Source organism: Trachinotus anak, unplaced genomic scaffold (assembly GCF_046630095.1).
Source record: "Trachinotus anak isolate AG129_WGS33_773 ecotype Australia unplaced genomic scaffold, CSIRO_AGI_Tana_v1 ptg000009l, whole genome shotgun sequence".
Classification (NCBI taxonomy): Eukaryota; Metazoa; Chordata; class Actinopteri; order Carangiformes; family Carangidae; genus Trachinotus; species Trachinotus anak.
In genome coordinates this window covers 8885598-9029776 of record NW_027273860.1, presented here as the reverse complement: position 1 = coordinate 9029776, position 144179 = coordinate 8885598, and the positions used below count along the sequence as shown (strand labels likewise).

At 40.6% G+C, this 144179-nt stretch overlaps 2 protein-coding genes across 4 annotated transcripts; both read left to right on the top strand.

Moving 5' to 3' along the window:
- Window positions 1-26575: 26575 nt before the first annotated feature.
- Window positions 26576-32193, top strand: LOC139625255 (phospholipid scramblase 1). Of its 2 annotated transcripts, none has more exons than XM_071485085.1 (7): window positions 26576-26694; window positions 27304-27414; window positions 28325-28367; window positions 28472-28692; window positions 28847-29008; window positions 29508-29669; window positions 30162-32193. In XM_071485085.1, exons 2-7 carry the CDS (start codon window positions 27346-27348, stop codon window positions 30189-30191), a joined length of 687 nt encoding a protein of 228 aa, XP_071341186.1. In that variant the 5' UTR covers window positions 26576-26694; window positions 27304-27345; the 3' UTR covers window positions 30192-32193. The 2 variants fall into 2 exon arrangements, with proteins under 2 accessions (XP_071341186.1, XP_071341187.1); XM_071485086.1 differs by having other exon boundaries at window positions 26615-26694; window positions 27337-27414.
- Window positions 32194-38493: 6300 nt separating this feature from the next.
- Window positions 38494-67735, top strand: plod2 (procollagen-lysine, 2-oxoglutarate 5-dioxygenase 2). 2 transcript variants are annotated; one of them, XM_071485083.1, is made up of 20 exons: window positions 38494-38985; window positions 49188-49279; window positions 50198-50334; window positions 52401-52564; window positions 54784-54896; window positions 55003-55066; window positions 55368-55465; window positions 56606-56707; window positions 58665-58790; window positions 58884-59005; window positions 59785-59889; window positions 60791-60916; window positions 61722-61863; window positions 62689-62751; window positions 63992-64105; window positions 64414-64479; window positions 64675-64779; window positions 66221-66367; window positions 66550-66675; window positions 66873-67735. In XM_071485083.1, exons 1-20 carry the CDS (start codon window positions 38883-38885, stop codon window positions 67026-67028), a joined length of 2271 nt encoding a protein of 756 aa, XP_071341184.1. In that variant the 5' UTR covers window positions 38494-38882; the 3' UTR covers window positions 67029-67735. The 2 variants fall into 2 exon arrangements, with proteins under 2 accessions (XP_071341184.1, XP_071341185.1); XM_071485084.1 differs by lacking the exon at window positions 62689-62751.
- Window positions 67736-144179: the final 76444 nt, after the last annotated feature.

Genomic DNA, 144179 nt, shown 5'->3' with positions numbered 1-144179 from the left:
CATTAGGATTTTGGTGGCCAGGCCCACTGCAAGAAGAGAAGGGGTTTAAAGAATGACTGGGAAAAGATGGAGTTGGCTCAGGCGGGAATGGATGGGAGACCAGGTCACATATATCAGCCTTTTGACTGCAGCCATAGAGATTAATAATGTGATTGGCCACGCATTAGAGGAGACACTGTTGAGGATAAAAGAGTCTCTACGTCTGCCTTCTTGTGATGGCAAGAAAAGTTTAAAGCATGGGGCGAATAAACAAAACAAACCTTTTATGGTTTTCTGTGAAGCAGTCTGTTAAACATCGGCATCGTCGTGTAAGCAACAGATTTTTGGGTGATAAATAATATACACAAGCGCATGCCGCCACAAATATTTAACTAACTTTATAATTCTGCGAATTAAAAGTTCATCTCAATAGGGTCAAAAAATAGGAAATATTAAAAAAAAAAGAACTTTAACTTCTCTGTCTCCAAAACTAGAGAAGAATTCTGACTGTTGTCTGAATGTAAAAGATAGTGGGGCCCTCTCAGAGCACGGGATGAGGCTTCTGAGGGGCCCGATCCAGAGTGGGGCACTATTCTCTGGTGGCACATTCAAGGTCATTTAAGCAAGTGTCCCCACGTTCTACAAAGTGTCACTCTGCACCAAAGTAAATTGTCAGTTTGTTTATACTTGCCATTTGATTGTGTAAGGCACCCTCCAATGCACACACATACACACCCACGCACACACCAAAAGCTCCCCAGAGGTCAATTAGGACAGACAAGGGGCTTTCAAACAAAGGGTGCTAGTGGCCCTGAGCAGCCGAGGGAACCACATAATTAACAGTTATAAAGTACTTTACTCTGTTAATTTAATTAGTTAATCCTTTTATCAGTGATGCTTTGTTGAAGGGAGTCATTACAGGGTTCCTCTTCCAGTGTCACACATGGACTGGGGCTCCTCTTCCAGTGTTAGGGCTGAATGGCTGGTAATGGAGCTTCAGAAGTGATCTGATCTGCGACTGGCTACAAAGACACTCAGTGTGTTGAGAGAAATACAAACCACATCTGAGGCCTGTGGACTTAGAGCATAATAAAAATCAAGAAAATGCTGTTATATGTTAATTTTCCTCATTAACCTGGATTCTTGGCCTCGGTCAGGTGTTGGGATGTTATGGCAAATCAGTGCTTGAGACATTCGGTTATTTTACCTTTGACTGTACATCCACTCGACAAGAAAGGAGACGTGCACAGATCAAATAAATCTGAGCATATAAAATCATAGGTGTCTCGTCTGTGATTAAATAGGGACGTTTGAAGTCAAACGATCATTTTCATGCGCTGCCAAGTCTCATCTCTTTGTCCCTTTTGGAACACCACACCCTCTGCCCAAAAACCATATCTGTCTTCGCGCCCTGGAAATTATTCAAATGAGCCGAGCTTTCCATCACATTTATTTTACAGCACCACTTGAAGCGTTAACAATAACTTGCACGTAATCCTATGTGATGTAGCTGCACACGGTGTCACCTCTTTTCAGGTGCAGCAGCTTTGAACATCAAATCTTTTTTTTTGGAAAATGTTTTAATAATCAGCTCCGCCGCCCCCTGTCAGGCGGTGAACCTGGTTCAAGGGGAGCCACTAAACAGATGCCCGCCGGCCCTCGGCTCGCTATATTTACACGAGCATTTAACTCGCACCTTAGGATGGAAACACTGCGATTCAACTTCACATCACTCCCTGAAATATGCACAGGAAAAAAAATCATCAACAGGCTCTGCGTGTGCCTGCCGTCACCCCTGTATTCCATATTAAAGTGGTACACAAGGTCCTGCTGATTGCTACAAGCCTTACAGTCACAGCATTACACCATTACAGATGAATGTGCTGGGCTGAAGATAGATTTCATAGTTGCTGTATGTAAATATTCTGGCACACAGTTTGCAACACCTTCACATTTGCCACGGTGCATTTTATTGATAAAACATAGGCAGTGATTGAGTGTTGTAATGTGTTTGTGCAGCAGCAAGGACCAATACACAGCAGCTATTCCTTTTTTTTTTTAAATGCACAATCACAGCAGTTATTTATAGAAACACACAATTCACCTATTTCTATCCAGAGATATCGCATTTGTTCAGTTTGTGCGTAATTGCTGTGGGATGTTTTGAGCGCAGAAGGTCAGTGCCAAGAAAACGAGCGCAGAGTTTGCAATCAAACAAAAACTCCTCATCTGACCAGATGGCTGATTGTTTACTCGTGTAAAAAGAAAGCATATCTCTGATTGCAATCACTCTCAACCATCGCAGCTTCATTAGGCAGAGTTGGGAAAATCATGATGATGTAGACGCGGAAACACCTGTTAGTTACAATGTTAATGTTAATCTGGACCATGTGCATCTTCCCGACACGTCAAGATGAAGCCTGGAGACGTGTCACTCTTAACACCGGAGCATTAGCCCAAGGTTAATTAAATGCACCTGCTGGGGTATCCCCAGCACCCCGAGGCCCAATATCCCAGAGCAAAAAGTGAAAAACACTGCACAAAAATAAATAAGTAAATAAATAAAAAATCTTCTGTTTTCCTTCAGCTATTCTCTCCTTTCACCAGGGTCCGTGTAAATAATGCACAGTGACACAAACAAAATTACTTACTGTCGGTACAAGACAAAGTTCTGAATTTTTAATGAGGCAGTGCACACCTGAATAACATGAACCTAGAAAGCCTGAATGTTTTATGATCAGTTTGACAGGATGGTTCAAGTCGTCACACAAATACAAATAAAGCCTCCACTAAATTATAAAATGACGCGAGATGAGAGCTCGCACTGTGGCTGACAAGGTCTTAACATGGTGGAACATAATTAAGTACATTTACCCAAGCACTGTACCGAGGCACAATTTTGAGGCACACATGTACTTTGTAATTCTGCTCCACTACATTTCAGAGGGAAATATTCACTACATGTATCTGACATATTACCGGTTACTTTGTGATGACTGTGGTACGGATTAAACTACCAAAATAATGTAGTTTAATTTACACAACAAAACCACACTTCCACAGTAATTCCTATACTATCAACAATATAACGATGAAGGGTTGAAGGGCTGTATGTCTTGATGGAAATATCTTTTGATAAGCACATCTTACTGATAATACTTTATGATACTTGTACTGGAGTATATTTATAGTAGTGTATTTATCTGCTTTTACTATAAAAGACGTAAACATTTTATCCATCATTGGATCTTCATGTATATTAAATCTGTTACCTATAAAATATTATTTCTAATTGGTAATCTTACAAACATTCAAACTGCCTAATACAATGCAATCCAGAACTCCTATATAGCCAACATAACTTGAGGCTATAGGCTCAAGTTTACAAACTCCCCCAACCATGAAAAAATGGCTTCCCTATAATTTCTGGCAGTCTTTGATGGGGATTTGTGCCCAAATGAAAATGCATCTGAAATGAGCAGCCCTCTGTGGCCCCCACAGTGTGCAAAGATGGCATACAGCAATAATCTTAAAAAATGTAATTAAACACAGATAAGATTAATACAATCAGGGAGAGATGATTGAAAGATGCTGTTGTTGTGTAGGAGGGTGGTGAGGCCCCCGGGCCCCTGGGCCCCAAAACGAGGCGGCTAGCTGTGGGGAAGGGGGCCCTTCGCACTGGGATTAGCTTGGCCAGGTGGGGGAGCTTCGTGGTTGGAGCATTTAAATTAGCAGTGAGATGACAACCCCCATTAGGAGGGATTAAAGGCATGCTGGCAGGCAGAAATGCACTGGCACTGGCAGGGGCATCCGTCACACAAAACCCAAGGCGATGTGGCACAAGTCAGTCACTCGCCACCGCTGTCGCTCTGCACATCACAATCACATAAGGTGGTGTAATGCAATTTCATGAAATTAATATAAACCTGATTTTAATTTCCCCATACCCATGTTCTTATAAAATGACAGTGTAATGCAAAAGCACTTTTGGGTTATGGAGCAGAAGGTTAACATTCAAATTTGCCTTAAAGATGCTTTATTTGTTCTTTTTTTTCACTGTATCTATTTGTTCACAACAGTGCAGGTGTTCATCACTGAAGTGGCATTAAAAGTTACGTTCTGACTGGATTGCTTTGTTTGTCTTGTGGACATAGTTTGGTCCTTGAAACATTCTTTATTTTATGGTTTTTATTTATCATTTCACAGCTGCCCGTTTTCATGGCCCCCGTTTCAAATGTGGTGGCTACAGCAGCCCAACGATGCAGCCTCTCCTAAAGTTAATTCAGAAGGACAGCGCCCAGGTTCAGGGGTGAGATTGCACAGAAGCCCAATCACCATGGAGGTCCCTGCAGAGAATCTGTCTGTCGGCGGGATTGTGCTAACGTCAAAAAGCTGCAAGAGGAATTACTGGCTTACTGCCACCTGACAACGGCACTTTTTGTTCCTGATGCATTCCCAAGTTCTGAAGGCAGAAGAAAACAAAACAAAAACCAGCAATCCGATTAAAACAATCTCCTTGTGTCCTGATTAACATACATTTACATGAGAATAGCCCTCTGTGATTAAACAGTGGTAGGTGAGTCCAGCGCCCTATGTGGTGTTATGGCCCCTCAGAAGGAAGCCCACAATGCACTGCACTGCGCTGCACGCCACGAGCAGGGGATCTTCCCCGCCTGGCTGTGTCCAGGCTGCTTGGCCTGCGCTGCTCATCGTAAATGTGTCATCTCTCCCACGGCAGCTTACAAACAAGAACTTTTAAAGCCCACCACCTGCTGGAATAAGAACAGGGATCAGTGTGGGATGAGAGGATCGTATCTCTATGCAAACTAACCGATGACAAGTTTGAGATATACACAATAACAGCCGAGCGTAGAAACAAGAACGCCCGAGCAGAGTGGAACCCTCCCTCTAAAACGTGCACTTTAAAAGCTATGATTTATGATTTAGCATTTCACGGTCTCTTGTATGATACACATACAAGCGCCAGTGTTACGTGCTTTCCTTATTAGTCAAGTGAGGGCTGCAAAATAAACAATGACAGGCACTGCAAGGGTGTCAGAAACAGCTTGAGATGGCGGAGGGGGAAAGAAAAGACAGAGATGATAAAAAAAGGAACTCTAGACAGACAACGTCAGATGTCACTGTTTGGTATTTCTACAAAGCTCCAGAGAGAGAGCCTAGCCTGCAGCCATTGCAGTGTCTGAGACAAATGAAGTGAGTGTGTGCAAGCTCCTGTGCCAACCTGGGCCTTCTCTCTTCCCCTACAGTACGCCAAGCTCTCCAGCGGCAACAGGAAATCAAACAATTAGCAGGAGGGAAATAAAAGGTCCTTTTTCGCCCTCTGGCAGTGGTAAACATGGCAACAGTGTTTGGAAAATGCTGCCGTCATCATGCAAAGTTCTGTTTCCTGCTGTATTTTGCAACGCTATCAAATAGCTCTACGACTGAAACAACACAGGATCGAGGAACTGTTTATTATTTCTGCGTATTTGGATCTGAACGGTGAATTCCTAAAACAAAATTTCTAGATTTATTGAGAAATATCACAATTTGCTTGTGTACGATTGTTGGATTAGGTAAAAATATATTTTTTTACATATTGAATATATGCATAATTGCCATGTATGATTATATGCATGTATAACATAAAGCAGAAAATAAAGATGTGACTGCAGCGATCAGAAAGCACTTCGCGCTGTTATTTTTATAATTTTCTTTACATAGTTCAACGCTGACAAACTCTCTATCAAAAAAGTTTCTCTTTTGGAAACTACACACCACAAAGCAGTATAATAATATCTATATGAACCATATCTTCACAGAAGGATTTTAATGAGACATATATTTATTTGCATGAGTCAGTTGAGGTTCAGACATAATAAAAATTCCCAAATAAAATTGTAAAAAGAAAACAAGTTTGTGACTTAAGCTGACTTGTTTATTGTACTTACTTATACTCAGCCAACTGGGTATTGGGGCTACATTTAGAGCTACATGAAGTAGCTTTAAAGCGTAGAGCAAGAACATGAATCTCCCCATATCGCGGCAGAGTTCAACGTGCTCTCTAAGTGGAATTGTTAACTATGGGACCCCTTCACAGCAAGGAGTTTCTGTTTACATAAAAGAGCCGGCCAAGGTCTGGGACATTGCACTCGGGAATGGGGAATCCCAGTTCTCTAAGTGGAATGGAGAAAAAACATGGACGTTAATGTAAAAGCAGAAAACAAGGAACACGTGTTTTCTTCCTGAGATGAAAGTTTCAAGGCTGGTTTGTTTTAAGTGAATTGAGAGCTACTTAAATGTAGGACAGTGTGCTGGAGCTGAGGTTTTTGATTGATTTTCATATGGCTCTGTATTTATTCCATACTTTTGTTTGCTCTTAATGAATCGAATCTACCCTAGTTTTCCTTCTAACAGTGTTTTATCAATTCATTTATTTTGTGAATAATTTAAACAGTATATGTATAAAATATTTTACACATAAAAGAAAAAAACGTAGAGGTGTCTGAAACATTATATATAACCATTAATTAAAACTGCAGAGACGCATGATACTGGTACAACTCCAGGAATATCATAACTAAATATTTTTTTTCAGAAATATAACTGTAAACATTTATGAAATTAATGCATCTCTCTCTGAATTTATATGTTGACTTATAAAAAAAAATAGTCTAAATATCTTTTACACCTCTTTTAATTTGTCTCTTCATTGCACTGTCAACCACCAGTGTGCTGTGACTTGAAAAATACTGTTCATCGTAAACATAACATCTTACATACAAATCACTATCACAAAAGGCAGTAATGCTGAACTTTTAAATAACTTTACACTGAGAGAAATGTATATTTAATTTTTCCTAACACATTTGAAACAGCTATGCGAGACTATCATTTGAAAAATGACTTTCAGTCTGAAAGCACAAGTATTCACCTAACAGGGTGTCTGTACAGTATTAAAAGGGCTTTAATGCTCATTTTAAATTAAAGAAGATTATTGGCCAAATGCATATGAGGGGATTTGAATAATACACGGAACAGTGAAGCTGATGGATATTGGCACCATATCCTTACAGTATTGAACTGGTATTGAAAAAAGGATTAGAGGGTGTATGTCCAGGCAAAGAGGGGAGACGTACGTCCGACTTTTTCTTTTTCTAAAAGGCTTTTAAATGACAGTATTGAAGTATTGAGGCATTGACTGGGCCTGGATGAATGGTGCTGACCTTAGATGTCTTCCTGTAAAAATGACGGGGAGTTATTTTTTCAAAGGACTAAGGAATAACTTTATGATTAGGAGGGATATGCTTTAAAATCTTAGAGTTAGCATATAATCTTGAAATTTAACCATGTTATGAGTCACAGGGTTTCACACTGATGTAAGACATGTATAGTAAAGTGCATAAATCGCAGTTTCATGTGCATAGGTCTCTAATTTGGTGGCTACACTCAATAGTATGCAGAATGATAATGTTGCATTTAAGGCAGATTCTAAAATATGATGACTATTATACAATAACTAAACATTCAATTAAATAATGAAAGTCTTTCATTTCAATGCAGCATTAATTGTGACTGTTTTCTCTCCTCGTTGTGATTATTTCCCCCCTCTCCGTATATTTGTTCCAGTCAGTCTGTCTCCATGTGAAGCCGTGAGGGCACATACTGCACAGAGTCCATAGAGCCACTGGAGTCCAGTGTTGGCCTGACCTGTCCACATTTTCCCCAGCCTGTCTCTGTGCTCCCAACATCCCTCTAAGTAGTGCTTTACACTCGGGCACCCTCTGGGGCTACGGGGGCCACTTTGATAGAGATGGATGTGCTGGTGCTCTACTGCCCTCCAATGGCAGCTGCCACACACACTCAGCGCCGCTCCACTCCACTCTGCCTGCCAGTGCTGGGCAGTTAACGCTCAGCACTGAGAGGATGGACTGGAGACCAGGGGGACTGACCAAAGCGGGGCCAAAGGAGAGAGGCCTCCACACAGGAAAACTAGTTCAAGCAGATGATGCCATGCAGGAGAGGCATGTAGTGGAAGGCTGTGAACAGGTGTAAAAAAGCATGCTTGCATGATGGATGCTAAGACCTGCCACTGCTTCCTCCTGCATTCACAACTGGCGATGGTTATGCTTTAGGAAGCAATGCAGTATGCCTTATTAATTTTTACCCTGTTACTTTCATCTCATTTGTCCTTATAGCCCACTTCGATGCAAGCAAGTACACAAACACACAAATATACTGTATGTATATTCATGCAAATACACACACGCGCACGAAAAGCATGCGCACAGAGCCACATATAGTTCATAGAGATAAATGTAGACAGTGTGCTGAGGCCCAGATGGCTCAGTCACAATGGCGGTGCAGGGCAGTCTTTGATGGGTGTGAGTGATTGATTTCAGGCTTGACTGGCTCTGATAGAGTCACCTCAGGAGGCGCCTGGCAACCACAGGCCCACGCCAGAGCCTTTCGGCAAGAAACAAGATGGAGCTGAAATTCACTGGATGCCCAGCAGCTTCATTCGCGTCCCCAAAGAAGTCCAATACATTCTGGATACTTACAACCACTGGAATTGGATAGATTTTGTCACTGGTTTCAGCTTTCAATGGCAAAGCGGTTTACAGTAGAGTAATTGGTCATTCAATATGTCCCAGCATGTTACTCTCAACAGAAAACATGTCTGTTTTCAAATGTTTTCTTTTTTTTTTTCCATTTGTGAACTTTTCATTTTTATTCTTTTTAAAGCACGAATACGACGGTGAAATCATTGTAACTATCAAATCCACAAATAAAGCACAATTTGAGAGTTATGAAGCCCTCACTAAATAATTTGAGTTTATTTTATATCCATATGGTTTTTCTTTTGTGACTTTATGCTCTGTTGAAACGCTGTAATTTGCCCTCCATGAAGATATTGAGCAATAGCTATAATGGAATACAACTGTCATCTCGGGGTGACATTTTCAGCACTACCACTGTGCTGCGACTGACTCCGCTGAGCTCACTGGGCAGGAGGGCACTGTGTTCATGAGGACATATTTGCCCCGGAGTCATCTCAGTTACCCGCTACACTGTGACATGATTTGACAATCAATTAACCATCCCAGCTCGCTAAACGAGACCTCGCCATTCCACGCCGCTCGCTAGTGAAAGTCAGTCAGGCCATGACGTGAGCATCAGGCTAACCTCCGCTGTCAGACATGTCAGAGTGAGCAGAGTGAAGAAGTTTCAAAAATAATAAATAAATGGTTTCCAAAAGGCATGAGCCGAGCTGAATGCCCCAGGGTTCTGTTTTCACTACATTAATTTCCCTGAAGTTCGAAAACCGACTCTAAAAGCTTTTCTTTGCTAATAAACATCTAAAGAAATGTGATTTTCCTTCTATATGATGCAAAATCATTTAGTGAAATGTTTGTTGCCACGACAGTGGAGGGTCGTGTCAAAGGTTGCTGGTGCATAAGAAAAATGAAAATGACCTGTAAAAGTGAAAAATGAGTTTAAATTTTCAATTATGTTTGTATTTCTAATCATACCACCTAATTGCTTTAACTAAATAAATCACACTCTGATTCACCATGGCAATAGCATTACCATGGTAATAATTACTACTGTGATGACACTGACATCAGGCAGGTAGACTTTGCCTCATTTGAATAATTAACATCTAAAGAGCCACCGCTCTTTCCCCTTTCCCCCCTTTTTTTTTCCTATCATCCTCCATTTCTGCTTCTAATTGTAAGTTTATTAAGGAAGGGATTGATGAGGCCTATGCATAATTTACCAATTAGTTCTTCACATTTATAAAATTGTATCCTCAAATAATGTGTCACATTTATTTAAGATTAAAGTTTAATGTGTCTTGTTGCGTGTGACTGAGAAATTAATTTGTCTAAGAATATCCCCTAGCTATTCTATAAGAAGATAAATCACAGATTGGTTTATATTGAAACCAAAAGAGCAAAATGGTGTGAAGGCTCACCCAGATTCATCTATTTATGAAGAACTGTTTATGAAGAAGGTTTTTCTTAAAACTGAGGTGCAGCAAGGTCTGTGAACAAAAACCAAAATTAAGTTACATTTAGAAGAGTCAAAAAACTATTTTGAATATGACTAACAAACGGCAAATGATGTGTTCGTTTTTGCAATATCACTCTTTATTTACTATGAATAATACTGTTAATGTAAAATAACATTTTGACGACTCGGTTTCAAAAGCAAACACCATTAACAAAACCTTATTTCAGCTGAGGCCAACTGTCCAAAACCCAGAAATGTACAAGAAGGGAAGAGGGGTATCATCGCTGCTCATGCAGCCCCGGCTCCCAAACAGACATATATCTAACTGGAGACAGAGGGGCGGGCAGAGAGGTGAGAGAGAGGGCAGGACAGCTTTGCCCGCCTGGGGAGTTTGGCATGTGCCCTCCCCGGGCCTCCTGTGGACCTGGGGTCAAAGTAAATAAAGGGGCGATGTGGACCGCCTCCAGCAACCCCCTTACCAACCCCTTTTCCACCCTTCATCCCACAGCCCAGTAACAGGAATCGCTCTCTTTATGCAGTGACCACACCCTCCTGCAGCCGTCCATACCTCCACTGCCACATGCCGCCTTTTCTACATTCTCCAGCTCCATGTCCAGACACGAGGCCAAGGCCTCTTCTCCACAGTTTGTAACAGTGTGACACTGAAACACAGCCGGGCAGCAACAGTATACGGCCTCTGGCGGTGGTGCACACAGCGACTCTCCATGTGCGGATAACATTCACTAATGCAAACATGCATGCACATACAAGATGGACTGTGTTACATGTACACATGTATTTGCAAAGTGACCTACCGTAAATTAAGGTTTTCGAGTGGGACTGACTGCTCCCATTTTGCACACATGACTGCATACATGCAGGCACAAACATATGTGCACACACTTACACATACACACACAAAGTCACCGGTAATGAAATCCAGAGCTGCGTTTCATTGGGACATGGGTGGAAAAAGTATAGAAACTGATTCTGAATTGAGGCGAAGGAGGACAAAGAGTTCACATTCCCTCATAGATTTAGAAAGTGGAAAAATGCTTTACACGTAATAAAAAAACAATAGGTAGCCACAGAGCTTGCTGAGCTCGTAGCAGGAAACACAGGATTTGCAGTGTGTGAGCAGGGTCTGAGAGAGCTTAGCAGCTTTATAACGTCACATTAAATGTCTGTTAGTCCACAGTTGTTGCAGAGGTTAACACTCTCACACTTTGTTCCTATAACAAGTTCAATATACGACTAATATAATTCACCAAACTTCCATCCGGGTTACATGTTTTGTCCCCCTCCCTCTGTTACTGCTTCACTCAAATTCATCCCCAAACTTTCAAACATCTTCAATTATTTAACCCTTTCAACAAGACACAGGCCACGTCTGACAAAACAGCAATATGCCTACATCCTTACCAAGTTAATGTCAGGGCAGAGTAGACACATGGAGACTGACTCTCTTCCACCTCCTCCTCCTCCTCCTTCACCTCTTCCATCCCTCCATCTCCCCATCCCTCCTGCTGGAGGAATTCCCAACCCTCTCTGCAGGTAGCCAGCCAGCCAAGACCAGCAGAACATGTGTTTTCCTCCCCCGGTTGGGTCAAAGTGAGGTCGTTCATTCATTCCCAGTGATATAGCGGCCCGGCTCACCCGCTTGCATGCTTATCGTGTGCTGCGCCCTCGCAACAGATGATGAATTCCACTCAGCCGGTAGATAGATAGATAGATAGAGGAAGAGAGAGGGATGAGGAATGAAGGAGTGGGAGAAAGATGGAGAGAGACCCCCCTCCGATGCCTCCAGACGCATCTCGTCCCAGCCAGTTTGCAACTCAATCAGTGACATGTGATTTTAGGAGGGGAACTGTATGTTATGCCACTTTTTTTTTCACGTGTTCGAGGAGAGGATGGTTTTGAACTTTGACCGCAAAGTTATGAATTTTCTTTTAAGGCTCCGAGGAATGTAAGGAAAATATTTTCTGGACAATGTACACAGGATATTCATGTTTCAAAGCAAGTTTTGATTTCACTAACATTGGGAAATCTGGCCTTTAACCACGCTGTTTCCACAAGTTTGTTTAGTTCATTCTTTAGAACATTCATAATATTGATGCAAGGAGAACCCAAATACAATATCCTTCCACCGCTGATGACAGAACGCTTATTAGCTGATTTACTCAGAAGAAAATTATATTTGAAGATCCTTTTTTTCCAACTTTATTTTGCCAGAAAAAACACAGAAAACATGGGAATTAGAGGTTTAAACATTGTAAGTTCTTATTATGGGCCAGTTAGACTGCTGTACACAGCAACAGGGGGGCTCCTTTCTTTGGTCATCCTAATTTTTTATGTCATATTTCAAGGTTTCATTTTATTTTCAATAATGTATACATTGGTGAAGTTCCATTAAAGTATTAAGGTTGAAATCACTGAAAGAAATTGGACCAATTTAACACTGGTATATCATTTTGACATGTTTTGGGAACAACAAAGAAAATACTGCTTCTTTCACAACCCCTATAATTTTTGTACAGTCCCTAAAACAGTACAATTACAGGGGCCTGGCTCACAAAGCAGGATTACAAAGTTATCTGGATAATTAAATCCCAGGGCCCACTTAAACCTAGAACCTGGGTTAGAGAAGTAACTTATTCCCCCTCTTCTGGTCCAAAGAAAAGTCATTTCAAAAACATGCAAGCGCCCGTATCACTTCATTATCTGAGCAAACGACAGCTGCGGACAAGTTGCGGAGGCTGTAAAACACTAAGGGGACATAAAATGAATAAACAACAATAATAACACTTAGGTATCACAGCCTGTACTTAATGTTTATCAGGTGTTGTGGCGGCCATGACAACGTGCTGAGTAAGGTTCGCTACAGGAGGCATCCTCTTGGCCCCATCACCAGCATGTGGGCACCGACGGGAGCTGAAAAGGCGAGACAAGAGATTAAGGAGGCAAGAAGCTTTGTCTGTGCACCCTCCCTGCCTCAAACACAACAACCTCACCATACACCCTCACCCCTCCCACCCCACAACACACACACACACACACACACACACATACATACATTCACTCTGCTCCCATTTTTTCTTATTACTGCGAGCATGAAGGGAAAAAAGGACAAAATAGTACTTACTAATGGACTAAAAATGTCCCCAACTCCCTACCCTTTCACTCCCCAAAAGCCAGAAAGACCACTCACCAAATCTGTTCGCAGTCCTACTATTGAGGACCCCATTTAGTCAATCATACAGTGCCCTATAAGGAATGGATTTTCGGGACATTTTGTGAGACTGGGTGAAATGTGAGTTAATGGGAAGAGAGTCGGTGGTTGAGTGAAGAAGCCAGGCAGAGTAGGTAGTTAAAGAGCAGAACAGTGCCTTAGGGGTACTCAGTGTATCCTGACTCACACTGGGAAAAGTGTATTTATCAACTTAATAGCAGGTGTCTGATTGAACATGACTATGATTACAGTAAGTTGTTCCTTCTTTTGGCTCCTCTCCCCCTCCTCCTCCTCTTCCTTCTCATCATACTCCCCCTCATCGCTCCCTCCTGTTTTCCACCTTGCCATCCTCCACCCTCTTCTCAAAGCTACAGGAAGATGGTATGGTGGGTATTATCATTGTCAACACTAACTGATTTCATTATTTTACAGCAGCATTAATATATCAAAGGTGCAGATCATTTAAAATTCTGATTCATGCAGGTTCTGATCAACAACCGGCATGTGCACCACTGTTCTCAGAACTTCTTTGCACTTTCCTGCAAAGTCCTTTTATTATGTTTTTACTAATAAACTTTTATTGTGTGCTTCATTGTGAGGTTTACTTCAGCTGAGGAGACAGCTGAAGTAAACCGGAGGACAAGCAAGAACGTCAGAAGCAGAAATGGTATTCTGAGAGAGAAACAAGTGAGTAAACAAGAGGAGGAATCTGACTTGTGGAGGATGGGGAGTGGGAGCTATTTAGCTGATAAGGCAGGGAAGGCCCTTCAGGTGTCTCCTGCTCCACTGCTGTGTAAATGAGCTCCAATTAAACAGGCGGCCCCTAGCTCTGGGTCTCCCCGCAGCCCCTCCCCAGCCTCCCACATCCCCTAAGCCTCCCCCAGCCCCTTGCTGCTCGCCGTAAGGCCCAACCCACCCCATGGCTCCTGCAGCTGCTCGCTCACTCCCACTCTCTGTTTTTCACTCACACTGTGTGACCCAAAGGCCTGCTTAACTTAACTTGTGTACGCACAGTTGTCTGTTGATGTGTGTGCTTCTTAATGTATGTCTGTGTGTGTTTGTTAGCCCTGCAGCTTTTCAGCTTACTGGCAACTCTTGGCAAGTGACAGCATGGTGGAAATGCTGCATCCCAGCGTCGGGCTGATTTGTGTATATTGCAGTAATTGCTCCAGAACTAGAAACTTATTCTCACAGTCAAATTCAAACACAAAATGGAAAAATAAGGTTTCTGCTCTGTATTAATCTTAACTTTTCTTTTTCCCTGAGACCTCGTAAACTGTATGTTCCCAACTGTTGGAAGCGTTTCCAAACACTGACCAAACACAACATTAACAGTTTGCAAACATTGTCTGATTCCTCAGAAGGCCTTTGCCACGCAGCAACGGGGGTCTGAGAACAGCAGGTGATTTGGCCAATTAGATGAGGGGGTGATTTAGGTGGCCAGATTGGGAGAGTCACTGTTGGCTGCTGGCCAGGACTCTGGGGTTGCCACCCCTGATCCTCGAGAAGCCATGCCACGAGTTCCTAAATGACCACAGTGAGGGGAGAGGAGGGAGTGAACATCTGAGGACCAGTGCTGCACTCTTTTTGACTAAATATTAGCTTCTTGGACACAGTGAGACCTGAAGGGGCTGCAAGTTATGATTGTTTTCATTACTGATTTTTTTTTTTCAATTAGTCAGTTCACTGTTTAGACCATAAAATGTTCAAAAATAGTATAAAAAAAATGTCCATCCCAATTTCCCCAAGCTCCTAAAATAGATTCAATTTATAGTGACATTAAACACATAAAGGCTTTAAATTCTCACACTTCAGAGGCTGCAACCAGCTAATGTTTAGCAATTTTGTTTGATAAATGACTGACTTAATGAACTGATTACCAAAACTACTGATGATGAATTTCCTGGCCAGTATAAGCTAACTTATCGCCTCATGGATTTTAGCAAATAAACCCTGCAACTTCTGAAATTAACTATGAAGCAGTACATAAAAAAGGAAAGATTATTATTATTTTTTTTTTTTTTTTTTGGTCTCGCAGTAGAGCACATCCCCACAACCTTCCTTATTTCAGCTCTGTCTGAAAGGTGCCATTGTTTACGATGGATGGGTCAGAGCTACAAGTCAGACTCCAGCTTGTGTGTAACAGATCGCTCCCCACCTCCTACTGTACAGGGGAAGCACAATTACCTGTTCTTGTCGAGGCATACAGGCCCTGTCAGCAGCACCTCGTGCATAATACATACCTGACATTCTGCTAACGTTACCTGCCACATGTAACCAGTCACACTGTAAAAGGTGTTTGTCTGCTCCCCCGCCACTCCAAATGCTAGATATTTAAAATTAATGGCTGTGATTAAGATACTTTAAAACCCGCAAATGGTATATTTAAATATTAAGTCACATGTAATTAAGCAGGGAGAAATATTCATCCCCACTGTTAGGGCAATTATAACAATTTCCATCAAGGGATTTCTCAGCTTGACTTTTGTTCTGAGCAATAGTGATTAACATTATGGTTAATTGAAGTCATTTTCCAGGACTTGGGGTATTTCTTATTCCCTGGTCTTGGGAAAAAAAAAAAAAAAAAAGGAAGCTGGACAGAGTGGAGGCAGCAGGCCTGGTGTAGAGTCTTAACGACATGATTTTCTCCTCTCGGGTTCCTTCCTGTGAGCAGATTTAACTGTGTGTAGGGGGGCCGTCCCCAGGTGGCTGAGGAGGTCAGTCTCCCCTGTGGGAGCGGTGAATCAGTGGACAGTCGGAGATGAGGGCTCAGTGGGGAAACACCACTCGTGTTAGCAGCCATTTCCTTACATCACTCAGGATGGGGAAAAAAATGGATAAATAAATTGGATGGTGTGATGTCCACCTTGTTGGGCGATAATATCCTTGTTATAACTCGACATGTGATGTTTCCCTCCTCATCAGACAATCCCATTAAAACTATATCAGTGATTAAGCTATTAACTGAGCAGTCGGTAACAATTAATACTTGATAGTTTAACTATAGTATAATGGCTATCATAGCCTGAAGTCCCCCTCCAGTCACAAATGTGTTTTGCTTATTTCACTTGGACGTTTGACCTTCACTGTGCAGAGTGAAAATGATGTGTTTTCACAGTTTGACACTAGAAGGCTGGTTTCACTTTCAGCTGCTGATGAGGGAAAGTTTCTCACTTTTAACCTGTGTATGTAGGAGCAGGAGTTTGTGACATCACAACCTGTTTCGAAACCAGTCATGGTCCAGTACGCAACTTACACAAGTGTGACATGGAAACTCGAAAAAGAGCACATACACTGAGAGTGAAGTAGGAGTCATCAATGTGTCTTAACTGTGTCTCATAGTTAAACTTTTGACATGAAGATTATTGGCATATATAGATTCTGTATGTTCCAATAAGCACAAAGATTTTTTAAACTTGTTTTTTCTGGAAAAAACTTGATCAGACACAAATAATCACTCCAGACAGATTATTTTTATACGCTCCTGAAACATGTCTTTAACTTCAGCTCATACAGTTGCTGCATCAGGACATTTTGACAAGAAAATGCCACTTTCATATTTCACAAGAAGTTTGCCCAGTGCCTCATGTGGTCTTAATAACTGCCAGTGCTGAGATTCTGTTTTAATGGTGATGTGGTTCAGTAAATCACATAATGTGAGGCAAAAGTAGCTAAAGCTGACACTGTCAGTCAAACTGACAAACTGTTAGATTGAATTTCTCCTCTGTTTCTCCTCCATTGTTTGTCATTTGCTAATACTGACATTCCATCACTCTAAATCTGTTTACATGATCGTTTGATGATGTGCCCCGATATCAGCTAATTGCTCTTGTACAGAGAGCGTGAAGTCCCACCGTGGCCCCTCTGCCAGGATGCTCAAATCAAGACATAATTGTCCCCCAGCATTCACGCCACACAGTACAACTCCATTTCCAAATCCGTCTCACTGTAAGTAATACGCCTGCATACTGCCGTGAGTGACACGGGCCTCTTCTCTGTGGCGCCATGACCCGTTTTAAAGATCAACGCCAGCCCATGAGCATGCACCCAGCAGTTGTCCTCCCTCTGAATGTTATTACAGAGAGAAGCAAGGTCAGATTGCAGAGATGATGATACATGGGAAGCACTTTTGAAATAAGAAAGTCCTCCTTTTTTTTTTTTTTTTTTTGCTACTGCATCGCATATTGACCTTGGCATTTCTGACAATAGCATCCATCACACACATGAAACCTTTCCAACAGGCAACACCGGTCTGCTGAGCAGCCAAGTGAATCAGATTAAGGAATAACACCAGTAGATGGATGCCTGACGTCAAAGCGGCAGAGGGATCAACCTCCCTGTACCTCATGCATTCCACTTCCTCTGCACCGCCCCACTGCACCGCCTGGCTGGGTTATGTTTCTCTAATTTTGACACGAATGATTAACGGCCGCAGGATTTCTTGTGTTTTCGATCGATACTACAGCCTTATGGCGGTGATTAATTCAGCGGCGCATTGAGGGGTTGTCGATTCAATCATCTGCCGAGCAGGGCCCAGCAGTTTAGACAAAGTAAAAGTTCTGTGAAAGTTAAGCCTATTACACATGTAGAATTTAATCTCTCCCTACATGCTCTTCATAAATTCAGTTTGTTGTAACATTATTTTTGTTACAAGTTATTACAATTTACTATGATGTGAAAAACTTGCCTCGTAATAAAGTGAAACTCAGTACCTTTATGGGCTTTCCAGCTAATCACTGCAGGACATCCCTTATAGGACTAATGAAATACCCAGTCACTACACAAACCTTGTTTTCAAATATCTTGTATGGTTTCAATTTTCCTGAACCGTTAATGGTCGCATTATTGTAAAACAAATATAAAACGGATCTCACAGAGAAATTACTCTTTTTTTCGGGGGGGGGTCCCAAAGTTAGAGTCCAGGGTGAAGGTTGCATCGCTCCAGGTTTGAAAGCAGTCAGAATTTGATCTTAGTAGTGTGTTGATTGAGACACAGAAGAGAAATGATGACAGTGGACTGAGAGAATCTCTTAACTTGATCACTTTGTGTTGTTATTTAAATTAATAACACATTTATTTTTCGGAGTCTAAAATGTCCCCAATAAAAACAAACCATTCGAAGGAAACACAAAAGGTTTAAAACTTATATATTTGAATGGATACATTTAAAAATATTTTACTATCAAGATGGATGTTCTCACTCCCTCAGCTGTCTAACAATGCGTCCGTGAAACTATTTTTACTGATTATATAATGAATGAGAAAAACATTCTGTTAATGCTCGAGTTTCAGAGAGAAATGCAGACAACACCGCCAAAGCTTTGTACAGGGTGCCAGCATGGAAAAAGACATTAACACAGTGCACGTGTGGATGTGGATAGGGATGAGTATGAGTGTGTGTGTGTGTGTGTGTGTAGGTGTGTGCCTGTGCGCATATGTATGTGTGTGTTTCAGAGAAGGGCTGCACTGAAGTACTCAGCTGGGAGCATCCAGTCAGTGACCCCTGTCTTTCCAACTGTGTGGAGAGAACTCTTCAGTGTGCGTGCATGAGTGTGTGTGTGTGTGTGTGGGTGAGTGAGAGAGGGAGAGAGAGAGGTGTGTTTGCAGGACAGAAAGAGAGAGACAGAGAGAGAGCAAGATAGGGGTACGGCACAAAGAACAGAGGAGCATTGTGCGGCGCTGAGCCTCCTCAGGTCCACTCCGAGCACGTTGTCCACATGCTGCAGCTCACGTAGCACGGCCTGAGGAGAAGTCCTGAACCGCACCGACCTCTGACCTTTGCACTGACACTGACTCACACAGGGCAAGGTGGCCACCTCACTGTATCTGTCTGGCCAGGCCAGGTTCAACACACTCCCTACACCCAGGGAGAGACAGCACACTCACTATACACTCATTGTTTTACATTGAATATTCAACACTGGCGCACTGTCTGGCACACGTTTATCTCCATAATATCTTCTTTTTTTTTTTTTTTAGCATGGTTATGGAAAATGAAATTATAAAAATTTCAATTTCAAATGGATAATGCTAAATCCTAAAGCCAAGGAATGTTTTTTTTGGTTTTTTAATTCAGAAAATTAATTGTAGTAAAATATGTGACACCTTAAAAATAGATAAACAACATACAAAAAAGGGAATTCTTCCTAAACAATTAATTACTAAACTAAATTATTTTCAAATGACAGTGCATTTGCAAAGGCAAACTGCAGCATCGATGTCAAATGTTAATAATTAGAAACTCTCTAAGCCTCTGTGGTCCTGACACAAAACAAAATTTATTTTATAATAAAATTAATATTTATTTATCTTGACAATAATTTAGACTGAAAAGACTGAATAATGCAAAATACTGCAAAGTTATTAGAAAAGGAAAAAAAGTAATATTATTTTTATTTTGTAAATATCTATTTTGCTCATCATCTAAACATTTTATGTGTCATGTGCCAATGTAACCTAATGAATGTTTTTTTATTGAAAAAACATGGAACTGGTATTAAAAATCAAATCAGGTTTCAGCACTCTAACATACATTTGTCATAAATCTGCAAGGCTTTTGGAGATAAAGCAAAAAAAAAAAATTTAACAAATGTTATTTGCACTACAATTTCTTTCCTCCTTTGCTATTACAACCAAAATTTGTAAATAAAAACATCTCTTATTTTTCCTTTTATCGGTCTCAGCGTGATGGTGTTTTCCACAATCAAGTTTTACGGTGTGCCAGCAGGGCAGCGTGTCCGCAGGGACTCTCTGGAGAAAGAGGTGAGTACCAGGTGCTGCGAACCCTCTCACGCTATTACCACCACACTGTCATGGCTTTCTGTCCCATTTTTACCTTGCAGGCACCCTCCCCCAACGCCCAAGACAACAGGATGGCACCACAACAGCTGCATGTTCTGCAGCTTTGTCTATTTACAGCATATTTCAGAGCCTTCATGGATTTTTTTCTTTCCCCTTTAGTTTTGTGAAATGGAGACCGCCGCGCAGCACAAAACATGGAGGACTCATTTTGTGTTGGCAACTTGCAAGCATGGAGGCACCAAACTAAAATGGAGAGGGTGATTTCATTTTTTTGGAGGGGAGGTGGGGGGGTGGGGGGTGGGGGAGGCGGTAGTGTAGGGTTGCAACATTCTCCTCAAACATGGACTTGGAGCACCCTCTACCCATCACTAGTCAAAATGCAGGCCTGCTCTGCCACAGTCGTCCCATTACTGTGTCTGTAATTGTCTGGGAGCCAGGCCTTGCTCCTGCTCTTCAGAATTTTAACAGAAACCATGAGAGGGGAGGCTTCTTTAAAGGCTTCATCAACTGTGACCAACCACGGTCAGCAGTAACCCATGTTATACAGGCCGCAGTTATGACACCCTCAAAGGGCTACCCCTGAGGAGGCAGACGACAGGGAGGGGGGGTACAAGTGGAACAGGGCCTCAGAAGTTTCCCACCTTCCCTTGAACCGCAGCCGCACATACTCGGCAGGAGGTGGACAGGGGTAGCTTTGAAAAATAACACCTTTGTGATCCCCAGTGTTTGGGGATGGATCGTGGTCTGCAGATGGCTCCAGATACTCTCTCTATAGATGGGTGAGAAAGACAGAGAGAGGAGGAGAAAGTGACCAGACTGAGGTCTTTTTTTAACAGAAAAAAATGTTTTTCAGACGCTGAATTGTAATGTTCAAAAAAGTTTCTCAACATTATCTCATCTAAACATTTCATTATTCTGTTCTACCCATGAAGGTTCAAAGTGTTTGCATCCAGGGACTGAATAAAAGGTGGCAAAGGACTGCATGCTTAGTTATGCTGAGAACATGTGCAAATACAATGGAGAACAAAGATGCTCAACAGTGAGCAGTTTTATGACAGTGCCTCCTCTAACACAGTCACAATGATGAATACAGGCTGCAATTAAGTTATATGAAAAGTTGCCATCATTCTGAAAGTTCACACGTGTCCTGCATGTGGCTAGCTAACGGGCGTGAGTGGAAAACTAAGAAGCAGTCATAGGAATGGGGAGCCAACAGAGTTTTGTACAGGGGGGAATAAATTATTATGGGTCCAGCAATGGTGACAGCGTTTTCCCCTCAGTCTGGGGGAAGAAAACAGTACGCTGAACTTCTAACCCCGGATTCTGAAATCATTTTTAGCTGCAGTTGACAGTCAGTAACCAGCACTTGACAGTGAGCTCACGAAGGCTGGTGACACTTTCCTGCAGCTCAGCAGGGCCCTCGAATGATCCAACCCTCTGAAAAGGTGATCGGCTGTTGTGCTGTTTTTCTTTCCCTCCTCTTGGCTCTCACTATGCAATAGAGCAGGTTTGATGTCGTTCCCACCTCATTTACGTCTTCCCCTCTTTTTCTCTCCTTGTTCGGTTGCTAGCATCATATAAAGATCAAATAATTCAAAGGCAAATGTCACAGTATGAAACATCCTCTTTTCACTGACCATTCCAGGGTCTAATAATAAATATCAGTGTCAGAAATGAGGGACTTCATTCAAGGAAAATACCCAGAATGATTTTGGTAATATTACCTGTTTTCTTTTAAACTTTAAATTTCACATGGACTTCGTCTTGGAGGGTTTTCTAGCCACAACTTTAAAGTGATGATTGTGTTACAGTATTCATATAACAACTCAGCTTACAAAGTCAGCGTGAGTGCCAGTCTGGGAGCTCAGTGCAGAAGACAGTGCCTCCTGAAGGCTTGTTTTGCCTCCAAACAGCTGTGGTGCCTCTTTTGTGTTATTTGGAGGGCCTGTTGCCCCTGCTCTATTCAGGGCTTTCACACCAGTCTCACTCACTTCTCACTCCCTGGGTTCCTCCTCACAGGTCATAAATTAAGCGGAGGGAGGGGAGGCTTGAGATCAGAGAAAAAAGATCAGTCAGGGCCTTATTTCAGTTGTTTTTTTTTTTTAAATCACATATTCTGTGATACAGCAGCACAGAAAGAGTTTCAAAAGTTTAATAAGCAACAGTGAAGAAGCAAACCTGCTGCTCAGAGGGGAATTCAAAATGCACAGACAAGTCTGTCTGTGGATTTGTGAGTGAAGCATTTCAGGTTTATCCACTTGGGGCCACGCTGCTGTTGACACTATATGTTATTTTAATGAGTGTTGCGGCGTAGTGGTTAATGTGGCCACAGCTCATGCCTCAGAGGTGCTGGGAGGCTGTGCGTGCGTGTGTGTGTTCATGAGAGAGTTGGTAGGGAGTGGAGTGGGGGTGGGGGTGGGAGTGGGGGTGGGGGTGGGGGGGTCACAATATGGTTATGGTGACAAACACTGGGATAACTCACGCCGCCTCTCCTGTCAAAACAAAGACTACTTGAAGTGAATGAGGCTGACAGCGATGTACTTTATGGTTACTGGAGAAGCTTTTGGTGCAGCAGACTTTTATTTTCCCGTCATGTGTTGAGTTGGATTTCATTCTCATTTTCACTATTCACATTTTTTTTTTAAATGCATTATGATGGACATATTGTATTCAGTAAGGTCACCATACTCAGCCCAGCAGGGCATACTGTGACAATGACTTAATGACATTAATAGGGGAAATATTGCACAGTTCAGTGGCTTGTATTGCGTGCTATTATCCTTTTGTGATCCAGAAAGCTCAAAATTATGAAATATCATGCGACACATGTGGGATCTATTCAGCAGTATCACAAAACTCCCATTGAAAAACGGTTAAATGGCTTTCCATGAGGCTGTGTACGGAACCATATGGACGCCTCCACATCTCCTCATTTCATACATGTTTCTTTTGACATCAATAATGCCTCGGTATCCAGTGGCGTTTGGAACGCATCCAAAACAATTATAAAGTTGCCGTGGAAACTGAGGTCCTGTGCCAGGGTGAGGCATACTGTCTCCGCTCAGATAACCGCATGGAAAGTCACAGCAAACAAAGCACTTGACAGGGGTGCAGAAATGGGAGAAATAAAAAGAGGGAGGGAGGTGAGGGATGGGCAGAGGTGAGGAGACAGAGACGGAATAACAAAAGCAGTGAATTTGGCAAATTTGGACAGATGATGAAAACATACGCAATAGATTTGCATTTTTTGTACGTGAGGGTGAGAATTACAGACGTATTGTAGTGAAAACCCCTTGTAATGTGGATATTTATAAAACCTGTTCTCCAAACAGTACAAGAAAAAGTCAGACTCAGGTCTCAGAATCAGTGTTATGTTGAGGTTCAGTTAAGGGTTAAGTTTAGGCAGGTAATACTATGTGCATGCGTGTGTGTGTGTTTGTGTGTGTAAATGAATGAGGATTATCACGGCAAACTAACACACAAGCCCTCAGTGACACACTATCGCAGTCGTGTGTGTAGAACACTGGGACTGGAGTAATGTATTGTAACCTTATGCTAACCTAATGAACAAGAGGATGAAAGCGGTGTAATGGAGGCATTTTTACATTCATCTTTAGGCTCCTCATTATGCGGCGACTATGACAACCTCGTTAGGAGTGCACGAAAGATTACCCATGTGGGTAAAGAGCACCACCTTCACAAAAACAAAAAAAAAAAAAAACACACAAACACAGAAAAATTGTAAAACAGGTAGGAATGTAGAGAGCAGAGACTGTGCAATTGGTACACACACACACATACACACACATTCAGACCCCTGATGGGAGTAACTGGGCTCTTGGAGTCAGAAAGACAATCTGACTAGCTTTCAAAGACCCCTGACTGTCCGCTCTGTTTATTCAGATGGGAGCGGAGAACGCCACGATTTCAAAGTCATTGCATTACTTTGTTTTGATCTCACTGATGAAGAACATAAGTTTCAGTGCTCTCGTTGAGCAGTCAGAATAATAAAATGGGCCCTTGATGCTACCAGCAGTTCAGTTTATTTCACATGTGACACAGTGTCTTGAAAGCTTCATGACAGACATGACATGAAATGTAAAAATGTATAAGTATTGTAAAAAAAAATAAATAAATAAGAGCAAATATTGAGGCTATATTTAAAACATCTGTTTATTTGTAAAGCAGGCAACACCCAACTGATTGTACCTGCAGTGTTTTCTCGGTTATTTCAGGTCACTATAAGCAATTGCTGTAACATGAATCAATTAAAACCTGTTTTTAGTTGTCTGTGCCTGAAGTGTCAGCAGATCTGCACGCGAGTCATCATTTGTTCTCATTAGTGTTTCGTGGAGAAATCAGTAGCGCTTGAGGAAATCAGGTAATTTGTATTCGCAAATAAGGATACTCGACCCAACAACGCCATGTCATTTGTAACGGAGTAGCAAGTGTGTTCGTGTACTGTGTGTATATCTGTGTGAGTCTATTTGTGACTATTTTCTGTATTACAATGAAAAGGAAAATCCTGCATTAGTCTCAGTAATGGCCATGAGGCTGAGCATCATTAGCTCAACACTGCTCTCCAGTGGATACAAAGCATAATAACCTGCACATAAAGTTCAAGTGCACATCAGCTGTGTGTAAAGTTGTTTTTTTTTTTTTTTTTGTTGTTGTTGTTTTTCAATTCTGTCTTAAAACTTGAAACTGTATGATATTAACTACTGACTGCTACTAATGTTTAAAAATCACAAACAAAAAAAAACAAAACAAAGAAAACTGTCTGGTAACTGAGCTTTATTGTGCTTCTTACTGTAAGTAAAGAACTTCTTTCATCTGTTTTGCTCTTCAGTCTCTGGTTTATCCCAGTCCCAGCTTTTTTACATGTAGTAGTTGCTTCTTCATTACACATGCATGTGATTTTTTTCCTTTCTCTACAGTGTTATCATCAATAACTTTATCAGATGACAGTTAGCCGGCTAACTAAAAACGAATAATTAGTTAGCTGGCTAACTAACAGGGCGATATATTCTTTATGGAAAAGGTAATCCAGGTGAGCAGTGGCATAAATAGTAGTGACATTGACAAAACAATCAGACTAACTCAAAATAGACTTTTTCATCAATGCTAAGATCGCTAATATGTCTGCAGGAAGTGATGTCATCTGAGAGCCTTCTGACCAGCATCTGCAGCCTTCTGCCTGATAATAAATGAAAAGAAATTAAATTACTATGCATTTCTTAAGTTGACACGTTCTCTACCCCCACCTCCTCATCTTTATCAAACAAGATCACACATGCAAAGCATATTCAGAGAACTTTCACCTTCATGTCTCTGTTGCTTGTGTGCACAGCTGAGCGATGTGGAGTCCAGCTCTGTGGCTACAGTTCTTAAGAATCATTCCACCACTGCATTGTAGGGACAGCAAAACTACAGTGTTCCTCATAACATGCAATTTGCGGATGTAACACAATCACTCCCTCTGACAGGATAGACCCGACTTTAACAGGTGAGCACTGCTTTTTTTTGGAGCGTAGCATTCAATCCTTATGCACTGTATCGACACATTCCTCACATATATACTGTTATTTACAAATGTTTTTTTTATTATGTCCTCATTTATTTATTATGTCCTCATAATCTGCACTGACTCATATTTTGACTATGAGTGGGTTATTGAGATGTTTGTGTAGACATTAAGGCTTTAAACACACCGAAGCCTTCTCTTTCAATGCCATTATCCATGTGCCATTGTATTGCGGTGTCTTTAATGTTAATTGGCTTATGACCTACTTGCTAATTACACTGCAGCTGACGGCGTCATACAGCAGCAGTTTTAGGCCAGGCGATGTTCATCGTCTTACATCATTCTGACTGAAAATACTATATGGCCATCGCACAACACATGTTCATATGCAAACTTACAATACTTTGATGTTAATATGGGAGAAATGAACCCAGCTAACAACAGGATCCATTCCATCATAAAATCTAAATCAATCTCTGTATTTAAAATCTGACAAAACTCAATATGCATCTCAAATGTCACTGGAAGCCAAGTGAACAAGAATAACATAAGATCAAATCTGGTCAGTGTGTAATTTGGTGTAACAATGTCTCTTGATGTTAAAGAAAGACACAAGAGCAGCTTCTCTCATAGCTTAATCCCAGTTTTAAAAACACACAGACTGAATGTTAAAAAAAAAAAAAAAAAAAAAAAATGCATCAGTGCAGTTGAAAGAGTAAGATTGTTGCTAGATCCCATTGTGCTGGTCATGTTGTATGTAAGTCTGCATAAATGGCGACATCTAGAGGATGAGAAATAAAAAACTGTTACTCTATTATTATTATTGTAAACATTCCTGACACACATTGATGAGAAACATCACAAAGAGTCCATGACTGTCGCAAAATGGGCAGAACTAGGTGTACTCCCTGTGTCTGGCAGGCTGTTTCATTACGAAAGACTATTGTTCATCTGGTCTTTTCTATTGTGGGCTATCATTGTGCTAGAGAAGCCTCTCTGTTGTGCTCTGCTCTACACTCGTGCTTCGTCATTGGTGCATGAAGATGGGAAGTACGATGACATCGACCAATGAGAGCAGAGGTTTATTCCATGGGCTCGGTTCCGGAGTGGCCTGTTATTATTTTAAGTAGCAGGTGAAATATCGGTGAGTATTCCTGATTCCGATCATAAGAGCTCTGTGTTTCTCGGCTAATATCACATGTCGCCTTTATAATGTTGTACTGCGGCGTCGGCGGTAGCAAGCTGCCTTGAACAAGTCGCTGTCTCCTGCGGAGGGGAGAAGCAGGCAGATCACCCCTCGCCTTCTTTCACCAGCCGACGAGGCGTCCGCAGGCGGCGGACATCACTCGTTTGACACGCCGACTCACGGAGACGTGCCGGGAAACGAGCTACGTTTGTAGCGACGGGCGGCGAGGCTTGTGCGGGCCTTTCGGCCTGGTGTTTATGTGCGAACGCACAGAGTAAGAGGATTTCTCACGGTGGTGTCTCCCCGTCAGAAGCCCCGTCACTTCCAGATAAACAGATAAATAACTGTGTCGCCCACCATGCCCCCGCCCCCCCGGGATTATGCTCATAATAAAAGCATACGCAGCCTCGCAGAGAGCTCAGCGGCGCTGCACCGCACAGACAGACAGAAAAACATATAAATCCGCTGTCCCTCGAGGGCGGGCTGTCCCCCATTTGTTTATGACTGTCACCTAAATTGACACAAGATGGCGCCATATCTCCGTTTTCAGCTCTCTATCATCAACAGGTCTCTCCCTCCCCCTCCCCCCCCCTCTCCCAGTCTGACAAAATGAATATGTATGCTGTGCCCAGTCCGGGAATACCAGGCTGTCCACCAGGGTTAGAGTACCTGACTCAAGTAAGTATCTAAATAATTCATTTTTTTTTTCTTACAAGTGTTTAATGAAATGTGTCTGGCCTATCACCAGCACCTCACATATTCATTTGTTAGTCAAAGGACAGAAGAAATGACACACGTCACCTTCCCTTCTGCTCTCTAAATATCCCACATCAACTTGTTTGGCTATCACAGACTTTTCTTAACTAATATATTTTAACTAACTAATATATCTCACACCCTACATGTGAAGATAGGGAGCTATTACAAAGCACCGATCCTACAAAAGAAGTAAAAATAAAATTACTGGGACACTTGAATAGATGGGTTTTCCATTTACAAAGAGTCCAGGATGTGTGTGCAATAAGAGAGCAGAAAACGTATTCCCACTGTGTCATGATAGTTTATTTATGGACAGTTTATTTATGTTTAGAAATATGTTGTAGAGCAACGGGATGGAAATCTGAGATTGTATGGGGTAGCCAAGTTGCACTTCCAAAACTTTTTTTTTTTTTAACCATACCAGTCCTTGTTCTGAGTATTATATTCATAATGTCAAATTTCAACTGTATTTCTCATTGCTTGTTTTGAATTGTAGCCTTATATGACCTGCATGTTTTATTTTGCTGTGTAAAGCACTATCATGTGGGTTTAGAAAAGTGATCTATAAATAAAGATTATTATTATTATTATCTTATTTTCTTATTTTTAATTTTCTATTTCCTTCTTCTTTTTATGATTATTATGTAAGCATGTGTGAAAATACAGAATGTGCTTTTACTGTCCAGATGTAAAATGTGTGCATGTTCATGCCAACTTTCCGCCCCCACCCCCACCCCCACCCCAACCCCCTTCTACTGAGCTGCTGCCTTTAAAAGGAAAGAACTGAACAGATTTAAAATCAAATGTTTGTGGTTATCTGGTTTTCTAGGTGGACCAGCTACTTATCAAACAGAAAGTTGAGCTTGTTGAAGGTACAGTATGTAAACATGACAATATTTCTGCCGCTGGGTTCGTTCTGTGCAGTCGGGTGAGTTTTGCAATCACATCTTCATACATATTGTTCATCTCCGTACAGCCCTTGTTGGCTTCGAAAGCAACAACAAGTATGAAGTCCGTAACGTCATGGGTCAGAATGTGTTCTACGCTGTCGAGGAGAATGACTGCCTCAGTCGACAGTGCTGCGGTCCTTTGCGCCCCTTCACCATCCACGTCCTTGACAATTTCGGACAAGAGATCATCACTGTCACCAGGCCACTGAAGTGCATGTCTTGCTTCTTCCCTTGCTGTTTGCAAGAGGTGAGTGTCTATGAAATTACAGTGTTCAAGGTGGCTCTAGTTCACCACATTGTCCACACCTCACATCTTCTAGTTATACATGTGTTTTTCAAACAATTTCTACTGAGGATATGACTACAAATCACACTCTGTTCTCTAACAATCCCCCACTCAGCTGGAGGTGCAGGCTCCCCCCGGTAACACAGTGGGGTACATTGTACAACAGTGGCACCCGTTCTCCCCTAAGTTCATCGTTGCGAACGAACACTCTGAGCCTGTACTGAAGATCCATGGGCCCTTCTGTGGGTGGAGCTGCCTTCCAGATGTTGACTTTGAGGTGGGTTTATCTAAACACAGAAATCCATTAAATTTGTGAAAACATAACACCACACGGTTACATTCTTGCCTTCTGGGCATTTTTCTTGTAAAGGATCCTCCTCGTGCTCTGAAGCAGGAAATATGTTTCCAATCAGATCGCGCTGTAGCATGGATGAAGCCATCGCACAGGGCATGCTCTTGTGTGGTACAGTGTGACCATTGTTCCATGGCTCAGCTGGTTTTATTAGGCTAAGCTGTGAAGGGATCTGGGTCAGTGATACAGACCTTTTACCAGGCCCAGAGGAGGGGTAACTGAAGCATGATATTACCATCACGGTTCCTCCTTAGCTGCTTTGAAGTCATTACAGGGGATACTGAACTCCAGTTACTGTGGCAGTGGGCAAAAACATGCAATTGGATGAGATTGAGAATTCTACCGTGATCTTCCTCCAATAAAACCAAACAATCCTAATGCAACACATGTCATTAATTTGTCTTCTCTGTAATTCTTTCCTCAGATTTTGACAATGGATGAAGTCAGCAAGATTGGGAAAATCAGTAAGCAATGGACGGGACTTCTGCGGGAAGCATTCACGGATTCAGACAACTTTGGTATCCAGTTCCCCATGGATCTGGATGTGAGAATGAAGGCTGTAATGATCGGCGCATGTTTTCTCATTGTAAGTGCAATAAGAAGCATTTGAACATAACTTCATCAGCTTGCAGCATCATTGCCTGTAAAGTTACTTTCGTGTGCGCTCCCTTTTTTTTTTTTTTTTTTTAGGATTCTCCCATAGCAAATTAACTGCTGCCAGAACTGTGGCTATTACAGATGCAGTAACCTCAGGTGACCCGGCTTTTATGGGCAATGTGTTTCTCTTCACCAGTAGTCGGAAATTTCATGTACCTACCACTTAATGCACCACTTAGCCTATATTTTGTGGGAAATGTGACCTGAAACCACCCCGATCACCACAAATGCAAAACAGCTTGACAGAGCTACTTTCTGTAATAGTGCTAAAAATGCTGCAGTTAATTTAGCAGTGACTTCTCAGTAAATAAATTCTACACCTTGGCTGATATATATTTTAACTGCATTTTAGGCATTACATTAATGTCAATTTACCGTTTTTGCTTTTTTATTAGGACTTTTGTCTTTGTTTTCTATGCAGGATTTCATGTTCTTCGAGAGTACGAACTAGGAGCCAAACTGGATTTCCATGAAAGCATTCAACATTCCTGGAAGAACAAGGCCACAAAGCCATGATGATCATTCCCAAAAGCCCTAACACAGAACAACCTTCAAATGGATAGTTTAAAGAAAGTACCAGGAGGTATCTAAATGTTATAATTTTGCATGAACAATGAAATAGAAGGTTTGTTTTAGACTTAGCTGCTCAGGTTGGTTGTTAAAACGAGTTAGTGGGCTGTGAGTGTCTTTTGTTACTAGAAAGAATTAATAGAATGATGACATTCACTTGCAAGTAAATGTAAAGTAAACATCATTACAGGCAAGTGCTACTATTCAGTTTGTGAAAGAAGGATTGGTGTCATTATAGTTTGTATGCAAATGTGCAAACTTTGTGTAGTTTGGTCATATTAGTAGTCAAGATGTTAATTTATTAAATTAAATAGAAACACTATGTTTGTAGCTATATTGTGTGAGACCTTAGGGACTCATGTAATATAGCAGATTTTAGTTCAGATATTTAATGACCTTATTTATTGATTTATTTTTTTCTGTTTAGCAATTTGTTAACATCGAGTAATGTGTGCACACAGCTTCGTGTATGTGTCTGCGTGCTATGAGTGTACTTCTGTGTGTGCACGGAAACATAAACTACCACAGGATACAAAGTAATATTTACAATGCCATAATAATTATGCATTGTCAACTCTGTAGAGGTTTTTTTTATTAGGGAATGGGCAGGTTACAGCTTGATGTGCTGTACCAGTGTTGTCCACAAGAGGGAGCTAGCTTTTTGTTTAAGAGTGACACAACACAGCCTAAATGAACAAACTTGCTTCTGCCATAAGTTTTTATTCACATATTAGTGTCTGATGACATGGTTTATTTTTGGACAAACTCAGGTTAAAATGCATGCTACTGTAATATAGTGTTGGCTGCTTCTGGCTCCAGGAATTACACATCTGCACCTGATACTATGACTATAAGGATGGAATAATATTTAGGAGGTAGTTATATATGTCAAATCATCGAAATATCAATGTCATGTCAGATTTTTCCTTATATTTTCTGCTACCAACATGAATTTTGATCTTTTCCACCGTCGCATTACATGTGTGACAAAAAGTCTGATAAAACCTTCAACCATCAAATGGCCATTGATACTGCTGTGCACCCTGCATCATTGTAAAAATGATTTAATGAGTATGGCAATCTTATTAGGGATGGTAGAAAGTGAAGCACTGCAGCAAAGATATTATTTATGTGCTACATCAACATTAAGGCCATGAACAATTCGTTTGTAGCATGATGATAAATTGTGTTTTTCTCCACATGAGACTGTGGAAAACCGATTAATTCACCCACCTTAAGTCATTTTAACAGGTATCACGTTTTGAAAGCATAAAGGTTTTATTTTTGTATAAAGTAATATAATCTGACAGCTGGAAGAACTATCTTGTGTCGAAAGTGTTGTTTTTCTGCCTTCAGTATCACGATACTTGTTTGTAGAATTACCATAAGTGGATTTGTCTTTAAGAGCAGCATTTTTTTTAAACTCGATTTTTAGATTAACAAAATGATTGACGTACTTGAGATGGATGTTTTTTGCAGTCTGTCCTGTTTTCATAGCTTAAGATGTTTAGAAAATATTCAATTTATGTCAATTGAAATTCCATTTTTTGCCATTAATAAGCCCGATCACTTCGCATGTCTTGTGGGGTAGAATGCATCAATAGTATAAGATGCTGCTACGACATCCTCTGAAGCCTCTTTGATTGTGTTAAAAAGCCAAAAATTAAAGTCAGAATGTGATACAAAGGGAACTTCGCTATTCCTAGTCAGTTATATATATGTGAGAAACAGTCAAAATACTTATTCTTATACTTTTGCACTAATACTGTGAACTAATAAACCATTAAGTCATGCAATGAATGCAATTTAACTCTGTGAGCTAAGCTTAAATTGTGCAGTCAATGGAAACACTTCAATAAAACACAATAGTGTGACGTGTGCAACTGTTTTGATTTTTGTTTCTTAAATCACCAGCTCCATTACTCCAAGATAGTTACTAACTTTAAGTGTTACAATGCTCAGACCTTGTAATGGGTAATGTAAAACCACTGAGCCTTGCTTGTTAATTCGTGAGTTCACTCGCTACTGTAATTCCCACCTTCATCTTTTTTTTAGCAATCTTCTTAAACTGCTAAGGTTAAATCTGAATGTCAGTTTTTTTGCTGCAAAAATCTGCTGCACAGTGCAATTGACTGGACGGATTACGTCAAACGCAGATGTCCTTGAACGATAACATGAAAAGCGAAATGAGAGCGTTTAATTTTCTGCCTTTTCAAATAAGCCATTAACCTGAAGCTGTTAACCTTGAGTCCAACCTAACGGAACTCTCCTTTTAAAGATTTTTTTAATCACACATCAATGAAAAGAGCTACTCTGGGACTAAGTACAGAGAAAGGCTGGACTTGAAGGTCACGCTTTAATCCTTGCTGTTTCTGGTGCAGTTTGGAACAGCTCCTGTTACACCTCTGGAACAATAGAAGCTTTTCATTGTGATATTTGATTGACTGATAGAAGATTTTTTTTTTAAAATCACTGTTATAGAAATATTCTCCATCATTTTTGCTGTGTTGAGTGGTCATTGTGAAAGTCTGAACATTTGATTCCAAATGTCTCTTACATTTAAACTTTCATAAGAATACCTTGTACTATCTCAGACTTCTATGTCTTTGCAAGTCTGATGTTGATGGTGATGGTTTTCACACGTTGCTTGGCATGATTTTCTGGAACATATGACCCGGCACTGCTCTGAGATCTATAGCTAATTATGCTGTGGTTGGAAAACAATGTGAACGGTGGAGGCGTGTGCATGTAGGCCCAGAGAGGACATGGGAGATGATTTTTTTTAAATTCCTTTTTATCGTGATCATGAGAACATTTTCTAGCAGCATGTCTCTAGAAAATACTGTATGTGGGATTTTTGAACATGTTCATGGTCCCCAGTGGATGAACTTGATAAACCAATTTTTCGTCTAGCATCACCATGTGGTTGTTCCATGGCCAAATTTCATTTAAACCTGTTCACAATTTTTGACTTAAATACATGAACAGAACAAATGTACAGACCTAATCTCACTACCTACACAAACTGCATAAACACACATGCTGTTGGACTAGCTTTTAAGCTGCTTTTTGTATTTCCTCTATAACACCACTTCTATGGTTGCCATATGCACACATGATTGTTGGTTGTCACTATAAAAGGTTAAGTCTCACCTGTGAACTCCTTGTGCCTTTCCCTGAAACCTTTGTCCAACTAAATGCCTGTACAGGAACAGCTGTGGTTAGAGGAGATTAATGTGTAACTCACCACTATTTCCCACAAATTCCTTGGCAAATGGACAACTGAGACTTCCTAAGAAATCATGCTCTCTAGGGCTACACTGCACTGGAAGAGAACATACATTTCCTGATATGCAAGACTTGTGCTGTAATATTAGATCCTGCAGAGCATCAGTCCTTCTGTAGAATGAGTGGAACACCCAGGCCACAAACAAGCCATGGCACTGATGTCACTGTAGCAATGATTTGCTAGCAGAGACGTCCCACAGCGGGAAAACACAGATGTTTCCCCCAAGTTACAGTATGTAGGATTCTGTTTTGTGCAACACTCACTTTTAAAACTTCCATTATAATTCGACTCATATTAAAATGTGTCGCCCAACTGTGTTATAATTACAGGTCACATGTCTTCATAAATGTCACAATTTGTTCCTCTTATTATTTGAAGTCTGGAAGTCAGGAGACAAACAACAATACAAAGAATACTTGCCTTTGTGATCAAAGCAAATGTGCCAGCTGAGGGTGAATAATCAGCCATGTGTTGTACTGTGTGACACATTCAGTGTAAACACTCTGAACGCAGTTCTTCCATTGTTTGTTTCATTCAACTGCTGGGTTTATGTACTTCACACACTTTGAGTAATGCTGAAAAGACCTTAAAATGAATTGATTGGGGCTGTTTTCTGTCCTGTTAGGGTTGTGATTACAAATCAGTGAAACTATTGTCCTAAAGGAAACTATGTTTTAACTCTGTTTCTGGCCTACGTTGGAGCTCAGCACACACTGGGAACTGAATGCAGTTTGCTCATTGACTGCAGTTGGCTCCCAGCAGCACACAGTAACTGGAATTTGTGGTATCAGTGCTTTAAACCCACTGTGATAAACAAATGGCTGAGGTAACATCTGTACAAACGCAGCTTAGGAAAACACTGCATACACACAAGTGGGGGAAAGGCAGCAGATGTAATAAAAATGGGGGTTGGTTATTTACTGTTACACTGCCAGAACAAAGAACAAACCAAACACTGGAGACAGTTTAGACCTCACCAACACTGTCTTCTAAAAGTGATGCTAATACACAACATATATACATTAGCTAATATGTTTTGTATTGTAAAGATGTCACCCTTCCTGGACTGTTGTTTGGGCCAATCTGTAGTGTCCATTTTTTTTATCAGTGAGGTGGCATTGAAAGTGGAGGATTTATGGAAGGTTGAATCCTTTTCTCCTCAACCTACTTTGGAGCCTTGTGGTTTTAACATGGCTGCCTAATGATGACATTCAAATGAAAGGCTGGGTAAAGAGCTCATTATGTGTAATTTTCAAGGAACACTGCCCAAAAACCCCCAGTCTGTTCGGTAGAAATGCAAATTTATAGGGCTGAAATTGCACAGGTTTGAAAGTTGCAAACATTTTCAACTGTGCACTGATTCAGAATTTAATATACAGTAATTTACTGCTCAAGTCTTTACAGTAAGATCAGGATGAAACAATAGATGAAAGACCGCCCATGATCAAAGCGAAATGATCCGTCTAACCCCTTTCCACTTTTGCAGCCAGACACTGGGCTGACATAAAAAATGTACTTGCTGTGCTTGTTAAAGTTCTTCGGTGTTAGATTAAATGTGGTGTTGATGAAACCCCTTCACATGCATCCTCCCAGCAACCCCTAGACCACACCATGAGCCAATGGATTCCCTGTGGCCTCGTAGGATGAACCAACGTGGACAGAAGGGGGCCGGGGATGACGTAGCGACGGCTTTTCAGGAAGATGAGCTGAGTGAAAGAAAGGAGTGCTGCCCTTTCCATTGATCTGTACTAGTAATTTAACTTTCTGTGGAGTGATCAAAGCATTCGGGATAAAAATAAAACCCATTCTTTTACAATCATGGTGCAATTGTGGGTTTTCAAGAAAGGTTTAGGGGACCACGTGTCTAGGATATGTGACTCACTACCAATTGCAAAACCATCCAGCTGTACCACCAAAAGAGGGTTAGATCAAAAATAGAGTAGAAAGAAGTCCAAGGTGTGTCCCGACCACTGATAGGTCTGTGATTTCGGCTTAGATAGGGCTTGAAGCAGTACACTAGCATAATGAAAGGGAGAACACATTGTTTTTGAGATTATACAGCCAACATTATTGATGGCAGTCATAAAAATAAGGGGAGGAATGGAGGAACTATTTCAGCCTCACTTTCCAATATGTCCCCTTTTTTCACAGTCCTCTTTTTCCCTCCAGGAATCTTTAGATTTACGTTCAATATTAGGCATCTCCTTTAGAGTTTCCCTGATGAATCATCTGTTTCTTCTTTCAGCATGATTAAATTTAAACAGCGCCAGTGAACCCACTGTCTCTGCAGAAGCGCTGAAAATAGATGATGCTCTACTGTTTAGTCTTTCACTAATACAAGGACAGTGGAGGCTGGAGGCTTGTGTGTTTTATTTGGAACTGAAATAAGCCAGAATTAAAAAGCAGGTTTCAGAACATGCCACCTGTGCAGTAGGAAGGTTGCCAAGAGTCACTGCTCTCTTTTCAGGTTGGTAAACAGCTGTATTTAGCTGTACGTCCATGTGTGCTGCAGTCCAAAGTCTGCTATCATCCATTGACACCCAAGCAGATCTAGAGTGGGGATAATTATGTGCAATTGTGCCTGGTTGCCCTGATGAGCCCCTGGCTTTCTACTCTATCCTCACCCCACTTACCGCAGCAGTCTCTCTGCTTATGTGCACTGTATCTGGCAATTTTTGTGTAATTAAATGTAATTTTCACCCACACCACATGCACTCTAAGTTTAAACTTGCCATCAGTGCCACTGCTACTACCGCATGTACTTAAAAGGCGTCAAATTTCTGCAAATCTTGACTTAGAAGGATGTAGGAGGCTGAACTTGATGGCCTCATGATTCTTACAAACTTCTACAGTATATCACATCTCCCGGCACATGGCTCTGTCGGGATTATAAACCACTCATACTTCAACTTCTGGACATCTTGTCAGAGTGTAATCAAATCCAGAGGATATTTCACTAGCTTTTCTAAATTTCTGGTGGGTGAGTTGAGCCAGTGAACTGAAGCAAGACGCACCATATTTCCTATCACGCCTCGCCAAAATACAGCATGTGGTTCTGTACCACAAACACTTTAATCTTTCAGCTGCAGATAGTTCCCTCCTTAGCCCACAGGGTAAAACTCCCTGTTAGATATTTGTCACTAACCCCTTATATAACACACTCTTTAAAGCTCATTTTGATTGCAAACAGTAGCACTGATACCTTTGTAAATCTGCTTAGCAGTGTAAGTTTTAACTTGACTAGTGTTTGCCTGAGTTTCACAGTAAGGAAGATTTCCTTTCAGGTTGAATGTGTTTCTATTTGAGAGACAGTTAGACAACAAGATTCTAGTGGTGATTTTCTCTTGACAGACTAATTTCCATAAACGTGTCTGGCTCACTTTAGTGTCAGCTGCATGCATTACAGTAAAAATAATGGCTGAAGTCCAAGTCAAGTACTTTGTTGAGTTTTCTGGCATTTCTCTGCATTTCCGAGGTTTATCAGGGCCCCGCTGGATAGAAGCAATTTATCTCATAATAAAAGTTCTGCTTCTACTGCCTCGGCATTGAGAAACCGCGAACGCAGTGAGGTCATTAAGTAAAACAATCTGGGCACTGGCAGTCATCGCAACTGCCATGCAAAGTGTTGAGGAATGGTTTGAGCCACGGGGGAAGTCTGTTACTCCCAATAAGGAATAAGAAACACAAATGCATTAAAGCATTGGTTTCAAGGTCAGCTGAGACACTAGGAGACATAGATACAATCAGACAGTAAATGGAAGCTGGATGTTATGTCTGGTTTCCTCTTCATTTCTCCCTCATGTCTGTGTCTGTGTGTGTGTATGGGTGGGTGGGTGGGGGGTGTTAGCAGAGCAGCTCTAACATCTGCAGCTTGACTTGTGCCATCACTGGCTCGATGAGGTCATATGGTTATCTACTGTGCTGTGTAGAGAAACAGTGGAAAGTAGCGATGACTTCACTAATCAACTGAAAATCTGACGACTTTCTTGAAGTGCAAAATGCCCCCAGACTCTTTTTTTCTGGCTTTTCATACTGTGTAGTTTTGTTAGGTGTAGGAAGACACTCTGAACAGAAATAGATACACAAAACACGAATAGCTGAGGAAAATACTGCACACAAGTGCCTTACAACCTTGAAACCAAGAGGAGAATCAACTTGTACAAAAGACTAAGGTGTAAATTTATAGTAAAGCCAAAGGTCATGATTGGTTACATGCCCAAAATACAACTTAATATCAACCAACTGGATAGAAGCCAAGTGTCCACAAGACAGTCACTAATATAAGCTACATGTAAGGATGAACACAGGTGATGTTACAGCTGCCAGGGAAAAGACGCCTGAACACAGAACATCTGGAATGCAGCTGGAATGATGTGGTCACCTTCTTCACCTAGCACAGGTACAGAGTTTATTCTGGGAACACACAGTTATAACACAGTGAATAGATGATAAAACAAAGAGTATTGATATACTAAAGATACATTCTAATTTTACTTTCACAGAACATTTTTCTGTTCATGATCGCACACGCAGGGTTTTTACTGTGAGTATGATTTACATTTAACTGAAGGACGGGATCTGCTGGTATAGAGCCACATTCATGCTAAGCTGGCCCGTACAGTGTTAAAACAGGGACAAGTGGAGTACTGTAAGTGATCTATACAAAGCGGAAATAATGAAAAACCAAAAAAAAAAAAAGAAATATCAAATATTACAGTTTTAAGGTGTGATTTTGTAGTTTTATTCCATGACTTAAAGGAGCCTGAAAAAGTCTCCTCTGAGCAGGGTGTACTGCAGAGGGGGTTTAGTGCTCAGGGGGAGGGGAACAGGGGAGGGATATTTAACAGTTAGGGGGTGGGGGTGGGGGGGTTCAAATACAGCTCTACTAAGTCACACTTTCGCGCAGGACGTCCCTGTGCCAGGGGTGAATACCGTTATCTTTCCTCCGCCACCGTCTCTCTGTTCATGGGCAGTTGCAATTAAGGAACCACGCCTGTTGCTCTAATTCCCCTGATCCGCGGTACTTATAGGCTGCCGTCCCTCCTCGGAGCAGTACGAGCTTTCTCAAGAACCGCTTGTCCAGAAAAAGTGATATTCACCAGGGGGATTTTTTTTTTTTTTTTTTCTTTTTGTTCCCTGTTTTATTTTTTTTTTTTTATTATCGCGAGAACGCACATTACGACCCTGCGGGGTTGATCCTGACCACTGCTGTGGGTCTGTGAGGAGGCGAGAGTCCAGTCGGTCCCCCAGCGCTCTGTCCGGGAACACGCACTTACAGCAGCTATGGAGTACCTCAAGTTTTGCTTTGTGTTTTCATGCTGGATGAAGTTTGCAAATTGTGTCTACTCTACTGAAACACCTCAAGCTCCTGCGCCTATTCCTAAAGGTAAACAACGGGGGAAACTTTCTCTCCCTCCCTATTGTTGCGAGTGGGTCGCCCCCGAACTGTAACACAACCTAACGTACAGTAACAATGCAGTGAAGCTGCCTCACTCATGCTTTTCCATGTTTGATCTCACATCTTCCAGCTGCATTTTCGACCTCTTGTGCCATTTGCGCAAATTGTGCAAGTTGACCGTCTACTGTGCAGGAGGTGCAGGTTGCGCCACACAGGCTGATCACTGTTGGATTCTTAATTACATGATTACATGATGGTTTCTCACAATCCTGTTTTTATATATATTGTTCGGCTGGGTGCGGCCCCCTGTTTTTTGGTTTTGTTTTTTTTATATAGGCTACAGATGTCATCTTATTAGAAATAATTAACCAATTAGTGGCGGGTCTTTGATGGTTTCTTTTGTTTTATTGCTTAAACTAAACTAGAACAATCACACAGTTATTAGCCGTGATTTGCTACACATCAAAACGGGAGAGAAATCCATTAGCCTTGGATTTTAATTATATGTTTTAGTAACAGAAGCGGCTATAAACCTGTTATAATTGAAGGTTCATGGAGCAGAGCCAAGCACGACCTGCTCTTACAGTTGAGTGCTCAGCTGTGGAGACAACCTATATACTGGTGCATGTACAGGTTTATTGACTTGTTTGAAAATCCTCGCCCCATTAACATGTTGCTGTGGTTAAATTGCTCTAAATTGCCCTAAAATCATTTCAGTTAAACACAGCCCTTGTCACAGTCACAGTGCATCTTGTAAAAACCGCAGACAGCAACATAAATGGACACATGAGTGTATGTCTGGGAATCGGAGTCTTTTCTAATGCTAAATTCTGCTGAGGGAGGTTGTTAACTATCAAGGCACAACAGCTGACTTCAGTCCCCACAGGCTCTTGACTGTCCTCTGGACTGGACTAATCTGGGTGTCTCCCACACAGTAGCCACTATAACTTTTACTATGGTTAAAATGTTTGCTTGTGTAATCCTTCCAACAACTTAGAAGGATCATATCGTCAGGGAACAGGGAGACCACATGCTATGATGTCTAAATCCATGACAGACAGCAACTACAACAGCTGAGCAAGAGGATTTGAACTAGATTAGCCCACCAAATGAAAGCTTCCATATTCAATGAGACCTTGCTGTCTGAACGAATGACCCTAATACCTGATTATATCAAAGCATTTTAATAGGATTGTCTTCAGTTCTTACTGGAATTCAATCAGGTTCCGTGTTTTTAGAGAACATTTTTAGGGTATCACCGGTGGCATCACTGACAATTAAGATTTTTACGTCGTGCCACCTTTCTGTATAATACTTGAATGAAAATGACAAGCAGAAACCTTTTTTTTTTTTTAAAATCCCAGTCAAATACACTCCACGCGGCAATTACTCATTAAATGCCAAAGTTTGATATGTAGCACAGATGGTCTTTTGTTTCTCTCATTCTAAACCAAATATGAGCCATATGTTTTTAACTGGGACATAATGATAAAAAAAAAAAAAAAAAACACAATTATCGGCCGTCGGGGGGCCTGCCTGGGTCATAATGTCAGTAATACTAATGCACAACACCTATTATATGATTTATTAATGGTGTGGAATATTCATTTCATGAGTCACTTTCCCCCCACTGTTGATTTCTTTTCCAGAGAAAGTCAGAGAAATCCCGAGTATTGGTGTGAATAGAGAAACAAATATCAGGATCATGTTGAGGTCTGATTAGCTGGGCTGAGGCCTAAATATGTTTCTTTAGAGCAATGTCAGATGACACGTCATCCACCATGTCACGAGTGCTTTAGACTGACCATCCTCTTAGGTGGGGACAATGGTTGTCATAGTTACGGGGCACTAAAAAGCAGTAGTGGTTCGTAAAAGCGCCAGTAGAGGGGCTAATGAAAAATTTTAGGACATGTTACACAGGTTTTCATGTTGCCTTATTAGTGTCGAATGCCATATGTGTGAGTAGAGACGTAGGGTTGTAGCAGAGATTCAGCAGTGAAGGGGGACAGTAGGAATGCAGAGCTCTGCCCATTTCTCACCTATGCACACCTGGCCAGTCACTGAGAACAGCAGACGTGGCTGTGGGGTTTGTCGGTTTTGGAAAGCTACAAAAACTGGGTGGTGTGGACCCCCACTGTCCAGCCGTCTGAAAGGAGCCTTTCACTGATTTCTGACTGACTGCGTGAACAGCACTTCTGACAGAGTATTGGATTTAGCATGTAGTTCTTGTGGTGTATGTCTCAGCCACTGCATATCTCTGCTCATGACTAGTCAATTTGATCCTATCATTTGAGTTGCTTTCACAGTTATTTCACATTGTTGTAAAACAGACTCTGACTATCAGCCTCTGTCTGTCAGGCAAACTACTGAAAACAATGTCTCTCCAGTGTTTTTAGTGTCCGGACCCAGGTTGTTTGGTCAGCTATGAAGTTTGAACATGTAGATGCCACTCTCTGAAAAGTGTAAAAGCTTATGTGATCTAAAGAAGATTTCAAAGGGGTTGCTGCTGTTGTAGAATGAGTTGTAAAATGTTGACATTATTTACTTGGAGACACCTTTTGTATTCCTTACAGTTACTAGGTTATATTTCTTGAGTGAATGGTTCATGGGAGACTGGTGCAAACACCATTACTCAATATGATCTAGTCTGCGCCACCGTCCCGTGGACTTGGGTGTTTTTAGATTGGACTTTTCCCAGACATCACTGACGTGTCAGCAGGCAGCATTTTATAGAGAAGAAAAGGAAACTCCACCTAAGGTTGTGCATGCCTTATATACTGGATAATAGCGCTCTCTATTGCCTGTAATTCCAGTCTAACTAACAAACCCTGTTGACAGGCCAAGCCTGCAATCATGTCTTAGAACATTGTCACTATATCACCACAAGCTTGATTCTGTGCCACCATTTCAGGCAAATATGCGTTGTGCTGTCTGCATATTTACTTACTTTTTTCTTAGCTGTGCCTGATGTATTTTCTGCCAACTATCGAACCAAAAGAACATCACGATATCCAGCAGAGAGTTCCCATCATGCAAAGTACTTTACTGAAAACAGATGAAACTTAAGCAGTGCTGTCAGGACAGTTCTAATGGTACAAATCCTCCATTATTCTAGCTAGAGAATCGTTTAAATAATGACTGTCTGAAAGTGGGAATCGAGCAGCTGTTGATTTTGATCAAAAGCTATTCTGACTGAATCGTGTAGCGATCCAGCTGACAGCGTGGACTCTTCAGAATCCCTCAACTACAATATGCATTCAAACTGGCCACAAAACGACAAAGACATTTACTTATAAAAGGTATTCCAGTGGCAAAATTTCATAGTACAGTGCATTTTCTCTGTTTTTAGGAGCCGATGATCCCAGTTTATATATAGTAATCACCGGAACCTGTTAAAACAAATCAGCTGGCTTAGAAGAAAATACAGATGCCAAACAATGCACTCACTGCTTATCTTTAAGAAGCTGTTTCAATTCAACCTCCAGGCAGAGAAACAGGAGCCGTTTCAAGGTAACACCATGTGGTCGTACATGAAAATGCTCAGCTCACGTCACCTTTGCAGCAAATACTATCAAAATCTAATAGTTTCAGTACAGTGATTTCAATTTGAAACTCAAAGGTTGAAACTCTAAGTGCATTATGTTGCATTAAACTACGTGTGTAACAGTAACACTAGGCAGTGGAAATCAGTGTCTCAACTGTAATCCTGACGCTGCTCGGACAACAGCACTGCATTACGTAAACCAGATGAAATTAGTTGTTGTTTTTTTAGGGTGAAGTAAATAAGGTAAACAAGATTCCAAAGGATGTGTGACGAGACAAAATTGTTTCCTGGCCCAGTGCTGGTGACATCATCACGCCACATGCTACAGCTGAAGTGCCTGTGGTTTGACATGTGTAATTGAAAACACAGGCTTTTGCTGTGGATGCTCTACTCAGCTCTTGTATTATGGAACTGGTGTATTTTATCAATTATGATGACTTTGAACACATCTCTAGAAAATCAATTCTATTTTAGTTCTAGGCAGCTAAAAAAAAAAAAGTTTGACTAACCAACTGCTGGATTTTCCAGTCTTCTGTGTATCCAGTCCCTCAAATCTGGTTACTGAGGCTAATTACAAGCACATGGAGCACTCACCTAAGTAGCGATAATGGCGTCTGCTACTGTAGGTGAAAAGGAATGTCTGCATGTCTGGAGGCTCCTGGCGTTTAGATATCAAAAGTACTACTTGTGTGTGCTTGTGGTTACATTAAAATTCTAATGCATTCTAAAGCTGGAAAAGCTTTAAAACTGTAGGTTGGGAAGCATGCATCTAAGTTTAGCTTAGAAATACAGGGATGGCAGAGTTACATATGTGAGGACTGAACAGTTATGTATTGGTCTAATGGTCTAACAAGAGATTTGTGTGTGTTTATCCTTCTTATATACATTCAGTCCCATACAAACACAGCGTACAGATGTGTTTTCCCAACACTGACAATCCAACATTCAAACCCAGTTCATGCAGTGATAAGTCAGCTGTGCGGAAGTGACCACGAAGCCACCCAAGCCTCCTCTCTCTCTCTCTCTCTCTCTCTGTCTCTTTTTTCATGTCATTTTTTATGTGCACAATTAAGTGCAACGCTGTGAATGGTTTCCAGGTGAGAAAGCCTGAATGTGTGCGCTGTTATCCCCACATTTAAACAATATCAGCTCCATAAATAGCAGCCGGCTTTTCACCACACCTTCAACTGTGGACATTCAGAACAGGTATCAACGCTTTAGATTTCCCTCATGGTCGGACAAAACATTGTACAAGTTCTTCTCTTGTATAACATGACCCTTAGACCACAGTGTAGCTATAAGCAATATTTCTATCATAACAATATATCAAATGAGAATGTAAAAAACTACATGAAAGCAGTCACTCAGAGATGAATCTACAGAGAATTCATCACATGATAACGCACAGCTTTACAGAACTGAGTGAGTTTCAGCTCGTTCACCCGTCGGGCCCACGCCCCTACTGTTTGGTTCCCTCTCACTCTCTCATTGTGCCATTTTCAGCCACAGAAGCAGCTATTTTTCAGTGAAAGAGCTCTAAAAACCCCACTGCACACTGCACGCTCAGCACCAAACAGCAGACACAGTGAAGAACACGTTCGCTTTATCACCTTGACATGAGAGTATGTCAGTGTTGTTGTTCACAACTTGTTTCTGCTGCCACTGACTGGCCTAAAACAACAAGAACAGAAAAGTTACTGTAGGTGTTGCAAAAGGAAATATTGCATTTCCAAACAACTGTGCAGCGATTTGATAAAGTCCAGAAATGTAGTCATGGACAGAGATAAGCTCCGTTTCTGCTCTGACTTAGCCTGTTCAGTGTCTAAAATATGAATTTTGGGTCTGTCCTTGCTTACCCAGTGACATACTGAAAATGGCTTCTGTCCTTCTCTTTGCTGTGATGAAAATTTAGTTGGGACCTGTGTGACATGGCTGCCTCCATCCCTATTACTAATTTAGACGGCCAAGCTAAGACAACTTGTTTAGACCCTGGAAACGTTGCAAGAAACATGCTTTAGCCGTCCCAGAATTACATACCATCAGAATACTCACCCAGTCTTGTTTTCTCCTCATAACCTTCTTCTTATGCAACCCGGCTTCAACTGCTTCCACAACATTCCCTTTTAGAAAAAGTCGGTGTCAAGATGAAAAGAGTTCATGTTACCTTGTGCAATTCAAAGAGGGCTTTTAGCTGTACAACCTGGCGGTACAAATCACTGTTGAAGTTTTGGCACAGCCCAAAGGCCAGGGCCCGTCCATGAAAAGTAAATGCCTGGAAGCCCATTAAACTCAGCACATTTTAAAAATTTCTTACCACTCGCCACACACTCTGCCATTGACGTCTCCTTTCATTATTTAATGTCCATGAAAGGAAGACGCAGAATATGTAAAAGTTAAATTTACATTTCATATGTCGGGCGCACACTTTTCAGGAGGGTGCTCGTCCTTAAGCGAATCTCCAGGCTCAGGAATGGCATGCTGGAAAAGCAGTATATTCAGCACAATGTCAAATCCTTGCATGAAAGTCTGCATAAGGTCAAATGTGGTTGTAAGCAAGTCTTTTTCCATCTCCCAGCTCATTATCTCTTGCTTGGCTTTAAGATTAAACGCAAGCTCAGTCAAATAAATGCAGGGAAAAGCTATGTTGACCATTAACTTAACTACTTACACTTTCCTTGACATTCTCTAGATCATTTTTGTGAGCCTGTAGGTAAAAACTGTTTATTAGACAGGAGTACTTGGATGACCAAAATAGAACCGGGGTTTGTGTTTACTGGCCAAGACTGTCTCGTCAAAGAGGAAAGATCCTGTTATCCTTATGTTTAAGGCCAGGGCACATTCCCATGATACCGCTTTCCGTTCTGCAAGAAATGCTTACTTAAGCCTAGCCCCCGCCAGTGAGTCAGAGCTTTTGCTCATCGAAGTGTAAAAGTTTACCTAGACGGCTGAGCCCCATGTGGTACAGAGAAAGACTGAGAGCGAGAGACAACTTGGCATCCATGCCTGTTCTTGGAGAAGAGTAACGGCAACACTGTAAGAGCTGCATTCCTGTCCTCCTGTGGGCTGTTCATACAGTACTGACAAGAGAACACGCTGTATTTACTCTATCCACACACTCATCCTCCAAAATCGCAGCCGTCTGAAAACTTATCTTTTTGAGTGTTTCCATCTGTCGCTCAGCTAGGCTTATTTATTAGTGTCATTATGAGGTTTACATAAATGAACATATCAAAGGACTGGACGATTGGCCCAGGATTTCATTTTGTGGTTAGAGAGAAAGGTAGATTTGTAGTTTTGTTGTCTAACAGTTGTTGTTTTCTCTAACCTGGGACTAACTTGAACAATGAAGCAGTGTGTAGCATCCATTAATACCCTGGATAATACCGATGAGCCTAGTTTTTTTTTTCTCAGTAACTTGTCTCGACACAATGAAAAGGGCTTAACAGCTTTGACACTTAATTGTAGGCCAAAGGAAATCAGTTGGGATATATTGGCTCGATCTGATGAGTGACTGAATCATTTGTCATAATCATGGAACCTGGTTTATTTTGATTGGTGTGTGCACTGTTTAAAGCTAACAGCAAACTGTGAACCAGTGCAGCCATCAGCTAATCCAGTTGGTCACGTTTAGCCTGTCATCCATTGTTAGATATGCAATTCAGCAGTCTTTCTTACAGCAGTGTGCCAAACTGATTGTAATAGAATTATCAGTAAGCCGTAAGTGGTGGGTGCCCAATCGAAACTGGACTTAAAGCGGCCTTTTGATAACCCCCAGTGTAATGTGGCATGAAAAATGATAGCGACAGTGATAAATGGCCTTGGCTTGGCACTGAACTGGCAGATCCTAATTCTTCCCAAGGCACTTTGTCTTGTATTTGGTGACAATGCCATGATATCCAGCCAAGGTTTCCAGCCACACAGTTGTCATGAGGCCTCTGTGAGAGGGATTTCTCTTTTCCACCAGGAATTGTGTATGGAACAGCCATCAAAGAGACTTGCCGAAGTGTTTCAATAACACTTTCTATGTAGGAAATAAAAATGTCTCATCTCTATTAAATCTAAGGAGGTCTGGGTCCCCAGGCTGTATTTAACTGGGAGCTTTCTTGTTAGGATACATGTGGCCTGCATGTTAACAACGGCAGGAAAACTCTGTGGCTGTTTAAGGTCAGGGCACAGTCACAGAGGGATGATCGATGTTCAGTGTCAGTCTATTTCTTCCTGACAGTCTCCCTGCCACCACAGACAAGTCAGTTATTTTATGTCAGTGTGTTCTACTGTGCTACCACAGCACAGACAGAACCACAGCTCTTAATAGTTTATTGTTTAGAAAATTTTAATGGGTCAGTCATCCCAAGTAATTACAGCAGGGTTGCCAACCTGCAGCTCACCATTTGCTTCAAATTGCACCAATACAAATAAAGCTACTGGTGATGATTCACATTTTATGGGAACAGAAAGATGAACTAAGTTCATTGCAGATATATTCAAAACATATGTCCTGGCCATAATCACAGCATTATGACATGCAGAATTGTCATGTTGGCTTCCAAATATTACCAAGAATTCCCAGCAGAAAATACTGAAGACGCCAGTTTACTTTCCAGAGGAGATGGTACGAAATTGCACGCTGTTATTCCTGTATTTATTCCCACACAGCAAAAGCAGAGGAAAAAAAAGAAAACTGTCTACTTTAATTAATAATACCACTTTTCCCCAGAAGATTTGGTCCTCAGGCATGCACATGTTGCACTCTGCATACCTAATTACATGACTTGGGGTCCGGCTTTGTCAGTGTGATAATCTGACAGCATGTAAAGCTGTCCTGTGACCATTTAAATCACCTGTTTTACAGAGCTGCATGTAAAATGTGTTTTCCAGATGTAGGTGACACCATCCCCTCCCTGCTCCATCATCCTCTACCTTCAAGCCAAGAACAAGATCAGGGACACATCTGTGGCACAGAATATGCCGCTGCTGTGCTTGATTCGAAACTAAGACTGTTCTGAAACTGCCCAGTTCTTTGCTACGTGCCATCTGATGCTGTGAGGTTAGAGGCAGACAGGGAACTATTTCCAACCTGTGGCAGAACTTATGTGTCACAGGACACTGGAATGGCTATTAGAGCAATGACAGGGCCACAGGCTAGACTGGGATGAGAGAATGGCTAAGACACACTGACAGGAAAAGATGGAAAAGAGCTGCAAGGAGGCTGCTTGTAATGTACTTAAGTGTGGATGAGTGGGTGGGAGGTGAGTGATTTTGGTTAAACTGAAAAAAAAAAAAAAAAGCTTTAGAATAGGACTTGCCCCTCGGGCTTTGTTTAGTTTACCGAAGGTACAAATACAGCATAAATCAGGTAGCTCAATTTACTTGTGTCCAAAGTTTCAACACCGACAGAGAATGTCTATGTTGTATGAACCTTTTTTTATTAAAGTGGTCTTATTCAAATACTATTTCAACATATTTGTTCTGCTCCCAGTAAAATAACTTTCCCTTTTATGGCAGCCATGCAGGCTTTATTTGACCAGTGGGAGTGAGGTGGGTTATACCACATGAAACTGTAACATCAACACACATCCTCTATTTGAAATGAAAGCCGTTACAGCTTGACTCAACAAGACAAATTATCAATACACTCCAGGCTAATTACAGACTGCCCTAAAAATGAAGTAATGAAGACCAGTTCATCTTTTTGTTCCAAAGATGTCATGTCAGCTCTTTAGCTGTGTTTTGGGGCCGAGAGCATTTTGAGTTAAGTCTTCACAAGTCCTTTATACAGCCCTGATATGTAGTGTTTTGTACTTCCAATCCTACTTGCCAGTGTAGGATTGTAAATAATTTACAAGGGTTTAGTGGAACATAGTGCTTTGTATTAAATAGAAGGCAGATTGGCTCTCGAAACATGAAAAGCAGGATTAGTATTGAAGTGTTCCTATAAAACCATATTAAAGTGTCAATAACTTTTTTCTTGGCCTGTCTGAATACTAGCACAGAACAACATTTTGCACATTTTGTAATGATCCATAGGCAGCTAGGAATGTATTAGTATGCCCCCTTCATGGAATCATCCTTCATCCTTCAATCCTTCATTCCTTGGCTCACACTCACTGATTGTAGCCTTTCTGATCAAAACCTCCCCCACTCTTACAAAACACAATAGAACAAGTGAAAACTATCTTAGTGGGTGTAGTCGGCCTCTCTAGCTTCACATGAGGCTATAGTGCTAATTTGTATTTGGTCTAACCCTTCCTGAAACCTCAGACTTCAGCACTCATGACCACTGGAAACGTCCTGGAGGTTTGTGGGAGTTCCTTTAACCCAAGAAGAACTAAATTATTGAGTCCATTTTTAAAAATGTGCTTCTGTTTTTGAATCAAATTAAAACTACAGTAGATGTTCCTAATTTGAAATGGAGGGTTAGACTGCTAAACCAAATCGTTACCAGTATGTTGACATAGGTCTGAGGTTTACAAGGAACTTGGTTCACGTAAGTGGGAATCTAAATCATCTAAAACAACTTGTACATATTATATGTATAAAGCTTTAAATTCACAACCAAGCAGCTCACTGTTTTCCACTGAAGTACTTTCCCAAATCCCTGTAATCAGTTACGGAAATTTATCTTGCTTTTTTTTCTATTTTCCAGAAAAATTGCTTGTCTTAACTGTTGCAACAGAGGAAACAGACGGCTTCCTGCGCTTTATGCAGTCTGCAGACTATTTCAACTACACTGTGAAGGTAAGATGGTCTTCTCATATTCTAAAATTATGTCCACAAATGGGCGGTATGTGCCAGCAAACAATGCTACCCACACACACACACACGCGCCAGACAAATGTTTTCTAAAACACACTTCCAAAGATTGATTAGGCCTGTTAGAGGAAATAATGAAGTGCAGCAAGCTGCAAAAATAAAGGAACACTCCTCAGTGTGGGTCCATAATTCCCCTCTGAGGCTGTAACCAGCAGCAAAAAAACAAGGTTTTTTTGGCTTGGAGCTCTGAGTTCATGCCCTGCTCACATTTCTATACTCCTGTGAGATCCTGCTGCACCTGTATTCCATCTGCTGGAGACATACACTTGTAAGCTGCTTTCTTAGCCTTTACTCATCATGGTGCCTGGTACCTTTAACACTGCATTAGAAAACACAGAATAACAGCAACCTTACAGTGTGATTGCAACGCAGGTCTTACCTCATGTTACTTGGCCCATGAGGATCATCAGTATGAGGCTAAACTTATTCCCATTTATACCAATGGGTACGTGTAGAAGTTTGTTCTGGCAGCATTTCCACACTGGAGTGAATAAAACGGCCAACAGGATAACATAACTGACCCACTTTCCAAAGCAACTTCCTCAGCCCAGTTTCAATCAAGTGTAATTTTCTTGATATTAGTGGACTGACCCACCTTACCCTGCTCAAATTAAGGAAGGTTTTTGGAAAGAGTATCATAAAAAAAAAAAAAAAAGAAGCGAGAGTAAGTACATCTGATCTTGAGAAATGAAAAAGACATGACTGGAAAATAAGTGAAAGAGTGACTTGATATAGCAAGATGGATATTTTCACAGCACTGCACGGCTGTCGTTTGAAGATTTTTGGGTTTCAAGCCAGTTCATGTTGGGCTCTGCAACTTGTCCACCTTGTGTTCCGGCTCAGGTGCTGGGAATGGGAGACGCATGGAAGGGCGGTGACGTGGGTCGTTCCATCGGTGGAGGACAAAAAGTCAGACTACTGAAGGAGGCCATGGAGGCCCTGGCTGACCAGGAGGATCTTCTTGTCCTGATCGTGGATAGGTACGCTGACAACCAAAGATATTTGGCTTTACATGACAGTATGATTTCACCATTTTCAACATAGCTTTAGGGCCAATGCTACCTTTCCTTTTCAGCGTGGCTGTATGAGTAATTCAGATTCAGACACAGATTAGAGGATTGCCAGCAAAAATATATCTCAAAGCCAATATGAATCATTGTTCAGCAGATGGATTATTTAAACATTCACTGACCATCGTCGCTGACAAACATTCCCAAGAGATTCTTTAAAAATACTGTTGAAAAGTGAAGTCTCTCATTCTGAATCCACACGTTTGTAGCCAACAAATATAATAAAGACAAGAAGATCAAATCGTTTTCATTTTTCTTTTCTTATATAGGGATGTTCAGCTTCTACCCAAAGATCATTTTGATTGCGCTTTGATGTGATTTAGCTTTGATTTGAAATATAAAGCATTTCCATCACAAGGACACGACGCAAAAAACACCTCCAATTACTGTGCAGACCTATGAATCTGGAACGAAACTCATTTTCACGATCACAGCCTGTAATAATTGCTTTGAAAGCAATGCTTCCTCAGTGAGAGGTGTCTCTACATGATTATGTGGCGCTAAACCGCCCTCCACTTATTTACGCAAAGACATTATTATAGAGCATCAGCAAATATATGCGGGGAGTAATTCTCACATGCAGGTAGCTGAATTATGAGTTTTCAAAGCCAATGGAAAGTTTCACTGAGTTAATGTGAGTGGTTTAGAATAATAACAGCTTTGCAGGCTGTATTTCCTCAAATAAAGCAGATGATGATGATACTTACTGTAGCATGTCACATGAATAACGCTACCTATAATTACTGTGCAAAGTTGTCACACCCTTGAAACAGGTAAATGTGCACACAGCACAGCACGCGCAGCTTCTGCTGTGCTAAATTCGCAAAATGAAAATAAAATGAGTGATAGCCAACTATTGACTGAATTCACCTTGTAGTTCTGTAAAACGGGTTTTGGGAACCAGGAGTTAGAAACCACTGGGGATCTTAACCAGCGTTTAAGTGCTCAGTTATGCTCCAATACCATAGCAAAATCAAATATCATGACACCATAGTTTGCATCTTTCAGTTCTGCTATAGAAGCAAAGAAATTCAGTATCTCACTACAGTAACTGAGAGGCAGCAAATGTAAAACAGACCAATTCCTTCACAGGCCAGGTTAGATTTTATTTTCATTTTCATATAATTAACTTTTTAACGCTGCCCTGAGTGTACTGTCATGGATTGCTGATATTTTTATACTGGGGCAGTAACTGTGATTGATGAGTTAACAAGGGGCAGAGGGTACTTATATGAACATGTGTCAGCCAGATGTGGACACAGTAGAGCGTACAGGCTTCCTCACCTACGTTAGACTTCCCTTCCTCTCATGACATGCCCGACTGAGGTGGTTTAGGCTGTTCATAGAGGAGTGTCTTTCACTTTTCCTGAAACCTTACTTAAACTGGTGTATATATTATAGGGTTTTTGTTGTTTTTTTTTTAATCAGTCACTATACTGCAGTACCCAGAAACAACTACAGAATCAAGGGCACTCCTGGAAGAGAGTGTTTTATAGTCAGTGACTGTGGTGTCACCAGCATGAATCAGCTCTTTTACCGTTATGACTTCACACCTTAAAGCAATAAAATCACTAGAAACATTAGGATTTTCCACATTCTATAATATCTGCTCTTTGAATAAGAGCATGCTTTTGAACAAGTCACCACATGGCCCATGTTAACGGTTAGGCACTTTCTCCTCCATCCGTCACAGAACTCTACAGGCCATGCATGCATCAACACAGTTTGTGTGTCTTTGTGTGTAAATGTCTAGCAAAGCAGGGCCCCTTTGGACTTACCTTACAATCCAGGAATGTGTCCCTATACAAATGCACACACATTGTTTACATTTAGATTTCTATCTGTCTGAAGTGAGTAGAAGCCTTAGTTGTGTCAAGTTAAAACATACTTGTTTAAGAAAACTGTCAGACTGCCCCTAAAGGATAAAACACTATGATAAGGATCTGTTGCAATTCATCTTCACTCCTCCCTTTTAGCTATGATCTTATCTTTGCCGGGGGACCAGAGGAGATTCTCAGGAAGTTCCAGCAAGCCAATCACAAAGTGCTTTTCGCTGCAGAGGGACTGATATGGCCAGATAAGCGACTAGCTGACAAGTACCCCTCAGTACGCAGCGGCAAGCGCTACCTCAACTCCGGAGGTGGGTTCCAAAAATTTTAAGTATGACTGAAATGCTCAACGACCTCAGTGATCAGGTCACAGAAAGTTAAAGTGTCATCCTTGACATGTTGCTGCATCTGTTTAATCTTGTCCCTAACTCTAACTAATCCCTAACTCTACCATGACCCCCATGTTTAACCATAAACAAAACCATGTCTAGCATTAACCTGAAGATTAAACATAAACCACACACTCATCCATAGAGAATGAAGAGTAAGACAAAAAAAATATAATTTTAAGGTCACTGAACCACTAAATTGTAGCCTTTGTATTTATATTATGTGTTTTACAATTTTATGTTTGGGTAGATTAGTGTTTGGGTAACCTTGTTGTAAACCCAGGACCTCCACGAGTGTGTAGGCGTACATTTTACCATCAGCTGTCAAACTTTGATGACTTGCAGGCCAAGAAGGAATTCAGGGGGCTAAATACCAGTGCACCCTCAGTGTTATTGGTTTAAAGAGTTGTGGAGTGGCTTCAAGGAATGGCAACAGACTGGTGTTAGCTTTTACATATGAAACCACCAGGCTTTCATTCTTATCTCTTGCTGTAAAATGCAAGTATATTTTCCCTGTAAACTGCCTCTCTGAGGTATTTCCTGTCCAAGCATACAGGAGGTGACAAAAGTCCATTCATCTGAATGTTAGCTGCATACTTTTTTCAGTCCCTTTAACTCTTGTTATTTAGTGATCACCCTCCTCCTCCTCCTCTTAAGACGTCTACAAGGATTTTAAATTCTATTCTGTGTTTTAAAGGGAGCCAGTGAAGAGAAGCTGTTATGGGGGAAATATGATCTCTTTTCCTGTCAGTACACATGCAGTCTTTGGGGACATGGTGGGGCTGCTTGATAATAAGAAAATTGCAATAATCCAGCCAAGATGTGACAAACACATGGACTAGTTTTTCTGCATATTTTTTAAACAGGATATTTTTTTTTTTGTTTTTGAAATGTTACGTAGATCATCAGAACATCAAGTACACAAAAGATGCAGAATGAGGAAAAAAAGCACTGAATATGTGCAGACATTTTCACAAAAGAACAATAACACTATGTTCTCAAAGTACAGGGCCAGCTGCATCCTGCCTGTTCTTCAAGACACTGAATTACTGCTTTCCCTGAGTGCATCAGGCTGGTCTGACCTCCCATACTGGAGTCCAGCTGTCTCACAGACTGATCAGACACTGTTTTTAGCATTCATTGTCATTGACATGACATTTGGATTTGTCTTGGCCCCCCGAATGTGCCACAGTTTGTATAAAATTGTAGGTTTTGTCTGCGTTTCTACGGATACCGCTCAAGTGACCATCAGGGAATGTTTTATGGCATCTGGAGACACACTACTGTGCACTCTCTGAGTGTAGAGTGTTTGGGAGATGGAATCAAGATACAGCAGGGTTGTGTTTACGTGTGACTGTGTGCGTTTATTTAAGAAGACCAAGCTAATAATGGCTGCAACTCAGGAGCAGTGAAAGCAGTGAATTTTTCCAGACAGACTGGGACAAAAAGGCAAACACTTCCCAGCGTTTTCCAGGATCTGTTGTTTTTAAAGCCATCATTTTGTGGACTAGCTCCTGACAATATGAATTTCATAAAATACTGTGATTGCCTTTTAACTTTTTCAAATCCCTGCTATTTAGATTATGTCATGTCTATCCATTGAGTTGTTTACAGTGTGTGTGGCTTTTTTTTTTTTTCTTAAATGATGGGATGCAAAATGGCGCATTGACCAGCAACATAGCCAAACCCTGCAATCTGTTAGTGCGGTGAGTGACCTTTGGCAAGAGAAGGAAAACGAAGAGACAGGGTAAAACTAGAGTAGAGGTTGCCATGTGAATGTACATTTAGAGAGGGTGTGAGAACAGCACACACTGTTCCAGATGCTCATATAGTAGTGAGTTGTGAGACAGTTATAACGTATAGATTACAGCTTTCTTACTGCCCATTTTTACACTCCTTTCTATATCAGACTGTGGGAAGAGAAAGTCCCTGCCCATTTCTTGCGTGTTTGGGATTATTGCCAAAAAATCACACTTTGTGTAAGGCGCTCAGGCTTCCTAGAGTGAAGTCTCTAAACCATGAAGCCAGCAGATGCAGTCTAATTGTTACCAACAGTCTGCCAGTTGTATATGACCTTGTAAACGTCTCTCACACTATACTTTACAGCTGGATATGTGTTTCACACTGTTTATGACTTGCAGGTATAATTGGCTACGCCCCGTACATAAACAGAATAGTTTCGCAGTGGAACCTCCATGACAATGATGATGACCAGCTCTTCTACACTAAAATATACGTGGATCCTTTGCAAAGAGTAAGTATCTTGTGTCAACACCAACGCTTAGCCCAAAAATATACCCTTCAAAAACATACTGTATCTTGGATGGCTTACCAACTCTCTCTGTTTCCATGTCTTTCAGCAAACTCTCAATATGACTTTGGACCATAAGTGCCAGATCTTCCAGAACCTGAATGGGGCAGTTGGTGAGAAATCGCAGTGAATAATTCAATTTCTTGCTAATCTGTATATTATGTGTCAGATATTTTACCTGAAACCCCAGTTTTATGAAAAATGAACACTGGGTTATTAAATAACTTCTGCTGCACTAACCTAAACCAGCAGTGTGCTGTTTTGCACCCACCCACACACACACACAAGTTTGCATATCTTTTTGTAGTCTTGGCAACTTAGCCCGCGAATTAGAAAACTTCACAGCTCTTGCCCATGCGGTAAGTCCATTTTCATAACCTGGCCTTAAATGTCTCGTGTTCCTCTGTTTGGCAGATGAAGTGCTTCTCAAGTTTGGAACAGACCGAGTGAGAGTTAGAAACACAGCGTACGACTCTCTGCCAGTGGTTGTCCATGGCAACGGAAACACCAAAGTGAGTAAGAAATGATGCCCTCCGGCACACCAAATATAGTCTACTTATGGCACAGCATAGATACTTTTAAGTTAATCATCCCACTCTAGGACACCAGCTACGAGTTGAATAATTAAACTCTCCTTTCCCATTTGCTAATGAGTTTTTGTTGGCCCATGCCTTTTTAGATTTCTATCCAACTAATATTCATCATTTCAGTGCATAAATTCCCACACATTTGGGAAATATACGTAGCATTCCTGTGATACTTTCCAGACCAGGTCCATAAAAGCCAGCTCATTATTTTGTGCAGAAAAGAGCACTGGCCAAAACTAATTTATAAGGCCAAAGTAGATTTTCCCTTCACCATCTCTGTACATTAGAGTGACAGAGAACAATAAAGCTGGAAATTAGGACGTCCCTTCAAGACCGTCATCATTCTTTGCAGTGCTCTTTTTCCTTCCCCTAAATCTTCACACGTCTCGCTCCACCACCAGCTGCCTGTCTCTGGGCTTCCTTGGTAATGAACCAAACCCACCAAACTGTTGAGTCATTCGTCCCAGAGGCCTCAACATCTGGAGGAGACGCTCTAAATGGTAGATCACAGACTCCATTTCCTAGTAGAGGTGGTTTCTACCACTGGAGCTGCCAGGTTGGATCTCTGACCATTAGTTTATTATTATTTTCCAGTCTACATGCCAAGTTCAATGTCTGCTGACAAACACATGACGACTATGTTAATGTCTGTGATAAGAGATTTGTAAACAGTAGTAAATTGCATGCTCCCAGAAAATGTGAAACCTTCATGCTCAGTAAATACAGAGCAGCTACGATTATAATTACAATATGTTGAAATGTATCAAGAGAACTACAAAAAAAGGAATAATTACACTAGATTGTCAAGTCTCAATTACAGTAGAAGTGACTTTTCTAACCCTGTGGTCTTTAGTCTGACTTGCAAATAATTCTGCCTGTTCATCCCGCATCCCCAAAGTAAATCTACATATCCAAGGTCATATTTGAGGGTAGGAATTTCCAAACACATCAAATGTTTTTAGTGAGCTTTGCTGACACATAGGAAAGCCTTAAGAGTTTTTGCTTATGGTTATATTAGTCTCCTGTAACCAGTAATTCACCTGCTCTGATTTTTTTCCTTAACAGATGTACTTGAACTACTTAGCCAACTATGTCCCCAATGCATGGAACTACGAACATGGATGTAGCCACTGTGATGACGATGTTGTGGACTTGTCACAGTTAAATGTAAGTTTTTCCAGTAAAGTCATTTTACTTCTATTTGCTGTCCTTTGGTCCATTTTTAAATCCCTGCTGTGGAAACTTTGTCTTTAGCCTCCTCCCTGTGGACATAGGAAAGGATGAAACATAGCCTGGACTTCTAGTATAATCCATCCATCTATCAGTGACTGTCTAGACCATAGCTGTGGAGCCCATATAGCCCTATTTCAACAGATATGCAAGACGGTTGGTGCTGCACACACTCCCTTTCCAAGAATAATAGGTTATGTGCCCGTTGGTCCTTTTGGACCCTTTTAAAAGAGCATAAGTTCCAGGGAAACTCCTTGGGGAAGAGGAAGCACTGCAGTGCTGTGGTGCAGGATATGGCTTGTGGGGTTTTCAGAAGGGCACATTTAAGGGGGTGTCACTGTCAACCAGCCTTGCTTTTAGTGGGCTTCTCAGTATGGGCTTTGTCCACAATAGTAAGTTGCAGTGGTTACACTGAAATTTTGTTACAGAGTTCAGCCAAAACGGCGACGTATAGACAGCGGGAATGAAAGGCAGGAGGAAATGTCTCTGGCTGTGTGGTTGTGTCTGTCAAAAATGTTGCCCATTCTCTTTGTGGTCAGAGGACTGAAGCATTCGCAAGATCCAGGACTATATTTTCTGTAATCCCTGTTTTTATCTACTTAGTTTATGCAAATTAGTTTGGTTTAAATCTGTTCAAATGCGCGGAGAAACGTGCCCTTGCATTTACATAACATCAGTGTTTTCGTACTGCATCATCACAAAATATAATACTGAGAAGTGCATCCTCTAAGATTCGCTGTACTCCCACAGCTTCCATAAATAAATGTGCTTCAATAGCTTAACTGGAGCTGATTCAATACAAACCCAGGTACATGAAAGGCAACTCTGTGGAAGCTGTTCTCAGTGATTCTCCATAATGATGACAGAAAAGCACTGCTTCTTAATAATAGGCAAGTTAGTGAGGGCATTTCATTCGGCTGTGTCAGTCTGTGTTTGGGTTGGAGTTTCTGGAAGATCAGGTCACATGGAAACACTGGTCATACTGCCCTTTCTTGTGGAGTAAACCCAGATCACTGGCAGTGCTGGCTCTTTGTGTACTTTGGTTTTAGGATTGAGCTCAGGCCCTGCAAAACACACCAGAACCAATACTGTGCCAGCCAAACCAACTCGCTGCCTACTGTCATTTTGTCTCTTGTGTTTAAAATGAAAGTCTGGGTGTTGCTTCTGTCTGCTTTAACAAATGCTTTAGTTATTTAGTTTAGCCTTTCACTGCCCCTTTCTCCACTCCTTTCTCTTTGCCGCCTGTCCACTGTCTTTCTGTGACAGTTTAAGCTCCAGTTGGCTGGATGCATGAGTTCCCCTTCGTGTGCCTAAAACACAGTCATTGTAGAACTTGCAAATTAGACGGTTCGGCTCGGATCCCTTTTGATCCCCGGCCCAGACCTTTGCCATGAACTGGTCAAGAGGATCAGGAGTCCAGACTGAGCTGTGTGGGCTGGAGCTGAGTGTCATGGGAAAATGTTTCCTCCTCTCTTCTCTGTCTCTTGTTTAATTTCTCTTTATGTCTTATTTGCCCCAACATCTTGTACATGGGCTGTCCTCTGCAGAGTTACACGTGGCAATCGGGGTTAGACGTTACAATTCCCGTAAAGCACTATTTTTAATGTGCTCAGCTAACGGGAATCCAGTCAGCTGTCCTAGTCTGTGCAACCAAGAGATGTACAACGACTTATAAAAGTAAAGAGTTTTTCTTAAATGTAATGTAGAACACTGCAGAGAATAATAACAAGGGTCACATCATTTGATTACAAGCAAGTAAGTGATGTTCAAGCAAAGAGAGAGCTGTCATGGATACCACCTGTGGTAACTTCACTGTTTAGGTTAAACATGTGTTCCATGACTAAGACCTCTTGTTTGAAATAGTACTAATTTGTCTCTTTTCTTATCTAAACAGGAGTATCCAAATGTGTTGGTCGGAGTGTTCATTGAGCAGCCAACTCCATTTCTTCCTGAATTCTTCCACCGGCTGCTGACCCTGGATTATCCAAAGGATAAACTCAAACTATTTGTACACAACAATGTGAGTGTTCACAGCTGCAGCTGCATCTCTACCATACATGACTCTTCTTATGTATGTACTCTTCTAATCCATTAACATTGGCTCCCTCCTCAGGAGGTTTACCACGAGAAGCACATCCAGAAGTTCTGGGAAGAGAACCGGAATGAGTTCAACAGTTTCAAGGTTGTGGGACCAGAAGAAAATCTGAGCCAAGGAGAGGCCAGGAACATGGGCATGTATGTGTGCCTCTTTATCTATCATCTCTCAGGATCAGTGGTTTGAAAAGCAAGATTGATGAAACCAAATTATGGTATTGTTGGCCCAGAGTAATCTTAGCTGTGAGGAAAAGTTGCCAGCGAAATTACTTTTAAAGCTTTAAATAGTGCTTTCATGATTTCTGTTTAAGAACTGCAGTCATCTTATGTTGCAGGACACAGCACAGATATTTAACAGTGGTAATGTATTGTTTCTTAGGTCTTCCTAGTATTTCAAGCTAAATATTTTATGCATGTACTGCAGTTTGGTTTGAATATTGTCAGCTCAATATTTTACTCTCCAGACTTTTGATAGTATCTTGTCCATCGGCCGGACTGTAGAGACATGTGGATGTGATTTACTACATGGCAGTCCCACGGGTGCTGTTTACTCCTACTTGGACCTTCCTGTCCTTGTTCAGTGTTGAGTAACAGTCAGTTGTCCCAGTGATAATTCAATCAGTGAGGCATTATCACAGATATCATATCAAAAGCACAGTATGCCTAAAAGCATTGGTCAGAACATCCCTATAATGAAGAAGTCTAAGGTTTATTAGCAGTCTCTAATCTTCCTAAAATCACATTAGCCACCGGAGGCTTGTGAAAGTCTGACTCTGCAATTGAAAATGACATCTTATACTTAGGAGCTGATAAATTTCAGCTTGCAACTGTGATTACTTCCAAGTATTTCATTGACTGTAATCAGCTCTGGATTGAATAATAACTGCTTTCCCTGCCATGACTGTTTTTGATTTCATTAGGGATCTTTGCCGTAAGGATGCCACGTGTGACTACTACTTCAGCATAGATTCAGACGTCATGCTCACCAACAGACAGACACTGAAGCTCCTCATTGAGCAGAACAGGTAATCACATGGTAACTGGAATAGAAGCATTACAGGAACCCATTCAACAAACCTCCTTGGTAGCTGTCCTGATTGCTGAACCATTCGATTTGTCCCTCCAGTGGCAAAACCACAGGAACATTACAGCCGAGTGAATGAAAGTTTAAAAATAAGCCGCTCTGGCTTCCTGTTTTCGCCTGGCCACATGGAAACAGTGAAAGAGTCTGTTGCACTAACCCCGAAATGCCACTTTGCATTATACAAAAAACAAACATGCAAACCCTTTTTAACCGTCTGCAGCTCGTGATTGTAAAGAAAGCTTCCCATAAACTAGATGTCACTGTGGCTGTGGCCTGGTATCGTGACCTGTTGGAGGCATGCAAAGCAAAAGCCTCTCTAGGATATTTAAAGATGGCATGAGAATTCTCTACTGGCACAGAAGCTGTGAGGGGAATATGCCAATCTATCTTTACCATGACAATTTAGCATTTGTATACTGTAGAGCATCCATCTACATCTATATCAACCGACACTGTGAATTATAGCTCAATTGAAAAAATGTTCATTGTGGTTTGGGTTTGTTGGACTAAAAGAAGACCAGTGGAAAATACTGTGTTATTGTATTTCATGCAAATTCAAAGAAATATACTAAGAAAAAAAAAGGCCTGGAGCAGCAAGGCTTTGTACTATTTCAATCCAGTCCAGCATGATGTATGAGTCTGGTTCGCATTACACATTTCTACGCTGTTTTACTGACTTGGCGGTGATCATATCTTTCCAGTGAGAGGCAGATCTCCCTCATGCAGCATGCTGGTTTTACCACTAAGAGATCCAGTGCATTAGGTGGCTGTGAGATGCCACTGAGTTTTATCTGCTTTGACAGAATTACCATCTCTCCACTCTGTCTCCTGCTTCCCTACAGAAAAATAATTGGTCCCCTTGTCACCCGTCACGGCAAGCTGTGGTCCAACTTCTGGGGAGCCTTGAGCCTGGATGGTTATTACGCCCGCTCTGAGGATTATGTCGACATTGTGCAGAGAAAACGCGTGTAAGTCACAAGTGCAATAAGGGTACACACAGCTCTGGCTTTGCATTTTTATGTTTTAAAACTGTAAATAAGTCTTGTCCTGTTGTGCTGAAACAGTTGAAACCCGTGTTTATTATGAGCTACATCCCAGGATGCACCCATGAGGAGTCATTTAAGCCACAATCAGAGCTGAGCAGTGATACCGCGCTGAGCATTGAAGCCTGAGGCATGAAAGAAGCTGTAGCCAAAGTCACTTCTCCTCTCTCACTGGCTCACTTTTTATGAGTTTAAAAATAAATTGAAATAGCGGCCATATGGCGCAGAGGAGCAAACATTTACCCACCACAGTGGAAACTGGTTCAATCGCCCGTGAATCTGTGGGGGGAACAACAGTGAGGGGTCAGGTCGTTGTGGCTGCACTAGCAGCTCCTATGGTACCGGTTAGTTAGCGAGCCTGTGTGGAGGAGGTTGGGTGTCAATCTCCAGGCTGACAGTGGGAGTTAGCAGTGACAGAAACTGAAGTGTAATTCAACTGTTCATCTCAAATTGGCAGAAAACTCAGTTTCACTTCAGAGGGAAAAGAAAAATCTTTACAAACTGGTTTTTTTTATATTTGAAACCCAATAGACAAAACAGTTTGAATGAATAACACTGACGTGCTGCTTTATTTGACCACATAGCTCCCCGACACTCTCCCTAACAACTCCTACAATATTCCTGCAGTCATAGTTGGCATGAGTGTCACAATAAAAAAATCTCCCCCAGAATGCAAATTACAACAGCTACTGCAAAATGAGCACTTCCTTTCTCTGTGTCTTGTTTCTAGGGGTGTGTGGAACATTCCCTACATGGCGCACGTATACCTTGTCAAGGGCAGTGTCTTGCGGAATGAAATGAATGAGAGGAACTACTTTGTTCTGGAGAAACTGGACCCAGATATGGCTTTGTGTAGAAATGCGAGAGAACTGGTAAGAAGACCCGGCCTCCATCTGTAAGGATTCACGTTGTAAACTAATGTGAATATACTTCTATGTAGTCCATAAAATATGAATGTCAGCTCTTCTTTTAAAACATGTCTGCTTAAGGATGCAGTCACTTTCAGGGACATTTAGAGAGTTAAAGTCTGTACTTACGTAGAGAAAAGATTCAGCACTGCTAGTTTAAAAATGCAATGAAACTTAACCCTGACAAAAGTCAACAGCTCAACGGAAACCACAGATGAAAACTTGGCAAGTATAAGTGGTTTGAAATGTCTTTGTCTGTCATCAAGGCATGACTCTTCTCTGTTTATGGTTGCTCTATGGTGTGTTAAGGTTCCTTTCTCCACTTACGTTCCGTCACCGTTTACTTTCTCCTGCCCTCACTGTCATATGACCACAGACAGTGCAACCAGTTGCGATGCCTGGCTGGCTAGCTGACAGAAGTTGTCTTGTCTGTTATGTGTTTTTTCGTTTTTTTCCGCTTTTAAACTTGTCCAATGTTTATCCAACTAATGCTTAATGCTACCTGTGTTCAGCTTTAAACAACTAACCTGATGCCTGATCCAAACTTGGTGTACACTGTTGGATTGCTTGGCCTTTTCCCCACGTGCATCCCTCCCACGTTAACCCACAAAAACATCAGCTTCAGAGGGAATCTTGCTCCTTTTTCATGCAGGCGAATTTCCCCTCCTCCTGAGTTTCTATGAATGTGACATACATATACATATATATATTTCAACTGTCACGCTTTCTCTTATTCTGAAACACTGATTTATGTTATCCTATTTACATGATGCTTCTCCTTCATTTTAGACCAGTCACAGAGAAAAAGACTCCCCTTCTCCGGAATCATTCCATATGCTCAGGCCCCCAAAGGTTTCCATTTGTTTTAATTATTCTGCTTTGTGAAACATCCATTTCCAATGGGTTAGCACTGAGAGGCCACTCCAAGCTATGGCTCATTACATTGGCACTTATTAATGTGCAAAGGACTTCTATTTGATTTGATTTAATAAACTGTGCATTATGTTCTCCATTGGAAATCATATGAACATTATCAGGTTTTATTTCAGATTGGGCAGTTGCATATTTACAGAAAACGTTTTATATCGAGTTGCTGTCTAAGAAATCCGGATGACTGGCAGCTCTTTGGAAATTGATGTTGACCTTTTGCTTGTGATGAGTTTAGGTCTAAACGCAGACTTGTATAAGCTAGAGAGAGAAAGACCTGTGTTCTGTCCTGTTTTTGTAATGGCTTTCGAGAGGAGATCAAGGAGGAGAAAGAAGACTGGAGAGTCAGTCCACATGCAAGTCCCCTGTCCTGATGCTTTGCCCCAAACAGCCAAACCTCACAGCAAACACATGTAACGAGCTGCTCCCTCTAAACACACTGACTGATCTCAGACTAGGCTCCAAAAATAATCCTCTTCACCCGTGTAAACCATCTGCTTTAAATCACAGCTTTCACAAGCAATTTGAAATCTTATCCTGGGAGTTTTAAAAACCCTGCCTAATTCATCAGCGTTTTTGTCATTTCTAAAGCCTAGTCTGATAGTGAGTCCAGATTCTCCCCTACACAGCGACCCCCTCCCCTCCCCCTCCCCCTCCCCCTCCATGCTTCACCGTAGAGGGAATATCATTCCTGGATTTGCTTTGTCCCAAGCTGCCCAGCACCCTTCTGTTCCTGTTCTCCCACTCCTCTCAACTCACTGTCCCACCCTGTCCTGTTCCCAACCCACCGTCACCCCTGCAGCCCCACCCACTACCCATAAATAATCTGAGATTATTTATACAGCACCTGTGTCTGTTTGGGTCCTGTCTAAGTTGAAGAAGTGATTTCAGTGTGTTAAAACACACTTAAATCAGACTTTATCCAGATTTTTGAGCAAAGGAAGCTTTTTGGTAGGTTTTTTTTTTTTTCTTCTTTTATGCCAGCACCAACCATTGATGACTGTCATAAACACTTACTATCATAATAACCTACAGTGCACCCATGTACTGTAGAGCTGCATGTATTTTGGTTACGTAGACACTGATCTGTCATAAACGCTGCCTGTGAGACATTACTTCCTAACTTCTGTGAAGCTGACTGAACTTTTTTTCCTCTTTGCTGCAGGGAGTCTTCATGTACTTAACAAACCGTCACGACTTTGGGAGGCTCATTTCCACAGCCAATTATAACATTTCTCATTACAACAATGACTTGTGGCAGATATTTGAAAACCCTGTGGTAAGTCATTATGAGCTCTCATTATTCTTCAACTACAAAAAAGAGAGAAGACTTTTTTTCGGAAAAAGCTGAGATAAACAGCAGCCACCTGTAAAAGGTCATTAGACATAATGGAGGGATTACAGATGTGAGATGATTCTGATATAATGACTTCAGTGTGACGAGGCTCCTGTCTGATAAAGCTTTGTGATTTACGGCTGTATTTGGCACGCTGCGACGTGCCCTGTGGGGGCAAGGGAGGGGATTAGCTCTGTGAGGTATGCAGGTCAGCAAAATGGTCTCTAATCTGAAATTCTTTCTCCGCGCAGGACTGGAAGGAGAAGTACATCCACCAAAACTACACTCGAATTTTCACTGAGAACCACATGGAGGAGGTTTGTATTTATGTGTGTGTATTTACGTGTGTTCCAGTTGTAGATACAGACAGAATGTCATAATGTCGCGCAGAAATCCCAACATCTGCTTTTAACATACAGCATCTGGGTAAAACATTACAGTAACTGCGGCTCCAGGTGACGATGTGTGACTCTAGGTCTATTCTCAGTCCTCTCTTTGTGTGTTCATTGCAGCCGTGTCCAGATGTTTTCTGGTTCCCAGTGTTCTCAGAGAAGGCCTGCGATGAAATCGTCGAGGAGATGGAGCACTACGGTTCATGGTCCGGAGGCAGACATGAGGTCAGTGCTGTTAGCTCAGGTTTCCTGAACACAGAGGTGTAGTCAGCACCCTGCAGGCAAACATGCACTTATTTTTTCTGCGGTTATGTTCGCACATCTTTGCAAGGACAGGAACTGTGTGTGTCAGATTAATGCTAAGGCTGCAAATAACTGTCTTAAACAGTGCTGGATTAATCACTTAATTCCTTTGTTTATAAAATGGAAAACAGCATCTTTAGCTGTGTTGCCGCGGCTAAATCCAAAGTCGCTAATATTAGCAGCAACAATGCTAACAACAACGCAAAAACACAGCAATAATGCCGATGCTTAGCAGATGTAACGTTGACCATGTTGGCCATTTAAGTTTACTGTGTCGGCATGCTAACAATTGCTAACTCACCTAGCATGGCAAAAAAAAAAAAAAAAATCTAAAGAAATTCAGTCAAATCTGCAAATCTTCTCTAATTTTTGTCATTTTCAAATTGTTGTCTCTTTTCTAGCATTTGACGCATTACTTTAGCACTAAATAACACCGATCAAAATGTTTGTGGAAACTTAGATTGCCCTTCCATCACACATTACACAATTCCAACAATGTGTGCACACACTCATCACAGTTGGAAGCACCAGTGCTCATTTTCTAACACTGAGAAGGAGACATTTGTTGTAATTTACTTGCTATGCATAAAAACAAAAAAAAAAAAAAAGAAAAAAAAAACACTTCCACAACTTTTAAATTGCCTGAGTTTGATAATTATCATAGGTTGGCTGAGTGTTTTGTTGCATTTGTGTTGTAATTAATCACACACAGACACCATTAAGAAAAAAGTGAAAGTAAAGTGCCTTGTAAACTTTATTGTAGCTGTTACCTTCGAGATAGCTTTCACTCTTCTGTGAGGCAGATGTGGTGTAGCTAATTTTTTTTTTTTTTTTTTTTTTTTTTTTTTACATTTTGATTTCATGTGTTTATTAGGACACACACCATCTCACACACAGACATATGACTGATGTTCAGGGTACTTGTGCACACATGCTTAATATTATTACCATCATCTCCAGGTCCGCCATTTGAATATAATGAAACAAAATGTTATGATGTTGTGTTTTATGTGTATGGTGTTTAATTCATGTCGCCTGCTTTATGTAGTTTGAAATTGATAATTAATGTGCCTAAACTTTGCCTGGGAGAGTAAACGTGTACAGATACTTTGACTAACTCTGTTTGGGAATCACTGAGCTGGATGGGTCATTAAGCCTGACGCAGGCAGACAACAGCACAGCCTGTGGTTTTGAGGACACACACACATGCACACACAGACACGTCGTCATCATCATCATCATCATCATCATCATCATCATCATCATCACTTTGTAAACCGCACTCACACACCGAGGATGGTGGGTCATTTGTTCCGTCGTTAATCACACTGCAGCGTGCTTTGTTTTCTCTCCTTTTTCTCAGGACAAGAGGATCGCTGGAGGCTATGAGACCGTGCCAACAGACGACATCCATATGAAGCAAATCGGGTTTGATAAAGAGTGGCTACACTTCATCCGAGAGTTTATATCACCCGTCACGTTAAAAGTTTTCTCTGGCTACTACACCAAGGTTAGTGTGACGTTATGGAACAAAAGAGGAAAGATATATTTGCCCAAAAGCTGAAGCTGCTTTTACTTGTATTTTACATTTTCCATTCTTTGTTGGAATGTGAGCTTTAACAGTGGCTGGCAGGTTTTGAAAGACACACTGACTGACAGCTAACTTGATGTATTCCTGTGCCTTCATTGCAGGGTTACGCTGTAATGAACTTCGTGGTAAAGTACACGCCTGAGAGGCAAGCATACCTGAGGCCTCACCATGACTCCTCCACCTTCACCATCAACATCGCCCTCAATAACAAAGACACAGACTTTCAGGTAGGGAGGAGGAGGAGCTGTTATGTGATGAGTCAAGCTGATAACAGAGTGAAATGTCATCTAGATATCATTAAATATGATTTAATCTCATCTTCCTCCTTAATGTTCTCATTAACCCTGTGACTTATTCCACAATTAAAAATCCAGTTTGAAAGATTTTAACCATCTCCAACCACTGTGTGTTATCTCCTCTTTAGGGTGGAGGCTGCCGTTTCCATAGGTACAATTGCTCCATAGAGTCACCAAGGAAAGGCTGGAGCTTCATGCACCCAGGACGACTGACTCATCTCCACGAAGGCCTGCCCACCACCAATGGCACCCGCTACATCGCAGTGTCCTTCATTGATCCCTGAACTACCTGATTAGACTGTAAATTAGTCTTTTGACCTTGCTTTGCTTTTTCCTTTTGTTTTGTTTTGTTATTTGACATTTTGAGCCCCAGATTTATTTTTTGTTTGTTTTTTGTTTCTGGTGATGCAATTCTTGTCTTTTTTAAGCAATCGCTTTAAAAGAATAAATAATTGCATAAAAAAAATCTCTGTCAAACAGAGTGTAGTGTGGAAAGGGAAGTGATAAAAGCAACACTTTAGATACACATATTGGATTAAAAATGCTAGCACTGTGCAGGGCTTCCATTCCCATTTAAACCATTCATATTAATATTCAAAACCAAGCTCCGAGCAGGAAGTATTGGTACTGTAGGCTGTCATAATTTTCACAATACTTGATTTACAGTTGACATAGTAACCATCATTAAGACACACTGGTGGCTTTGCTAGCAGTTAGCTGTAACATGATAGTGTGCAGATAGCTGTTGTGTATTTATTTGTGTTTCAGGTAAAATGTCATTTATACTGTAAGAAAAACTCATCATAGCTTCAACAATTACTACTGGTGCTCACCACGTTTCTGCCTTTAAAATTGAAATCATTATTTGGTGGGGTGTAAGTTAAGGTGTGTTTCCACCCTAAAACAGTCGTTTGGGATTTTAATTAAAGTTTGATTTGTGCCCAGTGAAAGAGAAATCTATTTTTGTAATTTTGCACACCAAAAAAAACAAGACAGCAGAATTCAGTATGAATTCTGTTTGAATGAAGTTCAACATTCTGTTTTACTTGAAAGCCTTTTTTTTTTTCTTTTTTTTTTTTGTAAATTGGCAACATTCATTTGCTTTCCTGAAAATTTTTTTCTGCAATATTTTCTCTGAGAGATGTGCGTGAATACATTTTGGGACTCAGCAAATTAAGTTGTTTAACTTATTGTCAAAATTTAATAAAAGTCTTTATAAAAAATCTTTGCCTGATGATTATTATTATTATTATTATTATTATTATTAAAAGATGAGTGATTAAAAGATCAGCGATTAAGCATTTAAAGCAACCACTAGTTATCTCCCTTTTCTGCAACTTCAGATGATTCAAACTCAAGAAATTCCTTTGTGTAGATTCTGGCAGAAGCAAAGCAATATCTGGAAGTGATCAGTCGCCGCTGCAGACAGACTCCCATTGTTTAATCACTGTTATCAGTTCATCTGGTCCATCTGTCAACTGTTCTCCGCTGAACACGGCACATGTAGAAACAATCAGGCCTGGTCTGGACTAGAGTAGTGCTCTGCTGGGGGAGTAGGCACTGGAGTGTTTTGGGCGTGGTGTGATGATGTACATCAGTGCAAATATAGTTGAGTTTACCTTAGGGGCTGTGTGTAAGCATGTACATGTAACCTCATGAAAGTTTTGCAGATGGGGGCTGTAAGACTGATGACAGAGTGGAGGGGGAGGGTATGGAGGGCGGACCCTCCAGAAAACCTGTCAAGTGCTCATTGATTTATAACTGATTACCATTTTAATCTGAACATGATCCACTATTGAGCACTGAGAACAGATACACACTGAACTGTGATTTCATTTTTAGCAGTTACAAGCCTCTTCATGTGTGCTATCTAGACACTAAATACAATATTGATGTTAGATCACCCTCTCACTTATGACACACCATCTAAAGTCTCAAATCTCATTATATTTTAGCACCCAAAGCCTCTGGAGACCTGCAGGGCTGAGTCCCTGACTAGGCACACGTTTCTGCTTCTCCCTGTGACGCCTGGATGAAGGCTGAATGTCTGAGACGCTGCTATGAGGCAGCCAGGAGAGGGGCAGAGGAGGAGGAGATTTAGGTCAGCATGGGGGAAAGGCTCTGCACTGCTGAAAGAGCCCTTTGTGACCATCGTTTCCCCTGGTCTGCCCTGTGTCCAGGCCCGCTGAAAGGTGACATTGATCCCAGCCAGGCACGCAGGAAAAGCTGCATTCCTAGCAGGTTCTCACAGGAATGACTTTATCAAAAGGCAGAAATGGAGGAAAATGTTTGAAGTCTGATTTATTTCTCAAGTGAGATGAAGAAAAAAGCAAAGTGAATATTTGGAATGCAAAGGCAGGTTGTTTCAGAGCCTTTCCCTCAACTCTGGAGTGCGTGTTTTGACAGTCAAAGCTGAACACACCAGGAGGCCACACACTCCCTGTTTAACTCAGTGAATACTCATGCTTAGGGTCAATGGCTCTAACGATGGGAAACGTGATACCATACCAGAGTAGATTCAAGTGTGCCACAAACTGCAGGGTGCCCGGTAACAGACAGTGATTTAGCCATTTCTGCGGCATACACTCTGGTCCTGACTAAACAAGGGATTTAAATGAAGTTTTTGCAATGATCCACGAATGCAGGTGCCTGGGGGCAGTCTATGTGCGGGCACACACTATCCAGTGTGCATGGTCTAATGGAGGAAAACAATAATGCTATGTGGCGGGTATGAGCAGTTTCAAGGCTATATTGTGTGCTACTTATGAGCCATTTTCCTGTTTATTTTTAGTCACATATTTACCACTTGGGGCAATGAATCCAAGTGTTATTACAGTGCATGAGTCCCAGCTTTGTGACCTGGTACGTGCCACAGAAAATTTGGAAAATCTTTTTTTTTTTTTTTTTTTTGCAGACCTCATAACTGTCCCTATTCGTCCCTACTGAAGACATAAGTGCAACAATCTAACTCAGTGATGGGGTTTTAATTGTTTTTGGACAACAACGGATGTTTACGGCTCCATGGGGAGGTTAATGCCATCAATTCATTTTTGGTGTTGGTATGTATCACCAGCTTTACCCTTTCAGTAATTTATGGAATAGTTTTGGAGCAGATGCTGTCAGTTAAATAAATAACTGGCTCATTTCAAATCAAGTTATATATTTTTGCAGTGCAACTTGTTGATCCAAAAGCCACCATAGAAAGAAGGCCAACTATGTGTGTGTGACATATACAATGTCCCGCATGGTTAACTTCACATACATTTCTCAGATTGTGTTTAGAGAAGAGGGTGGAGGGGTGGGAGGTTTCCGGGTTCAGGCACAGTGCAATTGTGAGTCAGAAATTAGTGGAAAAGTACTGGGATAGAACTGAGGGAATGTTCAATACAGCTGTGCACAGATGGATTTGAGAATGTGTGTGTTAGTGGGTTAGTTTGAGCTCATTATTTATACTTGTGTGTGTGCAGCTCAAGGGAAGTTACATTTATTAAATTTCACAATTAATACAAATGGGACTTCAGGGACCAAGGCATTCTAGGAACTGTGTGTGAGTGTGTGTGTGTGTATGTATAGGTGTGAGAAAGACACATTTAATAAAAGAAAGTTTGAAACAAGACCCCCTCTGTGTAATTTGCCACTTGGCAGCATGAGACAGCCCCATTTTCAACACTCTTTGAAAACATGGGAATCCTGAGATATGAGACCCACTGCTGTTTTGATCCTTGTTCATTAAACGTACATGCACCAAGCCAAAGGAAAGTGGGACTGAAATTAAGATGCATAAAATACAAAAGGTGCCTAGGGCAGCTGTTTGCACAGTGTTAGTAAGTTCCACCGTTATTACAGCAGGCTGATAAAGATGAACTGCTAGTTCTTCATGACGAGCCCCACCTTCGTATCTGGGACACGGTTTATCATCTTTACAACATCACAAGGCAAACTAACACCAGGCTTCCATAGTCTTAACTATTTACTTACTTCCAGCTGTTTTTGTTCAAGAAGAAGAATAGGAGGAGCCTTTCTTTTCTTTTATTTCTTTTTATTTCTTCTTTTAATTCTTTTATTTTAACAACTACCAACCAAACACTTTGGCGACAGTAGCAGCTTGAAAACATTATAAAGTTTTTAAGTGAACTTTATTGGGCTCTTAAAAAAAATAGACAGACAGTGAGAATATATGTGTGTAAAGTCCCTGCCCATCTTTATGTTGGGAATCCTTTAACTTCAACTCAATCTTTCTAATACCTATGATTAGAAATCAATCAGACATGTCAGATAAAACCTGATATATTAAATAGGATCCTTATTGTGTAACTTAAATAGTACTAAAATAGTACTTCTTATTTACTGACTTACTCTTACTTTACTTCTTATTTAAAGGCTGCCATCATGCCTATCTCCCAGGTAAGTAATCAGATATCTCCACAGTCCACAATACCAATTACAGCTGATTGTATGCTTTGAGACTATCAGCACACTCCCTTTTACCAACCAGACTGTTTACCATCTCGGAGTAAAACGGGTGCAAGTACCATTTAGCCAAATTACACAGCAACGCTCTGTAAAAACAACCAGCAGCCCCACACTCCCAGACAGATATTGATTTACGGAGAAGACAAAAGCAGAACGGAGGACGGGGGGAAGATGGGGAGTTGTCAAAACCCACAGAAGCTCCGTTTATAGTAAGCAGAGAAAAATATAAGACACACAATGTGCCCTTTATGAGTTATTTTGGGGTCTTCTGAAAGATCCTTCAGTGTGTTTAGTCTGGTTTTGCTCCTCCAATCGGTACTTTGTAAGTTCAACTGCAGATGAAAGAAAGGGAGTGTAGGGTATTCTGGTGTCGGGGCGTGTGTCTATGCGAGTGTACGTGGAGGCTACGTGGCTTAGGTCAATATGCCCATAGAGGAAGGAGCAACAGGAGGCCGCTGCTCAGACCCCCAGAGCCCCCGTGTGGGTACAGACTGTCTGTGCCATTTCTAAACAGGACGTCAAACAGTTTGCCACTGTGAAGTGAGAAGTCTGGCAATAACATCACACACAGGAGAAGTTGTGCTCGCAGCATTAATCATTAATCTTTGATAGGACAAGTGCAAGCCCTGATGCAATGAAGAGCACACACACAGTTACAGAAGTCAACCCCACACCTGCGGGTAAGGCAGAAATTCTGACTTGACTGTTTTCTGACAGGCCGGTGCATCAAATGAAATACAGGGTGATGTTTTTATCGGAGCAATCACACTGATTGGTGTTCTTCCCACAGGGACCCCCCACACACAGATAGTGAGAGATTGTTTAAGCACATTAATAGTATATTTTGAGACAGAGTTTGCACGTCAGAGACAGAGGAATCTGATCTTGAAACGGGGAATATGTTGCGCACCGACAAGCAGAGGGAAGTGATGAAATGTCCTGATAGCCCAGATGTCAGATGATGTTACTGTCTGCAATGTTTGTTGAATCCTGTCAACAAACTTTGTTATGTTTATGGTCAATTTCCCTGCTACTTTCATCAGAGTTTGTGATTCTTGGAGCTGTGCTGAAGATGGCCACCCACACTTACAATATCCATGACACATCACAAGAGTCTGGTGTTTGTGGACAGTGCGCTCTAAAGCTACTAAGGTCTAAATATATCACTGTTTGATAGTTTTAATTGAGTTTTTCAAAATAGTATTTTTTAGCGTAATAAATACTAAAACTTTCTTTTAACTTGTGAAGCTAAGCATTCAAGACTAAAAACATTTTACAGTTTAGGAATATGGTTTTTTATTCACCCATCCTAAAGGCTGCCACGCTCACAAACATCTCCGCTCCCTCATCCAACTATAGCGTCAGCTATAGGCTTTACTGTTGCCTTTCAGGTAAACATTTTTCTCAGGCTGTGTATGATTTTTCCTTTCTTTACTACAGTAAGATAGAAAACCTCAACCTTGACCTTCTCCATCTATAGCGAAAAGAATTTAACTGAGGAAGTTAGTGCAGCCTGTGTGTGTTGTGTATGTCAGCCAATCATTGTTCTACCTTTACTGGCAGACACAAAGGGTTTTCTAAAAAAGATGAGGCCTCAGGGCAGAAAAAATGAAAAAAAAAAAAAAAAAAAGGCTTTGAGGTGGCAACAAAATTGTTTGCTTTCTGCTGCCCGGATAACTACCTGCAGTCAATAACTGTCAGTACAGTTCACCAACAGAGTCGTATCAGCTATAGCAGAGAGGAAGGAATTTGGGGGGAAAATCCAAGAAAACATCACAGTGCTTCCTCAAAATCAAACATGCCCTCAGAATAATGAGGGATTTCAACAACACGGTGACATACAGTACTGTAGCACCGATCTCCCAACCTGTGAATTCTGTGATCAAAGACCGTGAGTCAAATATCTCACTAATCTGAAGGTGCCAGAGGACGAATGCAAGACTCATCCCCAAACATGAAATGTATCAACCACATTCATTTTTTTTCTGGCGTCTACGTCTACATTTAAGCCACTTAAAAACTCAATTGTGGATGAGTGGTCGCAGCAGTGCAGGCTGTTCTCCATTCACTGAGACAGAGAAAAGAAGCAGTGTTCGGGACATGAGAGCATTCCCACCATTAGTCTTGACCTTGTGCCACAGAAAGCTTTCTCCCAGTGCCTGTCTCTCCATTGGTATGATATAATTGTATGTTCCAGTTGTGTGGCTCTCGTTGGATTTGTAGTTAGCACTTCTTCTTCAAGTACTATCAGATAGCGAGGAACGAAGAAACCCTCAGTAGCAGCGTGTTTGTTTTGAGCCATCCACGTGAACCTGCTGCCCTCTGAGGAGCCAGAAGCAGCACGGCAGCAGACTGGCAATCTGGTGACCACAGCACATCAAGACAAAACCAGTGGTGATCCACCCTAATCCTTCTAATTGGCTCTTTGGCTCCCACTTAAAAGACCAACCACAAGTGAGCGATTTTTTTTTTCCCTTGGATACCTCTGCTGCAAGCACAAAGCAACTCTTCCACACTGGATGCTGTGGTCTGTAGCTGTGTTGTGGCATTATGCCTCCATCTGGGCACGCTGCCATAACCCTCTTTTTGTTTTGACTTTCACAAGTTTACATAGAGGGGTAATTTACGATCTGGGTCATGTGTAACTACCCATGCAGCACTTTAATATTAGATTTTATGGGGGGGATTTTCCAAGAAGGGCACACACCATGCATACAAACAGCTTAGGTTTACGGAAGACAGTTCAATAAGTACGTTTTCCCCTTTTGACTAATTTCACTCCAGGATTTAGAAGAAGATGCAGAGAGATATCCGAAAGAGGAGGATGAGTCAATCTTTCAATGCTAATACATCTACACGGTAGGAGAGAATCAGAAGCAACGATCAGGTCCAGTCTATCTTTGCACATTCTGCAGAAAGAACATGAAATCACACTGAACCACAAACGGAATTACATGTTTGCCATGTGTGGGATTTCCATGACCAAGTGCAGCGCAGTTGCAAGGGTGTCTGTTCCCAACAACTGCTTAATCAGAGAGCAAATGTTTTTGAATTACAGTGAATCACTTTTCACAGAAATGACCTCACACTCTCTGCTGGCTATTTGATAGTGCGTGTGGTGGCGGCAGATAAACTGCTTTTATGTCTGTCAGGTGCCACTCTGTGTAGTATTAGGGTTGGTTTGATAAATTACAGAGTAAACCTGAACTTAGCAGAGGGTCCTCTCTGTCAGACGGCCGCATAAATTTAGTCTTTGAAGGCCGGGGTTTGGTAGAGAGACAAGTGCAGTGCGCAATGCCAATGTCAAGTGGTGGTCATTATGGAGCACACATGGGAGCTCCACCCCCCCTTACCCTCACACACACTCTCACTTCTTACCCCGGCACGGCACACACATAAACACAGAGAGGTTAGAAACCGAGGGGAGTTATGAAATCTAAAAAATCACACAGCTCTCTTGAGCAACATAACCTCCCAGGAATGCAAAACCCGAGACTGGTTCGCGAGGTCAAACGTTCTCTCTCAGATCTCTTTCTGCATCTTGCTTTCCCCCCTCACCATCGCTGTCTATACCCAATCCAGTGCTGTAAAAGCATGGGAGACTACTGATTAAAATGATTTAAAAATAGCATGTTTGATATTTTCTACTGTGGCTGGAGAGTAGCCAGTGAGCTCATTTCTGTGGCTGAATTCCACAATATCTATGATTTATTGCAGGAAACATGCATAGTGCAGGCGTACATATGTTTCCACTTCTGCACATACATCTCTTCTTGTGCAGAGCTTTACATACAGGGCTCCTGAGCTCTGATCATGCATACTGTAGCTCCCTCTCAACAAGTTTTCCCTGTTACTGAGGCTCGCAAACAATTGCCTAAATGTTCGCTGCGACTTGGCAGCACTTGGCTACACCTCTTTGTTCTGAGCCTCTTACAGACTGAAAACAGGCACAAGGTCTATGAGGCATAAAAAATTGAGCCCTTGTACAGACTGCAAGGAAATCAGCCTGCCCACTTAAGCTTTAGGAAAATGCACCATTGTACTGAGGCAAGGATAATGACAGTGATGCCACAAAAGACAGCAAAAACAAGAATATTTAATATTATCCTAAATTTCATACATTTGTGTCCACTGTAGTTCTGCACCTCTTATGTATCCCATACACCGCCAAACACACACGGAGTCTCTTGAGATAGCCCTGTAATTCATTGCTTGTCTTTATGCTGGCTTGCTTGTGAATACTCAGGAAACAGCTGGAATATCGTACTTAGGGAACTCATCTCTTTTGATTTGGTCTTTTTTTCAGACAGAGCTGCAGACCCAGCGACCGAGGCCTGAACTGACAGGTGAAAAACTGGATCATCCGTCACTGAAAAACTAACACTAAACTCCTTTTTCATAATTTTAGTCACAGGCTACATGAATAAATTGTACACTTCAAATAATTTGGGGCTGTGTACTGCATTGTACTGTCTTCTAGTTTAATTTCTGTGTATAAATGAGCAAGAAAGCAGGACTTTTTTTTTCAAATAAGCATATCATTTATTTGTCTCATAATTCCTTGACATTTTAACTGTGAACATTTCAACCACGAAGTTGCAAAGAAATAAAGCTGTTTGTGTTCATCTACTGGCAGATTTACAGTTTGGGTGTATGAAATCTCCACTTTAAAAACACATTGAACTGTCCCCTCTGAGAAAATCATTAGATCCCATTTTCAAGTGGATGCATGATAATGTGCAAGAATATGCTACAGACACTCACGTACAGACTCTTTCAAGGCGTTCATTTGACTTTATTCTGTAGGCTGAAATAGCTGGGGTCAGTCAGTGGTTGGCCTATGTATGCCTACGTGCATATTCACACACAATTTCATGTAATTTTCACTTGCACAGGAAGCCGGTTAAATGTACACATATGGCCACCCACCCATGTATACTTATGTACTCAGTACTGGGTGTGTTGATTGCCTTCTGTTCCACCCACCACATGCTGATTCTGCTACTGAAATCTCCCAGTCTAATTTCCTTACTGCTGCATCTATATCGTGTTATCCACTGTGCACAACAACGATGAAAATAACTACAAGAAGTGGATACATTTTAATGAAATTATTATTATTGTTATTATTTTGGTATGTATAATGCTTAACCTCAGCACTGCAAAAAAAAAAAGATGAGAGAAAAAAAAAAAAACACTTTCCGTGGCTGCAGACTGACAATGCAAATATCCAGCGATTTTGCTGGAAAATCAGATGTACATTAGCAATAATGATCTGAAATGACTCTCAAGTGAGCCTTGATGGAGAGAAAAACATTTAGCTTTGCAGGACCCCCTCCTGTTCCAAAATCGAAATCATCAATCCTGTATATTGCTCTAAATTTGTATCACACTCCGCTGCTGCACGTAGGAACGTATCACAACAATTCAAAAATTACAGCTCGCTAACAAGGCCCTAAAAGGTGCCACATAAGAGAGCTGGGAAAAAGAAATCAGTTTGTAGTCTGCATCCTGGACAGGCATGATCAAAACCTTGGCTTGTTTTTCATGCCTGAAAGAAAAAAAAAAAAAAAAAAAGAAACATGGAAATGGGTGTTGAGAGAGAAATGTAATGGTCCAGGTGTTTTTCCTCAGAGTTACTGTGGCACTGCCAAGACAACTGAAACTGCCAGGGTTCCAAATGTGGGACAACATTAAAGCACAGCCTGAAACTAATGAGTCATGGTAGTCTGGGCAAGGGTGACATCATTTCCTTTTCGCCTCGGTGGGTCAGGAATGTGACCCCACCCCCCCCTTCCTCACCCACCCTCCAGCTCCAACTGCTGCTATGTCTGGATTGGACAAAGCTGTGAAATTCATCTGGAGCAGAGAGACAGTGTCGGGGTTCACTGACCAAAACCTCTTAGTGAAAGTAAAATTTGACACAAGCAGCAGCCCTGCAACTCATGGAGACCCAACAGATAATGAGGCACTATGATGATAATACAATTTCACTTAAAGCAGCATAAAGAAAATAACAAGAGCCCTAAAATGACAGCACGATTTTGGTATTTTCCCCGACTGCTATTTACAGAGATCTGCTGTAATCCAGCCTTGTCAAATTGCAGGGTTGTGCCACAAAAAACACGCATTAAGTGAGTTTTTCTTCCATTATGTCCTGGGCATGGATGGAACATAAAGCTAAATGCCAAATTGAATGGTGTTATTACTGCGATCTGATGAAATGCTATGGAATTTAAATGGGACCACCTCGAAGATGCAGAACTGAATATGAATATCAACAGTGAAATACAGTAAGAGGACTGGGGAGATATATATTCACAGAGACGCCAGAAAGATTCCTGAGAATTACGTGTTTTCCTAAGAGTTACTTCCCCCAAGCTGATACTGTGACTTAGTACTGATAAAGATGGATGAATCCTCTGGAGTCAGTGATTTGTGCGGCAGAGCTCTGTGAACAGTCTTACATTATGGCTGGAAACACTCTATCGCCTGTCTGCTGTGCGGGACAGACATCTGGTCAGTGAGGTATGGGAGTGGAATGTAGCTGATCATGCAACACTGTAAGACTAAACCTTCAGTCCCAGGAGGTTTGGTGTTTCTGAAACCGAGGGTAGATACACACAGGATAATTAAAATTTTACTCAAGGTCATGAAAACAGATGCATTTTCTTGCTATCATGAAAATGTTACACTGCCTGAAATTAGAGCAATGGCCTCTTGTTAGGACAAACAGGGGGGGCTGCTCATCATTTATAAAATGATTGCATGGCGCTGACATTGTTTAGAACATATTTTAACTGTTACACGTTTGTGCTCATTTGCACAGCTAAACACACCGACTGCAGCAGCTTTTTGGTATGTTGCTGCGGTCCCTATGCACAGTATACTAAGTACACTAACAAGGTGGTCCATCACCATAGTCAAAAAGATACGTATTCCTGTGCCTCTTTGACTGCCTCTGAATGGACCACACAATCCTAAAGTGTCTGTAGTTTGTTCGTGGGTCCTTTCACATTCAGATCAGCCCCTGATTTCAGAGCAGAATGTAAACACAGCTGTCAACAAGCTAAGGCAGGGAAAGTGAAAAGACAGCTGCAGTGGTATGTGCACTTTAAACACTGTAAAACTGGACACCTGGAGCTGCTATCTTATGTGTGTGTGTGTGTGTGTGTGTCAAATTACACATTAAATAAACACCTTTCATTGAATGATGTGCACAGGAGAACATAGACCCTCATTAAAATGATAATATCAACTAAAAATCATACTTTTAGATGCTAAAAAGAAAGCGTTCAATATTTTGTGATGCAAAGAGTCACATAAAATCGAAATTCTTTTCTCATTTCCATGTCACCATCGTCAATGAAATGTCTAAAACCAAGCTAAAAGAAACAGAGATGGACTGAGATCAAAGTCTGGATGCCCTGCACATGTCATCCAGCCTCCACAAGGTGTCACTGTGAGGATGACGCTGCTGCAAGTTTGAAACCCCACCGTTCTTATGCAAGATGATAACAAACACATTACAGGGAGAGGTTTAAAAATATTGGATCAGAAAACTAATTAACATCTGCTCTTTTTGCATTTGTCAAATGCTCAGCCATCAGAATTATCAAACGTTGACTGAAGTTGTCGTCAACATCATTAACAACAAAGCAGAATTTCTAATGAAAAGGAGATATTTGATCACTGAGATGAGAAGCTCTGCGTTTGCATCTGTTCCACTCTTCTTCCCCCTTGTGGCTGAGGATGGGACACAAAAAGCAGGCCCTAATGAGGGAGACACTAAGATATGCAAGCACATATATTAAATGTGTAATGTCTTGCCTTTAGATACTTTGGCCAACATGCAGTAAAATAAAAAATAGAATGGACAGCCATCAGTTTTCATACATAACCTGATGTTTTATTGATGGTTTAACTCACAAATCAAACAGTCATTTCGAAAAACAACGACATAATAATAGTAATAATGTTTAATACTTTAAAGAATTGCCACTAAAGGAGTTTTCTTTTTAAAAAGGGAGGAAATGAGGATGTTTGTCTTAACACCACAAGGCAGCGCTAGTGAGCTGCAAATGGAATTTCCAAAATCCAACCTGCCTCCAACCGCCCCCGCCCCCCCCCCCCCCCCCCCCCCCTCCACAACTAACTGTTCACAGTGACTGTGAGCTCCTAATTGACGATGTGGGTTTTGAGTTCCTGCACCATTCATTGGGAGCAAACTGGGTCATAATTTACAAACATCATTTAATAATAATGCCAATTCATTAGTGCAAGACCCAAGCAATCTCTTTCATCAGCTGAATAAAAGAATGCCACTGGGGCTTGAAAGCGGGTCGGGGTGTGGGGGTGTGGGTGTGTAAACAGCAGAGCACATTCGCTGGCTGAATGCGACTGCCTGGCGGATTTCTGTGCCGTCAGTGAATTTGTGATCAGAAATGAGCTTCATCTGCAAAGTAAAAGTAAATGTTTTTGTGAGGCACAGCGACAGTTCGTGAGTCACTGATGTCTTTGACAAATGCATTAAAAAATGATGCGCTTTTACTCTCTCTGTTCATAAACAAATTGAATGGCCCACATCTTCTGTAATAAACTTAAACGTGAAGCATATTTGCCCTTAAAGATTCAAACACTGGTTGTCAGTGTTTTTCCCAAGTAGATGGAGGGAATAAGTTGAAAAGTGCTGTCAAAGATAATTATTATTCACTCTGCCCTGCTTCACAGAAGATCAGAGGAGACTGCACAAGCAGGAGAAGAGATGAATGGTCATGGAGGAGGTTGGGTTTATCCTCTCTGTGTTTGTGTCCATGGAGATGTGATGGATGTCTGTAGTAACCGGGACTCTAGGTGTGGTAGAGAGGAGGTAGAGGCATAATATAACATGAGGGATTTTTCTCAAGGTGGGTCTCGTATCACCCCAGGATAAGGACACTTATCTAACAAAATTGCGGTGCTGAGAAACAACATCAGGTGGCAAAGGAACAGAATTGGCTCTCACCCTGCTCTTTGTGTCTGATAAATGACGGCACCACGAGCACTTTGCTCTCACATTATTGAACCAGCTTGCAAATCCCGGGGACCGACTCACATCATAAGCACTGTGTGAACGGTAACAGCCAACATGAGCCACAGGCATGTGTTGAGCAAGAAACGATAATAGAATCATTATTGGGGCTGAAATGATTGATCTATTATATACTTGTGCAGTGTAGTCCCAATTTGATCATAAAATTAATTAAAAATGGCAAACATTTCTGGTTTTATTGTCCTGCTTCTCTCTGTTTAACATCGTTCCTAATTGAATATTTTTGAGTTTGGGCTGTTAGTTGGATGAAACAGGCAACTTTAGTATTTCCAGGGCTACAAGTAGCAATTATTTTCATTATTGATTCGTCTACTGAAGAGTGGCTCCATTGATCGATTAAGTCTTTTGTCTACAAAAATGTCATACAAGGGTTTAGAAAAAAATGCTCAACACAAGTTTACAGAGCCAAAGATGAGGTATTTAAAATGCTTCCTATGTCTGAACAACAACTCTAAGCCCATAGGTATTCATTTTAAGATCACACAGGACAAAGAAAAATAGGAAATCTTTACATTTCAGAGGCTGGAACCAGAAGATGTTTGTCATTTTTTTTCCATGAAAAATTGTTGCAGATTAATTTTTAGATTCACTGACAATCATTTCAGCAGAGATGTGGGAAAGTGTTATGGACATTCTCTGAGCTTTTATAGAGTAAATGATCAACTTAGTTATAGAAATATAATTGACAGATTAACTGCTGATGAAAACAACTGTTAGCTGCAACCCTTATTTATCAGTACTGTTGTTATCATTAATATTTGTATAGCATTTGTGTAATTTTCGAAGCTTATGAGCTGTACGTAGAAATGAGTGCAGTGGCTGCTCCACTGCATTGCAAAGTTTGTATATGGCTGTGCAGCTGACAGTCAGTGAGGGTGAATTGAGTTAAGGCCTTGTCTATTAAGTCATCTGACAACACACTGTTCAATAGCATCTGAAACATTATGCCAGAACCTCAATGATGAAGCACATTGAATTCTTAAAGCATTTTAGAGTGCTCATCCCTGAGTCCCCCTCAAGAACCTTACAACAGGACAATGCACAAGGTGAATTAATTCAGTTGAGAATAAAACCCATTCAAGTCCAAAGACACCTTTCATTGTCTCGCATGGAGTCCCACATGTGGGAAAGATAGATGAATTATTAACAGTCGGTCTTACGCTCAGTCAGCTGCGTCTATACAGCGCCTATTTGATTTCCCACCACCCTGTCAGGAAGATGAGGTCAGTGTCACAGACATGAGAATCCTGAATGTTTTTCTAACCTTATTTGAATTAGGTGGGTTGGGAGGTGCTAAGACAGTCTCCTAATACCTCGTGCACTCTACTGTAATACGTGTTTCCTGTACTTGGTAAGAATTACAGCTTCAGTTACAGCATCTCACTCTCTAACAGGCAGGGTACTTGTGTGGGCGACAAAGGCATCAGTGGTGGCAGAAGGGCAGCAGGTGGTATCTGTGTGATTAATTTAATTTTTTTTTTTGAAATGTGGGAGGTGGATCATAAATTGAGACATCACCTCTTCATCCCCTCCAACCCTGCAGGCAGGAGCTTGTAGTGTCCTGTCTCCCATATTCCCATTACATATTCCCTCTGTGCTTCTCCTCCGGTGCAAAGTGGTTAATAGGACAGAGTGAGAATAAATAAAATAAAATAAAATAAAATAAGGGAAGCAGAGGACCTGAGATACAGGCATCCTGTGTCTGTAGCCCTCCCTCCATAAACGCTGTTGTCAGTGCTGGGTGCAGGAGCAATTAATCTCAGCCACAGGAGGCAAAAAGGAGAGATGCACAAGTACAAAAGCTATCAAGATGACAAGCCTTCGCAGCGCAATTTACTAGGTTTCTACTGCTGTTGAGGATATAAATGCCATGATAAACTTGTTATTGTGTGTTGGGAGCGTATAGCTGATGCAAGGCCTATCTTGACATTGTTGTTGTTAATATTTTCAGTCACATGTGTTTTGTAGCTAATGAAGAGGATATAGCGCAACGGACACAATGGGACACAATTGTACGACTAGTGGGTGTTATTATTCAAAATAAACAAGAGGAGCATATAGGCATAGCTGCCCGAAAAGCCAGCTAAAAAACTGGAAGCATTATGATGTCACAGTGACCTTGACCTTTGACCACCAAAATCCAATCGGTTCATCCTTGAGTCCAAGTGAATGTTTGTGCCACATTTGAAGAAATTCCACGTTGAGATACCGCGTTCACGAGAAAGGGACGGGCACACGAGCAGGCAATCCGTAAACGCAGGCTGTCACCGGCACAGACGCATAAAAAAGCAAATTTAACTCCTGTAAGCAGTCTTTTCAGCAGTAATGACTTACTGAGACATTAATTCTGCAAGGCTAACTGAACTGACAAGACAAACGGAAGGGTGATGAGCCTTCAAGTGCTTGGCCTTCACAGGAAACATGCCATTATACTGACCAGAGGAGAAAAAGCTTTGTAGAGTACCATCTTCATTTTTATAACTACAGCTCTGCATACAATGACATTCACAAAAGCGACACTAATAATGGACAATGAATGCATCCTAAAGTAAAGAATTTCACACAGGCAAGTACTAACTGTACTTTTATGATGAGTTTCTAACAATGGATCAGCTTTTTATGACGCAGTTACTTACATCTCCATTCTGTGAACAAGCAGTGCAGCATTTCCTAGAACATCTTTATTGTAACATGTCTTTAGTACAGCGTGCGCTCATATGAGAATCCAGAGGATGTAATTTATGTCCGTCAACAATTTTACAGCAACCTATGGTCTTCAGATCACAAACAAGAAATAGATGCTTTTCTGAAGAACTTGGACTTACAAACACTAACTATGGTGCAAGCAAACATTTTCAATGCACCCCTTAACTCCAAAGAACTCAATAAAGCCTGAATCAAATGCCAAATAATAAATCACCTTCACCAGATGGACTTCTGGCTGGATTCTACAGACACTTCTGGGATACTTTATCACCACTACTACAGAGTAACTGCGAAATTAAAGCTACCTCTACCATACCCATGCAGATGAGTACCGCTGTCATGACACCCAATGAAGACCCAACCCACCCTTCCGGTTACCATCCTCTCTCACAAATCAACAGACTTAAAAATTACCATCACCTGTATGTTAATCCACCCTGACCACACAGACTTCATCAAAAACAGACATGCTTCACATAACATCCGTAGGCTTATTTAAACTTGATCAATATCACAACAAAAACAAAGACAAAACTGCATGAAAACTACTTTCACTCATCTCCATCACATATTCCAAAACAACCAAATTCATAGCATTCAATACACAGGGGCCGGACTAGTTCCTCCACTACCAACAATTTAAATCTTCAAAATTAATGTAACCAACAAAACACTACAACCTAAGTTAAGTGATGAGATCATGAAAATCACAAATTAAAAAAAATTTACAAGCTTCCATCCATCTCAGTTACCTCCACAACACTCCCAACTACAATGTGGGAAAATGACTTGGCAATTTTCTCCAAAACCTGAGTTCTGGATATGAATCTGTAAAAACATCTTCTCTGTGACCAATAACACAATTTTACAACTTACACAACATAAAACTATCCACAAAACCCACATGACCCAAGGTAAAATGTTTAAAATGGGATTGGCTGGCACATACACCCATTCACAATGCATTCTGGGTAGTAACTGAGAAACTCTCCACTTTCTTGAGCTGCAGAATCCCATTGTCACCATCCCTCTGCCTGCAGGCAGATATTACACAGGCTGCCCTCCAAACTAAATACAGAAACCTATTACTCATTTCTCCAACTATGGCTAAGAAAATAATCTTTCAAAACTGGAAATCTAGAGAATCTTGTCATATCACTCACTGGATTAACCTACTTACGGAGCACATTTCAATTGAGAGAACAGCAGCTTACAGAAAGTAAAATATATCCGTCTTCACTGAAACCCGGAAAACACTCTTAACTCTTCTAAACTCAAAACAGAACTTACACAAAGACCAAAGCTGTGCACATAACCACAGGTCCCATCAACGACAACCATCTCCCAAATATAACAATACACCCAACCATGCATGCAGGCATTTTCACAAACACACACACACACACACACAATAAACCAGCACAATGTTTTCTCTCTCTCCCCGATTTCTGTGTACCACTTACTATGTAAGACTGGCCTAATTACAATTATTATTACATCACAATATCATTACCTCTCTTCCTATCTTTGAGAAGCTCACTTTTTATTTTGTATTACTGTTAAATTCATGCTATAAATGAGAGAGAGAGAGAGAGAGAAAGAGAGAGAGAGAGAGAGAGGGTGTTTGGGGGAGAAGATGGAGGAAAGCGGGGGGAAAAAAAGCTCTGTATTGTTCAAGAAATAATGTATTTAAATTACATTTGTATGTGGCTAATGGATGAATAAATCCATTAGCCACTACAAATGTATTTAAACCAAAACAAAGTAGAACACAAAAACAAAACCCCCCTCCCGTCTCCCCGCTGTGGCGCGCTCTGTCCCACTGGTGGATGGTGCCGACTGCCACTTACACTTATGGCCCAGTCTGTGTTTAATGTAACGCTTGAACCAGTATCGTATTGTACTGTATGTGTATGTGATGTGATATGAAGTAACATCTATGTTACATCACTGATTATGTTTGTCTTATTTCACCAATAAAAATAAAGATTAAAAAAAGTCAATATTATTTCAAAAGGCACCGTGATTTTCAGGGCAACTTACCAGTAGCTTGACTGTGCCAGACTAGAAAACAAGATGGTCTCTGTCATACATTCTCCCAGGACACGGTGGGATTTTAGGATCTGCAGTGGAATCCGTCACAACACTCAGCACAGTATTAGATGTATAAGGTGGTTCTGTAACAGATGGCATGAGTCCTGTCACTGATATTTCAAGGTAAATACAAATCATGGACTGAAAATCCTTAGTGCAACGTCACTTTTCATATCGCTGTGACAGCTGGCTATGTTTCCTTCAAAACCTGAGGAAGGCGTTGATGACGCTGACGCTGACGCTGACTGATGAATTTCACAGGACATCAAACACTGTAGGTCTGGGTATTTTTTTTTAATGCAAGCAGTGCACGCAGACTTGAGAGCAAGTAAATGTGAATATTCTGTCAGTGCAGCCCATAGGAAGACAAATTGGAGTCATAATGATAATGTAGTCTACAAAACAAAAATTCAAATTTATAAAATGACTTCTGTATTCTGCAAATATGTTGTAATTAAAATGGTTAAGATTTTATGGTCTTATTTTTTATTTAATCAATCTTATATAGAGGCTTGAAAAGTATGATTTCATACAATATCTTAAATGTACAGAACTTTGCATTTGGAAAGAACTGAGCAAAAGGTAACCACCACTAGGCTCGGGAATTTGGGAACAGTTGGGAACCTAATTAGCAGTTTTGGAACAGTTTTGCAGTTTTGCACAGTCTGCCCTGCAGCCGAGTACAACCCTCATTTCACTGCCTGCTCACTGTGAATTGTACCTTAGCATGTGACAAATAAACCATTGAACTTCTGTTTAGTGGCAGACTCGCTTATACCTTAAACATAAAATACAGTAACATAATTACATATACTGTATATTGCAATATTTGGGCTGGACTGTATCGAGATATTGAATTTTGGATATCACCCAAGCCTAACCACCACATTCAGCCAGTTAAATCATTACACTGACACTCATTGGTTTTTCTAAGGATTGATCTATTGAGAGGAACACAACGTAATCACTACCAATTATGAACAAGCGAACAATTTCTAAACAGCAGTCTATAGCCATCATCCTTTCAACATCAGGGGAAAAGTGAGTTAGAGATTTCAGTATTCATCTCACCACTGTTCTTCCCCAGATATCCCAATCATTAAAAAAATTCAATACTATTCAAAACAAGGAGAAATCTCAAGGCTGAGGGCGAAACCTCTCACCATGATAAGCAGCTATATTGTACAGGCCTCTATCACATTAGTGCAGTCTAGACTGTAAACTGTGGAGGTGATGTATGTTTATAAGCATTAAATGCATTGAAAACTGGAACAGCATAAATAAGGCGAGGTAAAATAATATCAAAGATAAAGTAGTAGGATATAAAATGGAAGGTCTTTATGTTATTTATTCACAGAGGGAAAAAAAACAAGGACAAAACCACAAATCACAAACAAAGTGAGCAGATGGGAGGCATCTGAGGATGGTGATGAGAATAGGATAAGGGCGGCAAGAAATACTGGTTTGTTTAGAAGGGCAACCCTTCATATATATTTATACTTTGTTATGTCCATGAACATACTGTAACTGAATAACCACTATATCTGTTGTCACTCAAATGTTAAAGCCTTATTTTTGTGTCATTTTAAAAATATTCTTAACCTGATAAATGTAAACAATATTTCAACTCTCACATGGCCGACCACCATGGGTGGGGTCTACATTTCAGAAAAAGATAGATACTGTGCACTGCTTCACGTTAACACTGTTTCTCTTCAGTATTATTACACTGAAGAGAAACTGAAGTAAACAAAATTGTGGTTATTATTCATTTACAACAGATATTTCATATAATTCACTGTCAATATTTCTAGCTGGCAAAAAGATTCAATTCAGTATTACGCATTAGTTAGTATACATACGGTGTCAAACACATACAGTATATACATTATACATAAAGTTAGAAAACTAACTGCATATCTAACATTACATATTGATGTATACATTTATTCGTCAAGTTCTTCAATTATGAATCAGTACGAAAAATCAACAGTTTCCTACTGAATTATGAATGAAATTATCAATGCAAAGGCATAACTGTCACTTCCACTAATATACAGTTCAGTTACAAATGTTTATAATGTTCTGCACTTTCTACATATGTTTTTATTTGATCATTGTGTCATTTAAGCTTTGTCAAGCCTCATAATGTTAATTAGACTGTAATTATCCACAGGCAACGAGGTAATGGCACATAGCCTCATCTGCTTTACTCTTGCTGCAGTAGTTTACTGTATTTCCTTCTCTGAAAAAGAGGATTCATTGGTTATTCAACAAGGCCAGGATCAGCTGATCGAACCTCTCCCATAATTGGGTTTATTGAGGATGCAGTTTGCTTTTTATGCCTCTGAGATACTGGATGTCCCAGGGATGTGAGTAATAGAGGGAAAGATGTTTACAGAAGCAAGGTAGTACCCTTCTCTCAGAGGTACCCAGCCACTTTACATTACAAAAGAGGGAAACAGCGACAGGGAAAGCTAATTATTCACCTGATATTTACCATTCAGCCAGACAATCTAACCTAGTGACTCGTTTTCATAATTTTTGTCTCTGCATTTGATAAGATGCCGAACACAGAGCTGACTTTTAATAAGGCACGGCCACCACACTGCCTTCCTGCTCCCCAAGAATCAACATTCCACCAGCGAGAGGCAGAAAAAATGCATACCAAATAGGAAATCATTATTTCTGCCTTTCACAATGTGGAAAATGAGGGGCATAGGGTTTTTCTTTGGTAGCAGAATAGATGGAAAACATTTAATTTAATTCTTTTTCTCTCCAACTTGGAGCTTAGCTTTCATATCAAGTTACTGTATGCTTTGGACAGATCTGTTCGAGTGAGTCTTCACTGTGCTTTCACTTGTGCAGTGGATTGCAGAGGCAGACACTATTATACATTATGACTCTCATAAGACCAATAACCTCAGGCATAAACTTATTGATCTCTAAATGATAAACTGTGATTTGTATCTCTAAAACAGTTTTACAAACTTAAAGAAAAGAGTAATAGATACTTATTAATGACCTAACGCTAAAGGTTAATTCAGTCGGTGCATTGAAATATTCCATTTCTCCTTGCTTATGAAGACATGCTTTAGAGCCCAACACACAAACTACAGTGCGGACTTCAGTTACATGATTAGTTCAAATATAATATTGGGTGCAGTTAAAAAATAATCTCTTTTTAAATGTTTTGGCCGGGCCATTTTAACAAAGCCTGCTCGGTACTTTAATCCTCCCTACTGAGATGGGTTTCTGGGTAGACAGCTAGATGGTCAGACATGGTTAAGTTCTCATTTCAACCACGCTGGCACTCGCGCTCGGGTCCTGAAGACGCCGACAATCAGCGGCTGTAATGAAATAGCTAATTAGCCTGATTGTGCTCAGCTGTGCAGCTCCTGGTCTGTAATCAATATCCATGCAGCTGACCTGACTTTGGTCTTTGGCTTAATTATTGTTCTTCATGTTGCAGCCTTTTATAATTGCATCCAACTGCTGCACTGCAACTCTTCACATATACATTTACTCAAACCATTACCCAATGAACTCTCCGTGGCTGGTGTTCCACGTGTGTTTACATGCTCTCGGATTCTGTGGCATACATTTATCCTGTGGTGTAAACTTTGACTACCAGAGAAAATGTATTTTTACGGAACTATTCATGCCTCTGCTTCTTTCCCTGCTAAATTATTTTGCAAGCAGAATTGCTGATCACACTGCGACTCCAGGCTAAGGTCAAGGCTTTAATACCATCTGTTCCTATTCAAAGTCTTCAGATTCTTCTCTTCAAACTGCCAGATCTCACATCAGGTGTATTCTGCACATCTGAGTGCATTTTATATTTAAATACTAAAGCACAGTGGTTCATTATGGATAGACTTCAAGGCCAGTTCCCAGTTTTTTGTTTTTTTTCCATGAAAAACACATCATCCTGCTATTTGTGAAAATATTCAGCATGCACTTTTCATCATAAGACTCTCTCCACCAGTGGTGGTGGCGGTAATGATAATAATGAATTATTAATTGTTGTTGGCTGCAGATATTGTTTTCTGCCAGTGTCTAGAAGGGTCAAGTACATAACACGTTTTTATTCCCTTTTCTTCAGTGAGATAAAACACAATAATAATGTAAACAGTGCACACACAGTAATGTGCTACTGTGCCCTGAATTTAACTTTCATCAATCAAACATTTCTTTCAGCATCTGGTTTAATTCAGATTCTGAGGAGGGACACATACTGTGTCATCACAGTGAAGAATCTACACCCCAATAAATACATGTTTATTACTGACTGTGTCTACAGGATACGCGTTGATATGTGCGTCACACTGTCTGCATAAAGAGAAACAACAAAACCACAAATAAAAAAAATATATATCAAAAAAGTGCAGTACACATTTGCTTATTATTGCTGCATGAATAGAGCAACAAACATGGAAGGGAGGTTATTTTTGGAGGGCTGAAGGCAGAGGGATTACTGTTGGAGGTCTCGTCCACCAGCCACTCTGTGGCTTGCTAACAGATGGCCGCTCTGTCAGACCTGGACCACAGGTCAACAGTATTTGCATATCAAATCACTCTCCGAGCAGGAGTCGCTCAGCTTGCTCTCACCTGTTTCCCTCATCCTCAAAAACAAGTTGGCATATAGTTTGTGTGTATGTATAATATGTTTTTCACAAATATTCAATGAAAAAACATAAATTCCCACTGGAGGTGCTGTGATTCAGTGCCTGAAACAGTTACCATGCCTCTCAGTTAGAGGGATACTGATCAAACCCCAGCCTTCTGTGTTGAGCCTGCATGTTTCCAGTGGCATCAGCACACAGCGAACAGGTCATCTCGCTCTTCACTAAATGTTTGTGTGCTCTTTGAGCTTGGGCCAAAATCACGTTAAAATATGCGGCCCTCCTCTGGCTCCACAGGACTCATCCAGTCACATTCTGTACTCTTCAATCCACTGTGAAATGAGAAATGTAACTGACATAATAGATTTGCCCAAAGTAAGAGTTCCAAAGAACGATCATCTGTTCTGACAAATTTGTTAAAGCTATAAATATTTCCCCGGGAACTAGCACTAAAAATTATGACGCCTCAGTCAGCATTTCTGCAAAATGATTTCATTTCTGTGAAAAGAAAAAAAAAAAAAAGAAAAAAAAGAAAAAATGGCCTTCACTTTTTCATAACTGTGGATAACGATGATGAAAGACGTGCTCTTTCTAAGGTTTGAGGAACAATATATCCTTCGCTTTTGGACTAACTTTTCTTTCCTGTCATGGTTACGGACAATGAGCTTTGTAATGAACTTGCTCACTTTTCCTGCTCGCAGGTTATTGAGAAAGATGCCGTGCCTGACTTGGACTTTCCTTTCAGGTTTCCCTCCGCTGCTCCTCACCAGTGGGTGTTTGCTGGGGTAGAATTTGCTCATATAACACACGCTCACCTCCATAAATTAAAGCAGGGAAATGTGATTTATCTTCTTCCTCTTGTGGTTCCTTTCAGCTGACTCTCTGAAATAACAGCAAACATAAATAGGGGGTATAAAAAGGGGCTCTGAACGCTTGAGAGAGTGGATTACGCCATGAATCAGTTTATTAACGGTGGGCCATGGAGCAGTGCCGGCGCGGGGGGAATTTATTCATTCATAAAGGAGTGTTTACAGCATTTATCTTCACCCGAGAGCAGGCCCCTAAAATGTAACAAAGCACCCTAAGACAAAGATATGGCATGATGGATCTAAGGGTTCCTGTGTCGAGGCCGCCAGTAGACTGAGGTATTCCTCTGCTGCTGGAGGCTTGGCGAGGAGTAATTTTCAGCACAATGGAGTGCGGCAAACAGTGTTACTATTGTTTCCGCATGCTGATTGGATCTGGTTTCCACAACATCATCCTCAGTCTGAAAGATGGTAATGAATGTCACTGTTGTATGTATATTGTGTCAAGGGTGCATTGACAGACAAAAAAAAATAAATAAAATCAACTATCTCCTCTGAGCATAGAGACGCTCACACATGCCTCATCTGAGTGATTTACACACTGTGCTATGAAATATTCTTTAACTACAGGTTGAAATGTTTTTTCATAAGCTACGTCTTAATCGGCTGGCTCCCTGAAGCGTACTCCGTGGACAGAGGAAAACTATTAACTTTGATTCTGGATTCAAACACCGTTCCCCCCCCCTTTTCCTCAGGTCAACACAGTTGGTGGACGCAGTCTTTGAAGTTTGCTCAAGCTTGATAACCGACTCTGGTTTGAGCTCTTAAGTGACATTCAAAAGAGAGAATGCTGTATGATGTTAATGCCAAGCCACAAAAGAATCAATCGATGGTGGCTAAAAAAAAGGAAAAGATACAATTTGAAAGTGCACTTCTAAAAAGAGTGGAGCTCTTTACAAAGACAATCCTCTTGTTTTGTTCATCTGCATCCAAACCACTCCAACCAAACAGGTGACACAAAAAGGCGCTGCTGAATTTTATTGTGAATTCTTATTCACTGAGCTTAAAGGTCTGGTAACAATCTATGATTTTCTTGTTGTCAACAAACCCAGTGTACAGACCAAAACCGGCAATTTATTGATCCTAAAAGTGACTATTGTCTGCGGCTGAGGAGCTTGATTCCTCTATGCCACTCACCTCCACGTAGAACTGGCTGACCACAAACAATTAATAGTCACTATAGAGTACCATGTGTGTAATATGTACCATATCTGCAGCTATAATTACAGGAAAATATTGGGGATTGTGAGTGTCATGAACACAGTAGGGAAGTCGGTAAGTACAGAGACACACCACACTAACACACTGTTGGTTTTGGTGTTCTATAGGATTTGTTGACAAGAAGAAAACTAAAGAATAATGTCAACTTCATTCCTTAACTAAAAGCAGAACAATGGCATTGTACAACAGTGACATGATGTGAATAAACATTGTGAACATCTTTAGGTCAACATATATGATATTCACCCACACTGAAGCAACAGAACTTTACAATCTAATGCTGCCCTGACTCCTTAGAAAGTCTCCTGAGTGTGCACCAACCACGCAGATAGATGGTAAAGGCACTTTGAGATGAAATGTAGAGCAGATGGCACCCTGTGGGTGGTACCGGCCGTCTCTGGTATGGACAGTCATGCTGTGTGAGATGGAGACCAAGGCTGATTGGTGTCTATCCGAACCACTGGTTGGTTGATTGCTAACATCATACACCGCAGGATACAGGCCTAGTGTTTGTGTGGTGACAGCGCAGTGGTGGAAACATTATTACAGTGGACTGACTTCAGTGGCCACCAACATACATCATTCTGCAAAAAAGAATAACAAAGCTCCAATCTGTGTCACGTGATTGGCATCCAAAGAAAAAGACTGGGAGTGCTGTGTCCATGTTTGTACATAGGCGAGGGGAAGAATAAAACCCTGAAATAAGCTCATTTTCAGTATTTTTACAAACAAGTTTGAAAGTGTGATGATTTTTATTCCCATCAAAAGGTCCCTTCTCTTTGCTGCATCATTACATGCTATTTACTAAAGCATGTGACCAAGTAGGACTTATATTTCTCTGTACCCTACAATAAAGTAATAGATATGCCTAACGAAATGTCAAGAGTACAGTAAGTGTGGCCAATTTCCTGGTGCTAACCTGTATAAGCACCGAACTCAGCCCCTATGCTGGCCAAATTACTGTCTGGAAAATGGTTGCACTACACAAAATTGCCTTTTCTTCCGAGCTCCTGTATTCAGCTGCCAGCCACAGGTCAGCGACACTGGCTGGCTGTGAGTAAAATATTAAAGCTGCAAATAACTCAATTAGAATGGATTCGGCTCCAAAGTTTAACTAATTTTTGGAAAAAGGATTTAGTCAAAACAGGTTTCTCGTCTTTGCAGCTTGGACAAGGCTGGTCTTAATGGAAACTACTATCAGAGCAGGGGCAGAGACTGAGCAGAGGCTAACAAGGCAACGCAGTATCACAGTAATAGCATGTCTGTTAAAAATAAAAAAATTCCTCTGCCGTTTCATATAATTAGCTGTAACCTTCACACGAGTTCAGTATATCCTCTTAAGATATATACTGTTGAGTATATGCTCTTAGGTATGCATCTGACTGATGCACATGTGTATGAAGGGGGTTTTTGTCTTAGACTTCAGTTTTATTAATCCCTTTGAGCTATGCTATGCTATGCTATACATTTGTCTAGCTGACTGTCTTCCTCTCCTACATTATACAGTATATAAGGTTAAATCTTTACACTTTTAATAAGTACAAATAAGTATTAATAATCATAAATTGAATTTGAAATCCAATGTGATACATCTTTAGATTGTAAAAAAAAATATTGAGGCAAGTGGAGATGTAGCAGTGCTGCTGACACCCCAGTGTTTTCGATGGACCCCCCCCCCCCCGTGCCTGTAAGTCCTCAGCATGTCATAATAAGCTAATGATTGTTTTATTATCTAGAACTGAGTTGCAAATGACTACAGACACAGTGGATTTGATGACATTTTGATACGACTCTTATCCATTTGGCAGCGATCAGCAACAGGCTAAATTATTGTTTTATATAAGCAGTGAATCAACCAGACCAGTGTTGCTCAGTGCTCATTAAATGCAACTCCACGCTGTCACTTCCAAGTTGCACATGTCTTTCAGATTGCTCAGTCACATCATGGCAGGTATTGAAGCCAAGTGTGCTTTCACTATTGACTCATTCTACACCAGTAATCAGCCAAATGAGGTTTTCAGTAATTGAAGCAAAAATAATTTTGCTCTCTCTCTCGCTCTCTTTTTTTTTTTTTCTTTTTAGCTGTTTGCAGACAAAGACAAACACCAGAGTTGATGTCAGATTACTAAGGCTTTGTGTTTAAACATCTCTCATCTGATAAAATTGTCTACAGGCTATTTTTTATGATGAAAAGAAGCGTGATCACATCACTTATCCTGGACAAATGCTGCACTAGCTATTAAATGTATTAAATGGCAATGTCAGAGTACTTCTGCAAGGGGAACACATGAAACACTGAACAGGCAAAGACTTCACAGTATCTGAATTTATCTTTTAATCATTCAACTGAGAAGTATCTTTATATTAAACAGATGATATAGACTTTAAAAAGTTTTTGGGGACATAGCAGTTTGTTGTGTTTTGAGCTCCTGTTGTTCCTGCTGTTTCTGTACCACTAAACAGCGAGGCACCCCCCTCAGCTCCTGGCAGCTCATTTTTCCTCCTTTGGTGCTGGCGTGCAGAATATTGATGCATGTCAGAATCTACTGCATTTTGTCAATATGAGACAGCAGAATGAAAAAAAATAAATAAAAAATGAAATGCGAGCACACGGGAAATACATCCTGATACCCCGGGAATAGCTGCTGTGGTGGACAAATCTGTCAATTATCAACACCATAAATAGCATGCCCCCCCCCCGTGTCCCCACCCACCACACAAGCACACGGGCAGACTGGCTGACCATGTGGGGGGATTCAAGTAAATAAAGGTTTGGGTTTGTATAGTTTAATCAGTACAGAGGCATTTCAATCACAGCAGAGCAGCGTGAGGTTTCCCGGGGCTGCCGTTCACATCCAGCTAACACTTAGGTGAGGGCACAGCTGTGATATTTTCACTGGGATGAGAGTGCCTTTTCTGTATGATGGCTAATAACTGCTAACCTTTTTGTTGGTACCGACAGCATCCATCAAAGACCCTGGCAGACACTTTCATTTGCTTTGAAAGGATTATCGGGCAGACTGGATTTCATGTGTGCATTTCCATGCTTACATGCATGTACGTGCATGATTGTGTGACAGTGTTAGTGGGTTTAAACATGTTAGTGTATACCAGCAAGCCTGTTGTGTTTGTGAACATGGGAGCATGAGTGTGTCTTTCTGCCTCTGTTGGGGTTTTTATAAAGCAGCTGGGGCCGGGACGAGCTGTTGCTAGGAGGCGCGCGAGACAGCTGCATATGGCAGGGAAAGGCACAGGCTGGCGGGCGGGCAGCAGACAGGCAGTGGACAGGCAGAGACATGGGGCCATTCTGAGTCACAGGCGGCCTACAGTATGTCACTGAGTAGAGTTCCTGTTCAGCTGACATCGTTGGAGAAGTGGGCATAAACACGATGAGTTCATGAGAGAAACTGGATATAAATATAGAGACTTATATAAGGCCACCAAGATACTAAAGACTCACAATGCTTAGTTAAGCATCAGAGCAATGATGATCTTACCAACTCCCCGAGCCTAAGTCAAATATTTACATAGACTGATGAGCATTAGAATCACACAGGCTTAATCTTTCAAGTATATAATGTATCGTCATATATTCTGGAGAGTACCTCAAATAGCTAGCCTTGGCACTTTTCTGTTGTCTGAATTTGACCATTATTATTTTCATCAGTGTTGAAATTGCCCCAGTTGAAATGGTTGAAATCACGATCTTATTTTTCAGATATCAAAATTTATGAAATAATCAAAGTGACATTGCAGTCTGCTTAGATTAAATTCATTTGGACAATAGATTTTTGTACATTCAGGATACAATTCCACAATAATGCTAATTAAAGGTCTAATTTAAATCTGATTTATTTTGTTTGTGGTAAGTTAGTTAAAGATACAGTCTTTTAGAATTCAGTTGGGGTTGGTGTGATATTTACATATTTTATAATGCAGGTCACAGAGTTCTGATTGAAGTGATACATGTATCGCAGTTACAGGATTCAAATATATCAAATAGCTATTGCTGAATAAATGTCTGCCATTAATATTATTAAAACTGGTAATGAATATAATGAAAATCATACATTTTTAATGCAGAGACCACAGCTCTATAACCTCTTTGAGGAACAAAGAATACAATTTACCAATGGAAACCATGAACATACAGGTTGAGTATATTTTTCTATGCCTCGGGAGCTGTGAAATATTTTACTAAAACAAATCGGTCCTGCAGTCACAGATTGGTATTCTAAAGACTGCGAGGGGCAGAAAGGGTGGACAGAGAAGCAGGGTAGGCTACTTAAGTGTTCCCTCCTGCAGTGATGCTCTTGATTTGTCCGTGGCCTTTTGCACAGATGCGGCATAAAACACTGTCCATGGTGCTGAATTCTGACATCCCTGTGTAGACACACTTGACAACCATCAGCTACAATAGCATCGAAGGCTTTCTGGAATATAGACATGCTCTTACCATTTAGTGAGCATTGCAATTCAGTGTAATATTCTCTGATTCCGCTTCAGAGAGGGTACAGAGTCAAATAAATTGGAGATTGTTTAGATGTATTTGATCTGCTGCAGCTGAAAAGAAGCTAAGGTTTTTCATTTCATTTACAGGGTTTTCTATGAGGAGGATACCAGTCTGCATTAGGGACTAGTTTCTTAGCATTAAAGCATTAAAGAAGGGTGCCGCCATTATGCCCTTCTGTATCACCTTGCGCTAAAGGGAGGGTAAAAGGAGGAAATGTTTATGGAGACATCCATTAATTCGGAGTGCTTAGCTGGAAATACAGCGTTAATTGTGTTTTGTTGTTTTATAGGCTACTATTTGCATTAACTTGGGACTTCACATTGGGTTAATGTCTTACATTGATTCAGTTTATGGTGATTATATTTATGCTTCTGCCAGAAACATAAAATGCACCACTTCCTGTGCACCAAAGGATTTACAACATCAAACACTTTCCTGAGGGTCTTGGCGAGCTAGGTGAACAATGTTCAACTGTATTTTACATGTAAGTTATTGAAACCATTTCTAAAGACGACGACATACAGGTGCTGGAGTTTGAAAGAAGGTCCTATACACTCAAAGCGTCAGGATCCTCTTTCTTCAGACACAGATACTGGTCACATCCATTCTCTCAAGATAAACGTGGACAGTCAGTGTGAAGTAAATAGTGATCTCTTGCGGATATCGGACACGTGCTTCCACACACCTCTTGTCCGGGGCCCTTGTTGCGGCCTTGAGTACACATGTCTAATGTAATGCTCTTTTTCAAGCTAAGGCTGAGCTCAGCTAGGGCTTCTGTACAAAAAAGCGTCAGCAGTGCTGAATGCACTTGCATACATTACTTGCTTAGTATTCATACACAAATCCCTAATCCTTTCTGAAAGACATACAGTGTTCACAACCCTTCTCCCCACAGTTACATTGTTGGCATGCTATAGTGTTATAACCTGATTTCAACCAAGGACCTTATTAACTACTTGAGAAGGGTCTTATGCTGGAGGTCTTGCCTCTAGAGACCTGATTAGGCTAATAAAGCATATCCACAGGCATGTACAGCGCACTGATTTGGCCAGTTAGGAAGGTGACAAACCCTGGACGTATTTTGTATGCAGACTCTCAGAATCTCATGTTAAGATAATGACGCAAGGGAGGAATTTTGAAACCGGACTTGAAACAGAATGAGAGAAAGCAGTTTTTACTACCTAGCACAAGTGTCTTGACAGATGGGGGATCTGACACTTGTTTCAAACATCTTATGAGGTCATTTGACACTAACAGATTGCAAAGGCTTTATTATGATTTGAGATAGATGTTGCATAGCTACGTGTTTGTACAGTCACTTTGTCAGAGCTGAAGTCTGACAAAAATCAAGCTCTTTATTGGAATTAAGTCAGTCAGTATTTTGGATGGATCTGTACCAACCACAGACTCCTGCATGGGGCTGCAGACTTGGAGATAAAGTGCCAATAGCCCCTGTTGCTATCTGTCTGTAGGCACTGTTGCAAGTAAACACTCCTAATGTGAACTAAGAAATTAATGAATACCAGAGGGCATTGCCTGACATAAATAGGCCTCGGTGGCTTTAAGTAGCTTGGTAATCAGGGTCATTTTCTCTTACCATAACAGTAAACATCATGCAAATTAACTTTGAATAATGACTGACAGTATATTATTAAGGCATGCTATTGAACACTCGTTCTTACTCTATTAACTATATTTTGGTTTCCACATCTTAAAGGTTCCCTGTGTGTTTTTTGCCCTCTAGTAGTACTATAGAGATGTTTTTTTGTTTTTTTTTTCCTATGAGAGGGTCACTGACTTGTTTCTCTCAGGGACACATGCAAGGATGCACATGTGGCTGCCATTGTGAGTGATGCATTACCAATCTTACCAATGGTGTCACACTATTCCACTGATCTATAAGTGGCAGTAACATGACGAGAAAAAAGAGAGAAGAAATGCCAGCAGAGGCAGAATAGAAGAAGCTAGTAAACAATAATCTAAAATTTATTTAAGGATTTGAAATACTGAAAAACTGTTTACAAGAAAACTCCACAGGGGCCCTTTAATCAGGTCAAATTTTACCTGATGAAGAATTAGATTTTTCCTAAAGAAGGTATGAAGACTGAAACACTGATGATAAAATACAAGTGATCAACACAGTGAGCTTCTTTGGTTTATTCAAATTAATTACTAGAGAAAGTAGTGGAAAGCGGCAGCTTTTATAATTATAACCAGCAAATTACATCTTACAGTTTGTTTGTTAATAAAATTACCATAGCAGAAATAACTGCCGCCCTGTTCTATCACTGTAAGTTTTTCTTTGTTCTTGGTTATGACTTTCAAGCTGCAATTTTTTTCTGGCTCTGCTGAGAATGATAGAAAACAAAAACAACATTGACAACTGATCCCAGAAACTAGTGGATGTGTTCCAAGAACACTAATATAGACCCGATTTTAAAGCAAGCCAGGATCATGAAGCTATAGCGGAGTGTACAAAACACCACAACTGACAAAACTTTTGCTCTTAAAGATAACAGCAAACGCTACATTAAAATGAATTTTTGATCTAGCATCACAAGCTCTGGATACTATGATCTAAAGTAGATAAAAGATAATCTAGTATTATAAAATGTATGCAATATCACAACTGTAACTTTCAGACTTGAAGTACAACAACCTAGTAGGAAGTGTGTATGTGCATGTGTGTCTCTGTGAAAAATTTTCATTCAGTGTGCCAGCTTTTTTTTTTTTAACCTCAGTTGAAGGTGACATAAATCACTTTCTTCGTGAGAACTCACATTCCACCTTGAGAGCACCTAGTCCCATTTTTATCAGTATTAATGGTTGTCCCCTTACTTAGCCAAAGCTATTTCACACTTGGTTAAGTAAGGTATGAGAACGTCTCCTTGGCTGTATATTTAGCTGGGCCTTCCTAAATATTTTCGAGATTCCTAATCACTGAGCAAAAGCTGCCATGTGCACTAACACACTATGAAAGCTCACAAAATTAATTCATTTTCGTTTCCCAGATTGAGCATAGTTCAGCTACAGCACCATGAGACCTGTAGTGAGGTTTTCAGTGAATCCTAATTGGTAAATGTTCAATAATGCTGAGCAGCTCTGCCTCTATTTTATGTACTGGTTACACACTCTGACACACACACAAACCCACACATACACACAACCCACTGAAAGTCCAAAATCGAAAACATTCACAAACTATAAAGTGTAATATGGATATCAACTGAATTAATTGTAAAAGTTTCATTACGCTTTCACTCACCAACAATTCCCACTTGCCATACAACCAAACCCAGTTCTACCTTTACAAGTTAGCTCTCTTAAAAACTATTGCCTTCCAGTGAAGATTAAAATGATGGAGCAACTTCTACAAAAGGCCGCAGGACCCGTGGATTGGAGTGTGAGTTAAACCGTTCTGAGAGAGCCAGTTCGCAGAGAAAGCTGAACCAGATTTCACAGCAACCCCTTAAAATGATACTTTCCAGGGCAGAAGCTTTGCTGCCTCGCTATTGTTAAACTTCCACAAAGCAAGTCTTCATCCCTCACCCCATGTGGCCTGAACAGAAGCACTATCTCTGCCTGCCCCCTTTGTACTTCCATGCACTCGGGGAATGTGGGTCAATGCCCACATTACTTTCTGTCTTCCTCTTTAACCCCCCAAACTCTTATCCTCTTCACACACCTAGACGGAAAACCATGGACGTGCACCTTGCACCTACACTTGTATACACACACACCACAAACACACACACACGCACACACAAAGGCATGCTCTGTGCCAGGTGGGGAGAATTTGCTATTCAATTCCCATTACTAAATGGAACATTCAGTTTCCTGGCTGGCTCATATCCTTGGTTGAGTAAAACTAGCAGGGGCAGTATGTGCATATAGTCCACTTATTATCTTCAATGAGGCCGGGAACTTGCCCTGCCCTTCAGAAAACAATCTGAATTTCAGAGGTGAAAAGTGGAAAAGGGCTCAGATATTTAAATATATTTAACATCAGGCAAGGTTAGAATAGATGCACATACTTGTATGGAACATTTTGATATTAGTAACTTTAATGTGCGGCAATAAAATCCTAGTTAAATAGAAAATAAGAACTATATCGAAGTTCCACAGAAACACGGATTTGTGTTAATAAACTTCTTAAGAGATAATCTGAAGTGACTTCCTTTAACTGTTACTGAACCAGTGTGTTATCATGAACTGATTCAGCCAGTTAACCACTATTATGACATCCTACAGTATGTTTGGTGTTACACACCCAAGCCTAACACCCTTAAGACATATCTTCCTGGATGGCTTATAATACTCTTTAAATCTAACAGTGCATGAAATAGAGTTTGTTGGTCTATTCATTGCTGTGAGATTTGCCCAAAAATTCTATTTGACTTTGACAAATTCAGGCTGTATGTGTTCAGGATGGGTACGGCATGCGGCATTATTCTGGGAAAAGGGAGACTGAGAACGAGTGGCTGCAGATAATTACAAAAGCAAACACACTTGGTGGCCATTTAGGCCTAAAGTATTTCTAATTTCACAGATGTGATCAACCTTGCCGGGAGTCTTTCTCTCTCCCTGTATGTGGTGAATTGCCTCACTCCTTCTGGATGTCTATGACAGTGATGATGAAGTGTTAAACAGGTTTCTGCTCCACACTTTGTCACTCTGCTGTCTAGATGATTGGGAGACTCTCCTAGGCAGCGGCACAGAGCTTACAGCACACCACTGGACCATGACACTGCCAAGTTCGCCCTTAAAGCTGCTGCTGTACCCTTGAGAAAACACTCTGGCTTAAGTAATTTTAGGATATAAAATTTGACTTCTATAAGGATAGAGGTGGACCTAGTACAATGATAGCAAGCATTACTTTGACAGAAATAATGACTAACAGCTTTATAACAAGAATATTGAATGTTGTGGCTTCTGTGAGCTTTAAGTGCTACATTGACTATGTGGAACCCAACTGTTCATTTGCCGTGAAGGTCAATTGAAAACATTTAATGGAATTGTTAGGCTCTCCTCCTTCTCAGCCACGGGCCTGCAAACATTACCTTTAAGTGTGACTGCAGGTGTAATCTGTCAAATGGGCCCTCCACAGTAAGTCACTGGCTGAGCGCTCTGATTCAGCCCAGACCCCTGAAAAAGCCTGTGATTAAATGGGAAGTGTGACATAACTCTTGTTTAATGGTAGAAAAACAGCAGCCAGTGTGTTGGCATAAAGCCTGGCCCACGGAACATAAATTCTGTTTCCCCACAGATGCTGCTTGTAAAAGGTCAGCATGACTTTGAATCATTTTACTGTAAAAAATTAAAAAGCAGAAGAGGCTAATCCATTGTTTTCACTTGTTTGCATAGCCCCATGTGAAGCATTTGTTAAGACAGGCCTGAGGTCGTCATCAAAGCTTGGCAAAAAAAAAAAAAACATGGTTAAAATCAATAGAGATGATCTTCAGGGAAGTGTCATTCTTTATCTATGTGCAGCATTGCACAGCAGCTCTTCACATGCAAATCAGCTGGATGAAATGATCAATAGATTGCATTAGGGAGCTGGCCTCTCATAAACTTGACCCAGGGGCAAAATAAATGTTTTTAACAGAAACATGAGGTCTAAAATATTACAGCCACGAGGGCGTAGTCAAAGTAGTCATACTGAAGAAGCCCACACACATACACACTCACAGTATCTGGCTATTGATAAATCCCATACTTCATTGTTTCAAGTGCAGAATAGTACAGAAAGAAAAGATGATTCAGAGGTAGGAGGGCTCCACTGAAAGCAGGGGCGATGCTGATTTCAGGCTATCCCTGCATCTCCAACATGACAGTCTCACTGTCTCACCTTGATAAATATGACTGACTGTCAGTTGAGCATGTAATACCACCACGGAGCCAAAGTCACTTCACTGTCAGCCTGACAACCACGCCTTTAAGAAAAAGCAAAGCAAAGCATATGACATAAAATCGACATTGCCTAGGGTCCTACTCAGCACAACAGAGAAGGGACAACAACTCTGTGCCTTATTGGGAATGATCGACTTTTCCCTCAGAGGATGCAATGAATAATTCTCTTTTACCAGGAGAGAAAAAAAAACTCCCCCAGGTTATTGAACCAAATCGTCTTTTCTCTCTTCATTAGAAAAAAAAAAGTCTACAAAGTCTTATCAGCATTCTGCATTCTCTGCCATTGGAGCTCAGATAATTGATTATGTTTAGGAGGTTCACTATTGGATATGCTGTGCCTCAGTAGTGGAAAGAGATATAGCAGTAAATTAAGTTTACCTTCCCAGGGCATAGTCAGACAGAGATTCACTGACCTCAAAGGACACAGTGAAACTGAAATTACATTATAGGGAAAAAAAAATTTCATTCAAAGTATTATCCCAATTGGCTACACTGCATACCCATATTTCCTTCTTTAAATGACAGAATCATGAGGCGAGTTTTCATGTCATCTATGATTACGGGATACATTTTATTGGCTCAAATGATTCTGCTTTTCTGATGTTACAGTTTTACTGTGCAAATAAAGGCTTGCACACTTGCTACCCTTGTGCAATAGTTTTACTCTGTGTGTTAAATTGTGCTTCCTTCCATCCAATGCACATTTACAACAAGGAGCAATTTAACTTGTAAACCAGGCAGCAGAGAAACTGCTCCCTGAGTTCCAGCCATGTCAGATTGTGCAGCCATATGAATTAGCAGGTGGGTTTCATTCAGCTCCAACTGCTCTGCCAAATGTGGTGCTAGATTTATCTTCGTTTGTTTGCACTGAGCTGTCTATCGTCTTGTTTTCTCTCATACTCCAGTCCCAAGTAAAAGACTATATAACTGTTGCTCTTGCCCAGGCAGTGCCCTTTTAAAGAAACAGAATTTTGGCTGTATGGGTCCAAAAAAAAAAAAAAAAAATCATTAACTGACCTTCCTGTTGCCTCCTTGTGCTGGAGTACTTTGCTACTTTCTGAAGAGTGTCAAGCTTGGTGTGCTGTATGTGAGAGGTGTTGACAGAGAATTTCCACCAATTTTGACGTGAGCACAAACAACAGCACAAAAATTGTCTGTGCTTCAAGAGAAACTCCAGCTAGCAGGATGTTATTTCACACTGGACCAAAACAAAACTATATATAGTTACATAGTGCAATTAGACCATATTAAATTGACACGTCACTACGATTCTGTGCTTGATAAAAAACGTGGTTAGATGCTATTGTGGACATGATTGTAGCAGATGGCACATGTCAAAAATTGATTTGTTCACATCTGGAAACTTTGTTAAAAATTATATTTATACATTTCATTGCCTCATGGAAGTCAATAGTTAGAGGTTATTCTTATGGATAGTCTTTCCAAGAGTGCTAGCCATCACTGCGTTTACAAGACACAAGGCTATGATACGCCCTCTGAGCAGCACTACTACTTCAGGGCAGCCTCGATGCTACAGTGACCCTGTATTAGAAAGTGAAGAGACAGTCCAGCCATCCCTGGGCTAGCTAGTTAGCATGCTAACCTAAACAGAAGAAATGATAGAAATGGAAGCCAAACAGAAGTGTTGCCTTCGACCACTGCAGACAGCTCAGGGAGAGTAAAGGAATGATTTCTGATGCTGAACTTGCATCATTTCTTCTAGACTGGTAAGTAAACAACTGTCAATGCTATCGTTGGCTATGTAGCAATAGCTAAACATTAATACTATTTATTTTTTCGTCAGTGGAGGGGTCCGCCTTTCCCACACTGGATTCAAATTGCCTTATCTTTCACAATGGATTCCCTATAAATAATGCAAACGTACTGTGTATGTTTGTACTTTTATCTCTTTGACATCAGGCTTAGTTTACTGTTCACTCTCCCACAGCCATATCAGGCCTGTTATTGCTGATGCCAAATGAACATTTCCTACTGCTGCTGCTTCACATTAACAGCATCTACACACCGGGTGGCTTTTATTGTGAAGCAGTCACACAAAACAGTGCATTTGTTCCCGAGTTTAGCTCTTACCGTGACCATTTATCAAAAATGTGTCCACCAAACAAGACATGGTAAATTTTGTTTTGTTTTGGTTTTTTTTGACTGCAGATTCTCTCGGCGAGAGAACGGAACAAGAGGGAGCAGCCGCAGTGAGTTGTCGTGTGAAAAGCTGCAGGCAACAGGCTGCACATGTTCAACTTCTCAGCAAGGTAACACGCTATTACCAGTATTGTGCTGCTCACCCTGTGTGCTATTATTATTGACTTACAAAAGCGTGCACTCTCTTTGATTACAGCTGCAGATGGGCAAATATGTCAGGGCACGAAACTTACTATCTCCTCTATCAGTTGAGAAAATGTGGGTCTGTTTTATGGCCTCTCCACTAAATTGAGACTCCTCCAAAATGGTTTTTAACAAAAATCGTAAGTGCAAACATTCCAACAGCAGATTCTTTTCTTTACAGTTGGATGCATCCTCAGTTCATGAATGTTTCTTTTATCACAGTCCACAGAGGGACCCTGGGAGATAAAGGGGCTATTAAGAAAATAAATAAGAGCCTGTACAGACACTTAGCTTGATCAAGACCAAGCATTAAATAATTACTGTAATTCACTTAGGTTTCTTTTAAGCTGTATAACGATTTTCCCCGTTTCCCTCCTGCATAAAATTGATCTGATGAGGAGGACTAAACAAACGACCTCTAAATTAATTGGAATTCTCTCCGGCCCAAAGTAGCGCATCTATCTGTGTAGGAATTGTAGAAAAGAAGAGAAGATAGGACAGAGCAAATAGAAAAAAGAGGATTATAAAAAAGCTCCTAGCAGCTTTGCATCAGCATCGCAGAAGAAATGTTGTAATTGAATCGAAGGTGATTGGTACATTGAGAGAACCGGAGCCAACAAATGAATTGGAATATCACCTTGTCCTTCCTGTTGTGAGGACAGAAAGAGTAAAAGTGAAGTGCATGTTCGTGCGCACACATTTGTCTCCCAAGTCTGTGTGTGACTGCGCCAATGTTGAGGTCAGTGAGCTGTAAAATAGACCACATGTGGAGAAGGGATGAAAGAAATAAAGAAAAGAAAGATAGCAGAAGTTAGCAAAACCCGAGATGGACATCACAGGACATGACACAAAGTTAATCTCGACAGCAAGTTCAGGGGCCAAATCCTCTAAGAATCAGATCACATTATCTTTCTAACGTGGCTGACGATCACCATCCATCTTTCTAGAGCTGGTGTCCAGAGGCACAGGCGAAGCCATGAAATGCACAGTAATCACAGTGGTACGCTGTACTGTTCTACCCATCTCCTACTCCTGGTCGTGGATCAAAGAACCTGTGCTCCCTTTGAAGTGGAAGGGCCGTCCGCTCAGGGAGGAAGGTACGGTTCTTTCCATAGGCTAATGAATCAAATTCGTCTCCTAATTATCTCTCTGTATGAAGGGAAATTGCATAACATCGTTGGTCCTCTGGCTTTCTTTTACCATCAATGACAGCAAATGTGAGCATAAAAGATACTGCAGGTGTTTGACTTCAGTCCATAAAAGCCACAACACACTCTGCCGTATTAATGTGCAGAGGAGGAAGAAAACCCACAGATGACATTAACCCTAAACCGAGAGTGAGGTTCGTGATTAGCGAAAAGACAACAGTGACATGTAATCATCATTAAAACAGAAATGATACATTTGCATAACTTTGAATAATAAAATAATTAAAGCGAATTTCAACACAGTGCAGAGTCTTTCATTTACAGGATAACTTCACATAATGACAGCACTGGCTTTTGTGGGGGCTGACGCTACACATACTAATAGAGCAATTAGAGTGGTAATTTCCAGGTGAGCTTGACTAATATAGTAAATATACTGTTATTAAACATGATTACAGCTTGGAAGGAGCAGGACTGCTGATCATCCTTCTCCCACGGGGTGAGACAGGTCTTTCCATAAGACGACTTATTATGTATTCATGCTACCGACGATCAAGAATTAAGCAGACAACCAACAACAGGTTGGAAATCACAGATTCCTCCTGCCTAGTGTGAAACAGATGACAAGGTGCTAAAGTCAAACAAACCTCCCAGGTTTTTAAACTACTGAACAACAATGAATCAATGAATATCTTAAGGTAAGTGCTTAGAGAATTCTGGCATCTTGTGTTGTGTATTCGAGCCAGTTTCTTTTTTTTTTCTTTTTTTTCTTTTTTTATTGATTTTCAATTACTTACCTAAACAACCTTAACTCATCACAATAATGTAATAACATGAACAGCAACACCAAAACACAATACATTACATGAACTGCTTTCCCAAAGCTTTTAGCTGCACAAACTAGATTCAATCTGAGTTCCATACCTAACTGCTCACATTTCCTGTGCTTTTTGCACGTGGTCTACATTATATCCCCATCAGCCATATCCTCTTCAGTTCTTCAGTTTACTATGCATATTTAAAGACTATTGAAATGTAAAGGAAATTACCACTTGCACCAACCTATTGAAATACATTGTAGCTTTGCCCATTATGTACATTTAACTGAACCGTATTTCCTTATAAACTCTGTTTTGTTGTTTAATTTATTTCTGTATTTATATAATGTCAACTTTACTTCATTGTCTCGGTTTTACCGCCTGCAACTGTACTATTTTTGTTCCGTCTTTCCACCTCTTTTTCCAGCAGCAGCAAGCAGCTGTTCACAGAAAACATTTGATAAATATTTGAGAGATATTGTGAGATTTCACCTGCAGAGCAAAAACAGACACACAATCCTAGCAACTATTGGGCCTATATTTTAGAGGTGGCCAAAAACACCACTCATAAATGCTAATGTTGCTCCATGTTTAGGGGTGTCTACATAGACTACCACTTGATAACATGTTAGTCATATCAACTTCTAATATGTCATGTGTTCTGTTGCCTCCATGTGGAGACAAAAAATCAATTATTGCTGCCTTAAGTCACCTAATTTTATTCTGTATCCTGTTGATATATTCTGTATCCTGATTTTATTGCACTGACCCATGCACCGAAACTAATTCCTAATTCCTAACTAATTCTGATCCTCAGTCAGGATAATGTTACCCACAAACCTTGGAGGTTGCAGGGAGAACACATAGTTAGCTCTAAATTGGGGAAATGGTCACTTTGTGCCAAACTGACGACATCAAAAACAATATATAATTTACAATGTAGAAAATATGTGTTTTCTATTATATTGTTACTGAAGGCACAATGTTGTCCTAGACTTAGTCTATCAATCTACAGTATGTGGGTTGTTGGCCTATATCCCCTTAACATCCGGAGGTCCTCTAGAGGCTTGCCAGTCCTGCCCTATCATTGTCAGTGTAAATCTAATTTGTGCTTGTGAGGATAAAGTTTGACCTCTACTATATGTGATAGCTCTGCTGACTTACTTGACCCAACCGCAGAGGCCACAGGTGAGAGAAACTGCTGCCAGATGCCTCTGAACAGTCTGTCATTCCTGAAATATAGCATCCTCCTTACTCTTCTTCATACTTTGCTGCTCTTTCCACCCTTCCGCTCCAGGTTTGGTGTCAAAATTCAGATCTATGTTTCCTGAGAGATGACCTGTTCTGTGGGGGTCTAGAGGGGTCTGCGGTCTGGAATGGGATGATAAACAATAAGGGGAAAGCTATGGACAGAGACCGGCTCTTTTATGACTACACTCCTCGATAGCAAATATATAGCATTCCCATGTAGACAGCAGACTGACTTGGCAGCTTTACAGAGGCCACAGCTATACAGGCTTCCTCAGTGATGTGTTTGGACAATAATACAGTATTTGTGGGGTTAGATATGGCCTTATGAGAGGATATGGCAGATAGATTTTTTTTAAAAATTCCACTGTCTGGTGGGCAAATGTAACTGTAATTCATATCACTCTGTGCTGAGACAGGACAGCTTGGTGCAAAAACAGAGCACCTTGTAAGCCTACAACAGGCTGTCATATTTTCTGGGTTCATGGCTTGAATCTTGCTCAGTCACTTTATCTCAAATTTCTCTTCTTAAACAAGCAACATGGTCTTTTTTACATTGAATGTAGTAGGCCTTTTTTTACAAGAGGGAAAAAAAATCAAGGTGATGAATAATGTTTGCAACAATAATGCAGGTGGCTCTCATGTATATTTTCTACAATATTCCCTTAAAATAACATCCTGAAAAGTCGATCATGGCACCAATAATTGAAGCAGCAGAAATACTAGGAGTAGGTTTGGTCTGTGCTACGGAAACATTTATCCCTGTGGTTCAATCAGCTGTGTTGATGTGAGAGAATCTGTATCAGCTGCCTATGTGGTTGTGTTAGACCTGGGATTGTGTTGTACTTATCCTCATTTGATAGGATTAGCTTAAGCACCAGAAGTTCCACAGCAAATTTTGTTACATCACATATGGCCCAGAACTGCATTCCATCCAGCTGGATTTCTACTGGTGATTCGTAATTAGGCTCTGTAATTTTAAGAAAACCTAAGATAAGGGGTCAAAGATGGAGTGTAAGAGGATTAGAAAGGTGCAGAAAACGGCTCCCTTTTACTGATGCATAGCAGAATCAAGGCAGAGCAAATATGCCACCACACACGAAATCTGACACACATTTTTAGGCTAAGTAGATTTAGAAGAAAGCTAACTATCCCCCAGTTGTGCGTTCCAAAATAAACAGTGGCTGAGCCTGCACAGATGGACAGAGTGTCATTCTGTATTAGCCTTTCGACTGCTGACTGGCAGCAGGATTCAGCGTGCACCTGCATCAACTCAATTGGCGTTCAGTGGCAGGTGGACAGAGGGGTGGTTAAGAAGACAGGTTCAATCTCATCCAGTGCAATGAAGTCAGACATTTCTATGGGGATTGGTCTTTTTTTATTTGCCACCGATTCCAATCTCCTACTTTCATCATACAGTAACAAAACCATCATCTGCAGTAACAAGAAATGGGAAAATGGTGATGGCCATTTGTAAGATATATGGCTACTGAGTAATAATGTCAGAATTCTCATCCACAGTGTGAACAAACAGGAAGCAACTGGATATTGATTGTTGTTCCAGTCATGTCGGAAGGATTCACCCTTGATATGTCTGAGGATTTTGCTGGCAGCAAAATAATTTCTTTACGATTTCCTCCCATTTGCAGCTGAAACCAGGGACACATTTTCCTGAGACCCAGATTGCTAAACATCTGTGTTCTTGGCCTTGCGTTGTCTGTAAGTTGTTACTTTTGTCTGGGGGATAGAGCGGGTGATGAGGCGAAAAGAGGCACAGTCTGCAACTCTCCCTTTGGGCTGCCATTTCTCCAAGGTTGCTTCCTTGCAAATAAGGGCAGTGGTTGCCATGGGTAAAAAAAAAAAAAAAAAAAAAAAAAAGCTGAAAAAGTCTAGAGAAAAATAAAATGTGACAGTGAATTGACTGACTTTTTGGCATCACTTACCATTTAGAACCCAGCCTGTTCTCAGCATCTTGATGGCCTCAGTCACTTGAGGACAGTGTTGAAATGTAGACGGTCCCTTGTTGCTGATGTTGTTTTTTAATCAGCTGTCATTACTTGATGTAACAATTAAGGTTGCATCAGCATCCAGTAATGATGTCCTTTGTCTTATCTGCAGAAATAGATATGGTGAACATGCTTTCTGCTTTTTGCATTTGGGTGAAACTGCAATCATTTTACTTCAATATATTTGCACTGTATGCTCTGCCTCAAACTTATTCCAGAATACACTCAGTTGGCAGTTTGTTAGACACACCTAGCTGAAACTAATGCAGTCTGATAGAACAGTCCTACAATAAATTGCATTATACAGAGATGTGTTTCTGTTATTTAGCCCACCCTCACTGAAATAAAAGAGGTAGATGAAATAACAGAAACTGAATAAACATAATAGTCAAAGGTGGGGACTTATTGCAGAACTGGTGTATTGGACTGCATTTGTTTTAGCTAGGTGTTCCTAATAAACTGCCAACTGAGGGTATGAAATTAAATTAATCGCCTTCCTTCCTTATATATTAAAAGTAAACATATTCTCCAAGGTGCAGTGACATTTCAATAAATGCGTAAAACTCAAATTGGTTTGATATGCTCTGGTAGAAATTATAATGTCAGAGGTGTCACATTAGAAACCAGCATCTGTTGAGCATTTTCACATCATAAACAGTATAGATGGCTGTACAAAAAAGTGCAGCCTCTTTTCAATAGAAGACCAGAGAGAATGCTGTCGTCTCACTGTGGGACATCAGATGTCTTTTGGCATTTGACTGCTGAGTAATAAGGCTTAACGCCAACAGGCTTCATTAAGGCAGAACCTAGGCTGAGATTTCAGCTTTGGGCACATATACCATTGTAGCAGATTGCAATGATTCACCCCCTCGAATCCCTATCTCACCCCCTCCAGTCTTGTTTTTCACAACAACACCACTGCCAAGGCATCAACCCACCCGAGCTGCTGCACCTTTCTTCTCTTCTGACATAAACTGGCTAAAAAAACAAACTACTTCATGGATGTTTCCTCTGTGCCCTCACATACGCACAAAAACAGCCTCCGCCCCAAATTCGAACTCTAATCCTATTTGACTGTGTCATTTTGGGGACTTGTGGCAGGGTAAGAGAAGCAGTAAGCTGCTCTTGTCTTAAGGGCACCATGTGGAGAGTAAAACACATTAATCACAAGGGCACAAGGAAGGAGCAGGGGATAAAGGATTGGAGAGTGAGGTGGGTGTCTGAAAGGTTGAACTGCCAGAAATTACCATCGGTTTGCCACTGCTGTTGTCTCACACACTGGAGGCACAGGCAGTCCACACTGGCACTGCATTACTGTTTGTACCCCCAACACCTTTTTTTTAATGACGTCACAGAAACTCCGTTAAATAAATACATGCAAATGATAGCCGGTATGCAAATACTCTCACGAGATATATCCATGTAGATGCAAAGCAAATGTTTTCTGGCTCTTTGCTGAGAGTCATGACTTCAGATGCTTGCAAATATGAATTTTGTATTGTATTTGTAATGCTGAGAAGATCCTGGGAGACCAAGACAATATTACAGTACATCAAGCATGTTAGGAGTACTCCCTGCTGACCAAGCAACAATGAGGATTATGCAAGCAAAAGTGTGTTTGGAAAACCATGGGGTGACAATTCAACAAGGGTTTAAATGTATATGTAGGCAGATTAATGGAGGCAAAGACAGACAGACAGACATGTGCACCATCCATCATCACCAAGGGGGGAAATCTTTGTCTCCAGGAGAGACACATTTTCTTTCCCATGAGGAAAGCTAGTTCACATTTTAACAGAATCCACCATTTAATGCTTAAAATCAGGAATGATTTCCTAATCTGATATCTACACAATGGCCAGTTTTGGCCAGACCAAGGAAACGTGAAAATAATTCCAGAGGCACTAGAAAAGTAATCCCTCTAACTCCATTGATCCCGGGGGGAGTGTCTTTGAGGAAAATGACCCTTCGCCCCTCAGTATGTGCAACCCAGGCTGAAACAGGGAAAAGGGAAATAGAACTTGGATCCACTGAGATATGAAACCTCCTTGTGATAACCTGGAGGCTCTCTATTTTTAGATGACTCTCTTGCTTTTGTCTCTTCAGCTCTGGGCAAGATGTTTAAGTAGGTCCAACTTACTGAAGTCCTGCAAGAGCTGATAGGCTTTGTGATGGGGTCACCGACAATGACAAATGCCAGAGGCCAACATCCTGTCCTTTTTAAATGTTTTCTCTCCCAAAAGAGGGAAAAACTTCAAACACAAAGTGCTTTCTGAGGAAAGCATTGAGTTCAAAACAGGTCACATTTTCTTTCCTACGCCACCAATTTAGCATTACACTGCTACATGAGTAAGAGAGTGTTAGACAGTTTGAAATAAAAAATGAAACCAGAAGCAGAGATCTCATCTTTTTTATTCCACGAAATCTTCTTTCTTCGTAAAATCTGAAAAGTCATTACCCACAATGCTGCCCAGCCACCAACATTTCAGTTGTCGATGCATGTATGTTATGCTAGTATGAACTAATGTAGCCTTGATGCTAGCCTTGTGCAGAGCTGCGGAGAGGGCTACGGAGGTCTGACTTCTTTGTTACTCACTGGAGGTAATTTATCCAACTTTGCACAGCTCCCATCCGAACCATAAAAGGCTTTATTTGCATTTCACTTATGACCAAGACCTGAGAACCTAAGATCTACTGTCAATTGAAAACTTTAATTTAAACCTCTGTATTTTGTTTATGCAGGGGATGAATAGACGCTTTTAACATCCTGTCCTAAACTTCATGCTGATATTCCTGTCAAAAACTATTCAAAACATTGTAAGAAACAATTTAATAGAAAGCTGTGATACAGGTTATATTTCCAACAGCTATTTAGCTGTCAAATACAGTACATCTAAATTGCGTTCCTTCTTTAAAAAAAAAAAAAAAAAAAAAAAAAAAAGTCTAATTTTGAGCTTTGTGGGCACTGTGCAGCTGTATTATTTAGGACTTTGGAGTTAGATTGTAGGTTGCGACTGTTCACCAAAAGATAAAAAACTGATGTGTCAATGTTTCAATTACCTGAATGTGCTTACAATATGAAAAGACAGCCCTCACTCACAAACTCTGATAGTTTGGTGGTAACAGATAGAGAGTTTAGTATACTGACATTTAAAATCATTCAACCTTTTGTTTTGGCCTCAGATTCTTCATAGATTAGATTCAAGTTGTTTACATTTTTTCCAAAGGCTTTTTTTTTTTTTGAGAAACAATGAAAGACTGCTGAAGATGCCACTTTCTGTGTGTTTATGTTTTTCTTCACTAAGATCTGCCGGCTGATTTTCAAACATTTCATAACAGGCTTGCGGAAATTATTGAATCTGAGGCTATTAAGTTTTCCATCAAGGAGTAATTACAATGTCTTTCAAGAGCATAATTTCTCGTCAAGTTCTGCAAATCCTTCCAAAAGGAAAGAAAACAGAAATAGAAAAAGCCTGTTACTTCCACAGAGATCACAGCGACCTGTTGTGTGACCAATACAAACAGTTCACTAATGGGCTCTCAATCACTCTCACCATGGAAACCTTGTTGCTCCTGCTGAGCGTGATGCTGGTAGTGGGGTGGTGCAGTCCTGGTTTGATGGACTTCCTACATGGCTTTCAACAATCCAAACATCAAAAAAGAAAGTTCACCGTGCTTTGTGGCCTATTTTCATGACTAGGAGTAACATTTTTCTTAAGAAAACCCATACAGACAGTGTTAATGGATGAATATTAACAGCTAGAAACTAGAATAACTTAGTATTATAATGTTATTGTTCTTGTGATGGAGCGGTTAAACAGGAAAATGTTCAATGAACATTGGAAACGCATCAAAGGGTTGCAGTCATGGCCAGTGCAGAATGGAAAAGAAACATACCTTGATGCGAGATGAGGGAAACCTGCAAGGTGGTCAAACGGTTCTTGAGGCCCTATGAAACATTTGATTTCCAACATTTCATCTCTCCTCCACCTGAAACTACTCTCACCAAACCAGTCTATTCCCTTTCAGTAGCAGCTTCACTGATGCCCCCCACCTTGCAGTAGCCATGCAAAACTAGGACCATCTGCAATCTCAGTAATGATGATGGCAGAGAGACCTAGCAAAGCTTTGAAAGCCATTTCTTTGACTTTGGTGGGCCGAGATTAGCATGCAGCATCCAGCTGCTGCTCCTGGAGAAACGCAGCGGCTTTGAAATTTCAAATGAGGAGCAAGCAGGAGGGTTGCCTGTAATCCTCTTATCTGTAATGCATCTCCTTTTCTGCACCTCTATCTCTGTGTCCGAATGATGACTTACAGTGGCCAGAAATAAGTAATTATGATACACAAGGGCGTCCATGATCACTGACTCACACGATGTCCACCCACATCGCTGCCACTGGTGTGTAGCTCTACAGAGAAAATAAAAGGAGCAAGCATTCTGACCAATGTCATTTAAGTGCATTTCAGACTTGCAGATGTCTTGATTTTTGTTTTCAATTGAATTGAGTTTGCTTTGACCTTTGCATTGCAGGTCATGCTGACCAGCTGCTGAAGGAGGCAATAACGCACTGCCTACTTTGGAAGAGATATCTGTACGAATCAAACATTTGCTCGGCTCATGAAAATGTATTAATAATGAAAAGCTTTTTTTTTTTTTTTTTTTCTTCATCATTTTGAGAAGTGAACAGGAATTGCTCTTCAACCAGAATACCGGTTCGGGTTTTTGCTCTCTTATCACTGTGACTCACCTGGAGACCTTGGACAAATGGTGGTGGATTTCAAAGCAACAAAATTAAGTCTAAACAAAATAAGTACTAATATTATATGAGTGGTAGTGTTTTAGCTGTGGTCTAACTTTGATTTGAATACTTACATGCTACATGTGTACACGTGAATGCAGTTCTAAAGAGGAATGATAGCAGTTTTTCAAGTGTATAAATGTCCTGACAGCTGTTTCTGAAAAATCTGAAATCCCTTTATGAAATGTTCCTTTTCTTTCTTTTTTAGTGAATTATAAGAACAAATACATCTGTGATGTTTTTACATTTCAAAAGCAAAGAAGCTGAATAATTCACCAGGGATCAGAATTCTGGACACAACAAATCTTTCATGTTAAAAAAAAAAAAAAAAAAAAAAAGAGTAAAATATTGATGCCTTCCCTGGATCCACTCACAGTCACAGAAACACAATGGAAAAGAGACATAAAGCATCAGCAGAACATTTCTCTCTCCATTTTATTTTATTTTTCAGTGCTAAGCAACTTAAAGAGAAGCCCTTTTGTCAGTTTATCTGAATATGAATGTTTGAAAGCAAATACTAAAGGATGAGCTATTGTGCGACTCAAACAACTTTTCCCTTATTCAGATTCCTGCCACTTCTTGCGTCTTAGTTAAAACTTATATTTACACTGCATCACAAAGCATCTCCAATAATGAATGACGGAATGAGCAGCACACATTCAACGTCTTATTTTATTCATGTAGACCTACTACGTTTCCACTGCTTTCTCAGGAGAGGAGCCTGATGTCTGCACACTGCGATGACAGTAAATAAACAGAGTTATTGTGACATGAGGTGGAGGAGGTTTGATCTAACAGAGAGAGACGTGATAATGCCAAGGTTTAGTTAAGGTCATAGCATCTGAAAAACCATGGCTGTATTATGTGCATTATTAAAAACACCAATGATCACTGCTGGAGAGCTCTAAGAAGAGATTATTACATCAAAGACCTTGCAGTGCCTGAAGAAAACACCAAAAACATCTGCCACTACATAATGTGACTTCCTCAAGGCCAAACAGAGGCTGCTGAAAGTCAGCAGTGTCCAAAACAGACAAAACTAAGACATGAAAATAGAGTAATTTATTAATCTTAAGAGTGAGACTCCAACAAACCATGTGAGTAAGTCTTTGTAGAGTTGAAAGGTGCATGTTGAAAGTCATTAGCAGATTCCTTTTCTGAGGAGAATGAAAATTAGATTAGACAGTTTTTCATGACAGAAAAGATTTCTGTCTCAAACTTCAATCAATTCTCACCTCTGCCTTTAACTGACCATGTAATAACATCTGTCTTTTGCCCTTCAATGCAGAGCTGTTTATGGGACTGCACAACAGATAGGATCTTTATGTTGCTTTTGTCTTAGATCTTGGTAATAAAAAGGAGTATTTCCAGTATTTTTTTAATGACATCTTCCAAACAGGAGACAGGGGATTGCAGAAACTAATAGAAAACTGGGGTTAATGCTTGTGGTGTTCTCTGGAAAACCAAAGGGACCAAAAACCCATAGCACTAAATCATGTGCAACAATTTCCTTTGCAATGATGTACTGTATCAGAACAATTCACTGACAAATCTGTCAACGTCTGAAACGCAAAACGAGATGAAATTCTGTCATAAGGCTTCACTTTTTTTTTCCTCCATAGTCTGATCTCCCAAAAACTGTGTCATTATAACAAGACTGAGCACTGTTGCCTTTTCAAACACCTCTGAAGTAGCAAGTCGCAAGCAGTCTAAGAAACCCCTTTAAGGAGCAATCCAGATATTTACTTTAAACTGTGCTGCTGCAACTTACTAACATCCTTGTCAGCTACTCTACCTCTGTGATGCATGTTAAACACACAGCATAATAGACCATGGGTTGTTGGTTATGATGTCTAATTATGTGCAGCACAGAATACGGATTACTGCTAACCGTGGCTCATACAGCCCGTGAAAAAGCAAAAAGCAATGATTACACATTCCCCTCTAGTTACAGCTAAAATCCCTTCCTGCATTCAAACAGGTTTTCCTCATTGCTGCGGCACATTATAACACCATCAACTCCTCTCCCACAAAGGGTACAGTGTCTCCACACATATGTTTCTACAAATAGAACTCGGCTGTGCAATGTTCCATAAGATGCGAAACTTTGTACGTCTGCATTTGTGCACGTATTGGATGTCAGAAAAGAGACTGGAGGCAGTCAGAAAGACAAAGAGCGATTATGCTCACGCGGACGGGTATGATTAATCTGACTCAGTATATGTGGCACAGGTGCCGTGCCTCACAGAATGAAGATAAACCTGGGGTTTTTGTCCAATGGCCATTATAATTACTGATTCCTTAATCCAATTTGTCATACCTATAATCCCCACAAGAAAATGTGATTGAAAATTTTAGCTGCCTCCATTTGTTACATTTATACATGGTTCTATTTTCCCTCCACTTTGTCGAAAATATTTTTGAAGTTCTTTCTCACAACACAGTTTTCTGTGTGATGTGAGAATAAGATATCTTAAAGCAGAGATACATCTCTGGGGATTATGCTGTTACCACACTTAATTAGCACATCTTGCCAGTACTCAGGTGTATGAGAAATTCCCTCTGGAGTGATGCATTAGAGCAATCACTCAAGAAGACTGCCAGTCAAGCCGAGGCAGGGAAGAACACCTCTCTAGCACTTCACATAAATAAGTCACATTTAGCAGGTTCCAAATCCAACACTGTACCATGTACCAGCGCTGAGCCCTCAATGCATTAAAGCTATCGATGTTCTGTGCAGAATGATTACGGTTTGCTTTCAGGCCCAGATGAAGAACATCAAAGTATAATGGGGATGCCACTCTTTAATTGACTGCTCTTACAATTTTCTGTGTGGAAAAAAAAAAGTAGGTCTACACAGGTTTTTGCCACACAATCACACCTGACTTAGCTTTACAATGTAAACATAAACCTATAGACTATGGCTGCAGCTTTATTATTAATTTTAGCAGCTGCATAAGGCTCAGGTGAGTACGTGTATGCTCACCACAAAGCGACATGCACCAAAGTCTCGGCTCCACACGCGATTTTTGGATTAGCAGGAAGTTCGGCGGAGTCCGGCTCTGGCAAGATGGGTGACGGTGGCGCTGCCCACTCTGATCTTCAAAACTGCTCTTCAGAAACTTCAGGGTGACGTCACAGAGGCTACGTCTGTCTGTATTAACAGTCTGTGTGTGATGTGGTTATATATCTATCCAAGCTGCAGTATGTAAACGCCACTGCCTGCTGGTGTTTATCAAACATTATAGTTGTACTTCACTCTAACTTCTGCCAGGAACAAAGTAGAAGTGGATGGTAAACAAGACACAAACAAACCAAGAGATGCACAAAAGGGTCCGGTGAGATTCTATTTTTATCTTATCGACAAAAACCCATTTATTCTTTTTTAATTGAAATCTGCTGATGTATCGGTACATACAAGATAACTGCTGATAACTGGCAGCAACAAATTCTACTTTCCAAAAGAAATGATCTAAATGAGATATAAGAAAGCGCTACAGACAAGACTGTTTCCACATATTGGAAAATCTAAATGGTTATTTTCTCATCTGAGAAAAAATCTAAAGTCTGATAGGCACATAAAAGCATTTGTAATGTTGCTGCTTATCCCAATCAAGCCCATCGCTCCCTCTAGCGTGCTGGAGGACACTCTTTACATCTGTTTTCCCTATTTGCATGGGTTTTAGCATTTGTTGCACTTCTGGAGCACATTTGCTTTAATGTTTGTATTTTCACTCAGTATCGGATTTGCCCTCTGGGGGCACCATTCTTACCTTTTAAATTTGAATCTGGCCCTGCAACATGCTCACAATGACAATTCTAATATCCTGATGTTTGGCAGCTGTACTGTTAGTATGCTAAGAGTTGCTAATTAGCACTTAATACAAAGTACAGCTGAAGCCGATGGGAATGTCATTAGCTGGTGTTTAATGATAATAAACCAAACTATCTTCATGGTAGCCCATGACAAAAAGAAATGTGAACCTCATGGTGGCACTTGAAGAAAACTAGGGAGGTCACCAAAGACACAAGGATACACACTCTGTATCCTAACCACAAATGCCTGTACAAAACTGAAAGGCAACCACTTCAATAGTTGAGACATTTCAATCTGGACTAAAGTGGCTATCCACAGGGCTATGCCGCAAGCATAGCTAAAAGCTATAGGGTAGATTTTCTAACCCTCCTACTTTTAAGTCAGAATTCAACCTCCTTTCATGAAGATGTCTTGTCCAGTGTATTTCCAGAGCCTCCAACTTGTGTGCACTTTCTTTGGCAATTTTCTTTTCCTGTAAACAAAGCCGTTACCCTATTGCCCGTCCTGCCACTGATGGATGCCGTTTTCTCAGTGCTGTTAGTGCTTTTCAAATTGTTATGCAGGAACAGCAATTAGTCACACAAAGGTCTCAAGGTCAAATGTAATGGTTTCCCTTATAAACAAGACATCAACAGTCTGTGCATTGAAATACAATGGTTTTAATAATTATTAAAGCAATGGCAAAAGAGTGATAGGATTTTTTTTTTTTTTTTTTTTGGCTCACTGTAGCAGGGAATTAATGGCACTGAGTTGAATACTAAACGCAGACATTTTCAGTACTGCATGCTGTGTTCACTTTGGCTCTTCGTCTGACTCATACCCTAGTCCACAGAGTAATAAATGGTGCAGCATCATATTTTTAAACTTGTTTTCATGGAATATGCCAATAATGATAGCATGATCTAATCTTAAAAGGCAAACAGCATCGCAGCTCCTTTTTAGATGATTCACTGGGACGAGGTTTATTGTTTTTCACTGCTTTTATTCACTCTGCCCTAAACCGCTGTGTCACTTTTGACCACATCTCACATTAATTCACAAGGATAAACATGACTAGACATGCCCAGTCAGTCCAAAACCAAAGGAAAAAAAATAAAAATCATACTCAGCCTCTTGAGTTTTTTTTCCCCTTGATTGAAAATTCATCAGCAAAGGCAGCAGGAATGGGACCTGTCAGAATATCCATCACTGTTGTCAGAAAAATCACATCTGTATTCATCAATAGGCACGGGGCAAAATGTGAACCTGCTTATCATCCCTCATGGGCTGCTTATAAGGGTCACTCTTGAAAAGTCAAAGACAGATTCTGAATGCTGAGATAGAGGCACTATTGTGCTATATTCATACGTTCAACACTTAGAGCACTTTCTGGCTCCACCATTATGATTTTTCTTAAGAAATCATGTTCTCTGGTGGAAGTAATCTGTTCCGACAATCTCTATATAACGCAAGAGGAAATGGCAATTATTCCAGATCAGAATCAGCCAATCAGCTCTAGCCTTATGATTAAGCTCAGGCATTTTGAAGCTCACACATCTGAATTTTGTTTATTACAAATGTCTGCCATTCGTTTTGATCTTGTGGGTCATTTTAGAAGATCATCTCAAAGCCTAGAGGGATATCTTTGTACTTCACAGCCATTTGGGTCCAAAGCAGGACAGAGACTGAGATCGCTAGCCTGATTAAAGCTTGAGTGAACAACCACACTGCTATTTCAGGAACAAATCAGTAATTTGCTTCTTTAAAAAGGGAAAAAAAAAATAGATAGACGAAAAAATGTTGAGTAAGATTTTTCTGCTCTCAGAGCACCCAGCGGGAGAAAAAGGGTCTAAAAAAATCAGAAGTGAACTCACAGGGAGGGGTCTGGCATCTCCTCCAATCTTCCCCTCCATCAGTTTGCAAAAAGAGGCCACTTTGCATTCTGGGGCGCACGTCCCCCCCCTGAGCACAACATAAAGTCAAATAGCCACAAAATGATTTCCCTACCCTGACCTCTACTAAAATATGTACTTACCTCATGCAATTACTGTCTTATTGACTTGCAAAACAATGTTCGTGCAGCATCTATCCAGGGCTGAGCAAGTGAGAATAAGTATGACATAGGGAAGTGGATGTAGAGGGCACAGATTTATTCTTTTGTTGGTGTTCACAGTGTTTTTTTTAGCTTTGTAGGTAAAATAAAGCACTTAATGTCTTCCATATATAAAATCCCACCCAAAGTAATTGGGTTAATTCCTCTTGAATGGGAAAAAGAAATCAGAGAAATGTATTTATTTTTTGCAAAATAGTTGCAATAATTATTTGCATGGCAGTTGCAGTCAATAAAAAGCCAAATAATTTGGAAAATCCAAGTATCTAGTAGGAATATTGTGTGTTTTTTTTGCAGATACAACTACTACACAGGTATTAGGACCAATAAAGACTGAACAGAAATAAACATAAGTGTATAGTATTTGATCTGCTGCCCACTGTGCTGTGTGTTAAGGCCCTCTGTACAATGCTGCTCCTTTGTTTTCTTCACTCTTGCATCTTTTATAATAATGTCCAAGCACCATACAGATATTTTTGCATCCTAGTTAATTGAAAGAATCTGCTGCTGCACACTGCGATGTGTGCGATGTGTGCATACTGTACATATTGTTGTTTTGTGGTGCGTTCATGTGGCAGCTCAAGCCAGACTAATTCTTAATATGCTATTAACACACTAAACAGGACATAAAAATAATTAAAACCTGCATTCCTGTGTACAGTTTCCATCTTAATGGCTCCACTAAGAAGAAAGGACCTTTGGTAGAGAGGTTTGTCCTCATTTTGTGCGCTGCCACGTTCACAAAGATGCTAAGTGTAGATTAGAGTGGGCAGTTTGATTAGGTAAGGATTTTTCTGTCAGGAGAAAGGAAAGGTAAGGGTCTGTGTGGACGCTGGCACATCCCTCCTTTCGCTTATCCCTACACTGATTAATGGCAGAGTCCCACAGTCCTCTGACAGATCGCTGAAGCCCAGGGAAACCTCCAGAGATGAGGCTCCCTGCCAATTACCTTCCTCAATAATGTCGGCTCAATGCCTGAATGACAGGGATCCGCCCCCAAGGATCTGAGTGGGCTGCTATTGAAGCTGAAAGTGGCAGGCTGTGTGAGTGGGGTGGCTGCATATGGAAACATCTGCAGGTGGGGGAGAAATAGAACTAATGCTTTTGCTATCTGGTTCAGGTTCTGTTCTGAAATTATATAGAACTGTGTGAGTGTGAAGAGCAGGGGTTGGGTATCATTTGGATTTTAATGATTGTGATTTGGGTTCTGCTTGTCAATTCTGGTTCTACACAATTCTCAATTTCTTTAAGGGGCATATTAAAAACAGAGTCATGACATATTCAGTCACTCAGTCTTTTTTCCTTCACTACTGTAACTGTAACACTGAAACCCACGGAGATGACAACACGTCTAAGAGCCAACTTACAGTTTAGGCAGCTGCAGCCCATGTGGGTGTTGACGAGATGGAAGTAGGAAGGTTTAGACATGGTTCTTAGTGCACTAAGAATTGCCCTTCTCAATTGCATACAATTGCATGCAGACCAGGTAACAAACATACAATGTAAACCCTGTGACCTCAGTGTGCTGCGACAGTGAAGTAGTGGTCTTGAGCTCTAGTCCAGCCATCACAAGTGAGGGCAATGTAGCAGACTTCACTAAGATCAGAGCTAATATTTTTTATTTTCCATTTTGTCTCTGGTACCAAGATGGGAGTAACTGATTTGCCAGCTAAACCCTGGAAGGGGGGTGTACTTAGAGTTTACAGAATTGATCACATTCCATATATATAGCATATAACATTACTGTCACTGTGGGTCAGGGATGGGTAGCTAGCTAGCTTAACTTTGTTCTTATCTTTGCTTACCTAAGATAAAAGATAAAACCCAACTTTCTCCACTGACATCTTTCCCTTTGCAGCTAAAGGTGAACGGATGTCTCTGTCACATCGCGGGGTCACTAGCATGTTTCTTAATGATTCCTTTGGAAATTCGGAACCAGTTTTAATTTGGAACCAGTTCTCGATGTCCAACCCTGAAAGAAAGGGTTTTGTAAAATTAGAAATAAAAATAAAATCTAGATTGAACTAAAATGAATGGAAAAAGGTGTGTCATTAATAGAATTCCCTTTTAAAGAATCACGATGAGAGAGCAGCGACGTTCTTAGTATGAATGATACCACAAGGGGTGAATGTGTAGACATGTATTTTGCCTATTTATGATACTACCTTACCAAATATAGGCCCCACCATAGAAATACTGGATACTCTAAAAATGGCACACAGTTCACCATGAACAGAGAGATGACATGCGCACAATGTGACAGGAGTGAACTTTTTGATTACATGTCTGGGGAAAAAGGTGTGAGCTGTCAAGGGCAGGGCACGAGGACTTCAAACTGTGTTACCTTTGGCGAACTTCCTTCTGAGATAGTGAAGATAAGTGGGGCTGAAAGGAGAGATTAGCAGCTTGCACGAGAATCTTCCTCTCCCTGCTGATTTGGACATCCATTTTAATGGGACACTTAACACTTATTCGGAAGCTAGACCTGAAAATTCACAGGGTTCCTCCGAGCACAGTCACACTACTCCCTGAGCAAGGAAATGGTAAGCCATTGTGGGCATCAAAAATGCATTACCTATGCTTCTCTGTCTGCTCAGCATTCTCACCAGTGGCACAGCTTATTGTCAGCATAGTGCCTTACTGACAGCAGAGCAGTTTGTAGGCTAAAGAGAAACAAGGCAGTAAAATACTGAGCTACACCCTAGAGCAAATTGAAGAGAAAGTACATCCTTAAAACGTGAGACACTTTATGACAGTGCTCTAATTTTGCAGAGTTCAGTGTTGTGAAAATGAGCAGTCCCATGCTTAAACTAAAAGCACCTGGAACTGAAAGGCTGTCGCAGTGTGGCCCTCATACTTGTCAATTACTGTATATGGACATAAAAACTGAAAAGAGAGTTCAGGGGTTCACAGAGCTAATCTACAATTCAGTATCAGAGCAGAAAGTTTTGTTTTTGATGTCTAAGGACTTGATGTTTAGCTCCACTCTTCTTTTTCCAGCATACAGATCAATTCTGAGCCAAAATCTCATTAATTGCTTCACTATAGAGCTACTTGCCTCGTGCCTCACTGAGTCTAGGACCATCAAATCCTACAGGGCCAGGAGACACTCTAAAAATCGATCCCAAAGACACTGAAGGCATAATGTCCACCACACTGTGATAAGACACATCAGCAAAAAGGTGTAATTGAAAATTATAAGGACCTGCCTTCCTCTGTCCAAAGTTTTGGCTCTACCTTTAAATTACTTTAGCACTTTTTCTAGGCTGGCTGTACCTGCCCGTCTCTGATAGGTGTAAAATAGTGCCGAATACAAATGGCTATAAATGATAACAAGTCTATAAATTCACTCTGAGTTACACATAAAAGATGAAACACAGCTCCATAAAAGAATTGATATTATATATATATACATGAAAACTCTTTATATAGTAAAGAGTTTTCATGTGACACATGGTATACATGAAATATATACACACACACACACACACACACACACACACACACACACAAACAGATGAAGACTCCTTTACCATCATTGGTGTTGCAGCTGAAATTGTTTTGTCCTATTAACATCTTGTGGTGACATCATAGCTATTCTTTCCTAACATCCTTTTGCCACAAATTACTTTAGTTTTCCTTTCTTTGATGGGATTTAAACGGGCAATACATCCCAAACTCTTAGGAGGAAAATAATTTCAAGCAATTACAGGCACAAAAATACACAGCCAATTATAATGAGTGAAGTACTGCAACAATGGGCCCCTGTCAAATTATTTTTCTCATTTCCCCCTCGTCTCCTCAACAAACAGACACTTCAGACCATTTCACGCTCGTAAGACTGGCAAATGCTGGGAACATCCATGTCATGTGTCTCTTCCTATAATACAAGGACTCATGTATGGGGAAGAGAAATAGATACATGATGGATAAGAGACCAAGAAATGAAAGAAATCACAATGAGAGGAAAACGGATGGTTTGTCTGAGACAGAGCATCATATCTGTCACACAACAAGATTTTTTGAGATATTTCTGGCCGTGAGCACCCACTGGCCTCTGACCTGCAACCCTCTCCCCAAAGAACTGCTATTTGTTCATGTGGATTAACTGTAACATTCACATTCAGACCTGTTCTTGTGCATTAACACCGGGAATATATGTACAAGAGGCATTTCATTCCAAGCAACTGTTGCCTGTCTATCCCTGGTAAAAACAGACTATGCAGGAGGGGTGTAGTACATTTTCATTAGCATACAGTAGAAAAAACACTTTGTAGGCAGAATATTAATGTGTTTTTCAGAGTAATGTGACAAGCGTACATCTTGGCCTATGGGCCCAACTGAGCAGAAAAAGAAGAATGGGAAGGGAGAAAGTATTTAATAGTGTTTTGCTTCCAACGGCTGGAAGGTGAAAAGAAAATTAGTATTATCTATAATGTGGTAACAAGAAAAAGTGGATGGCTGAAATGGTGCACTGCCAGATTCAAAGAGGAGGAAATGAGCAATACTACATAATATATCAGCTAAACATGAAAACAATGTTCTGTGCATGACAGGCGGCATTCCTTACATGACTGTAATTGTCTCACATCCATTCAGTTAAATTACAATGACATATTTCTGTTAATTACATCACTGAAATTTAAAAGTACTTGAAATGTCAAATATTAATTCTGTACATGTCAGCATTTAAATGGTTCAAGCCTTACAGAAGTGGCAATTAATTAGTGCATATAACTGCTTGCAGTGAATCCCGGTCCATGTATAAATCATTGCTTACTGACAGTATCTCTCCTGTATTTAACATCTCATCACAAATCCACAAAGGGAGCGCCAGCAGTGCCACAAGCAAGATGCATGCTATAGAGGGTATCAATTGATAGCTCTTTTCATCTTCCTGCAGTCCAAACCTCTTCTATTTCCTCCCACTTTTTAGTATAATCTTATGTCATACAGCCTTTTTTTTTATTTTAATTCCCCAGTGGCTCAAAGAGAACTATGATTATAATAAAGCAGAACAGAGGATCACCTTCTTTGGTTGACTTGCCAGTCAATTGAATTGTCTGTTTCATCTCAGCTCAGTCCATTGATCTTCTGTCTCCTGCCTGTAGGAGAACAGCAAAGGTGGCGTCTGAACTCACCCACCTCTACAACCGGCTGATCAAGCTCAGGAAGTCATCGACACCTTTAAGTTCACGCTCAATCACACTGGTAAATTACAGTGTAATTGTAAAATTACAGTCTGATACAAAACTGCAGAACACAAGTAACAGTCACAAGTATTCCTCCAACAGCCGCTGACGTGTGCACCTTCTTTGGATGTGTGAAGTCCAAGATGAAGACGTTTTGCAAGTTGATGGAGAAAATGTACAGTGACAGACCAGATGTCATCTGCACAGGTGAAAGCCACCGTCGTTGCCTTCACCTCTTTCATTCATGTCACTAAGGACTAAGGAGCTATTCTGAGCAACCATTCCTCCTCACTTTTACAGTATTCTGGGTACAATAGTGTGAAATTTCAGTGCCAAGTCATGATGAGAGCTCACATCGGGTCACATGAAAGGATTAGGCGTTTTATTAATATTTAAAAGCTGCACTAATCAATATTTTTATACTACCATTGGGTCAAATGATTGCGTTATGTGAAAGGGGGTGCTTGAAGTGATGAACCCACAAAGAATAATCACTCTATAGTATCCCTCAGCATCTATGAAGCCTTTTAGCCTATTTTGGATCATGGTTTGGTTTTACTGCCCAGCATGAAAGAGCAGAAAAACAAGGTTAGCAATGAAGTAGTGGACTTTTTGAAGCATCTACCAAGCTAAAAAGTCAGGTATTTGGACAGGCACAAATGCAGCTAGAAACACAACTCGAAATAAACTGTACTGTTGCTTCATGTGTGCTTGATGTGTAAATAAGGCCATCTCAGTTTTACAAAAATAGCAATTATACAAGGTGATTATACATCACTGCTGTGTTTTTAGCTTGTTGTACTGCCCTAAAGTAACCAAGAAATTAATTAACGCAGCTTTAACTCCAACGAAACTAAACCACAGTGTTTGTACTATGGATTAAAACCATCCAATGTTACTAATCAATGACATCAAGAAAATAGGACTGAAAAACTGAGAATGTAAACAACCAATAAGGCAAAAAATGTTGAGCAAGAAAGCCAGTAATGGAACAAAATGTGTTTATTTTAGAGGCAATTAATAGTAAATTAAACATTGAACCCGTGGAAGCAATGGAGGATTAGCCCTCCAAGGGTTGGTTAAGTGCGGCCCACCACTGACCCCTAGAGTCACAGATAGAGATTTGTGATAGGCTTAATAGAAAATGGTACTAATCGCATTAAAGTGACAAACATCATTGACTGGCCTGAGTAATAGGGGCCAGTTGGTGTTAAATAGTTCAGGGAGGCTAATAGGCTCTGAGTTTTTTATTGATTGGCTATTGGGGAATGGTAAACAAAACATTTCCCAACAGGCTTTTGTTCTAACAGCTAACTCATCCAAAGGTGTGCGTGTATATTGTATTTTGCTCAAAAAGATGCATAGATCTGCTTAGACAGTCTATAATCTACTGCAGCCATATACTAAAATGTAACCAGGCTCAGCTAATATATTACAAGTAAATCACAACATCACACTTTGGTTTTTCTCATCTCATTTCGCATCCTCACTGATGTTCTTTTTTATTGCAGTGTCCACTTGGAAAAGCTAGCCAGCCGAATGGTAATGAAATGCCTTATTTCACTTTGATATTGATACAATCCTCGCGGCCCTCCCTAGCAGTCTTTCCAGAGGTTAAAATTACCCTGAATGTTTGTGTTCAGTCCCTCTTCAGACCAAGATAAATATTGCCAATCTGGCTTCCGCTGGCTCCTGCTAGGCTCTTACTCTGTGGCCAAAAAGAAAAATGGTCTGCTTTCCCAAAGGGGCAGAGGCAATAGAGCTATGTGCAAGGCTATCAGGGCTGTGCAACTTAGGGATGCTGTAGATATTAGATTGCACTTTCTCTCCAAAAGAATGCCATTTATCTCTTCAACCTGAGCCACCTGATTGGTGGAGATGGCTTTCTTTGTACGGATGTCAGGGGTGACATTTCGAGACATCCAGCTAAAATGGAATGTCTGGAGTCAGTCAGTGCAATATCTCAAATGTTGACAGCAGAGGATATGCTAAGCCCTAAGAGAGAACATCCCTCAAGTGAAACATTTTTGGAGATTGGATCCACCTTATGCCAGATGGAACAAGATTATGATGCACTGTCTACTCTGACAGCGTCTGGCCTCGAGCTGGTTATCACAGAATGCCAAATTTTCTCACACGCTGATATCTACCTGTCTGCTTATTCATATCAACATAAGGACTTCATTATCCCTTCTTTGGCAGCTAACAAAATACATCATTCAGTGCTAACATTCATAAAAATAAAAAAAAGGTTTAGAAAAAAATCTAGTTTGATGTGATAAAATATCCAGAGTAACAGTTGACAGTTTTGATGTGAATATTCAATACTTTAAACAAATGAAAACTGCTATATTAGATCTCAGTTATATAATATTTGAGTGTCGACTCCTTCCTTTAGAGAGAAGTCAAGACTTGAGTATAGTGGTGAGATCCTACTTTCATCAATTGACAGCCTCACACTTCCACTATTGTAATTAGCCCCTTGGAGACATAAACAACACGCGGTGGAAGAAGATATCATTACTTTCTCATACTCCTGTCAGCAGTCACGCAGCTAGTCCCAGCTGGTATCACCAAAGTAAAAACCAACAACAACATATATAGACTTTCAAATGTAAAACACATCATTAAAAACATCTAAATGTCGCTTTGTTTTTTGTTGGGGGGGGGTTTTGATCTGTCTTTTCTGGATCTAAAAAGAAAAAAAGGCCCATCCTGAACACGATTAAGCAACTGTACTGTAGTATTGTGTTTTCAAAAGGGAATATAGATTCAACATAAAAACTATAAATACTCCTTTGTTTTTTCTCTGCCTGTCTGATGGCTCATGGCATGTAATTCCCCAGATTAAGTTGCTAGTGTCTTGGACCCACCTTGATTCAATAACATGAAACAGGGCCAGAAATAGATATAGAGAAAAACAATAAATTAACACACTGAGAAATCACATCTAGAGAATACAAATAGCACCATTACAACAGGCCTTTGTCGACTCGACTCTAAGACCATGAATATATTGTCTTGGAAAAGAGTAATCATTGTGTTAAAAAACCCCAAAAAAAGTGAAACAACTGTGCTGCATTTTAAATTATTCAAACAATTACAGCAAACAGCATCTGGCAATGAGGAGATGTGTGATATGACAGAGTATTTGGAGGAAGAAAAGCTATTGTGTTAAAACAGGTTAAGGCTACTCGTTTTAAAAACATCTGTCCGTAACCCAGCAAATCAAGCTGTTTTGTGCACTGATTGTCTTGTTTGAATTTGAAGGCAAACACCATGCACAAGGATATCATGTGTTCACACCACGGTCGTCTTTGATTATAATTATAGATGCAACCAGGAGAAGAAAGTTTGTGTTTTTTTCTCTTTTGTCTTGTTTTGTGTTAAGTGATTGGAACCGGACGATGCAATGAGCTTGGCCTTCAGTGGAATGAAAGCAAGACGCAGCTAATACACTGATCCCCTCAACTCACAGAATCTTTCAACTCAGTCTCAAGTATCATATTTGTTATTTTTCCATATTTTCCAAACTATCTGCATGGAACAGTACTATACATAAAACCTATATGTCCATGTTTGAAATGTTAAACATGAGACCACATTACAAGAAATATACTGCAAGTAGTTCCTCTTCATTTTAAACTAATTTGCAAATATTTGAATTTATACTGACCTTGTGTAAACACAGAGAAATATGTACACATTCGACGGTCACATTTAGAAAAATACAGTCTATTCTCTCCTACACTGACACAAGTTATTTGTTTTCTCTCTATCAGATTGATTTCCTGTTGCGTACCGCTCCAGATGCATGGTTGCTGTCTGCTGTGTCAGCTGTTACAGTAAACCCTGACTTGTGCATTTGAGCTTGGCTGGCCAAACACAAAAAAGGATCTGAAATACAGCAAACTTCAAGGGAATAAACAAATCAATAGCAAATGTGGGTTCTCGGTGTCTCCCATGTTGAAATACTTAATATATAAATGCATTGATTTCTCTGATCGACACCTACCATTGCTCTCCTGGCCTTTGCCATTATACAAAAGGATGCCCTACTCACAGTCAGTGATTGCAATTATGTGGTTTTGTGGTCAGTCTCAACATCAGACTATGAAGCAGAAATCCTGGAACATTCATTGAACTCACATGAAAAGCTCTGGGGAGTTGAAGGCTATGTCTAGTCCTGCGAACCTTAAATAACCTTTACATGGTTCAACCACAAATTAGACACAGCCCTTTTTTCCATGCTATTGTTGTTGTCTCTCCTAATCCAATTAGTGTTTGCTTAGCACCACACTCCTTGCTACTTCAGAGGTTGTGACTAAACAAATGCACCATTATGTATCAGAAAACCAAACTTATTATCTGTGCTTGCAAAATGAACAAATGCAACAGAAGAGCCATTTCTAGTTCATATCTATCTAACCCTGTAAACATCACTGTGTGAATGATAGTTGGTAGTTGAATCGTCAAAAGTTCTTGCTGATTAAAATGAGCAATAACAGTGCCTTCAAGTATTATATGCTGTGATACAAAGACTAAATGCATTTAGCTAAGCCAGATGATACAAACAAATGACCTGCCCTGTGTTTAGCCACAAACCGTACATTAATACACTCCCCTAGGACTCTGCGTTTTGTTTCTTTCAACTAAACAAAGCAAATTGCAATTATCACAGTTGAAGGAACCAATAAATTCTGGACCCTCTGGAACAATGGGGCAGACAATGAATTCAACGCATTGCTTACGGGTAGTTAAGGATTTATGAGAAGAGAGAAAGTGACTGTTCATAATGACATGTTCAAGCTACAATGGGAAACTTTCCACATGGGATCTAGAAGGCAGTAAGGCTCCAATATTCAGAAATCATGTGTTTTTATGTGAGCAAACTACAACCTGCACAGTCATGTTCATCGCTGAGGATGGTACTTTCTTTCTTTATGAGGGAAGGAAAACAACGTATTATTTTCTCTGAAAATAGAGAACCACATTTCTGCAACAAAAGGCAGTTAAGACAGATAAAATGCTGAAGTTAAACAGGGGGGATTCTGCTAATAAACGCTTGGTATGACAAGCAACTGAGCTGCACTCAGCTGATGGTTTCAGCTCCGAGTAAGTGCCACGAGTTCAGCTGAACACAGATTCATTATAATAGAATTTATCTATTCTATAAACACAAACTGTTAAATTCGTGTCGGAGAAAAGCCAATTTATGTAATTGCACAATGCCTGTCTTTAATATCACTGTAGTAACATGAACAAGACACTGTTATAGAAATAGTATAAATCCTTTGTGTGTAATTACCTTTGAACCAACATGTAATTTGTCAGATCTATTATTATCTGCCATTATTTGTATGGATTTACTACAGTAGAGATTTTCAGCGTCTTATTCTTTATTCTTAACAATTGTCTGTAATTATCTGTAGGCAAAATGAGATGTTTATTTTCATAAATGAACAAAGATGTATGGTCTCATTGATTCAAAGCACCTGAAATCTGACCTGGCCAATATTATCCAGTGGCAAACCTGCAATTTCAGTCTAGTCTGGATCAGATATTTGCTGCTTGGGTTCTGTAATCTTTTCCTTATATAGTTGCTGTTTTGTTTTTGAGATTTTATTGTTGAATTGTACACTTAAGGCAACTGTTAACTTAAATAAAATTTTAAAAAATGAAAAATCAATTTGCGACATAACCTCTCCTGCACAAAAAGAGGTGTATGCAGTAAAATGTAGGACTTGTAAATCGTAAGCACTGGTGGAAGTTTTTGCGTCAATGAAAAAGATGTGTGGTGTTTATCATTACAAAATGTTCAACTGCATTCATTTATCATAATACTTGTCACTAAACATAACTCCCCTTTTGCCAGTGATCCCTGAATCCAATCTGATGACTATATAAGCAGCTGCTTAAAACAGAGGCTCCCTTTTGTTAATGTAGTGCACTAATCTGCGATATCCTGGGGCAATGTTGTCTATGTGGACAATAAATCATCCTGTAAAATCATGTGTGCAGCCTAGAAACAAGCGCAAGCCTGTGAATGTTTCCATCAGAAAGCCTGCTTCAGCCTGCAGGTGATATTTTTCTTGGGGTTGTACTGAATTTACGGGAAAAGGCTGGCTGCACAATAAGGTACATGAAAAAGAGAGAGACAAAGAGGTGATATCAAAGCAATCAAGTGTATAGCAAAAACAGGTGGGAGATTTTCTATCAATATGTCGTGTCAGTTTGATTTAGTAGTTGACAAAGCACAGTATGTTCTCTCTGTGCACTTATTGTACTCTCATAGCCAATTTTTGTATTTCTATTTCCTTTCTGTTCAGTCTATTATTATTTTTCACTCTCCCATACATACACTGAGCTGAAAAATGAAACTGGCTGATCACTGTAATATAATCTCTGACAACATTCCTATAATACAGTTTTGTGAAACTTGACTATTTTTTCCACCACTGTTCATTATGGAGTGAATTAACAAAAAAGAAACTACTTTATATTAGTTATGAAACCAGCCAATCTACTTTACCCCATTTACATCTAACTAAATAATAAAATATTTAAAAGGTCTAGTGTAAATATAAAACTAAGAAGGATCGAACACTATGGTTATTAGTGCCTCATTACTCAAACCAGATGTTCAGAAGGGGTACATGCATCCATCTCATTAACTTTCCATCCAGATTTAGCACATTTTGAGAAAATTGGCAAAAGCAAAGGTGATTTAAACCAGAAAACATGACGAAAACATGACAATTATTTTTGTTTCATGTATTAATATGAGGAATGTTACTGTCTCGTCATCTGTCCGCACGGATGTAATGTTTTCGTCTGCTGCTATCTTTTGTCTCTTCAGTGAAATGGAGGCTTCTTTGATTTTTTGTTGTTGCTATTTTTGTTTGTTTGGCTTCTTTTTTTCATTCTTCTTTTCTTCCTCCTACTTATATTTGTCTGCCTTGGCGTGCGTCTTTTTTTTTTTTTTTTTTTTGTTTAGCAACCAGCTTTTGGTGCATTACATCTACCCTCTGGATAGGATTACGTTAGACCCCATCTAGAGTTGTATCCAGCATGGTTTGCAAGACCGATATAGGAAGAGTAAACATAATTGTATGACTTTCATCTATCTAGAGTTCATCGATTGTGCAATGATGAGTTTTATGGGGCCAGAGAGACAAAATGAACAAAGAACCCGGAATACAATGGTTAACCTAAAGAGTTACTCAGACTAGGGGTGGGCAATCGAACAATCTTTCATCATGGACAGTCTTACTTTGGCTTGTGATCTACTTTTCAGATGAATCATACAGATGGAGTCATTAAAGGGAGCTATATTTAGATATTTAATTTCAAAAGTGATATCACTGATATCCAGGCCATTATTAACTGTTAAATAGCTAGACCATCTTTAACTCTAAGCTCATCCTGAGGAAATCTACCACAGACACAGACCATGTTGCCTTCGACTTCTGAGTGAAATGTAAAGCAACAGAGTTCAATTTTTTATTTTATTTTTTTTATTCAACTGACAACTGTAATTTGAGGCACTTGGTTCAGATCGCCTGAAGACTGTCCACAATCTCCTTGTGCTACAGTGAGCTCCCTCCCACTCTTTATGACAAAACGAAGTGCTGCTCCTAGTTCACACTTCATTACCCACAGTAATGCCTCAGCACAATGATGTATGGATCTCCTCTCACTCCCAGACTCGCTTCTGGCAGGAATGGCTCAACAAACTTGTAAAAGGGCTACAACTAAAGTGTTTCAAACAGCATTCAACAATTTTCATTTCTTCTTCAGAGTTGATGTGGACATATCTACTCTCAGTTTTACAAATGGGTCAATTCGATATGGTATGTCTCATCATGAACAGAGAAAAACACTCATTACATTAAAGTCCAAGTTAAAAGGAATGCTGGATGGACATAGTGTTTAAAAGTTTAAAACATCAAACATGGATTCTTTGTGTTGATCAAAATCATATTTACTTTAAAGCTGTGTGTGTTTAGGTTTAGGTATCTGTAATTACTTGAACATTTATGGGTCTTTATAGTCTCTTTAAAATTGGTAAATAATTCCAGAAATGCAGACATTTTTTTTTTTTTTTGCAAACCTTTCAGAATAACTTATTACTAGTGTACATGACGCCTACATCTGAGTATCTACTATGTAGACAGACTCCAAGATGTTATGTTATGTCCACTAAGCTAGTAGTATGTAGAGAAAAACATTATACTACACATTATTTTTGATTATGCCATACTACTTTGATGAGAATGTGACATTGCAGATGTCCAGAAGGGTAACCTTAGTTGTTAATATACAGCACACATACAGTCTGCTGTGCAGAGAACGTGTGAATCTAGAGGAAATGGCTACTGATAATAAGGATAAGACGACAAAGATAAACTTTGGCTTAAACAACCCTAAAAATGACAATAACTAGCATTTTACGCCAAGTCAATGTTTCCTTCACCGCTTTCGTTTCCTCACACAGTTTTACTTACCTGTTCAGTCTCCCTCTTTCATTTCTCATCATGTCCTTTCCCTCAGTCACCCGAAAGAGGCCGCTCTGGGCAAAGGTAATTGAAAGTGTGTGGAAGGTCAAATAAAATGTAGATTGACGACACAATAACAAAGACAGGAACTGGGTAAGAGTACAACAACAACACAATCTGTGCTAAGGAAGGAATCTTTTTTTTTTATTTCCCATAAATACCCTAACAAACAGGAGGTCCACAACAGTCCCAGCTCTGATATCTTCTGTTAGAGGGCATGGCACTAAAATGCTTAAAATGTGGCAGTGGTATTCCTCTCCTCAAGCATCACATCATTGGGCTGAAATTGCTAATGTTGTTATGGATCATGATCAAGGCTATGTAAGTAATCAAATTTCCATCTGTGTTTGGTTCACTCTCAGCCCTTTTTTCCACATACTTATAAATTCATATCCAAGAATTAGGCCTCACTGTAGCCTCATTTTAATATCTAAAATGTTAAGTTGATTGAATACAGGAAAACTCATAATAATTATTCCTGTTAAAACTTCTAGACACCGAGCAGACCTGAAAGTGATTGCACGCGGGAGGAATGCAGATAATTTTCAATAGTTAAACTCTGTATTTGTTTCCTACCCCAGTTGCTAATTATAATCACATCACCCACAGCCCTGCTATATTTCATTCTATTCATCTAACTGGGACTGATTTAGATCTAAAATGCTGCATGAATACAAACAACCCGATACAGGAGAAGAGTTTCGAGACCCAGAGGTTGCAGACGGGAATCACTTTTCGGGGAGCTGGCGACAAAATAAACCAGTACTGTACAGACAAATGTTGCCTTGATACAACATGTGAGCAACTATGATCACAGTACTTTCTGAGTGAGAGACAGACTTTAATGCTAAAAAGGAGTGAAACTCTTCTTTCATAGTGTTATTACTCCATAGACATTTGACCATCTTCCTCATCAGCATGGATAATTAAAGCAGAATAAATTGAAAAGTGGCTGGCCTCGACAGCAAAAACCAAACTTTAATTACTTGCTCCCTATAGGAAGAAAAAGAAGAAGAATCCTGACCAAAAACATTTTAACAAACATTTTCACATGAATATTTAACTTCCACTGGAGAATAATGGGAGTCGCATGAGAAGGCATGTTGTGAAAACCTCATTAAAATGTTTTGCTGTGTTTGTCGACAGAGTACATGGAAGATCATGATGGGTACTTGTGAGACGGTGTACCGCACCAGGATTGACTGAAGTAGCAAGACTACTCTCTGTGCAAGCTGCATAAATTTCCCTTTTTTAAAACAATGGAGAGCAATTATGTTGGATGTTCTTCAACCAGGGAGAATGATGCTGAGATCCCATCCCTAAACCCTTAGTGGTGCATACTGTCATGAAATTTTTCTTGGCTTACACATACTAAAAGTGAGGAATTTGGACAAAAAAAAGAAATATATATATATATATATATATATATATATATATATATATATATATATATATATATATATATATATATATATACATATATATATATATATATATATGCACAAATGCTCTGCTCTATGAAAGGTCGTGAATACTGAGGGACAGAAGCGACTGCATGAAAACATGCCACATTGAAGAATGTCAGTTTGAATGATTCCCCTCTTCTGGAGTGCAGAGGCTGCGTCGCATAACAGCCACTACACCTTCACCCTGTCCACTCTGTCTGCACGTTTGCATGAAAGGTTCAGTAGGAATGGAAAGTAGAAAGGACTATAAAATTCTCAAACATTGAATTTGAACTCATGCAAGTTCACAATAGACTATGCACACATGTCAGAGAACGGTAGAAACACTATATAACTACAAACACTATATAAATCTTCTTACTTGCTACACTATCACATATTGATTTAATCATGGATATAAATCCTGTCTTTTGAAGCTGGATTTGGGCAGAAACAATAGAATGTGTCGACATGGCAAAAAAAACAAAAAACAAAACATCAGTTTGTCTCTTTATTAATGTGACTTGTCTCGTACCCTGAAACAGCACCAAAGTCTTTTCTTATGTTGTTCTACAAACTAAAATGCCAGTCAATGCGTTTTCTCAGATGCGTTCCAAGCATTTTACAAGACCATGTCGCAGAATCACTGGCAGATTATCAAGGGTATGAAGAGGGTAGGTGGGCTATTTGCGTCTGTCTTGCTTTTGTCAGATTAAGAATACACACTGCAGACTAGTTATTTCCTTGCATGCAGACACAAAGCACATGTACATGTCAGCAGGCAGCCGGCTCACTTTGGTGTGTGTTAACATGCAACTTTTAAAGCGCGAGGCGAGGTGAGGCAACACAGAGCGTTTGATCAGGCAGCTTTTGTTGGTATAGGTCTTTGAAGTTGGTTTGGTATGACAGAGCCCTCAGAGAGAAAATAAATAAATAAATCTCAGATGGAAAAAAAAAGAAAAAAAGAAAAAAGAAAAATCAATAACTTCATTCAAGGCTATTAATTTTATACCCCTGACTGTTACATACAACATTCGGTGCATTTCATTTATCCATCAGACCCTGTGATTTCTGTATACACTTGAATAATACTCAGCTATAAATCCTATGTAAAAAACATACCAGACCGATGTAGAGGCAAGACATTTCTGTCACCGGCTAATACCAGCTACAACTCTGCCGAGATCAAATACTCCCGATTATCCTTCCATTAACCTACAAAGGCCTCCCAACAACTGTCACGTGACAGCATCAAAGTAAGTCTTATAATAGCTCTTTGTTGGCTGAAAGCAGGAGCAGCTCGAGAATAACAATTATTCTTAACAGTGGATGGAGCCAGTCGACAACCTAATTAGAGGGTCAGAATGTGAGTGGGCACTTAATAGCACAATGACACTAATCTAGTTTGAGTCATTAAAATTTGTGTTAAAATATTTTTGTGGGTTTCGAGAAATAATTAGTTATTTTCCTGCCTGAGGGGATTTGCCTATCCCCAAAATCAGGAGGAAAATCCTGATGGAAGGCTTGGAATGGACAGCTGGCAGTGATTATTGAGGGTAAATCAAGTGATTATTAGGATGTGGCCCCACTGTAATATTTGCAATTAAATATATACAGTACGTGCCCTGAACAAATCCTGTAATGTGAGGATTTCTCTCGAGAGCAGAGACAACAGCACCAAGAGCAAACTCAACCTCTGTAGAAAATGGAAAGAGGCAGTGAAAAAGGTGGTGCGCTAGATTGTCCAAAGGCATGAAATCTGATCATCTGTTACTGACAACAGACTGTGAGTCACGGATGACAGTCTCAGAGTACACCCACCCTTTGCCCAACATCTGCCCCCGGGGCGGGCAACTCTGTTAAAATACCGGCGCCATTTTCAGGGTGACTGGGTGACTGAGCCAGTTACTTAGGTTTAGCTCCCAGCCTGGGTTAGGGATCCTTCCTGAAAGCTGGTGGAGATTTCACAATAACCACAGATTATAGTATTGCAGCCTCTCTAGTGGTGGTGGTACCAAGCCAGGAGGGGATTGGAGGATGTCCCTGTCAGAAACTCAGGAGGGTGCTGCTGCCAATGCGTTGAAGAACAAGCAAGCTCAACCGTCTTGTGTAGTGTAAATGGCTGGCTTTCCAGTGGAGACATAGCCAGGGCAAGACAAATGTACGCTAATAACCTACAGGCAGTGTTAGAAGTAGAAAAGTAAGAGATCTCTCAGCCTACTTGTCTGCACATAATATATGTTGCAGACAGAGATGAAGCGGTTTCACATTAAATCACAGTAAAAATGCCAGACAGTTAGTGTTACCATTTTCATTTTAATAATCACTATAACCGTGGTCAATTACCAAGGTTAATTACTGGGGTTAATTTAACCCACATTAGGTACTGTACAGCATCAACCGGCAAGAGTCTCCCAGACACATGCGCAGAAAGCCACGTGGGTTTGTTCTGTGTCAGCCAAACATCGGCAGAAGGCAGGCAAACCCACTACTGCTACTGGCCCCTTCTCCTCATCTTCGACACAGATGTGTTGGCAATGTTATTATTTTAAATGCAAACAAAAAGTGCTGCATTAAAAAAAAATTTAAAAAAACTTGGTGACACGTTTTCAGTTTGTGCGTTATTAGGCTACGTTTTGAACATTTTCAGCCCATATTAACAATACCAATAGCAAATGGCTGGTAATGCCACAACAGACACAACTACAACCAGCTGCCAGCAAACTGTCCTGAATGCTGATAAAAGCCCAAGAATAGGTGATCCAGAACTAGGTAATCCAACAGTAAGACATTTCAGATGGTCAGTTTGCAGTCAAATCCAACAGCAAGCAGACAGTAAATCCAGAATATTGTTGGAGAATTGAAGGTAGAGTAAGCAACGTTGGAGAAAGGCTGACACAATCTGGAATGTCTATACGCCATGGAAGTGAAGTAAAACATCAAACAAATGACATGCACACAAAACCTGCCTCTGAATCACAACAGAGTAAAAAAACGAGCAAGAGTTAGTTAGTTAGTTAGTTAGAATTACGCTGACAAAGGAGACGGCCACAGGTTCATAAGCTACCAAGGAAGGTAACCTTACCGGGCACTTTGAATTATACATCCAACCAAATAATCCACTGTGCTAACAAACGTGCGTGTTTAGGTCTTTGTGGCTGTGCCACAGTAACATGCAGAGAGGACACGACGGTTTCCCATAGCCGGCGCACGAGCTGCAGACGGCGGCACTCACAACTCTGCTGCTGCTATAGCTAACATCACAACAACAACATATCTTGGCAAAGCAGAAAGGTGCCAGATTGACTGTCTCTCGATCCCACTGCCCCCTTTCCTCCATCTCTCCTCCTCCCTTCTTCTTTCCCTTGTCCTGTGAGCACGAGCACGAACGCCTCCTGTTGCCGATTGGCTGGAATAGTGTTGTGTGTCTCGGTCCGAGCCACTTTGTTTATTTCTCATTTACAGAGCCAGAGCTGTGGCACAGGACACACACACACACACACACACACACACACAGAGCAGACAGGGAGAGGGCCATGAGGAGATATTCACTGAATTTGACAGAGAGTGCATTGGATTAGAATCACTCACTCCACCTTTAAGCAGCAAAACGAGGAAGCATGCGTTCTGGCAGGTGTGTCATTTCCAATGTGCCACAAAACAGACAGGCACGCTTTTTAATTACGGAACTCTCTCTCTGCTGGTGCGTTTTCCAGTCAGACTTAGTGCAGCGTCAAGCAGAGGCTTTGTTTCTTGACTTGTCTGTTTTCTCCTCTCCAATGTCCTTTAGGTTTTACTTTGAGCAACTTTTTCTCACGCTGAAGGCTTTACACAGTGCTGACTGAAGGATCAAAGGACCTGCTGTGTGTACCTAAATATAAAGAAGCGCTGGTCAATCAAAACTGAGCTGGCTTTTGAAAATAAGGGGATGATGCTTAATCATGTTGCAGCTGATATTTGTGCATTTCTGTCAGGCTGTCTGACTGCCTTACCCACTGGATTAGGCACTTGACTGAAAACCAGCACTGGCCCATTTACCCTGGTATCCTAGCAGCCAATTGCATTTCATCTCATTGTAAATGGGTACAAGAGTATCTTGCTCTGCTGTATTATGCATTATACTTTAAGGCTTTAAGCCTGAGCACTGAAATGTGCACCTCGTAAACTTAACAAGCAGCCCTGTTTTCAAATGATTTGGCTCTCTTTGTAGCTTTATATTATACTGGCAAATGATTTGTTGTTGTTTTGTTGTGCTCAGAGAAGATGATGGGGGCTGACAACAGCGTCTTTTTGCATGTAGCCAAAATTTATTCTTTGGTTCATTAGCAGTGTTGTTCATGTATGTCAAGATTCAGCCCTGGGTTGGCAATGAATTTGTGTATTTACCCAGTTGAGCAGGCACATTTCATTACCCATAGTTGGTTCCTTGCTGGCTTGATGATTTTTTTCCCCCCCAACGGCAGACTCCACATCAGTAAAATCACTCAAGGAGTCCTCAGCTGTCACACTACTTTGACGGCCTCCTCTACCTTGTCTCTCAGATATGACTGGATGCTCTGCAACAAGTTTGTGTGACCAGATCAGCATTCAGCCCCTATCCAGAGCAGTTAGTCTCTATTGTTAGCACGTCACACATTAGCATCCGACTCATTATCATACCCAAAGGTGGTACCATGGATCAAAGGCAAGGATGTACTGTTTAATATTTCTGCCTCATTATAGTATAAGGGCTTTTGATTACTGGCCTTTGTGTGCCTCTGTCAATTTGAGGCAGTGATGTCCTTTGCTGTTCAGCTGGAAGTGCATTATTAATAGCAGCAGATTTTTGCCCCTGTATTAGGGAAGCACTCCGAGGTGCAACACACCCAGTCGGTACAGGCCCTGTAATTGGTCTTCATACATCACCTGCTTGGCCCTATGTCACATATTCTCCCTTTGGGAAAACTACTGTACCTATTAAACCTATTTCACTGTCTATATTAATCTCAACTTTCCAATGTAATGATCTGGGATTTCACATTAGACACTTCTGAGTCAGTGTGACGGCTATGTTGTTGTCTACTCATCCTTTTGTTATTAATGGACCAAACGTCACCAAATTTCATCAACTTTTCTCAGCCTCAAATATTGTCTCATTTGAAGAAGAGACTTCAATTTACCACCACTTTAAAAAGAGCTCGCACATTTGCTTCTCAGTCACTTTGTAACTAAACTAAACAACAATTTGAGTAATTTCGCAAAGGACTAGAAAAAGTGTTGCATTAATAAAGTACAAAAAGCTATGCTTAATATATTCAGCTTGCCCAACCATCCCCCTCCCCTACCCCCCTACTCCCCTACCCCCATACCCTTTAAACAAGAAGCGCTGACTAATTTCAACTGAATCTAGGCCTCTACTTAACGGATCACAACGTGCTGTCAGTGAGCGGGAAGAGTACAATCTAACCCCCTTGTCAGTATTATGCATATGAGCCCATTATCTGCTCATTCGCAGCTCTGTGAGGATGCATGTACAGTACCTGCTCAGGAGCATCCCTCAGCTCTTCTGAGAGAGCCGGGGCAAACACTTCAGGGTGCCTATACCTTGGTCCTATGCGCATGAGTAATTAGAGGAAGAGGCTCGGGCTAGCATGAAGGTTGTTATTGTTTACCGTGGTTGAATAAATAGTGTGATGAGATGGGCTGGCTGACTGATGGTGCAAGAGCCCTGGTGTCAATGCATTGATTCACTCACAAGCTCAAGCCGATGAAGCAGACAGATCTGAGATCACCCCTTCCCTCTCCGACCCCACAGCAATACATTATAACTCAGGTACAAAGCTGCAATATTCCCTTATGTTCACCACGTGATAAAATGATATGATATTGATGCGTTCATGTGCCATGTCAGGTGCAGAGAATAAGAAAAAAAAAAAACATCCACCTGTTCGATCATCCGGTAGCTATTACTGTATTGACAGCAAGAGCTTCAGGACTTCTGTTAAAGCCTACAGTAATTATCTGATAGACTGCACTCTAGAAACGTTGGCTTTAGAAGGTAAAAGGTCAAGGATGTATGGAACACTGCCACCCAGCAAGATACCAGGGAGGCTCCTCTGCCTCCTCCCCCCACTATTCCAGGCCTCAGTGCTGTGAAAACCCTGCAAAGAAATTGTTTTCACAGCAGAGAAATCAATCTGACAGTTTTCAGCTAAATCTGTACTGGCAGTGATTAGTTTGTCCACTTCCATGAGCAGTTTTTTTTTTTTTTTTTTAAGCAGCAGTTCTGCACTTTAAATTGTGAATTATGAAATATTGTTACTATTGGATAAACATATCTGAGAAAAAAATAATTGCCTCTTATTAATTCATTATTCAATCAAGATCAGCTGTCAAAAAACAAACACCTCTGTTTCACCTGGCAGGTTGAAGACTCCAGCTGGTTCTTATCAAACAGCATAAGAAAATACAGAGCTAATCCAGAATGGAATAACCTTGACTGAAGCACAGCATGGAGGAGCTACTGACAGTATAACTGCAACATAGATGACATGCAAGATCCACCAGCTATTATTAGCAGCAAATAATGAAATTGCAAGCACCGAAGCACCGACCATAATGAGGGACATGACAGAGGTAAAGTAGAGGGATGGCATCAGGTGCCAATTAAAATTTTGTTCGGTGGGTAATTAAATTTATATCTGATTCATAAAGAGCTGGTATTTGGGAACAAGCTACTCTCTCACACAGAAAAAGAACCTGTTCATCAGCCAAATTCGGGTCAGCCAGTCCATCAGTCTTAAATTATGCCTTCTCTTCTCATATTAAAGCAAGACTGTAACTTCTGCTGAGCACTGAGCAACAGCAGCCACAAGTGGTAATTACAATTCAGTTCTGTTGGGCTCCAAGAGCGGTGAAGGTTACTGGAGGCAGCGAACCCCGTGAAGCTAACAGGTTATTTACAGAATCCAAAGCCTATCAATCACTCAGAGCAAACCAGCAATCACGCTGTCCACTCGTGTCAAGTCAGAATTTGGTTGATCTGATTGACAGAAAACATCTGTAGATGCTAGATAAAATGTAGATGCTAGTCAGTGTACCATCAAAGTGATTTTGATTTTGTTCATTTTGAGTAAAACGGCTGCATAATGTTGCTTGAACTGTCACCGTCTCACACAGCGTTAGGTTTACCTTTGTAAAGCTTGGCGTTTCATTTATGTGCAATTTTTAAAAAGGCAAATATTTTCAACAGAAATGCACTGAGCAAGTAAAGCAGTTCTTTGCATATTGAATTTTTTATTTATTACACCTACTGAAACTATGCTCTCTCCCAATGCATTGAGTGATGGCTGTGTTCATATTAGTGTGTGTTTCTAGCAGGGGCTAATCTACGCTGGCAAAAATCTCATTGGCAACCACTGTCCACCACATGTTAATGAAATACTTTGTTACCATGATGCTGAAACACATACAGCTAACAAACATGTAACTGAACACAAACATAACTGTAAGTGAAATATTTCAAATGAGTCAGTTGATAGAACAAATCTTTTTTTTTTAGTCTGGTTGTTATTTATGTTTTACTGGCTCTTTCAGTTAACATTTTTTATTCTAGTGCATATTCATGTTTCTCCGTTTCCATTTTCCTACACTACATTTCTCCTTTTAGTAAAGGTTTTCAGTTTCTCTAGTTGCTTCTTTGATAATGTCACAACAGAAACGCAGGCAGGAGGACCCACATTCAGATAGCCAGGCAGGCACAGGTAAGGCAAACAGGTAGGGAGGTAATGAAAATCCACAGAATGAACATTACACCATATAACGAACAGGCAGGGAGCAGGTAGAACAGGCTGGTTTAAATATGGGCTGGATAATAGGGAAACTGGGAGCAGTGGGCAGGGATGGTCAGGTGACTGGGACAGGAGGGAAAATCTTAGGGCACCTAGTGGACGACTGAAGAACGCCAATGGAGAAGAACTGTCAGGGGCCTGAGGGGTTGAAAGAGTGGCTGACAATACTTGAACATTTTTCCTTCTTCCTTTTATTTTTCTGTAAGTAAAGTATGATTGATTATTTTGAACAAGTGGCGTGCGTCAAATCCTTGGAATTTACATCATGCCTAATACCACTTGAAATACCGAAGAGATGTAAATTATGGCCTGTCTTGGCTTATTACTTCATCATGTAAAACACTTCAGCCATCCCTGGCTTTTAATACGTGTTATAGCAAATCAGTAAAAGCACTGGATGAAATGATGTTGAGAATTTTTCCCAGCATCTGTTAACAGCAGCATTTAATGACACAGCCAGTTTTTCATTGGGCTACAATATTGTATGCCTGTAAAAACTATTCAACACATGCCCTATTACTCTAATGGTGAAATGCGGGCGACAAATTGCACAAAATTGTAAATAGGATTAAACTAAGAGAAAAACATTCACACACTGTAATTCCCTTTCTCACATATACACACAGACACACACAAACAAAGCA

Excerpts from the sequence above, each read along its gene's own strand:
- LOC139625255 (XM_071485085.1), top strand. The coding sequence starts at position 27,346 with ATGAATATGTATGCTGTGCCCAGTCCGGGAATACCAGGCTGTCCACCA. Across the intron at positions 27,415-28,324 it reads GGTTAGAGTACCTGACTCAA|GTGGACCAGCTACTTATCAA; the intron begins GTAAGTATCTAA and ends CTGGTTTTCTAG. Across the intron at positions 29,670-30,161 it reads TCGGCGCATGTTTTCTCATT|GATTTCATGTTCTTCGAGAG; the intron begins GTAAGTGCAATA and ends TTTTCTATGCAG.
- plod2 (XM_071485083.1), top strand. The coding sequence starts at position 38,883 with ATGGAGTACCTCAAGTTTTGCTTTGTGTTTTCATGCTGGATGAAGTTT. Across the intron at positions 56,708-58,664 it reads TGGACTTGTCACAGTTAAAT|GAGTATCCAAATGTGTTGGT; the intron begins GTAAGTTTTTCC and ends TTATCTAAACAG. Across the intron at positions 64,780-66,220 it reads GGTCCGGAGGCAGACATGAG|GACAAGAGGATCGCTGGAGG; the intron begins GTCAGTGCTGTT and ends CCTTTTTCTCAG.